The sequence below is a fragment of the Hemicordylus capensis genome, chromosome 5 (assembly GCF_027244095.1).
Source record: "Hemicordylus capensis ecotype Gifberg chromosome 5, rHemCap1.1.pri, whole genome shotgun sequence".
Classification (NCBI taxonomy): Eukaryota; Metazoa; Chordata; class Lepidosauria; order Squamata; family Cordylidae; genus Hemicordylus; species Hemicordylus capensis.
Genome location: NC_069661.1, coordinates 173,231,035 through 173,375,213, shown reverse-complemented (window position 1 = coordinate 173,375,213; position 144,179 = coordinate 173,231,035). Strand labels below are relative to the sequence as shown.

Below are 144,179 nucleotides of genomic sequence, written 5' to 3'. Positions count from 1 at the left end.
TGTACATTATCAATGCACATATGCATGTCGATAGCATGCATATATAGCATGTTGATTGTTTTATTTATTTATTTATTTATTTATTTGATTTCTATACCGCCCTTCCAAAAATGGCTCAGGGAAGTTTACATAGAAAAATAATAAATAAATAAGATGGATCCCTGTCCCCCAAAGGCTCACAATCTAAAAAGAAACATAAAATAGACACCAGCAACAGTCACTGTGCTGGGGGTGGATAGGGCCAATTACTCTCCCCCTGCTAAATAAAGAGAATCACCATGTTAAAAGGTGCCTCTTTGCCAAGTTAGCAGGGGCCATGCAATTTAAATTTAATGTAATTAGATCACATTATCAATGTGACTGTATGCATATATGGCTGTATCTAGTTTCTTTGTTTTTGTAGTCAGGATGTCTACTGAAGTGCCTGTGTTTCAAACAGCTGCAGAGACGCAGTGATAACTTACCCACTGCTCCATTACTTTCTGAATTTTGAGCACAATTTTGCAACAGAACGAGAGCAGTAATATTTTGGGCCACTCTCCCATGCTCTGGAAGTTTCCGCTTTGTGGAAGTGGAAACACACCCCTGCTTTAAGGGAGGTGTCTCTGCTTCTATGGAGCGCTACTGGAGTGTGGGAGAGCACCCTGAAATATTCACTCTCTAGCATTTGTGCGCAATTGTGGAATAATCCAGAACACAATAGCACAGTGTGCGGGCTCTCACTGTATCCCCGCAACTGCTTGAAGCATGACCGCTTCAGTAGTCAGGATGTCAACCAATTTTATAAAATTTGCTTTTCTGCAGTATCTTATTGGTGATGACATTGGCGATTTGGTGGAGGAGAAAGAGATATGAAAAGCAAAAAAACCCAGAAGGCTTCAGCAAAGTGTGTATGCTCTAATTCCAGAATTAATGTTTGAAATTGTCCTAACTAAACCAGAATTGAGGAGAAGTGGGATACAGAGTAAACCCACAGAGCAATACATGAACAGAATGGTAAAATCTGCTTATTCCTAACTAAGGATGTTTATGAGGTACTTTGAAGAAGTTAAAACAAATGTACATGCTAAATCGCATCAATAATAATCACAGCATACCTTAATTGAGCATTAAATGTGGTGAAAAAATCTGAGTATGTACATGAGTATGTTTGTGTATAAGTGTTGTTTCCCCAATCGCATTTGATGACTGAAATCTTTCTTTATTTCATACATTTTAAATAATTATTTATGTTTTCTTTGTGCACTTGTGCAAAGAGGACTTGGATGCATTTTAAAAATCCAAATGATTAAATGGTATTAATTTAAATTAACATTTTGATGTAGCTTCTTAATGGACAGAGAAGCAAACATATTCGAGACAGCGTTCTGAAAAAGCTAAGAGATCTGTTGCTGCCTGGATGTCTCTTGTTTCCCTTCCCCCCTCCAAGCTTTTACTAGTCTTGTGACAATGAGCCGTTGATTATTTGGAGACATCTATTTAGCTTTAAAATCCTGTGCACTTTAATAATAAAAATAGTAATACATTCTAATTAAAATGAACGGGGTTAATGGCAGGTCCATAAGGAAACAAGGAGATGGAGATCAATGGACTTCTGAATTTGCAATTAGGGACTGGCATAAAGACAACAGGATAATAAACTAAGCAATTATCTTTGATATACCTTATGATATAATCGCACCACAGGGTGAATCTGCACCACAGGAAATAGGGTTCTCCGCTAAGTTTGTAACCTTGTTAATCTGATCTATGTAGCAGTCAACATTTAAATACTACTTCACTGCAGGAAAATTCGCTATACTGTTCCTAGCCTGTCACCATAAACTGGATGATAAAGATGATGGCCTATCATTATGACTACTGATGGGTTGATTCATTGGCTGCGTCAGCTCCGAGATCAGCCAAGTTAACTGCAGGTCATCTTTCAAAACATCTGTGTGTCTAAAAGAAAGCTTATTTAGCTAGTTAGCTGCAGAAGTAGAATACTACTGATTATCATAAAGGTCAGACATGCACATTTTAACGGAGTGGTAATGAGTAGTTTTAAATATGTTTGAGCCTTTTCTTAATCCTGCCATGTCACAAGGCTTCTATTGTTATGCACCAAAGAATGTGCCTTTAATTGTACCATTTGCCCTATTGTATCTTGATCATAGAGCAGGAAGCGCAATGGTACTTGTGATAACCGCCTACCACATGTCCTAATAATTACTAGCCTTCGGTAAATTGCAGAGCGAAGTAACACAGAAGACTGGTAAAACAAAAGGCTATGAAAAGTTGCAAGTATTATTTAAAGAGTTGCATGTACTGTACCAAATCGTGCCAAATGTGTGCTTCAAAATGGGGAATGTGCCTACCTATATCTTTTAAAGCTGCAACACAAGCTGTGGATAGATCTTAGAAAATTCTTGGAAAAATTTAAATACAATATACAATATAAAATAGGTTGGGTCCTAAGAAAGTTCAGATCAGTTAATTAAGTCACCATGAGGAGAAGACCATAATCTTACAATCCATCAACATGAGCATTTGTCCCTAGTTGACTTGAGGACAAGAGATATTTATCCAAAGTGTCACATAGAATATATATTTTTATACGGACAGAGATACACTAAGCAAATCCTGGTTTGTAAAGTGTGGGCTGTCTCACAGTTTCAACATTTAAAAAACTGAGCAATTATTTCCTGGAGCATTTCATGAAAAGAATCTAGTATTTAAAATGACAAGTTCAAACACTTCAGAATGGTAGCCATAAAATTATGACAGATGTGTAAAATGCTATTCTTAAGGTTATTAAAAATGGTATAGAGACATCTAATTGCTCTCAATGGATACGTTGCTATGTTGGTGCTGATCCTGTTGTCAGCTTGTTCTTTAAATGTCTGCTTAATATTAACTTTAGTGGAACACTTTCCACATTTCTGATACTGTTCATCTTGACCAGGCCTTCCTTGTGAGTTAGTATAGTGAATCAGAAGGGAGATTGCAGTCAGTTTATCTAGTGGTTCAGGGATTTAGGGATTTATGTAGTGGTTCAGGGCACAGTGGGGAAGCAACCTGCCTAGAAAGCAGGAGGCTGTTGGTTCGAATCCCTGCTGGTGTGTTTTCCAGAATATGGGGAACACCTATATCAAGCAGCAGCAATATAGGAAGGTGCTGAAAGGCATCATCATCTCATACTGCATGGGAGATGGCAATGGTAAACCCCTCCTGTATTCTACCAAAGACATCCACATGGCTCTGTGGTCACCAGGAGTCAACAGTGATTCGATGGCACAATCTTTTCAGAGATGATATTGACTGCTAAATAAAACTTTTAAAGACTGCAATCCTAAACACACTAGTTTACATGTCATGCTGAGGAACACATGTGGTTTAGAACTGCCCCCATGATTGCAGGTGTCTAACAAACACACCAGTGGTGCTGCACTACAAGGTTTTTCCTCAATACTTGCCCTTGTGCAATCTCACATTATGATGCTACTTACATGATTCCCAATGCAAGTAGCATCACAATGTGTGTTTGCACAAGGTTAAGTATAGCAAAAGAGCCTTGTTGTGCAGCACCACAGGGGTGTTTGTTAGACACCAACAGTGGTCTGTGAGGTTCTGAACCAGCTGCATTATGCTGTGCAGCATAAGTTAGGAAGTAGTAAGCTACTTACCAAGTAACAAATCCCATTGGAGACAATAAACGCACCTAGGATTGCCTTGCACTGTTCTAAAATGTCTTGTCAAATGGACCTGAAATGAAGAAACCACCATTCTCAGCATTGTCCCACCATTTTTCGCTGAACGTGTCCCAAATGAGAATAACATTCCAGAACTTTGCCACAGTCCAGCCATTTCCTATGAGTGTGTATGAAGCTTCCCTGTCCATCAAACCTGCAATATTGATTTAAATAGCGGTACAAGGTCTGTATGCAGATTTTTATTTATTTGATTTATTTATTCGATTTCTATACCGCCCTTCCAAAAATGGCTCAGGGCGGTTTACACAGAGAAATAACAAACAAATAAGATGGAACTCTGTCCCCAAATGGCTCACAATCTAAAAAGAAACTTCAGATAGACACCAGCAACAGTCACTGAGAGTACTGTGCTGGAGGTGGATAGGGCCAGTTACTCTCCTCCTGCTAAATAAAGAGAATCACCATGTTAAGAGGTGCCTCTTTGCCAAGTTAGCTGGCGTTCTAAGTTAGCAGGGGTTGCCATGCCATGGCACATGTGGATCTACTCCATTTATTGTCATTACTGAGCAAGCCTTCATGGGGAATAGCACCTTGTCCATATTGAAGCACAGGCTGTGAATGGAAAAGAAAAGAAACAGGCCCTTTTCCTGGTCACCACCTCCCTAATCTCTGATGGTGGGAGCACTTAGCAGGAAGTTCTTTAGATGCCTGATTTAAAACAGTGGCTGACATCCTAACTAATGGAGTGGGTGAGCGTCGAGGGATTGTGGCAATATGCTGGGAGGCCTTGTGCAGTTCCCCAAATCCCCCTGAGTGCCCACTGTTGTACCAGAGCCCATAGAGTTCAGAGTGCTCCCTGTGCTCCGGAAGCACACTGCAAAATTGGAAACAGATTGCAGAAATCTGACGACATGTTTCTGATCCTGCAGAGCCCTCTAAGGACTCTGGAGTGACATCATGCATGGTGGGAGAGTTGCATGAGGACTTGAGGCACATCCCTGCAGTCCCTCAAAGCATGCCTGCTTCATTAGTTGCGATGCCAGCCACTGTTCTTTAAAGAAAAAACAAACTTTTGTGTTGGATCCTGTTGGCTGGATCCTTAAAAGCCCCCACTTTGCCCCTAGAAGGATTTGTAGACCTGATGAAAGAAAGTTTGGATGCCATAAAAGAAAGTTTAGCTCAAGAACCAAAGTCAGCGTTCTGAGGACTGCTGGGAAACAGAAGAGGGCCTGGCTCTGCATGCATACCACCTTTGTGGAAGATGCAGCAAAAGCTGTTAAACAAAAATCACTGGGGATAAGAAAGAGTTTTCTTCAGAAAATGTACCCAAGAAATTCATAACCATGTCTGGGAACTGTTCCAAGATGCTGGACTTGCACTTTTGATCTAAAGATATGGCTCTGCACAGATGACACATGTCTTGAGCAGAGAGGCTTCTAAAGAGATTTTAGAAATTTTAGTGTGATGTAACCACTCGGAACAAGAGAAGCGGAACACTGGAAATAACAGGGCAAGAAAAAGCAAAATGTATGGTCAAGAAAAGTTATATATAAATAAGTTTAACTTTAGATGAAGAGATTATGGGTAGCAGGTGAGATTCTTGAATATTGGTGAATACAGGTCTCTCCTCCCCCCCCCCACTTTCTCTCCCTTTATCCCTCTCCTAATTCTTTTTTGCCATCACCACCTTCGGCTCTTTCCCACTCTTCTAATACTCTGTGGTGCTTATGAACCTTTTGCTCCTTACTTTGCTTATTATATCTCCCCCCCCCTCCAATTCAAATGGTTTCCCTTTTCCTACCTATATTGCTAGATTTTCAGTATCTATGATTTTGCCTTCATTCTATTCTATTCTCTTTCTGATGTGTAGTGTTTAGTGCCTCAGTAAACTGCTGCTAGTTTCAGTAAAACTAGTGTATCAGTGTTTGTTGAATTTGTGTGCTCCCTTCTGATCAAGTGTTCTACAGGTGATAGAAGGGTCCCATATAAAGACACTAACATAGGCTCCATGAAGAGTAGTTCCTTCTATTCAAGGAGGAAGAGTTGCATTAACTGAAGTGGTTCTTCCATGAATGAAAGGCGCTTCTATTCACATAGCTGTAAGTTAGGAACCAAGCCAAAGCTAACATTCTAATGAACCCCTGGTACAACACTGTTGCATTCCAGATGATGGATTCAAACAAAGGGAAGATACATTTTTTCCTTAATTTGGAATGCAATACTGTTGTTGTGGCACTTCATTAGTCATGTTATCAACCACTGAGGTCTGTAGACATATCACAAAAACAAAGAGAAAATAGATTAAATCAACATAAACATGAGAACCAAATAATGTCTTTCACCATTACTAATATGATGAAAGGCATTTATCCTGGACACATAGTTTTCTCTTGGGAAGTCTCTAGAAAGAAGAAAACTGGGAACCTATCATTCAGGAATTTGTCTGATCCATTATAGAGTCTGTATTCTTGAATTTGGTATGTGATTTTCAACCTAATCATCATCTTCCATGTTTATATCAAATCCCATTCTCTATATGAAGAAAGGACAGGAAGTTTCAATCTGTTTGCCCAAATCATTTAAAGCACAAGGAGGACATTTAATAGCATATCTTTATAGGACACTATTCTGTTGTTGGCCTAAGTAATGCAAACATTTGTATATGTCCTTTGTTTAATTATAAAAGATTATTTCATTGTATGAGTAATGGAAGTAATGACAGTTACTAGTAATCAGTCTTCCAGAGCAGGGTATAAGAATTGCCTTGATAGATCTGACCAAGATAGATCTGACCTCTTGTCTATGTCTAGCAATGTGTTTCAGCAGCAGCTGGCCAGATGTCTTGGGGAGCTTACTAGCAAGGCATGATATAATTAGTCATGGACTAATATTTGCTTCCAGTATCCGACCCTCCGGGATATATTACCTCTAACCATAGAGGCTACGTTCGGCTTGACAGTCCTATCTTCCTGGAATTTCTGTAATCTTCAGTTAGTCTAATATTTGGCTCTATTAAGAGAGATGTAATATGAAGTGCACATTTTATGTTCCTGGAACCAGATGTTCTTAAGATTTGTCTGTTGGTGCCAATGGCATTCTAGTTCATTTTTTCCACTTAATATGGCCTCTCTTAAGTACTGTCTTTCTGCTTAAAACTATGATTTATACTATAATTTGCATTTTAAACAACAGGAAATCCTCCAAACTAGGGGTGTGCATGGAACTGGTTTGGCCAGTTCAGTTTGAATCCAAGCCAGATTCAAACTGACCTGGCCTGGTCCAGTTCCATGTCCTCCTGAACTGGATTTGACCATCTAACTGGGCTGAACCAGTTTGGGGGATATACTTGTAAAGGGGAATCACAGCAGAGAGCGGCCGGGGTAAGCCCCCGGCTGCCTCTGCCACCTCGGGAATGCCCGTTTGTCTTGAGCCAGTTCGGCTGAACCGGGCTCAATTCAGTTCAGTCATGGACTGAATTGTCCCTGGTTTGGTCTGTGATTGAACCTCCAAACTGGCCCTGGTTCAAGGCAAGCTAGTTTGGGGCGAACCATTCATACACATCCCCACTCCAAACTGTAGTTATGCATCTTTTTGTATGTATTATACACTCTAGTCTTATGTAACTTTTTTGTTGTACAGTCTGATCTACGATCATAATAAAGTTTATCTATCTATCTCTTTTTGTATGTGTGTATTTGACTCCACCTGCCAGAACGACTGTTAAGAAGGCTTATGTAAAACAATTAAGTTAAACTGAGGTTGCTTCTAGCAACAGCATTGCTCTAGGGTGGCATTCCTTCCCATATAAGGGAACTAAGGAGCAAAGCATTCTGTGGAATAAATTCCATTATCGTTTTGTCTCATTTGGAGAAACAATTGGCTGGCAGTTTTCCAGGTATTAAAGAGAGATTCCTAGGATTTATTAATAACATTGGTACACCACCCTTCTTCCAAGTAATGAAGGGCAGCGTCCATGGTTCTCATCTCCCCATCTTTTAAAAATTAGCCTAGGCTGAGAGAATGACTGAGTCATGGTCACCTTTTGAGTTTCATGTCTAAGTGGGGATTTGAACCAGAATCCTCTTGGTCCTTGTCTTAACCAATAGTCTGGCATTCTAACTATGCCAAATTTTTAAAAAGTTGACATTGACTGAAGTGCAGTGTACAGTTAAGTTCCTTCAATCCCACTGGCTTAATGGGCCTTAAACAACAATGAAGGAGGATTGCAGTCATGTAGCCTGACCCTATGCAAGTCAGCATGCATAGGATTCCAGCTTAAATAAGTAATTCCAAGATCATTCTTGTAAAATTGTTAAATACAAAGGCAGCAATCCTTTGCAGACTTACCTTGGAGCTTGGAAACATTCTCTCACCAGCATTTTATTGAGGGTGGATGAAAAGCTGCCATCCTCAACTCCTGGTCCCACAAAATCACTCTCCCCTCCTCCTTCCTTGATCTTTACAAACACACAACTGCCGTTTGGGAGCAAGCACAGCTCGCTTACCATGGCTGAGTGGTGATACCGTTTCAGTTCTCTGGAATGAGCCTTATTTTGGAGTGCCCTTGACATGGAGTAAGGAGTAGGCACGTGTGACATCGAATCCGCTCAGTTTGGCGGGCCAAGTTTGAACCAGCCTGGCCCCCAGTTCTAAGGACTGGCTTGCAGACTGGTTCGGTTATACTTGTAAAGGGCAATCTGGTGAGGAATCTCTTTTTCAAGTAAAGGGAGATTCCCTAACATAAGGCAGGGGGGAACAAAAGTAGCTTTAATTTAAAGCCCACAGTGGTTGTAGAGAGTCTCCAGAAGTGGTGGGGGGCAGGGGCTCCTCCAAGCCCCCTGCCAGCCTCGCAAGTTGGTTTGGGCCTCTGCACACATGCTGAGGCCATTTTTGTGACTTCTGTGCATGTGCAGAGGCCATTTACATTACCATGCAAATGGATTCTGTGCATGTGCGGTCACGAAAATGGCCTTCGTGCATGAGCAGAGGCCCAAACCGGGCCACAGCCAGCCCAGGCTATCATTCAGGAGGCCGGCAAGGGGCTTGGAGGAGCCCCCACTGCTGCCTCTGGAGACGCTCCCCCACTGCCGTGGGCTTTAAATTAAAGATACATTTGCCCACCTGCCTTATGTTAGGGAATCGCCTTTTACTTGTAAAGGGGAATCCTCGCCGGATTTTAAAGGGGAATCCTTGCCGGATTTCCCTTTACAAGTATATCTCCAAAGCGGCCCATGAAGCAGTTTGGCCTGGTTTGATGTTTGGGCTGAACTGGACTGGACCCGTTTTGTCTGAGCTCCAAGCTGGACCAGGTCATGTCAGTTTGAAACTGTCAGATTTGAACCAAACCGGACAAACTGGTTCTGTGCACTTCTCTAGTAAGGAGTCCTTGTGCGGGAGTAAGACTATTTGTTCCAGAATAAGGAAAACTGCTTATGTCTTCCTATGTTTCTTACTCCATTTTCATATCCATTCAATGATAGATTACTCACTGCTTGGAAACGCTGAAGGGCTTGTATATGTGCAGAATTTGGACAGACTCTTGTGTTCATTCTTTAGAAACCTTATCTTCCCAACCACAAAGGGCAAAGCTGATTGAATGGCCTTTCAGGAATAGTTTCTGGGTATTGTAACAGCAGAGATGATAATGATAGGTTTGGGGCATCTACGATGCAGCATCTTTGCCTGTAAAATGAAGATGATGGTTGCTTCACAGGAATGCTGTCAGGTTAAATTAATAACTGATTTGAAAGCTCAGGGATACCCTTGGATGGCAGAAACTATATTACAGTCGTGTCATTGACAACTCTGTTGTTAAGGGTGCTTTCAGCTTTTCATAGAAGCAGAACGAAAGCTCCCCTATTTCACACTTCATTGGTAGAATCTAGTCTTCCAATTTGATACAATAGCTCTTCACAGGCTAATTTAATAAAACTATGTAATGTTTTTAGTGAAATAGTCACACTGCAAAGGAACCACTTTCTAATGTCCGTTTTAAATATTTCCTCATATTTATTGACATTTTAAGTCACAAAATACCTCAAATGTCTAGACCTTATCATGAGCTTTCAACTCCAGCTGTGGTTGTGGGATGCCTCCACTTTTGAGCCAGAGTATCAAATATTCTGGACTCTCTCTCTCTGGGTTCTAGACTAAGAAAATAATATTCTACATTTTTTTTTAATACTCTGCATCTGCAGCAGGAAAGAACTGCTAAAAGAATTAAAATGCACCAGTAAATTCTCAACCACAGATATTCTCAAAGAGAGCCAACATTCAAATTCATGAAATCCTATTGCTTCAGGGCACAATGATGCTCCTGTGAAAAGTTAAATCTGTCTTCTTTTATGGGGAGACAATCTGGCTTTTCTCAGCAAAGGAGTAGTGTCATGCCTTCTCTAAAAAAGGCAGTAAGATTTTATTAAATTAATCAATTTGATTTGTGATTCATCTTAGCATGGGATGGGCACAAGGTTGCCTGGTTAGCTTAGTGGTTCAGAAGGAGAATTGGACATGGGTTATTTCCCCACTGCTTCATGCCTTCTCTGAAAAAGACAGTTTTAAGTTATGGAAGTAAGAATGTATATTTTTAAATAATTAACTTGATTTTTTTTTTATTAATCAGAGTATGGAATTGGCACAAGGCCATCTGGTTAGCTTAGTGGTTGAGAAGGAGAATTGGACATGGGTTCTTTTCCCACTGCTGTGAAGACTGTGGTGTGGCCATGCTCAGATTTATACAAAGAGACTGGTACCTTACAACTCTAAAATTCTATTTTTTCCCTGTGAGTCCTCAGCTGTGGCTGGACGCCCATCACTCTATTGACAATCTCAGCAGGGCGTGATGGGAATCAGAGTACAACACCTGCAGATGGACCAAAGTTGGGCAGCCATGGTCAAAGTCAGGGATGGATCCTGAGGCTTGCTGACTGACTAAGCTAACTAGGCGACTTTGTGCTAATCCTATGCTTGGATTAATAAAAATTCAAATGGATTATTAATATATATATATTCTTATTTCCATACCTTTAAACAAACTGCCTTTTAAAGGGAAAACATGGCTCTACCTTCTCTGGTGAGAGACACTAATTCTTGGTGCTAAACTGGCAATTGCCTGGTAACTGATTTGCAAAAAGCTGCAGATTAACTTTTCATTTGCAAATGAATCCACAGCATGAGAATTATTAAGAGAACATTCTGAGAATAATTGGAAGTCCAGCAAGATATTCTCGGAATTTTCCATCTCATATACAGGCAAACCTCTTTACTTGTGGATTCGTTATCTGAAGTTTCCTGTATCCACAGTCGGCAAAAAGTGTGTGTAGGGGGGGACATGCTGACCCCATGTATTCATGGGTCGAGGTGGCCGGGAATAACTGCAGAGGTCATTTATGTCTGCCATTTTAGGGATTGGAGCTGCTAAATGGCTCCTGTAAAATAAAAATGAGACAACCACAATTTTTGGCTGATTTCCGGCTGTTTGGAGGGCATCATGTTTCGAGGGGAGCAGCAAAGCAAGGTGAAAAAGCTCCCCCCATGAAAATTGACTGATTTCTAGCCATTTGGGGGCCATTTTCAGCCACTTTGGAACCTAACCCTGCAATTCCATAGAGATCAATGATCCGATATTCACGGTTTCCAGATCCACAGTACAGCCATGGGACAGAACTCCCATGGATATCGAGGTCCACCTGTATTTGCCATGAGAATCTTTCAAGAATACTTTGTGGCATATTTGTCTCAAGTCAAGCTGTTGAATCTCTAGAGCAGGCCTGCACAACATAAGGCCTGGGGGCTGGATTTGGCCCGCAGGGACTGTTTGACTGGCCCTCAGGTATCCTGCAGCAACACAGAAGCTGGGAACTGCCTTATAGCACCATCCTATTCATGTTTTCTCAGAAATATGCTCCATGGTGTGCCCAGTGAGGCTTACCCCTATATAAGCATGACTAGGATTGCAGCCTGAAAGCAACGGCAATGTAGGGAGAGGAGAGGACTTGGCATTTGTTTGGAGCTGGCATGCACTCCAGGGGCCCCACTGATTGAGCAGGGAGAGGACCCATTTTCTGGCCACTATCCTTGTTTAAAACTATGGGTCGATTGTCAGGGGGACTAAATCCACCTGTAACTAATAATATTTTTAATTTGAATGTAATGTGCTAAAAATTGACCTCGGCTCCTGCACGCCAAGTTGTTGATGGTTCCGGCCCACTAGGGCATTTGAGTTGTGCAGCCCTGCTCTAGAGGAGAAAGCAGAAGTTGCATTAATCACTTCAGGAGGCCTGAGAACCTCTAATTGACCCAAATGCATCTCAGTAATCTAGCGGGCCACTGGTTGCCTTAAAAGGGATTGTTATTTATATATTTATAGATGTACCTATATCCCACCCTTTCTGAAAATCCAGCCCAAGGCAGCACTCTATAAGTAAGAAATATACAATACAAGAAATGGATTAAAATCCAATACTAAAGTACTTAGTAAAAAACGCAGATAAAATTAATGGCTGACACACTGCACAAGTGTATATCAGCCTAATAATGTTTGCACATTTTGCATCAGTTGTGCAAACTCAAATTTTATACAAATTGTGTCACAGAAGAGTAAGTCCATTATTTCAAATGGGATCACCCTTGTGTAACACAGTTTGCACAAATTAATAAAATTGGGCAAATACCATTACTAGGCTGCTATACTCTTGCACAGTATGTCAGTCTGTAATGGTTTTGCTGGTAAAACCTTGAAATTAAAGGGCCTTGTGGAATATAAATGTTTTCAGTCTCCTTTGAAAAATAAAAAGGGAGCCAGATGAATTATCTGGATTCACCATATATCTGGGTATAGAATTACAGAGCTGTGGTGCCACCACCAAAAAGGCACTGTCTCTAATACCCACTAATTGTCCCAAGAGTAGGGGGCCTTGGAAGTTCATCTCAAGACCCTGGCAGGTTCACTGGAAAGTAGGTGGTGCTTAAGGTAACCTGATCCTAGACAGGACTTTAAAGGCCAAACCAGCAATTTAAACTGAACCTGGAAATGAAATGGTAACCAGTGCACTTTATACAACATTGGTGTACTAGTTTAGTAAAGGAAATGTAAAGAGGAAGAGGAGGGCAACCTGTATTTTAGTGCTTGCTTGTTTCCACATCAGGGTATTATTTTATCATATTATTTCACATACTGCCTTGCCATTTTGCTGCTTTAGTCTCTTGAGCTTTTAGCCTACATTCCAGTAGGCTTATGAGATCACACAGCATTTTCTGTGTGTGTCCCCCTCTATCAACTTTGGAATGCCTGGACCAATATGAACCAAATTGGGTACAGTTGTAGGGACACATAGGGACACCTCAATGGTGCAGTCTGTGATGGTGTCACCCACCCCGATCCAAGATGGTGGATGCATAAACCTCTGAGATGCAAGTGCACTAACTTGAGGACTGTCTAACTGATTTGAACCAAATTTGGAACAGCTGTAATGAGTGACACACAGGGAAACCTCAATGGTGTAGTTTGTACCAATCCAAGATGGCGGACATATGAACATTTGAGGCTCAAGAGATCGAACTTGTGGACTTCAATTTGCACCAAATTTAGTCCAGATGTAGAGGCAGTGAAAGGAAAGTAGGCTTATTAGTTCTTACTAGAACAACTTGTTTCATTTTAATTTCCCTTTTGTTTTAAGATCTCATTAGCTAGTTTGGCTTAGAACCCCTCCTAGATGACAAGGAATGGCAAACAAGATCCTTTGAGATTAGGGAAGGATTCAAGTGGATGAGCTGGGACTTCAAATAAAGGAACTAAACTGAAGTACTAAAGTAGCTCAAATAAATAAACAAACAAACAAACAAACAATTTATTTATTTATTTATTTAAAATAAGGGAAATTGAGGAGCCAAGAATATTTTGGAGGATGCTGCTGCTAAGGCAAAAATACCTATATAATGCTCGTGTTTGTTCTCAAAATCAGTGTTTAGACTATTTATTATCAAATGATGAATCATCATCATTGATCAAGAGGACACAAACCAGTGATTTAAAATTGATATTTTAGTAAACATGGTATAAAGACGTAGAACAGTTATATATCTGGGTTGGGGTTTGAACTGACATATGTGACCCAAAGAAACAAAGATATTTAAGAGAGGTCCCCCATTTTTTAAATTAATGGATCCATTGCCTTAGGTTTTAGGAATAATACAGGTTATTTTTCTGCTAAGTATAGTGCTTGATCAATCATTATATTGATCACAGATCAAACACCACAGGCAGAACTTTCATTTCCTCTCATAGCACCTCATATATAATGCTTTTAAACTGTATCAGCACATATTTAACTCTGTGACTACAAGTGATGAAAATTTGTGGACTGGATCAAGTGTTGCATCTCCCCCAATCTGGCCCATTGTGTGGAGAGGAACAAGTGAATTTGCTCTACTCATCTAGTGAGCCATGTACGTATGGAGACGGATCATCTAATTGTGCCACCTAATGGATCAGTGGGGAAATGCTGGACAATCAAGCAAGAGGTTGCCGGTTTGAATCCCTGATGATACACCTATATCACGTAGCAGTGATATCGGAAGATGCTGAAAGGCATCATCTCATACTGTGCAGGAGGAGACAATGGTAAACCCCTCTTATATTCTACCAATGATAACCACAGGACTCTGTGGTCACCAGAAGTTGAAACTGACTTGATGGCACACTTTACCTTTAACTGTACCATGCAATTTATTTATTTATAATATTTTTATACTGCCTGATATGTACAACCAACTAGGTGGCATTGAGATATTCCATCCCGTAATATGCAGCAATAGCCAGAAGCAGCACTGAGTAGGTGAGGAGGAGCACCAAATGGGTGAGGAGGAGCTGCAAGCACTCATTCCTCTCCATGTGATGGGATAGATTATTTATTTATTTTATTTTTACACTTATATCCCACTCTTTCTCCTAGAAGATCAGAGTGGTATACATGGATATGTTTATCCTCACAACAACCCTGTGAGGTAGGTTAGACAACCCTTTGAGGTAAGTTAGTGGAGATGTATCATCCATAAGAACAGCCCTGCTGGATCAGGCCCGAGGTCCATCTAGTCCAGCATCCTGTTTCACACAGTGGCCCACCAGATGCCTCCACAGCACACAGCAAGAGGTGAGGGCATGCCCCCTCTCCTGCTGTTACTCCCCTGCAATTGGTATTCAGAGGCATCCTGCCTCTGATGTTGGAAGTGGCCTATAGCCCTTAGATTAGTAGCCGTTGATAGACTTCTATTCCAGTGATGCCTTTTGTGATGTTCATGCACTATGATGTGCCCCACAAACTCTGCCCACCCCAATTTTCCCCCCAGAAATCTAATATCTGGGACAGCTTACCTAGCCAGAAATGCATTTTACCCTTTCTGTGTCCCCCTTGAGTTCCCTTCCCTCCCGGGGACTGACACTACTCATGCCCTATTCCACTCTTTCTTTTGTGTCACCATTTGGTCTGTGCTGGATTTTTGAGCAAGAGTAAGAGAATTAATAGTCTCATCACATTTTTTAAAAAAGGATCCTAGCCCTGACCATAATCAGAATTATAAAGTCAACATACACAGAAGTTGTGAGCATTCTTTTTACAACGTATATTGTTTCATCTTGTTGCATTAACAAATTCCATAATTTCTCACTCACTGTTGGTGATTACAGCAGGTAAAACACAGTGATGTTGTATATGGGTAGATTTACAGGTGATGGATTAGATAAGTTAATGTGTTTGATCAGGAAGTGCATGTACTGAAGTATCTTTTTTATTATTATTGTTCAGTTTCAAATACCCATGAAGCACTTACAAAGCAGTGAGCTCCCTTATCTTTGCATTTTTCCCCTCATGAAAGAGGCCCAAAACATTGATGTTACCACCACAGGGGTTATCTGCATTTTTGTTCTGATTACTCTCAGCATTTTTTTTTCTTTAAGGGAATAAGTCTTTAGTTTTGACTTGTGTTTGACAAAATGAACTTTTTCTTTAACTCCTGTAAAGCTTTTATAGCAGAGCATTGCATTCAAACAATAGGCAAAAATGCAAACCTAAGTGGAACAAATCAAACTTTTCCAAGATCTTTCACAAGCAAAAATTCTCTTAGATGTCACTGTCTGGGTTCACTTCACACACCTCCACCTGAAATATAAATGTCCTGAAACCAAGGAAGAAAATAAAGGAAAATTGGTTGACTTGTTTTGTGTTGAATTGTGACTTTTTATGCATATCAAAGTCAAATGAATAGCAAGAATTCACTATCGTTAGGAATTCAGTGATATCCATAACTACATAATTGCGTAAATCTGTCCTTATTTATGTGACTTCTGGTAAGATTTACTTCAGGGTATAACCTGTGAAGTGTTAATGATCTTACACTGCAGTCCTAACTGTCAAATCAAATTATAACAAGATTGGGTTTATTTTTCAAGTAGCTGCAACATGGATTACATTTATGTTGGATCTAGGACTAAGCACCTCATTAAGTGGGTTTAAAATCAATGGTGATCACTCAGCTAAAATGAGTAGCCTGCTATTGATCATTCATTGCTCAGCAGTATAAAGCTGTGGTTGATCTGCAATAAGATACTGCTGATTCCCCCCACCCCACCCCACCCCATTCAATACATCTTATTTATTGGATTACAGATACTTCTACTTAAATTGAGGATGGGGGTGAATGCTTTTTGTACAAAGCACTTTTCTTTTTGTGGCATTGTTGAAGAACAGTATTAAAAGGCATGCAGGTCCCCAGTGCCACAGATTAGAGTGTTTTATATTCCTTTCCAGGGTTGATTCACACATTACTTTCTGTTGTATTCTTTCTAGTAATCTTTTGTGTCTTGTTGTTTGGAGGATGTTTGTCCCAGTGGGGATGTTTGTCCCAGTGGGGATCCTGTAGCGTATGGGGAGATAGGGTCAGAAAGAAAAAAGAGGAAAAGGAGGAGGAGAAAAAAATGGAGTGGCTTCTGAATAAAGCCTTAGTTAAATAAGCATAATATTTCTTTGTGTTTACAAAGGAAAAAGTTATAAAACATTCTTAAGGGTAAAGATAGAGAAAGGTAAGGATAGTTACACTTAGTTCAACACCGGTAACAGTAAAGATAGCTACAGTTAGTTAGTCCCCTTGTAATAGTGGCTGACATACAAAGCAAATATGGACTGGTGCAGTGACAGAACAGCTGAATAGACTTCCCAACTAACTGCACTAGTACAGAGGGGAAGTGGTAATTTCTGACACCCTCCCTTTCCCCAGGAAGCCCTCTGTGCCATCCAAAAATATGTCCCTAAGGGTTGCGCGGCCCTCAAGGACATATTTTGGGGTGGCACAGAGAGCTTTTTACATTTATATCCCGCTCTTCCTCCAAGAGCCCAGAGCAGTGTACTACATACTTAAGTTTCTCTTTCACAACAACCCTGTGAAGAAGGTTAGGCTGAGAGAGAAGTGACTGGCCCAGAATCACCCAGCTAGTATCATGGCTGAATGGGGATTTGAACTCGGCTCTCCTCGGTCCTAGTCCAGCACTCTAACCACTATACCACGCTGTCCAATTCCCCACTGCAATGATGCAGTTAATTTGGAAGTTCTGTTAGGCTGCTCTCTCGCCACACCAGTGCATCCTCTCTTTTTATGTCAGCAAGTGTGAACTTTCACCACATTCATAAATTCTGGTACAAATATACATACCAGCATGTCAGGGCCAGCCTGTCAATGAGGCTCACTGAGACAGTCAGCAGTTGTGTGATGGCAACGAGGTGCCCATGCCTGTCAACTATCTCTGTTTGTCTCAACCCTCCTTTGGCTAGTGCTCTCCTTACTAGATGATATGCCAGCAGCTGCTACTCCTTTTCCTGCTCTCTGGATTTTAAAAAGAAAGAGAGAGAAAGAACAGAAAAGGAAGTATGGAGGAGGCAAACTAGAGTATCTCCTGGAAGCCAGCTGGTGGCCAATGGATTTTCCTGAAACTAGTGTCAATGGTTCAATGCCCTTTGGGAATTAAAAGCCTAACTCATTCACTCCCTTATGTTCTACAGACTGTAAATTGTACCAGTGCACCAATTCTCACTGTTCCTGAATTATCAATTTCTTTGATTATTATGTTCATGTCTGCAATCTCCTTCCACTTGGCTGCCATACCCTGTTTAGTCCTGCTGCCTATGCCCTGAAAATGCCTGCAGAAACCAAGGAACTATAGGATTTTTATTTCTTGGGAGAACATACAGGAGAATTTATTTATCCATGGATTCATCATCCATGGATTCGTGTATCCACAGTTGGGCAATAGACACCTGACTTGGGAAGAGAGCTGGTCTTGTGGTAGCAAGCATGACTTGTCCCCTTAAGCTAAGCAGGATCCGCCCTAGTTGCATACGAAAGGGAGACTAGAAGTGTGAGCGCTGTAAGATATTCCCCTTAGGGGATGGAGCTGCTCTGGGAAGAGCATCTAGGCTCCAAGTTCCTTCCCTGGCATCTCCAAGATAGGGCTGAGAGAGATTAGAATATTACATGGAACCAAGAAGACAAGGATTGTAGAATAGAACAATATCGGACCTCTGAAAAGTATACAGTGTACTGTGCTTGATTGGCCAGCAAACTCGCCTGACCTGACTCCATAGAGAATCTATGGGGCATTGCCAAGAGAAGGATGAGAGACATGAGACCAAACAATGCAGAAGAGCTGAAGGCCGCTAATGAAGCATCCTGGTCTTCCATAACACCTCAGCAGTGCCACAGGCTGATAGCATCCATGCCATGCCACATCGAGGCAGTAATTGCTGCAAAAGGGGCCCAAACCAAGTACTGAATACATATGCATGCTTATACTTTTCAGAGGTCCGATATTGTTCTATTCTACAATCCTTGTCTTCTTGGTTCCATGTGATATTCTAATTTTCTGGGCAGGCGCGTAACAACGATCGGGCAAGGGGAGACAGTTGTCGGGGGGCCCCACTGCCTGGAGGGGCCCCCCAGAGGCAACTCACGTGACTCCCCATTGCCCCCTGCCCAGCCCCAAGGCCCCTCAGCCACTTGCCCCGTTCGCCGTCTCTCCAGCTTGTTCTCCTGGCCGGCAATCGAAGCAGCAGACAAGCTGCAAAGAGCTCCTTTTCTCCCGCCTCTCAGCTGATCGGCGGGTGGGCGGGGCTTCCACGGAGACCTCGTGTAGGCCTCTGTGGAGCCTGAACTCCAGTAGGGCCCAAGCCAGCCAGGAAGGAGGAGGAGCCAGAGTGGCCACCACAGTTCTCTGCAGCAAAAGACCCCTTGCTGCCCTGCCCAGTCCAGCATTTGCCAGGTAGAGTGTGAACTCCTTTTTGTGGTTACCTTCCCCCCCCCCTGCCCCGGATATATAGGCATCTGCTTGCCATAGGGCTTTGATTGGGGGGGACAGGACTGAGAAGTCTCTGAATATTTATTTTTAAACAGCTTGGAAAATTTGCTGGCTTAAAAAAAACTATCTAAAAAGTCCTATAAGTGGCTTGTTTCATGGCAGAAAATTACAAAAACTTCTGGAAGAAACAGTATTATATTTCATTCATTCATTCATTCATTCATTTATAAATGCACTTATGTTCAAGTTGTTTTGCAACCCAGAAGGTCTGAGTGAGAACTGTGAAGCATGTCTTGTGCTTTTATTTTATTTTATTTTTCTTGTGTGTGAACTGCTCCCCAATAACTTGCAGGGACTTCAGGGTAAATCTGGCCAACATGTGAATGCAGCACCTCCATTCCAGAGGAGATGTGTGTTAAAGCGCTTTAAAAGCCTCCTGTGAAAAACCTCCTGGAATCGAACTTGACTGAATTTGTTCAGAATTCTGAGAAAACAAACATAGGCTCACCCTGCATGGTTGAAAGTCTCCTTTGCTAATCTGCAGCGAGGGGTCCATTTTAATCATTCATCTTTCTAGTGTGTTCTAGGCATTAAAAGTAAAACAAATGTATAGTACTCAATGTATATCACTATATATTGTGACGTGTGCGTGTGTGTATTCAGTGAAATGTATTTCCAGGCAGCATACTTATTTTGGAATATCAGACTTAAATCCTTGGGGGCCTGGGGTGTGCGGAGGCCCTGGACTTTGAGTGGGGGGGGCATTTTAAAATCTCGTCTCTGTGCTCATTCCAACCTTGCTACGCCCCTGTTTCTGGGATTGTGGATTTGGGGTTTTCATGAGCTGTATGCCATGATCATCACAATTATAACAAATTAAGGCTTGACTTATCTTGCTTTGCATGTAATGCGTCTGTCTCATATATCAGTTTCACCTTTTAATTTGCATTACTGAAATTAATGGACTTTTGCACGATATTCTGATTTTCCGAGTTTCACCTGTATATATTCATTTTCTATTAGAAAGAGGAATTGGGAGAGGCATTAAGTAAGGGAAAAAGAGAAAACATATTCAGAAGCTGTATGATATGATTGTCTTCACCCTCTCCAAATAGATCTCGGTTAAGCTCAGTTCTGCTCTAATATGCTGGTTATCTGCTAACAGCATTAAAGCTTTTAATGGTATATATGGTTTTCACCATTTGAGAGACTGGAAAAAATACAATTATTTAATATCTAAAATTTACATCTATACATATGCATTAACATATGCATATTGAATGAATGAATAACTTTATTACGATCATAGATCAGACATAGAAACAAACTAATAATACAGCATTAAAAAAAGAGTTCTATCATACAGTACACCAACAGAGTGACCGTTTTATGGCGGCATCTAAGAAATAGGAATTAATTGTTGGTGGATCTTAACAGCAGTCTCACAGAATTTAGCAACCTTGTGAGTGATGGAAGATTTCTTATCTGCAGGAAGTGTGACATAAAATTCATCAGTTTGGCCGGGGTCATGTAATAAAAAGGGAGCAATAAGACTACATTGACTATTGTTATAAAAAGAACAATATAGCAACACATGGTGGACAGATTCAACCTCACCTAAACCACAAGGGCAGATCCGACTGGCCAGGGGGATTTTTAGAAATTTCCCTTATAAAACTGCTGATGGTAAGGCATCATGTCTTGCTCCGAGGAACGCTCTGTGATGATTGGGTAGAGAAAGTGGCAATAAATAACTGGTGGATTCCTGGCTAAAATCACCAAGGCGCCCTCCAATGGTCTGTGAGATAACACCTAGGTCATTTTGATACTCAATATCCTGTTTGAAGGTCTCCTTGGCTTGACTATATTTTAATAGTGACAGATATTCTATGGAGAAGCCAAGTGATGAAAGTTTAACCAACAGTGCTTGTGTCCAGCAAGATTTAAACCTACTGACCATCACAAGAGGGTATGCATATTTTATTTATATTTATGCCTTCTTTTTGTCCTCCTTTTTGGTGATGATTATCCTCTTTGTATTTTTAGCCTACTTTCCTTAAGGAAAGTAAGCTTATGAGATCATCTGGATTTCTCTCTCTCTCTCTCTCTCTCTCTCTCTCTCTCTGTACGTTCCCCACAACAACTTTGCAATGCCTTGACCAATATGAACCAAATTGGGTAAAGCTGTAGGGACACATAGGTACACCTCAATGGCATAGTTTGTGATGATGTCATCAAGCCCAATTCAAGATGGCGGATGTGTGAATGTTTAAGGCTGAAGTAGGTTAACTTGTGAGGATGGTAATTATCAATTAAGATTATAGTGAAAGGAAAGCAGGCAGATTAGTTCTTACCAGAACAACTTGGTATTTTTAAAAATGATGTATGTCCACCCTTGTACAAGCACCTACACATACACATGCTCAGTCTCTTTGCTCTTGAGGTGGACCTGAGCTGACAAGCCCATTGTACAGAATATTGCTTGTTCTGTTCAGATATGGCTTTGGACTAACTCACACAATAGGGTTACCCAATATCAGGGCTGCTCAGGTTCAACCCTCCTGTAGATGTTGGCCTACAACTGCAGTAATCCCTGGCTATTGGCCACTGTAGCTGGGGATTATGGGAGTTGTAGTCCACAAACAGCCTAAGTTGAGCAGGCCTGCCGTATCTAGATACAGTGAAATAAGTTTGTGTAAACCTCCTCAAATGTGATCAACAATTTAGCCTCATTTTTACTATTAATGGTAATAGGTTTGCATCCTCACCTGGGTTCCCTAGTAAAGTATACTGCCTCTCCCCGCATGGCTGGGAAGAGCAAACGCTGTACTAGCAAATTGCTCTCCACGCCAAAGAAATGTTCTAGCCCTCAGCTTTTTCCCATTTCCTTGTGCATCAGGTAAGGCTTTTTGCCTGTTTCTGTTTTAAAGCAGCATGTATGTTTTATATATGTCCATTCTTCATCTTATCAGCTCGGTTCTGTTTGACCAATACAGGGGGTACTTTATAGAGGAGAAGATTGTCATTAGAAGGTATCTGTCATGTCTGTGTACCGTTCATTCAAGAATGGCTCTGAGCAGAGGTGCAACTAGGTAATTTTGGAGCCTGGACCTAAAGGCCTTATGAGCCTCTCCCCGCAAGATAAGCATTATCTCCCAACACACACACACAAAACACACACACACGCACTGTGACACAGACAGTATTTTTAACATGTGGGTTCTTGAGAACCCAAATAGCAAATGAACTCACAAGAATGTAAGGATATAAAACAAGTATATTTATGCACATGTGAACTATCAAAAATATTTCAACACATAACTTTTTGTTGTTGAAAAGCAGCATATAAATATATTAAAAGCTCACAGACCAGCTTAAAGCCAACAAACAATCTAGCACTCACACAGTCACCACATGGCTACCCAGAAACAAAAAGAAAACAGTAACATCAGCAGCAAAAGCAACAAACGAACAAACAAACTTGTAATACAAAGCCAACCCTCACCTCAGAGTAGCTTCCAAGGGGAGGAAGGGAAAGAAAAAAAAAAAATCTCCCTCCCTCCCTGAGAAACACACAGAGAGAATAGTTCAAGCGTGACAGAGGGGGTGAGCGGAAGGAAATCTCTCATTCACACAAACACACCTCTAATCATGCTGCAAACTTAGTTGGTGGAAGCTGCTCATGTACAGGCTGCTTGCAATTAGAGAGCAGTTTTGAAGCAGGAGAACAAAGCAGTGATTGGTTGAGGTGCTCTCTAGCTCTCCTATACATTTTCCAATCCCTACATTACTTGCCTGTGCCGTCCTCTGTGTTTTCAGACCATGGTTGTGTTGAATCCGCTTATTTTCTCAGCAGAGTCACTGCTACCGCTGCGCTCAGGAAGAGATTGGGCAGGCTGCAGGCCGCAGTTTTGCTTCAGGGGGCTGGCCGCACTCAGCCCTAACTGCTAGCTGCCCCCTGAGCACAGTTGTGCTTGGCAACTCAGCGTGGGCTAGCAGCAGCGCGGTGCAGCCCAGCTGTCCACCTGGGACAAAGAAGAGGTGGTTTGGGGGGGCCCAGGCACCTGGAGGGGACCAGACTTCAATCCCGAATTCTGGGGGTAGTGGTGCCCCTGGGAGAAGCCCAGGTTCCCCCCAATATTTTTTTTAAGATATTAGAAAAAATGCAGGTCCATTCCAAATACTTCCCTGTTTAAAGGTTTTCTCTGCAACCAGTTTCCATTCATGTGCATTCACACCTGTGCTCCTTTCTCCAAACCTACCTTCCAGCAGTGAGTGGAGTATGCCAGATACCCAGGGGGTTCCTGTCCCCAAGTATAAGAAGCCATAAGCCATGGGAAACAACAATTCCCAAGGAGCTTTGCACTGGGAACTTCTTGTTGGTAAGGCTTTTCTGCATAATGAGGGCCTGACGAACGGCCTTCCTTGTTGCACTCCATCTTGCTGTTAGATAAATTTGAGGGAAAGGGCAGTCACAGCTTGGAATGGCCTGAATTTATTTATATCAACCTAGTCAAATTTAAAGGGGTTTTGGCTCAGATTATTAAAAAAAATATCATTCTCTCTGATCTGGAGTGTTTTCGGTTTTTCCAATGCTCCTCCCAGTTCCAACATTAGGAATAGGAAGCTGCCTTAGTCTGACCATTGGTCCATCTAGCTCAGCAGCATCTCTCTGGGGTTTCAGACAGCGATCTTTCCCAATCCTGCCAGAGACGGAACTCAGGATATTCTACATGCAACTTATATGCTCTTCCACTGAGCTAAAGTCCAATCTCCAGACATTCAGCAACATCACTGTGTTATTATGGTAGCCAGAAGTCTTTATTTGGGAGCAAGTCAGCAGAACAATCTTTTTCCTCTCTCTCTTTCTCTCTCTCTTTTGTTTTGAACAAAAAAGTGATCAAATGTGATTCATATGCAGGGGGGGGGGGGGCGGGGGGGAGATAGTTCCCTGTCCCAAAATGTCTCACAACCTAAAGAGAAACATAAGGTCAACACCAGCGACAAACACTGGAGAGATGCTGTGCTGGGGTTGGATAGGGACAGTTGCTCTCCCCCTGCTAAATATAAGAGAATAATCATTTCTAAAAGTGCCTCTTTGTTCAGTTAGCAGGAGGTTGATTCGGTCAGGCTCTTTGCCCTATTGCCTTCCTCCTGCCACAATACTGCCTATGCTGGTCCTGCAGGATGGATCTAATAGGAATAGTGGCCCACAGGTTGCACAGCCACCAGTTAGATGGGTATAATGTGTACCAGTATCCATATACTACAGTATTTTGGCCTATCTTCCTATTTGAAGCTCTTAAATTTATTCCAGTTTACAGTATCCCACCGGTACGTAGTAGCAGCCATTCTATAGGGACATAATTTTGATAGCTCATATGATCGGGTGCCAAGTGCTGGCAGTGACCATTCCTGTCCCTCTCCTGTATGTTGCACTTGTGTTACAGCTGTCATATGTCACACTCATGCAGCCATACCAATGGATGCTGCAACCCCCATGCAGGGGGTCAAGGTTGGCTCCCAGTACAGGAGCAGGATAGTGAGCCACTCAGTGTGTTTCTGTGTAGAAGAGTGCAGGGTCAGGGTATTGAGTGAGGTAAGCATCACAAAGAATTTTGTTCTGATGTATTCAGGCTTATGTGTGGATAACAGTAGTACCCACACTCAAATTATATAGTATTATTTTGCATCTTGGCTGGATAAAGGATGCTCTACTAGTGTATTAGTAGTATTGATTCTCTCCCAGAAAATCATGTTTATTTCAATACTATGGATTTTTGTTATGGTGATAGATTTTCTCATCTGCAGCTGCTGTTGTTTGCATAGTAATTGCTATCACTGATTCCTCTTTTTCTGAGGAATACCTTTGAGGTTTTCTGTTGATGATGTGAACTTCTGGAGTGCCTCCTTTCATAGAAAGTCATGATAGTATTTTATATATGGGTGTTTTTTAAGTAATTAGTTGAAGGTTCTCATCAATGGAATTAGCTATTTTCTGTCATTTTCTGTCCCAAGTCATAGCAAGATATCAGATGATCAGTTGTTTTGCTTTGCATACATACACTTTACCTTAGCAATGCTTGGGTGTTGAAGGACATGTTATTCACATAGGAATTTTAAACCTTATTGGTAGTTGTGTCAAACAAATCTGAATATTACTCATTTTTTCACCTCTGTAGGAAGGCTTGTACAAAGTGTCCAACAAGCAGTGTGTTTGATGACTATGTAGATACCAAGGCAGAGACACAGAGGCTGTTCTCACACGCAGGCAAAACCGGGCTAGAGAAGCCCCGCCCAGTTTATCCTTCACATGAGAACTGCCGGTAGCTGCTCGGCTCCCAGTGGCAGTGCGGCGGCAAACCCGTAAGGCAGCTCCAGCTGTTAGCCCAGACAGGGTTAAGGGTGCAAACATGCCTTCAGCCCAGGCTAACTGATCATGTGACAGGACCATGCAATTCCTCTTGTGTGGTGCATTATGGGAGTTCCCTGGGGCCCAGCTCCCCAACCTCCCTGCTGCGAGCAGAAGCCAGCAATTGTCTGGGCGGACACCCAGCAACAAGGAGAGGATCGTCTGTGGGGGAGGTAAGCTTTTCGAGGCTAACTCCCCATGTCCCTTCAAGCCCTTATCACAGATTGTGAAAAAGGGCTCACAGTGGAGATAGAAAAGGCTGTCTCATCAGCTTTTGGGCCCCATGACTCATTCATAATTGTAATTGTGACCTTTTAAAATGCTATAGGTTCAAAGGTGCAATTCCTCATGTAGAAGGCATCTTCTGCTCACAGAAGGGTTGTTTTTTCACATCTCATGCTATAACATCGCAACTCTATCCAAAGCTTTTCTTCCATTTGTGTGAACTTTAGCACAAGCAAAAGCCTGAGGACTACTATAGGTTCTACTGACTCTAGCACTGTGTGAACTCCTGTGCAAGTGTTTGCAGAACAGTACTAATGGCTGTTTGCTTTCCAGTCACGATTTCTTTGAATCTAAATCTATGTGTTGATTTATGACCCTCATTTGGAGTTTTGTGCAAGCAGTCCATTTCAATTTTTCAACCACTTTAGCCCATCATCATAATACTTACATATATATTTTCCAGATTCTAGATTGGTTTCTGTGTTGGTACCTTCAGTTGTTATATATGTACTATGTATATATAGTACATATATAACAATTTGTAAGGTACTTTTAATGTGAAAAAATGTAATGTAAAGTGTGCTGTCGAGTCGGTGTCGACTCCTGGTGACCACAGAGCCCTGTGGTTGTCGTTGGTGGAATACAGGAGCGGTTTATCATTGCCATCTCCCGCACAGGATGAGATTATGCCTTTCAGCATCTTCCTATATTGCAGCCGCCCAATATAGGTGTTTCCCATAGTCTGGGAAACATATCAGCGGGGATTCGAACTGGCAAACTCTTGCTCCCTAGGCAAGTCATTTCCCACTAAGTCATTATAATGAAAGGCTTCATTATATTTATTCTCATAATAACCCTGTGGGGTAGGGTACCAGTGCTTTTCATTTTGCAGATAGTGAACTTAGGTGAGTCTTAGAACACGCAATGAGTCCATGGTTGCTGTTATATATTCAGCTCACTAGGTCAAAGTCCAGCATCTAGTCTGCTGGAGTTTCCCAGTATTTTGGTAAGACTAATCCAAGGCACATGTCTTGTCAATCAGTTGGCAAAAGTTGCTAGCCCGAAAGGAGTTTTTGATAGCCTGCCTGCCATACACACGTACATTATTAAATATTCCCCTAAATGGGAAATAAATAAATCCCACTTTTGTAAAGCTTTTGTGCTGGGAAACAATCTTACTACAGACAACCAGGCATGTGACTATTGACACCCCTGATTTAGTGGCAGGCACCATCATTTTAGAGATGTTATGAGCCTCCCCACTCCCACTACAAGCTTTGCGTGTTCATTTTTTGATGTAAGCAAAAATTGCATCCTCCCAAGTATACCTGTAACTGCAATATAAATCATGGGTTTAATATGTTTTCTAAAGTGTAGTAAGATTTAAATCTAGACTGTCATTTTTATTTTACCGCTCTTGGTGCTTGAGGCATTTCTAGCAAACGAAGAGTTCTACACATGCATAGACAAGATGTACTGTGTCTGTGGAGATATGATTTAGAATAAAGAGAACATCATTTTTAACCCACAACAATAAACAGAGGTTTGGCTGTGAATTAATAGAACCTATATTTAATAAAATCTCATCTTTTATTTTGTTCACAAAGCTTTCTATCTTTTCTGTCAATTGCTCAACTCTGCTGCCAGAGTGTATAAATGTGATGCTTTCTTAGAAACCATCTGATCAAAGTGCATCCTTTTTACTCACCCTTCAAAATCCATAAATATTGTTTTTGAGGCTTTAAAAAAAAATCAAAGCGTACATTCTAAGTCGGTTGTCATTTTAACTTTTTTAAAAAACTATTATACAAAATGATACAGATGTGTAAACCAGGAATAAAGTCTCATTTTAAGTGAGAAGTGTGTCGCTTATTCCTAGAATCTAGTATGTCTTGGGTATAACAAAAGGCATCTTTTGTTCTTTCATTAATTAGCTCATTATGTGGTAGGTACATAATTCTTTCAAAAGAAGCAAACATATTTCAAATATTACAAAAGTAGTTATTCAATTGGTGCCAAAAACACCCTCTCCCCCAAACTAACCCATGTTTTAAGGTTTGGACTTTCAGTGAAAAATATATTTGGTGGCAGAAATAATTTTAAGCTTGAGGAACCAATGCCTGTACAATGTTTTCATTCTGTATAGAAGAAGAGGCCACCTATTGTTTGTAAACAAAAAGGAAATACTTCACTGTGGCACTTCAATCTGTTACCTTAACAATCAGTGAAGTCATGCAGTTAATCATAGCGTCCCCACCCCCCACCCCGCGCTTAAAAAAAGAGGATTTCAGCTTGAAGGTCAGCTCCCGTATTTCCATGCCGTTCTAAAACACTTACTCGCCAAGAACAACTAATCCTGACTGCTAGTGTTGTGTTTTAATTCCAGTATGGGCTCGTTCTGAGCTCAAAGACACAAGTTTCCCACTGAGATCTGCTGCCAAGGATGGCTGCTTTCCAAGGAAATGCACAACCATTTAAAACTAAATGTTCTGGGGTGGAAGAATGTGTGCACTCTAGACGTGGTTTGCTTGCGATGTATTTAGCAATACATAATCTTCCATATATTTAATTTAAGCATGCTATGAAGTCTTAAAATAATGGGGAAAGGAAAAATACCTTCAAGCTAGCTTGACAAGCTTAGAAGTTTAATCCTTTTTAGCACTAGTGACTCGCTCTTTGGAGAACTGTGATTCAGATCAGTGCTCCTCTCAAAGCTAGGACTCTAGGAATCAAGACTTTACAAGGCAGAATGCTGCCAGGCAGATTCCAAGTTAGGTTGCTTAGTCGAAAGGTTTTTCATGATTAAATTAGATTTCCCCAGGGAGAGACCATAGTTGTACACTCCAAGGAGTCTTTAGGTCACTGTATTTATCTATGTGTCCAACAGGCTGGTGAGCTGGCTATTTTGGAAGCTCAATGAATAGGAGTTTTGCTGTTGGGTTTATTTCGCCATGTCGCCGAAACATCTCTGATGGTGATGCAAAGTCAGTAATATGTTCCATTCATTATGAAGAGCACCTGAGGAAAGAGAGTTCAAAGACAAACAGCCATTTAAAAGCGTGTCAGTGGCACTTTATTCTACTTTGTCAAACGGGGGTTGTGGCAGTAAAGGAACTGCCTCTGTGAAACCTACTTGGATTTAGTAAGGGAGGTGGGGCGGATTATCATTCTTACAAATAAAATGTTAGTGTGAAAACTTTGGATCACAAACCTGTAATATGGACATTGTTAAAAGATTACACTTTATGCATGAATAAAATTCAACATAGCGGAATTGGGATTTCGAGATTGATTTTCCCAGATAGCTGCTCTTCAGTGGTAAAAGGGGCACTATTTGACACACAAAAAGACACCTGGTATTTTCTTTTAAACATTTGTTACTGTTTTTCTTAAGATTAATTTCCATACAACCCTAAAAAGGAAGCACCCTCTGCTGGCTCCTGAGAGATATTACTTACTCCTTGCCAAATAAAATAAAATAAAATAAAATAAAAATTGAACCTGCAAACTATAATTTAGCTAAATTGCTCCTAGGCCACAATCCAACAGAGTTAGGATTTCAATGGACTGAAGTATGTGGATCTCTGTGCTGGATTGTGATCCTGAGATTTAGTTTAACACAAGTGAGATGAGTTTTTCTAATCTTCCTGACTTCTCCTTCTGGCTAACTGAGCAAACGTTACTCTGTGTGTACATACTTTTAATATACATATCTTTAAATTAAAGATTATGATGAGATCCAGTGAGTGACACCAGAAAAGTGGCTGTGTTCATTTGTAATAGCAAGAAAACCAAAATTGCTGTAGTTCTTTAAAAACAACTACTGATTTATTGTGGCCATTAAAGTTCAGTGATTTATTATAGCCCTGGCTTTCAAAATTCTGTCAGATAAAATCAAGCAACCCACTGTTGGATACTTTGTTTGTCTTCTGATTTGGAGATTAATTCTAATGTGGGAAATGTACCATAATGTACAAGCCAACATATAAGTGTCTGTTTTGCTGTGGGAAGTTGCATCAGTGTTTGAATACTTTTTCAGTAAAACAGGCACATGGCAATTCACATATGACATTTTGTTATTATTTAAAATATTTATATTGTTTTTCAACAAAAAAAGTTCTCAAAGCAGATTACATAGCAAAATGTACAAGGAAATGGTTTCCAGATATTGATGTCTCTCTTTGAATAAGTAAGTGGTAGTGTCCCATTTATATACCTACTCATGTATATAGCCAATGGCTACAAACAAAATTGTCCAGGATTTTTAAATTTTATGGCAGCCACACTTCCAAGTTCATAAGTAGAATTCACACTTTTAATAGGATGCACTGGTTATCCATTCACTCCATGACAAAAAGGGGAAAAAATCAAAACACAGTTTTAATTGATTATGTGATGTGTTTTCTATTAAATCTGTTCTTGCAGTAGGAAGCATGAATTGTCCCCTTTGCTAGGCAGGGTCTGCCCTGGTTTGCATTTGAATGAGAGACTATATGTGTGAGCACTATTAAATATTCCCCTTATGGGAATGGGGCCACTCTGGGAAGTACATCTGAGGTCCCAAATTCCCACCCTGGCATCTTCAAGATAGGGCATTCCTGCCTGCAGCCTTGGGGAAACCACTGCTAGTCCGTGTAGACAATACTGTGCTAGACTGATCAATAGTCTAACTCAGTAGAAGGCAGCTTCCTATGCTCCTAACATAGATTAATAAAACTTCTGGAAATGTCCAAGTGCATTCACATTTTTAGCAAGACCATTTTGGAAATGTATTTTCTCTATACATCTAGTTGATGAAGATATTTCGTACAACAGTAATCTTGATTTTGCAATGTTCTTTTAACTTGGCACATAAAAATAATACTTTATTTAAGTGAGGGCTAGTGTTTTTTCATATCACTTTTGCCCTGAGCTGTTTCCTTCCAAACTTTCACAGAACAAATAATATTCATGTCAGAGTTCATTTGAAAGAAAATAAAAAAACAACAAAATCAGATCATTTTTAGAAGCAGGAAATTCTTACCCACTCTAGCCAATCTTGAATAGGGATGTGCACAAACAAAAACATGTGGTTCGGTTTGAATTTGAACCAACATGAACTGAACTGCATCACGCCAAACTGGTCCGATCAAATTAACTGGCCAGTCCAGTCTGTCCAATCAGGTTCAGCGGTTTGGGTGGCAATACTTGTCAAGGGGAATCTGGTGAGGATTCCCCCTTTACAAGTATAGGAGTGGGGGACCCCTGGCTTTGTGAAGGGGTGGCAGTGGGGGGCAGTGAGAGAGACAGTTAAAAGGCCCTCTTGCTACCAAGCTTTCTGCCCATGCTGCTGCTCACCCCCGGCACAGCCCACAACAAAAGCATCCACACTCCTGCCTCTTGTATCAAGCTACCCACTTGGTGGCAGCTTGGTTCTGGCATCCACACGTGCGCGGACCCTATTTGAATCAACATGCAAATAGTGTTCGCGCATGCACAGAGGCTAGAACTAAGCTGTCACCAAGTGGACGGCTTGGTAGAAGAGGCAGGATTTCATGCGCTTAAATTATGGGCTGTCCTGGGGGGCGGCGGTGTGAGCGGCACCATGAGCGGTGGTGTAGGCAGCAAACTTGGTGGTAAGAGAACCTTTCAACGACCTTTGTTGCCACACACACACACACACACACCCCGCCGCTGCTGCATGTTTGGCACGGAACTGGCCTGCCAGAACCAGATCTGGTTTCGTTCTGGTACTGGGAGACCGATACTCCCCCAGTTTGGTCTGTGACTGAACCTTCAAACCAGCCTGGTTTTTGACTAATCGATTCTGTGCCAGATTTTTCATGCACACCCCTAATCTTGAGAGTGAGCTAGATATTTGAAAAACAGAGTTTAGAGAAAATTCTGTCTCAGGAAAAGATGTTTCAAAACTATAGTTGGTTGTTGATATGTGCTCTTCAGAGATGGATTTGTATGGTAGGTAGCATTTAGCTAGCTCTCACTATGCTGTTAAACCTGGCTCTGAGCAGTACCACTTCAGATTTGGGCCTCAAATGGTTGAATACCCTCTGCCCCCACCCCACACTCACATACAGAGCTACCCTCCATATAGAGAATCAGCATGTCAGGGAGTCATGCTAGAGTAGGCTAGAGCCTTAAAAAAAATAAAAAATAGAGCAACCACTTTTAAAAGCAGCCACTCTCATCTGCCCTCTGAATGGTACAGTTCAGACACTGACCACATTCACACATAGTGTAAAACTGCAGTTAAATGAGGCAGAGTTTGGGATTTGTGAACAAATGCATGCAACCGCTGTTTCGCAGCAAAGGCTACCTTTGGTTTCCCTGGCCAAACCCCAATTTGAACCTTCAGTTTGAAGTGAGTTTTGCTGCTCCAACCTGAGGTTTTGTGGCGGGAACATAACATCTGAACGTGGACACAGTTTGCCTGAGATTTTCACCTCAGTGAAAATTAGACCAGATTGAATGAGAATGTTATCAAGACCAGACACTTGTGTTGCTGAATCAGGATTGTTATCCTTGATCAAGTACCCTTGCTTATTCATGAAGGGATTCTGAAGGTGTAGTACTGACATTTTGTTGTTCATAGTCTCAGACTGTGGTTTGCATGGATTCCCCCCCCCCACCTGCCCCAATGGTGTTCCTCTACATACAAAATAATGTACCTGCTGCTGCTGAAGTGATTTTTTCGTCCCGGGGTTTCTTTTCTTCACTTTTAACTTGCTTCATCCTCTGATTAAACTCTGTGAGCATGTAAATAAATGAGAGAGTTAATGAATTGGCTCAGGAAAGCTGATCATATAAGTAACTCCTATGTGTGCTCTTTGAGGTTGAATATTTGTAATAGAAACCATCCTGGAGCTTCTCTCTGGACTCAGAGACCAAGTGTGAATTCAGAAGACTGAGAAATGTACAATTGTAACATATCTGTTTACATGATCCAGGCCTTGGGGAACTGATTCAAATGGTTTCATTTTTCTAGTGCCTTATTAACTAGGAATTAATTGTAAGCACGTTAGATGCCAGTTAAAAATCAAATCCAAAAATAAGCAAACGAGAGTGAGGTTTGGTGATGCATCTTCTGGCCCTTATGACCTTTGCATTTAGGAATAATTTAGAATTATATAGCTAGCCTTATTGGATTTCATAGAAATTACTGATTGGAAAGTTGTATTTAGGTCATGTTGGCCACTTTCATACCACCAGCTTTTTCTGAGTCATTTTGAGCTTATGCATATGCATTACATTTAGAGAATATTAAAAAGGCAGATCTAGGCTGACTTTTTGAATGCATATGACTCACTGTGCTGGTTCCAAAGATGGCTGTTGTTACCTGTTGAACAGATTAGGTTTTCTGGCAATCCTTTTGAGTTTGTTATAGTCATAATGTTTGTGACTCTTGGTTTTTCTCCTCTGAAAGAGAGTCAGTTGTTTTTTAAAAAGCCAACTGAGATTCATTGTTGCTTTCTTTTTGTTTACTTTAAAAACCAATAGACCATAAGCTCCTTCCTATTTAACAGTGCACAAGGGATTCCATGAAGTTAAAAGTCACAGTAGGGCCACATTGAAGTGGCTAACTATGTTGCTTCTCTGTTTAGTCATTTTTCTCCCCTGTGCAACAGTATATGTGGGCAGGCTGGGGGTCAGGGAAAGAGTCACTCTAAGCAGTACATTTCCCTCAGCAAGTGCAGCTGAGCTGTGAGAAAAGTCTGTGGAGGGTTACCATTGCCTGAGGCAGTATTAATTCAAGATTCATATTCTGTGGCTCCCTTATGCAGAGTCACAGTACAACAAGGGGATTGCAGAGAAGAACCGTATGTTCTTAAGCAACTATGATATCCAGGAGTTCATGTTATTTCTCCAGCAAAGTTGGGGAAAATGAAAGGTGGTTTCATGCTTAAAGCTACAGTGTGGGTCAGAGTGGCACATTCTGCAACTTGGCAACAAAGTGCCAGTGAAGTGTGCTCAACTTGGCACCAAAGTACGTAGCTGCCTCTCCCCCACTCTGAGCATACATTGTTGTATTCATTTCCTTCAATAACTAAGGACATATATTATCATGTGGCACTTAGAGTCAATGCTACTGATTTGAAGTGACTGAGATAACACGCTCAGGAGAACCGTGTGTGAAGAGTTCCTCCAGCACTTCAGTGTCAGGTTGCATCGCAGACTATCTTGACCTGATTTGGAGGTTTGTATTTAAAAAACAGTGGGCAGCATCCAGATTAACGCTGCCCTTGTGCTAGAACGTTTCATGTGTACAACAATTTTTGCCAGGCCCCCTTCCCTCTGTTGCCTCCCCCCCCCAGTGTATGGCCCTGAGGCAGTGGCGGCTGGTGGTTCCTGGGATGGGGTGGGGCACTAGGCAGGGCAGGTGATGGGTAGAGCCACAGCTAGTGAGAGGTGGAGCCAACTGTGGGTGGTGCAGGAGGCAAAGCCAATTGTGGGCAGCTGCGGAGGCGGAGCTAGGACTATGCAGGCGCCTTAGCGATAACTGGCAAAGTGTAGATTGTAGCTAACACAAGTGGGATCAAAATACAAGCGCACACACACACACACACACACACACACACACACAATGATTCAAATCTCAATTGCTTATCAGCAGAGATACAGAGAAATATGGAACACACCTGTTGCTTTCTATTGCTTAACAGGACTAAGGTCATGTGATACATATCTAACATGGCAGCATCAACTCAGAAGCACACCCCCAGGAAAGGAACTGTAGAAGTCACAAGTAAAGGACAGATCAATTACAAAAGGCTGCTTCCATGGAGAGTAAATGCATTCTGAAGTCACCAGGGCAACTCTGCCTGCCTGATTGTTTAAAAAATGAATATTACAAATAACAAATAACAACAACAACAACAACAACAAGAAATAACTCTAAGCCATAGTGGTACAGTGGTTAGTGTGCTGGACTAGATGGGAAAATCCAAGTTGAAATCCCCATTCAGCCATGAAACTCACTGAGCCGGGTCTCACGATCAGTGAGACCCGTTTTGTGAAGCTAAGTGGGGAGGGCGGGCTAAGCCCACTCTCCTGCAGACGATCAGGGTGGGAGCCCTGGGTGGCCGAATCGGCTGCCCACACGATTGTCGGCTCGGTGACGGAGCCGGCGGGGGCTGGGGAGTTCGTGGGTAAAAGTAAATAAATCTACATAAGCCACAGATAAAGCAAAGACCAGCTACAAAAGTGGGGAACAAATGCATTCTGAATTTACAAGGGAAGCTCTGCCTGCCTATTTAAAAAAATGCGTACACAAATAATAGAAACACCACAGGTTTTTTTGATAATGCTTGCTGAAGCTATGAAACATCTCCTGTAACTTAGAGAACACGATGGGAAGCAAAGATGCTCTCTCTACTCCATGCTTGCTGAACAGCTGAGTGGCACTCTCTGCCCACCTTGGGCGCCCATCTAGCTGTCCATCCTAGCAAATTACAATTTTTTTTGAAAAAATAGAGATCACTTCCTTAGCCCTTACCCAATGAATAATAACGCCCAGTGGACATATTTACAGATACTGGTCATAATCCGTAGAAAAACCTGGTTAGCTCTCTGCATGCAAATGGATTTTTGAAATTATTTTCCCTTCAACAGAATCCATTTCTGGATTCCATTTCACACCCACATGGGAAGCTACTCCTGCAATTATTTGAAAAGCAGTTTAGATTCAGAAGTCCATGCATATGTCCTAAAATACATTTCTGGCTTCTTATGCCAGTTTCTAATCTAATTAGTCCAGTCTTACAGTTTGCTGTTTCTTCCAATGTTTGTTGCTTCCAATGTCATTTTGGGAATGGGCCAGAATGCTTTGCATACAGAGCAGATCACAGAGCAAGGGAGGGAACGCAAAAGTTGCAGTTCTCCTATCCAAACAAAGAAGTCAGCTAAAGCTCAAACTTACCCAACAACCAGCCAGCTAGAAATGTACAAATCGATTCGAGTAAAATAGATTTGAACTCAAACTGGGTTAATTTGAGTGATTCAAACTCGAATCAAATCACTCTTAAAATAAAGGGCCTAATTCAAGTTTGAATCAAAGCAGCCACAATTCGAGCTCAAATTGATTCAAGTTATTTGAGTGGTGTGTAGCAATCAGCAAAAATGGCACTCACCACATGAATAACTCAAATTGATTTGAGTGATTCAAGTGGCTAGGCTATTTTGGAGGGCCGTTTTGCCTTTGCTTGTTGGTTTACTGGAACTGGCTTCCAAATGGCTTGAGATTTCCTTGGTTGGCTTGTTATCATTCACATCAAGTGTCCTTAGGTGCAACTGTGCCCCCATTGACTGGAGGGAGGGAGCATGGAGAACAAGTCTAAAGGAGGGATTTTCAAAATGTAAGGGGCTGATAATGTAGGCAGAGAGCCATTTGTGCTGCAGGAGAGAAGGATCATCAGAGAGAGACTGCAGCAGAAACAGCAGCAGCACTGAGAGCAGAGACTGCTGGTGGTGGTCTGGGCCTGCCTGCCTGGCCCAGTGAGTGAAGAGAGAGACACAGAGAGTGCCTGCTTATCTGCCCCTCTTATTTTTTTTAAATTTTACTTTAATTTGCAGTGCCAACAGCTGCTTTTATTTCCTTTTTCTGTTTTTTAAATGTACCAGCAGCCCCCAGTGGCTTTAACTGGTTGCTGCTTGGATTTTTAAAATTTTGAATTTCTTATTACTGCTTGTAGCCAGCCCTCAGTGGCTTTAATAACTGGGTGCTGTACTGATTTTCCCCACCTGCCGAATTTTTTCAAAATTGTGCCAGCAGCCCCCAGTGGCTTTAACTAGGTGCTGCTTGAATTATTATTATTATTATTTTTAAAAAAATCTTACTATTGCTTGTAGCCAGCCCCCAGGACTTTAATAACTGGGTTGCTGTGCTCCCCCCGCCCCCCGCCTTCTGCAGCCCCAAGCTGTAGCTTTGTTGCTGCTGCCTGTGTGCCTGGTGGATTCATTTTTTGGTTTTTGTAGGCTGGTGTGTTCTGTCTGTGCCCAGCCTGTCAGGCTCTCTCTGTCCTGCCCCCCCTCTTGTTTTCTTTTCTTTTTATTGTTTGGGCGAGTGGATGCTTGACTGGTGCCCACCTGCCCTCTCCCCAGCTGTCAAGTCCGGTGTGTGCTCAGCCCAAGAGTGCTTCCAAGAACAACACCTGGCAGACTCCAGCTAGAGATGCCAGAAGCCTCTAGCAGAAGATGCCAGAAGGTAAGACACCCCCTGCTTTGGTCAAGTTATACAAGAGTTCTTTAAATAGGGTCTAGTTTGGAGAAGGGAGGGATTAGGTACTAGGAAGTCGAAAGGACAGGAGGGGTGGATTTGAGTTAGAGAGGCCACAGTAATTCCCTGCCCTTTGCCTTCCTTTTCCTTAGACTTGCCCCATTGTTGCTCACTCCCCGGCAAGAAGGCCCCACTCCCCATCCCCAATAAAGCCTGTTTCTTTAATTGGGGGAGATTTGATTTTTCTAGCTTCTGTGTATGCACCACAGTGCTATAGATGGTGCTGTGTGTGTGTGTCACACAGAGCATACATAGATCACTCCAGGGCAAGCACCCACTTAAAGCTACTTCTCCTCTCCTCCCACTTTCAGGGTTTAATTTTTTTTTAAACCCACGCTGAGGTTAAACCCACACTGAAGGTGCAAAGCAGAGACAGTAGCAGAGTGGCAGGCAGAGGGAGCGGTGATGCTTTGGTCATGGTGGGTGATGGTGAGAGGGCCTATTCCCCGAGACTACCCCACTGATATTGTGCACAGGCTCTCCTTTCTGGAGGATCTGCAGCAAAGCTGCATGGCCTGTGGGAGCTGAGATAGAATGGCAGGTGGGGGGAGTCCTCTGTCAGGGAAGAAACTCTTCCCATGACAGTGGAGGAGAAGATGTCGTTGGCTGCTAGCTCAGCCAACTCACTCTCTCCATCCTCCTCACTCCCCATTGGCAGTGCGACTCCCCTAGCTGAGACTGAGGAGGAGCAGGAAGTACTTCCACTTCCTCAACTTTCTCACCCCAGATGGAAGGTGGTGGCTCCAGAACAAACCAGCAGCCCCAGTACCACCCCCACCAAAATGGTTGAATGCCTGTCAAGGACAGTCATGTTTTGTTATGGTATATCCCCTGCACATGGAATCTAGCATTACATCAAGAATTGTGGATTCTTCGTGCTTGGAATGGTTGCCAAAAGGATTGTAGTACAGCACTGGAAGGGTAGATTTACTTCTGTACTGCAACTTTGGATAACTAACTGACATGTGTCCCTTGTCAGCATTTTTTTTAATTGTTAAGTTTATATACTGCCTTTCATTAAAAACAGCCCCAAAGCGGTTTAAAAACCATTAAAAACAATCCCAGCATTTGAACTGGTTTACCCTCAAATGAAAGTTAATAAAGAATAATATTCAACTACTTGGTCGTATTTTAATGAACTGTTTATGCTTTGAGGGAAAAAAGATATATATCATTAGAAGAAGGTGTTTGTTTGTTTGTCCCCCCACCTCGCATTCCCTTTCTTTTTTCCTAGGTAGGTTGTACCATATTGTGTTAAAGTTATATTTAAAGGATCTTCTTTCTTTCTTTTTCTTCTCTTCAGTTTTTAAAAAATAGTTATTCTTGCATATATAATTGTCATCCTTGATTATGTGATACAATAAAAAGAAACAGAAAGAAAAAGAAAAAAATAAATCAAACCCCCCCCCCAAACAGTCCCAGACAGAAAGCAGCCTGGTTTGGGACCACTTTGAGCTCTGCCATGGTGACCCCCCACCACACTGCCTGTTTCTACTCCAGGACACAGGTCAGCAGGGTTTTAAAATGTTGAGGAATGCTGCACACCTGCAATGTGGTCACACCTACAATGGCTGCATCCAGGGGTCCATGCCACTGCTGGCAACAATAGTCCTAGTTTGTCCTTGGTTAGCGGCAAGGCAGCTGCTCCTTCTCTTTAGCAGGGGATGTGTCCTGTGCAGTGTGTGCAGTCAGTGGGCAAACAATCTGGTTGCCCAGAGCCTCATTTCATCACCTGGACCATTGGGGAGATTATCGCTTTGGACGATCAGCCATTCCAGGTGATGGAGATTGCTGACTTTCACCACCTGCTCCAACTGCTTGCCCCTGACTACAACATCCTCTTACACACTGCCTTCAGCAGTCTAGTGGTGCCCTCCTTGTACCTAAATTAAATTAAATTTTAATTTAATTTAACTTAACTTAAATATGGCATTTAGGGAGGTTTGTAAGGCACTCCTCGGTCAGCCCACTTTACAAGAACAAAACTGAGCATGCTTATTGGCTGCTACCTTATTAATATTGATATGTTAAAAGATCTGGGGCTTTTCATTTGTTCTGTGAAGTCAATGCTACCATCATCCACTTCACAACTCTTAAAGCAGCAGCAGCAGGCTGCAGGCAAGAGCAGCAGGGAACCACAGAGAGAGGCAGTAGGCATACAAAATGTAAGCAGAGACAACATGGTGACTGAGAAATTTAAGGTGAGCACCGCCCACTTTGCCCATAGATAAGATCCACCCCTGCCCTGAGGGTCCTACAGCCCTTACAGGCATAATTTCAGCAGACACTGGGGACTGCAAAGGGCTGTGAGGATTGTCAAAAATTGTTTCATGTGCAAAATATTTTAATGCAAGGGCAGCATTAGGGCAGCATTAGTCTGGATGCTTCCCAGTGACTTGAGCAACATCATTTAGTGAGCCAAAATTGGTTCACAGGAAGTCCTGAATTATCTTAACCTGTTTCAAAAAAACCTTTTTTCCAATGATACAATTTTATTGTGAAAGGGGGATTTGTATCATACAGAAGGCAGAAAGAATACAGAAAAATTCATTGCACTAAGAACAAATCAAATCAAACTTTTCTGTTATATTCTTACAGTGCTATTACTTGTGAAAGGCATCTATATAAATATTGATATTCATAGACTGAATAGGTCGCTATGGATTTTCAAACAAAATCCCTGAATACTTCTAGTTTAAGAGCCAAGTAATACATGCATATATTTCCTTGATTACTGAAACATCAAATAACTAGCCACATGATATGTTCAGTGCATATACAATCTGTGTACAGTGCACATACATACAAATCTGTACACATGTGAATCACATTATATCCAATGCATGTACAGTAGTCCACTTCCTGTCTGTATCCTGCATTTGAGGGGGCCTGTACCCAGGTTCACTTTTTAAATGAATGTATATACAAGGTCCATCCATGTGTATATTCAACATTCGTACAATGAGTGTACAGTGTACACAGGAACAGATCTGTATACAGGTACAGTCATTCACGTGTTGTACTGAACACAGGTATAACACAAGTACACTTCCTATTGGAACCATGCATTTGAAGGGCCTATATCCAGGCTCACTTGTAAAATGAATACAGGTACAGTCATTCGCACAAACACATGTATGAGTGTACAGACATCTGTACACATGAGCAGAGGCCAAACTGTACGGATGGAGTTTTCAGATCACCTAAGACAGAATTGCCTCATTCAGACAGTCTTAGGCTGGTGATGCTATTATGACTTTGTTCGATGCAGGAACAGCACAAGCATTTCTAAGCTGGATTCTCCTAAACTGGATTTCTAAACTGGGAATGCTGAATCACACAGAGATCTAATTTGCATATTTCTTTCCCCTTTGAAATATATTTCATGAAACAAATTAGTCCAAAATGAATAAATACCACTGAAAAGAAAGCAATGCTACCAAAAAGAGTGTCCAGAGTCAAGAGGTTGTAGGCTATGTGTACATGAGCAGGAGAGTAAGGAAATAGTTGAAACACAGGTTTCTCTTTCAAGAGGAGTACATGGTTGTGAACTAATATTCATGTGAACATTAGGTCTATGCATTGGGTGCTCCAATTCAGATACATGTGTACTGCACCCCTGTTGCTATGCGGAGGGTGCTCCTGCTGGTGGGATTTTCCACAGAACTGCAGCTCATGGGGATGGGGAGGCAGGAAGGGGCTGCCTGAAGGCATGCACAGTTTCTAGATTTATCTTCCCATCTTCCTAGAGTCCCCTTCATGCCTTCCCTGTGTCGCTGAAGGTCCCAGGCCTAACAGTGCCCCCTTGGCACTGGAAATGGCAGGTCCTGTGTGGAGGTCGCTGTATCAGGATTCCCTGCCTCTGTCTGGTAATGGAGAGAATGGTACACATTCAGAATAAGACATTCTGACACACAGGCCGAGTGACTATTACTAGGGGACAGCCTACTCCAGACATTCTCATGGTTCCTCTGCCCACCACAGAGAGGACTGCAGTGGGAACAATGGAGAGCTCAGGAATTCAACAGATGACTTCCCATAATTCATTAAATGTATTCCCCCATGTGAGGGAAAACTGTGGGATGTCTGATATGTATAGTGTGGGGACAGAGGAGAAGTAAGGTATACTCTCTTGAATAAGCTCTCCAGGGATACTTAGCACTGCTTGATAGTATGCCAACAATTGTGCTAAATTCTGAGATTCAAGATTTGCTGTTTCTACACGGAGGTTTAGTACTGCTGCTGACTGGACAGGTTCATGTGCCGTTGTTGTTCCCTGAAAGCTTAATGTGAGCAAATCCCAGGAAGGATGAGTCAAAGAGCACCAAGGGCCCCCTACATTCTACTGAATAAGACCTTGTTAACATTACTCCTACAATATAAGATTGGATATCATACCCTCCAATGCAGTAAAATAAATCCTATGAACCATTTGTGCAGATAATAAGTGAGGAGCATCTGTTTTTGTTTTTTTTAAAGGAAGTGTTTTGAAAAGTCCCTCGAGAGGTCATGCTTTTTCAGATGTCAGTAGAAGTTGATGTTGCATGTGTGCATGTGTATGCATGTTGTGGGAAAGAAGTGTGCAGAACGTGGAATTTTAACATTTCAAATGCCTCTTAGCAGTTACTAACATCCTGTAACATATGGTCTGTGCTATTAAAGCTGGTCTGCATAGGAATCGGTCTGCTATGAGAACAATTGATTCGGCAACAGCAGTTTTAAGAAGCTGATCGCTCCAAGTATTCTGTTATGTCCCTTGGCTCTTGATCTAATGTAAAAGGAAAGATGTTTATCTGTTATGTACATATATCAGATGATACAATAGAATAAAGTCCTCTCTGTCATTTGTCTTCTATATTAACCTTCCTATCAGGGCCATGTTGCAGAGAGTGTGTGCAGCACTTAAACGGCGTGCCATAATCTTTATTGCTTATTCTGCCATCAGGCAGAAGTTAAAGCTGTCTAGTGTAGTACTGATTCAAAGGCTATTCAGGTCAATGGAAACACTTCACTTGCACTGATTGCCTTTTTGGGTCTGGCCACAGCTGCACACAAAATCCCTGAAATATCACCCCGTTGTTTTAGCATTTTCCCTGATATGTTAGCAATACCGAGGTGTTCTGTACTAACATAATAAGCCATTTAGGTTTAGCATTAACACTTTCCATGTTCAAACTATTATAACACTCACAATGGCTATGATTGCATTCTTCAACTTATTTTTGAATAGTCCCACGGAAATCAGTGTGACTGCTCTGGGTTAAGTGGTTTATGGGTTGCAGTATGTCTGATTCAAGTACAGTTAAGTGCTTACATATTAGCTATCTTGCCTAAGGCTAGGAAGGAAGAGTCTGTTTCAGAGATGGGCTTACAACCCTGGAGTAATTGGCTCATGGCCATATGCTCTAATTTGCTAGTAGTGCAATAGTTAAGTGGTTAGAGCTCTTGAATACATTTCTGAAAAGCATGGGTATCAGACCTGCTAGGTCTTACACCAATTAGCTACACCTTTTCTGCTCATCTGTCATTGGAAACCTAATCCATGGGGTTGGCGAGACCAAAAATGATAAGAGGTGGTGCAGGTTTGACTCTCAAGTGCCTTGGGCTGTAGAAACAGGTATATTTTACTATCCTAGCCAGGTGAGATGGCAATGAATAGCCTTCAGAATGGGACTGGCTTGGATATTTTGAACAAAATACAACTGTATTTGCCATGTAATCTATGAATGCAACAAACCTTTAAAAATGGACATTCTGAACTGTAGAGGGAATACCTTTGGCCTGATTGTTCTCTAAAGTTTCCAGAGCCATTTAATCTAACCAAGAGATCTGCCACTATTCTGCTTGTAATTCCAGTTTATTCTAGTTTTTTGGCCAGAAGTGAAACGTTTGCACATAGGAGTCAGGATGCTGACTCAAAGAGATGTTGTTAATCAGAGGACCGTTGGTGTCACCATGACCGTATACAGGGGCTGTTCACATGGCCGTCCTCAATTGTGCCGTCAGGGGTGGAGAAGGTAGTGTTCAACCTACCTTCCCCCCAGACGACCCTTTGCAGCCTGGGTGGCCCACAAGCCACAAACCCACATGGGCAGTGCTGCCGGGAGCAGCGTGGATGACTCTCCGCAGTGCTCCTGGCTGCGCTGGTAAACAGAGGTTGGGACTCATCATCCTGGCTTCCATGAATCCCACAGTGCACCGTGTCCCAGGCACAATACACTGGGGGATTCCTCCAGGGGATGGGCTGTCTAGATGCCCATCCCTGCATCAGCATGAGCTGCAAAAAGCTCGCGCTGACACACGATCTCAGAGCTGGGTTTAAGGATATGGTTGCACTCTTAATCTTGGCTAAGAGCCCGGCTATGGTGCTGGGTTTGGTGCCGCAGCACCGTCAGGATCTGTGTGGATCCCAGCGGTTCTTATGGGCAGCAAAGCCCAGGCATGGCTACTTAAATCTGGGTTTGGCTGCTCGTGAGAACAGCCTCATTGAGTGCAAATTTTGCAGCTAAAAGTGAGACTTTTGAGCCCCTTTTGGCAGTGGCCATAAACCTTACCCTTCCACGGTTAACATAAGCCTATAATTTACCAAAGTATTTAGATGCCGTGACGTGTCTATACATACAAAGATTAGAATCGTACGGACAATGGTTTTTCCCATGACACTCTATGGATGTGAAAGCTGGACTCTGAAGAAGCAAGATAGAAAAAGTATTGATGCTTTTTAACTTTGATGCTGGAGAAGACTTCTGAAGATACCATGGACAGCCCGGAAAACAAACAAATGGATCATAGAACAGATCAATCCAGAATTTTCACTCAAGGCACAAATGACCAGGCTCAAACTATCATACTTCAGACACATTATGCAAAAACCCAGCTCACTTGAGAAGTCTATCATGCTGGGAAAAGTTGAAGGAAAGAGAAGAAGAGGACCACCAGCAGCAAGGTGGATGGACTCGATTATGAGAGCAATGAATGCACCACTGAGAGATCTTAAAGGCCAAGTTGAAGACAGATCACCCTGGAGAGATTCTATCTATGTGGTCTCCAAGAGTCGACACCGACTTGACAGCACTTAATCAATCAATCATTTACCAATGATAGATTGGCATTAACCCCTCAGGCTATAAACCTAAGCCCACTTACTAGAAAGGAACTACTGGGTTCAGTGGGTTTCCTTCTGAGTGATCATGCCTAAGACCAAGCTTTTATGGGACTGCCCAATCTCTGAAATCTTCATCAAAGGCCTTGCTCTAAGTGCCCCAGCCATCTGAAGTGAGCTAGGTGGCAGCCAGTGACCAGGCCTGTTTGGTGTTGGTATTCTAGCTGCCTTCCTCATGGACATTTGACGGTCACCTACTCATAGGCACATAGGAAGCTGCCTTCTACTGAGTCAAACCATTGGTCTAGACTTCCAGCAGCTTTCCATGGTTTCAGGCAGGAGTCTTTCCCAACCCTACCTGGAGATGCCAGAGATTGAACCTGAGACCTTCTACATGCAAAGCAGATGCTCTACAGCTGAACTATGGCCCCATCCCCTAAGAGGAATATCTTACAGCGCACCACATTCATATGTAGTCACCCACCCAGATGCCAACCATTGCAAACCCTGCTTAGCAAAGGGAAGTATGTATGTATGTATGTATGTATGTATTTATTTATTTATTTCATTTTATATCCCGCTCTTCCTCCAAGGAGCCCAGAGCTGTGTACTACATACTTAGGTTTCTCCCCACAACAACCCTGTGAAGTAGGTTAGGCTGAGAGAGAAGTGACTGGCCCAGAGCCATCCAGCTAGTTTTATGGCTGAATGGGGATTTGAACTCGGGTCTCCCCAGTCCTAGTCCAGCACTCTAGCCACGACACCATGCTAGCTCTCTATTCATGCTCACTACCAAAAGACCAGCTGTACTCCCAACCTGTGATTATTTTCTGCTCCTCTTGGCATCCACTGGTTGGCAGCCACAATTTTTCTCTCACAATGCCCCAAATATAAATATCATTCAGGGATATTGTGGGGGAAATTATGGCTGCTAGCAAAATAGTGTCCAGCCTGGTGGTCCCTGAGGGGAGCCTGAAGGCAGGCATCAGTGGGGAGGTGTACCCTACTAGATGTTAGGACGAGGCTTGCCACCTGAAGAGCTCCAAAGTAAAGAACATATTGAGGTCGCTCACACAACTGGTCAGGTGGGGCAGAGGGTGGGTGGGAGAGCAGGGTGGCGGTTGGGCATTCGGGGGAAAGACTGCTTAAATTCACCCCCCCTTCCCCGATGAGTGATTTTGTGTTCCCAGGAGCGTGGACTGTACTTCCAGCCGAGCAGCGCTGCGTGGTGCATCACACAGCTCTGGAGGCCGGGATGATGCTTCCCGACCTCTGGGAATCCCACAGTGCACCATTATGCACTGGGAGATTCCCCCAAGAGATGGACAGTCTAGGCACTCTTCTCTGTGTGGCTGGGCTGGAAGCAGCCTGTGCTTTCACACGAGTGGGTAGCTGGAGTGAAGGGAGTGCTTGCTCCCTTAACCTCGGCTAACAGCCAGGCTTAAAAGCCAGCCTAGGCGGTGCTGCCCTGTGGGATCAGGCCTGATCTCTGCAGTTCTCACACACATTCTAGCTCAAGCTGGTCATCCCTCGCCTAAGTTAGGCTACACATGAGAACAGCCTCACTGTAAGACTTTAATAAAATGACATTATGTGTGTCTATCAGAACATGGACAATAATTTATCAGTAGTGTAATGTATTCATGTATTACATTTAGTGCTTCTTATGAGCAACTTTGTCCGAATGCTACCCCAGAATAAACAGCAATTTTGAATTATAAGGGGGGGGGGGAAACCCTAGCTGATAACAATGCAATCTCAACCCATTTAAAACAGATAGCAGGTTAAATTAGAGTTGCTTTTTGCCCTTAGAATGCATCTCTTCTTTTCCATTAGTATTTTTGGTTACTCCTTGCTGTATTTTTGGTTATTCCATATTTGTATAATTTTGGTATTATAAGCTGCTTTGAATAGCTTGCTAGAAAGGCGGCGTACAAAAGTTTTAATGAATCAATAAAACAAGGAAGCTTGTTGCAACCACCCAGGCTCAGCAATATACACATGTTAGCACATAAATGAAATACTCATGTTCGAGTATTTTTCATATAAAGTGAGAGCAGCTTGTCACCAGCGAGAGACCCTCAAATCTCTTTCACTCTTTCATTTAACTGGCACAACAATAAGAGATAATAAAAATAGATACTCTTTTGGCTTCTGATGAACTTTTATTAATTAGGAACTTGGGTATGGCTTGATTTTGACCACTCATTCAAATGTTGCAAACATGACCGTCTCCAGCTGTATGCTGTTTCACCTCAAACACCATGCAAAACTAAAAAGTCTCTGTTGCATATACTGCAATGAGTTTTCAAAACATTATCATGCACTTTAGACAACCGACACAACTCCTTTTCACATTTTTCACAATATGTTTGCATTCACTTGCCTTTTTTGCTGGAGATTGGGTGGAAGAAGATGCCGTGATGACAGAAAGGCTGCTCAACTCTAGGGAGAGACTTTTGCAGAATGGGCCACACCTCCACAGGCCTGGATGCTCTCTGCTCCAGAAGGCTCAGCCTGCTCCTATCACCTGCAGAGGCAAAGGTGAACTTTTGGCTCCAAAAACAAGCTTCATCATGGGAATTGTAGTACCGGAGTGCAATCTGCTATCCAGCCTGCAGGGCTGAAGAAGACTGCTTTCTAGAAGCCTGCAACATGAAGCCAGCGTCTTCATTGTGTGCGCACTGCAATCAGTGATTGGCCTACCTCAGAGGGCTGAAAATAGAGAACAAACTGTGTTCTTTATTAACTTGAAAGAGAACAGGTACATGTCAATGTTAAATAAAGAACTGTTCTTTGAAACAAAGAATGGGTGGCAAGCCTAGTTAGGACCGACCCCCCCCCCCAAGGGTGCCACATGCTAATGTCAAGCACAAGAGATCAAGGCTAAATTCCAGGATATTTTTTAAAAATGTGTAAGTACAGCCAAAGGAACAACATTAGGAAAAATGCACAACAAGAATTTTCAGTTTTCCTTTTATTTTGGGAACTAGTCCTCCAGGGGAAAAAACAAAAAGAGGCAGCCACATTACATAGTAGTTTTTGCAAATATCACTCATATGCGGCTCCCAGCAGATGTCTGATGCAAGTCACAATTCAGCATCTGGTACAAAGCCACAGGGCACATTAGAAGATGCTGAGCACAGTGAAGGAAGTAGCATAGTGTTGAACAAAAAGAACAAGGCGGAATGCCTTTGGAAAATCATTAAAAACAATTTTGTCTTTCATAGTATTATTTTTTTCTTCACTGTGTTTTTACAGGGTGGTAGTGGTAGACACTTTCCAATAGCAAATAATCTTTGATTTCAATATTTTCTTCTTCTTCCTTCTGTATGCCAAATATTGCCTAGAAGCATATATCTTAATATGCACTTACCGATTCATGGGATCTTTTTGATAATTATTACAATTATCACATGACTAACAAAATGTTCACCAAATGGTGGAAATGTGTATAGAAGTGTAGCAATAAAGATGGACTGTAGGTAAATGGACAGGCATATGCCACACAGAAAAGACAACTGCAAGGATCGGGTGTTTCCAATGTGTTTTTCAAGGGGAATTGTATATTTGACTTCTACATAAACCTGCTCAGCAAAATTGTAAACTGCAGCAAACTCAAGTATACTATGCACATTTGTGAAGAAAGCAAATATATAACTTCCCTTGATAAATATTCCTTCACAATATGTTGGGAACATCAATCCTTGCAGTTGTCTTTTCTATGTGTTTAAAGCTTTTAAAAAATCATTATTTTTGCTTCCTGTAGTCATATGCCACTCCAGATTTGTTCCCACCAACCTCCTCCTCCTTTGGTCTTTCCTTAGCCATTGATCCTCCTGCATCCTCCTCTTTTTGGACTCTTAATTTCACTCTCCATCTTTAATTTGGCTTCCTTGACCTCTACCTGCTATCTCAACTGACTCAGGCTCCTGCTACCTTTGCTCCATTTCTCTTTCCTCTGCTTTCTTCCCCTTTCCTTGGCCTTTCAGTTGGGCTAGGCCCAGCTTTCTTTGTTGTGGGTCCTGCTTCTTTCATACCTAACTTTTCTAGGCCGCTTGACTTGCTTAGTAGCTTTGCTGTTGTCTTTCTATACATAAAATATTTGAATTTCAGGATATTTTGTAATGATATTTTCAAATTCTTATTCTGATGTCAAGGAAGAAGGCCATGGATGTCACCAATCATGACTGTGTTTATGGTTATTAGGTACAATGGTCTCTTTTGATGCCCATTAAGGATGGATGAAGCTGGATGAGATAAGGAAATGACATATTAAATATTATGATCATTTTAATTAAAAGTGAATGGCTTTGCAGGCTCTTAATAACCATAGTATGGGTTCAGACTCATCATAGGGCCAGATTTCTTGGAAACATTGTTCTCTGTTTTTATAATTTGGAAAAAAATGTGGATGTTTACGTGTGTGTGTGTGTGTGTGTGTGTGTGTGTATTCTGTCTCTTCCCAATGGTGAGTTGAAGGTCTATCTTACTTTTCTTACGTTTCCATCTTCATTGCATGCACACAGAGTTGTCCAGCAGGGGTGTTTCCTGTGGTTCAGGGCTTTTGCAAACTTGCCCCCAAGGTGGTGAGGAGGAACCCTTCTACTGTGACCACTTTACTAGACACTGTGGATAAATTGCTTGTATCAATGCCAACATTTTCTATGTCTGTCTGGCTATCCTCCATATTACTTGTAGAATCAACAACGGTGACTGTAGCATCTTGTTGCCCTTTTTCTTTGGAAACAAGTCATAAGGTCATAAGTTTGTGTTGCTGAATAAACTATTCCAGTCCCCTACCATATTGGGTAATTTCCAACCAGTCTCAAATTTGCCATCCTTGAGCAAAGTGTTTGAACATGTGGTGGCGACCCAATTTCAAGGTTTCCTGGATGCATCTGATTATCTGGTTACTTTTCAATCTGACTTCAGGCCAGGCTTTGACACTGAAACAGCACTGATCACCCTGACTGATCCAGGAATTAGTCAGGAGAAGTGTGTCCTTGTCAATTCTTCTGGACTCGGTGGCATTCAGTACCATCGACCATGGTATCATTCTGGGCTGCCTTGCTCAGGGATGTGAACAAAAGTGCCATTTTTTGGTGGTTCACATCCTACCTAAAGGGGAGGTCTTAGAAGGTGCTGCTGGGAGACTCCTGCTCAGCAGTGTGGCCTTGGGTTTACAGTATTCTGCCAGGTTCCATATTGTCCCCCATGCCGTTTAACATCTACATAAACCTACTAGGGTATATCATCCAGGATTTTGGAGCTCATTGCCACCACTACTGTGTGCTGATAACACTCAGCTCTATTTCACCTTTCCATCTAATTTCAGGGATGCTGTAGAAGTCCCGGACTGGTGCTTGTTGAAGGTATTGGGTATATTGTTGGCTGGGTGGGAGCCAATAAACTCAAACAACCCTGACAAGACAGAGGTGTTCCTGGTCAAGAGAGATGCTAATCAGGGTATAATAACAATAACAACAAATATTTATATACCGCTTTTCAACAAAAGGTTCCAAAGCGGTTTACACAGAGGAATAATAAATAAATAAATATAGGATTTCAACTGATGTTGTTGGATGGGTAGTAGGTCTTCTGAGAGCCTGGGGGTACTCCTTGATACAGGTCTGACCCTGGATGCCCAGGTGGCAGAGGTGGCAAGGGGTGCCTTTGGCCAGCTTTGGCTAGTACACCACCTGCATCGGTACCTTGAAAGAGCACATTTGGCCATGGCAACATGTGATTCGTTCAGCTCAAAGCTGGACTACTGTAGCACATTCTACGTGATGCTGCCCTTGGAGAGTGTTTTGAAGTTAGTGCAGAATATGGCATCAAGGCTGCAGAATGGGGCTGGTCCTTTGGATCATATTACACCAGTCCTAAATGACTTGGGCCCAAAGTACTCAAAGGACTGTCTATCCCCATATTAATCATGTCCACACACTTTGGTCATCAGGGCAGGCCCTCCTATGTGTGCTGTGTTTGCCAGAGGGAAGTTTACCAGTCGTGGGCACACATGAGAGGACTGTCTCCTTAGTGGCATCCAGATTAGAGAACTCCCTGCCTCAGGAGGCTTGTCTTGGACCTACTGTTCTTTCTTTACACCGAATGGTAAAAACCCATCTTTTAAAGGTTAATAACATTTTTATTAACTTCTGTACCATTTTAGTGGATACTGCCCTCTGTCTTCTCTTGTTTGCTTTTAGAATTGTCTTTAAACCTTTGATTTTTTTGGTTTTTTAAAATTACATTATTTTTGTTTTATATTGGTGTAAACTGTCTTGTACGTATTTGAAAAGGCAGGATATACATACTTTAAATAAATAAATATTAATGGAAATACAACCAAGTAGTTACTGTAGAATTTCATATGTAAGCACTTATGCCAGGGCACAACTTGGGCTCCCAGATGTTATTGGACTACAAAGGCCATTGTGGGTGGGGATGATAGGCCTTTAGTCCATCAATATCTGGGGATCTATATTGGAGAACCCCTGACTTTGGCAACATATCTCCAAGGCATTATCATCATACCCAAGTTGCAAATTCAGCCAACTTCACATACCAAGCCTAACCTTCTTCTGTCTTTCATCATACTTTGTCAACCATTTAACCACACAGAGCCGAAAAAAATATGTTTTCCACCTAGATAAGGGTATCAACATTAATCTGTATTCTTTGGGGAGATTTTAAAGGCTTCTTGATGCAGCTGGCTGGCCTAATTAATTTTGGCTTCATCACCCAGGCTGATTGGCAGGCTCTGGCAGGTTGAACATGTGAAACTGCCTCATACTGAGTCAGACCATTGGTCCATCTTGGTCAGCATTGTGAACACTGCTTGGCAAAGGCTCATCCGGGTTTCAGACAAGGGTCTTTCCCAGCCTTACCTGGAAATGCTGGGGATTGAACCTAAGGCCTTCTACATGCATTCTACCATGTAATAGCAGGTATCAGGTTGTACCATGGCAAGAGAGTAGGTGATTCCTCCACATGAAAGAGAACCAGGGTCATTACAGTATTATTTACACACAAAAAAGTTATAAGGTTATGAAATGAATTCATAACAGTGGGAAGCTCGAGGCACTGAGCCCTTTCTCACAATCAGTGATTAGGGCTTGAGGGCGGAAGGCGGTGAAGGCTGCTTCCCCACAGACAACCACTCTGGAAATCTCATAATGCACCACTTGAGTGTGTGGTACATTGTGGGGCTCCCAACAGCAATGGGTGGGCACCTGTCACTGCTACAGCACTAGCTAAAAGCAGCCAGTGCTGCACATGATGCAGAAAATGGGACCAAGGGAGCACTCGCTCCCTTAACTCCACTGAAGAGGCTGGCTCTGCAGGCAGGTTTGTCACTGTGCCACTGGCAGCTGTTCAGCAACCATGGTTTCACACGTGCAGCCAAGAGCAGGCTTGGCTGCCTTAGGCCAGTCTTGGCTGCACATGTGAACAGCCTCACTTAAAAGATGTTAACAGGGTTCCATATTTCTGTTTTGATTGCTAATCATGAAACAATGTCGTTTTGGATACCTTGAGGCGCTTCACATGATTGGTGTGAAGCAACTTGAAGTGGTTTGCAGGGACAGTGGGCTTAGGAGCCCTGTGGCTCCTGGTGGGGGCTGTGGGGATCGGGGGCCGCTCAGCCCCCAGAAGTCCCAGGATGCCCCACGTGAGTGTGCGGGGCATTCTGGGGGGACGCCCAAGCCTGGGAGGCTGATTGTAGCCTCCTGGTTGGGGGTCTATTCATGTGTCGCATGAGCAGAAAAACAAGCTTAATGGAGCACTTGCTCTGTTAACCTCGCTTAAGGGGAGAGGAAATTAGGTGGCCTAGCTGCCTTGGAACCACCGGGCTCGCCCACGAACCCAGTGGTTCTGACAAGCACCAGGAAGCGGGCTAGGCTACTTTAGCCTGCTTTCTGGTGATCGTCAGAATAGCTTCCTTGAATTATGATTTTGCCCCCCCAAATGATGTGTTCCCTAGCAAATATTTATTTTTCTAAAAAATAAAATGCTGACTTTGAATCCATAATACTGAGGTCATCCACTCAATCAAAAACTGTGTTCTCCTGTTTTTTGGTTGTGTAGAAGCAAGCTAGTAGGAAAATCTAGGTAGAAGTGATTGTGTGGAAGCAAGGTAGGAAGAAAATCTGGGTAGCTTTTCCTCCTACCTGTTTCCACACAATCTCTTCTACCCAGGTTTTTGTCATACCTTGCTTCCTCACAACCAAAAATTGGAAGCACACACACACAGCTCCCAAACCTGGGTAAAATGCAGTTTTTGATTATGTGAATGACCTCTCTATCTTATATAATTTAATACGCTTTATTTGATAGTCATACGAACATATAAAAATAGCCAGTAGGTCAAAATGTACAAAAATAACCACATTCATTTTAATCCATTGTCCGGCACATCCGGCCATCCTTACCTCCAGGTGTGAGGCTGCAGGGTGTGCCGAAGAGGAGAGGACGGACAGCAATGAGGGATAGGAGGAGAATGGCCCACCAATGGGTGGGAACTTGGTCCTGGCAACCCGCTACAACTTTTGGCAGGCAAAAGCCTCAACTGCAGAGCCAAGGAGGGGTGGGTGGAACCCTTAGAGGGACGATAGGGAGGCACATGAGAATGACATCGGCAGTGTGCCTCCTAAGGGGAAGGGGCACGAGCAGGAGGAAGGAGGTGAGGGAAAGACCTGGGCAGCAGCTGGAGGGGATGGGGAATTACAGCAAATAGGGCATTGGTCTATTGGGGGTGGCCTTTGACTAGCCTGCAGGGAAGCATATAAGGGGTTGGTCAGTGAGGAGAAGGAGGCTGGAAGTGAGTATTGGGAGCCTACAGAGCGAGGCCGACACAGAGAGCACACAGCTTGAGAGGAGGAATAGAGTGCCGCTCAACTCCCTACCTGTCCTCACTCTGAGGCTGGACCCAGGGAGCTTGCCAGCCTGGGTTAGGAAGGTAAAGAGTGGTGTAGCCGGACATCCATATAAAAATCTTAAGATTTTAAACCTTGCCTTAATATGTTCACAATTTACATACAAATATACATTGAAACGACTGCAGCAAAGGAACAGTGAAGTCCAGTATAAGGAATTTTATAATCTTTATAAGTATCTCTGCAAACTAGGCCTCATCTTAATACTGCTATACGTCATGGAGAAATCTGAACTTAAACCATGTAAACAACCTTTCATCGGTGTATTCTATGATGAGAATCCAATTATTTCTCTCTCAATATAGACAAAAACGTTTTAACAATACATCCATATTTTTAACTGTTACAAAATAAGCATGCTACAACTCTTGACAGTTCATAGCAACCTAAGAAAAACTGTAAATAAGAACTGGGCATAACATTAATATTCCAGCACCTGGGACCATTCAATGTACTGTACAACCAAACAAAATTCAACCCTGGCAAACAGCCAACAACTAGGAATAAATCTGGAAGAGCTTAATATACACTGAAGAACTGATCCACTTGGAAGCAAACTATGTGGGGGTACTTATCTTCTTGTCACATGCTGAACTCATTTACTGCTTTGAATATGAAGTAGGTCTTGTCATCATGTACGAAAGTACACCCTAGCACTGCTGAAGCACCATAAAAACTTGAAGTCTGGGCAGACTGGATATCCAGAAACCTGTTTTTTAAGAGAAATACTCCTCCCATTAGTTTTTAATTGTTTTAGAATGTGGAGATACTGTACTATGTAGGCTCAAAGAGGTAATTGGGGAAGCATTGGTAAGAATGAGTCACATAAGGGGAGAACAAAAGGAGTCCATGAGTCATTCAACCAAGTTTCCATAGCTGTTCAACAAAACATGAGGTTTCTGTTTATACATGGACAAATTAGCCATTTCCTGTTCCCAGTGACTATAGCATTTTTTCACAGGTTACCCTGAAAATAATATTCAGCCTTTAAGTCTTGTATAAATCGCCAAGGATGAGCTAAAGATGTATGAAATTGAAACCAATGTCTTAAGACAGACAGTGGAACACATGTATATTTTAGAATATAAAATAAGGAGAAGGTCTAGAGATTTTCAAGAGGATATCTGTGCAATAAAACTTTGAGATACAAAAGCTCTCTCCGTCAAAGGGATCTGTAAAAAGTAATTATTAAGTGCAACATGAAATGTTAGGTTTTTCTATTAGGTTTCTTCAATATCCTACTTTCTTTTTCTTCCCTCAGTATATATATTTCTCTATTGTTGCAGGTTTCACCAGGGAAATACCAGCTTCAAATTTATCCCTGAGCTAAAACCTATAAGATGATTGACAAAATATTAAGAAAACTGAAAACTGGGTTAAATATAAACTCTCTTGCTATTAGGGATATATTCTCTCCTCAGCATGCACAGACAACTCCCATTCACATGCAGTCAGGAGAGAATAATTCTCCAATGGTTTTTTTTCCTTTTTCTTTTTAAGGCTACAAACCTTCTTAGCTACAAGGAGCATGCACCAAAATGCCTTTGTTTCTATGTGTAGGTAGATATTTGCAACTTCTTCCCTGGGTCTTGGGAGTCTTCTTGTGCTTACTCGTGGCCTTCCTCAATTTTCCATAAGCTCCCTGGTGTGTTTTTAATTGATGCTCTATGCTTGGACTGAATTAAAAATGCAGCGTGAGAGGGTGAGAAACTTTTCTTTGCTAATTTTAATCATAACATATTTTAATAAATTAAAATTTGCTAATTTTAATAACAGAAAGCGACCTTTCTGTGGAAACATATTTGTCTCAAGTTTTGATTGCCATTGACTGCACACACCTGTTCTTCTGCCTCCATTTCTGGGTGATAGGAAAGGTAGACTCTAGTGTTTTCTGCCAACACAGTCATTTCACAGTGTAGAGACTCAATAAAATCTCCCCAGTTTCTAGGCAGCCCCATCATATAATTCTGCATATATGCTTCAGTGTAAAAAAAAAAAACCTGACATGAAAATCAGCCAAAACAGTGTCACAAAAAATATAGACAGTATAATAGTTCCCTACCCAACCCCGTGTTCTTATAGTCGATACTGGCCAGGCATTCATAAGCTTAATTGTCTGTAAAATATTATATTTTGTGTATACTGGATAGCACTGTGCTTGTTCGAAACCAAGTTAATCCTAAAAGTCTGCTGGTGAATTAAATTTGGATTTGCTGTGAAGAAAGTGAAAATGATTACAGAAATGCAAAGGCAGAGTTGTAGAATGAATGGACTTGAGAACTGAACGCTTAAGAGGCTGATCTCATGCACAGCACTCCATTACTTCTGGCTACCTGCTCATGTGTGAGCAGGGCTGTCCTTAGGGCATAGCAAGCAGGGCAACCGCCTCGGGCCCTGCTCTCTTAACCCCCATTAGAATTAACTGGAAGGGGGCCCCGCCCTGGGCCCCACACCCTGCCAGGACTCTCTAAGGCAGGCCTGCTCAACCTAGGCCCCCCAGATGTTTTTGGACTACAACTCCCATAATCCCCAGCCACAGTAGCCAATAATTATGGGAGTTGTAGGCCAACTTCTGCAGGAGGGCCGAAGTTGAGCAGGCCTGCTCTAAGGACAGCCCTGTGTGCAAGCACGGCCTGCTTCCAGCCCGTCCGCACACAGAGATGGGCATCCAGAGCACCTGTCTCTTTGTGGGAATTCCCCAGTGCATAGTGTCGCACAGTGCATTGTGGGCTTCATGGACGAGTCCTGGCCTCAGTGCCCTGCTTATGCTGCAGGGAGCAGGGCTGATGGTGTGGGAGTGTGCTCCCACCAAGCTTACAAGGATTGTCTGGGGTGGGGGAGGCAAAGTTTGGGAAGCCTTTCTCTCGCCCACCCACCTACCCACCCAGTAGGTCATGTTAATGGCCTGTAAGTCTGAGGTTTGAATTTGATTTGTCAGTTCTTGCCCTAATCCACAACTGCCCCCCCCCCCAATTTGGGCATGGGGAATACCTCTGTGGCCAGGCATGGGGGCAGGAGTCTGCTGAGACTTCACTGCTGGGCGAGTCTGGCCCATCGGATGGAAGCTGACTTTGTTATAACATGAACATACTGAACTGAAAGTTGTGCCATACAACATTGTGGGGCTGTTAAAACCCACTGCAATTACTTTTCCCCCTCAGTGACAATGTTCCTAAACAGGACAGGTGGAAGAAGTCTGCCTTGGAAATGGCCATTATAGTGGGGCTAGTGAATGCTATTGTGCACTTTGGCTTACAAACATGAGATTTGGCAGAAATGTTGTCAGATATGTGTAGTTTTAGAAAGTATATCAGGGCATCATAATATTAAATGTTTAAGATCACTCCAATCAAACTGCAATGTACTATACAGCTGCACATGATTAGAGTAGAAAGCTATCATATGTCTTTGTTTTATATCATTAATCAATTAAGTTACCTTTGCTTTTTAAGTACTTTGTTTAATCATTCTAATAGATCTGGTCATAACCAGTCAATTGAACTGTATAGTAACGTAAGCATTGTTAAAGATGGCTAAATTATATTAGCCATCTAATATTATTTTTTTTTTTTAAAAAAATGTGCTTTTATTGAAAATATTTATGCTCCATTCCATCAAATAAAATCTATTCCATGCAATCTGATTGATATTTTTCCCAATTTGAATGATTCTGAAGATTTCCAACATTTAACATTGTGATGCCATATTATTATTGTTGTTGTTGTTATTTCTTGTTTACACAGTCAGACAGGTGTTATTGACTGGTTTGTTTTATCCAGACATCGAATCCTTCCCAAGGACCTGGGATGGCTGAATTTTATTATCAATATTGTTGTTGTTATTATTATAGATATCATCATCGAATATAGGCTGCTCCCAGTAAAGTTGCTTTTTGTAAATGGCTGGTGGTGTTTTCTGTGGCCCCTATGGTGTTGAGGTGCTCTTCAAGGTGTTTTGGAATTGCACCTAGGGCACCAATTACTACTGGGATTATTTTGGTCTTCTGCCACAGCCTTTCAATTTCAATCTGTAGATCTTTGTATTTCCCCCCCTATTTCTTTTTCTTCTATTCTGCTATCCCCTGGTATTGCTATGTCAATTATTTTGACTTGTTTTTCTTTCTTCTCGACTACAGTTTTATCTGGTGTATTGTGTGGCAGATGTTGGTCTGTTTGTAGTCAGAAGTCCCATAATATTTTTGCATCTTCGTTTTCTACCACTTTTTCAATTTTATGGTCCCACCAATCTTTGGCTACCAGTAGCTTGTAGTTTTTACAGATATTCCAGTGCATCATCACTGCTACCTTGTCATGCCTTTGTTTGTAGTCAGTCTATGCGATCTTTTTACAACAGCTGATTAGGTGGTCCACGGTTTCATCTGCTTCTTTACAAAGGCGGCACTTGCTGTTTGTTGTGGATTTTTCTACTTTTGCTCTTATTGCATTTGTTCTTAGTGCCGCTTCTCCTTCTCCTTCTCCTTCTCCTTCTCCTTCTCCTTCTCCTTCTTCTTGTTATTATATTATTGTATTATTGCTTACAAAGTCAGAGAGGTGTTAGTGACTGGTTTGTTTTATCCAGACATCGAGTCCTTCCCAAGGACCTGGGATGGCTGAATTTTATTGTCAGTGTTGTTGCTACTGTTATAGATATCGTTGCAGAATATAGGCTGTTCCCAGTAAAGTTGCTTTTTGTAATTGGCTGATGGTGATTTATGTTGCCCTATGGTGTTAAGGTGCTCTTTAGGTTGTTTTGGAATTGCAACTAGGGCGCCAGTTACAACGGGGATTATTTTGGTCTTCTTCTGCCACAGCCTTTCAATTTCAATTTGTAGATCTTTGTATTTTGTGATTTTTAAAGTTTTTTCTATTTCTTTTTCTTCTATTCTGCTATCCCCTGGTATTGCTATGTCGATTATTTTAACTTGTTTTTCTTTCTTCTCAACTACAGTTATATCTGGTGTATTGTGTGGCAGATATTTTTCTGTTTGTAGTCGGAAGTCCCATAATATTTTTACATCTTCGTTTTCCACCACTTTTTCAATTTTATGGTCCCATCAATTTTTGGCTACAGGTAGCTTGTAGTTTTTGCAGATATTCCAGTGCATCATCACTGCTACCTTGTCATGCCTTTGTTTGTAGTCAGTCTGTGTAATCTTTTTACAACAGCTGATTAGGTGGTCCACGGTTTCATCTGCTTCGTTACAAAGGCAGCACTTGCTGTTTGTTGTTGACTTTTCTACTTTTGCTCTTATTGCATTTGTTCTTAGTGCCTGTTCTTGTGCAGCCAGTATTAAACCCTCTGTTTCTTTCTTCAAGTTGCCATTCTTAAGCCATTGCCAGGTCTTGGTGATGTCTGATTTTCCACTTATATTGTGCAAATATTGACCACGCAGGGGCTTCTTTCTCCATTTTTCTGCTCGGTTCTTGACTTGTTCTTTCTTGTAGGCCTGCTTTGTTTCATTGGTGTTGAATAGTTTCTCATTATTGACCATTTGAAGTGCATCTTCTTCACTGTTCTTGATATATTCTTCAAGGCCTCTTTTCTCCTACTCTGCTGTTTGATGGACTTGCAGCATTCCTCTTCTACCTGAGCTCCAAGGGAGGTATAGCCTATCTACATCGCAGAGCATGGTTGATGGTCATTATTTTTCTGGTTTTACGATCCAGCGTCTCTAGCTCTGCCTGGGTCCAGTCTATTATTCCTACAGTGCATCTGATAACCGGTATAGCCCAGGTGTTTATGGCTTGTATGGTGTTCCCGCCATTGAGTTTGGACTTGAGGATTTTTCTAACTCTCCTGATGTATTCACTTCCTATTTCTCTTTTAACTTCAGTGTGTGCGATGTTATCAGCCTGGAGAATGCCCAAGTATCTGTAATGTTCTTTCTCTTCCAGGTTCTTGATCTTGCTTCCATTGGGCAGTTCTATTCTTTCTGTTTTTCTTATGTCCCCACTGTTCATTATTAATGCAGCACACTTGTCTAGTCCAAACTCCATTGCTTTATCGCTACTGAATATATGGACAGTGTTTTGCATTGATTCAATTTCTGACTGCGACTTTCCATACAACTTCAGATCGTCCATGTACAGCAGTTGGTTGATTTTACTTGATGCTTAAGATGTTTGGTATCCGAGGCCTGTTTTGTTTAGTATTTGGGGAAGTGGAGTCATGGCGATTACAAACAACAGAGGGGATAGTGAGTCCCCTTGGAAAATACCTCTTCTAATGCTAACCTGTCCAAGTGTCTCGCCATTGATTGTTAGCTATGTACTCCACATGCTTATTGCTTTTTAAAATAAATATCTGAATGTTTTTGCTGACACCAGTTGTTTCTAAACATTTTAGTATTATTATTACTACTACTATTATATTTACCCAGAGTCTACCAGATGTTATTGACTGTATTTGGTACTTTAATTATCTGGCCCTTTCCTAGTGTCTAGGATAACTCAAGAAAAATTAAAGCTATGGTCGTAGTATTCATGCTGTCCTGAGTAGTTTAGCCTTCTGTAGTTGATGTATTGTAATTTTATTGATACCCAAGTGTCAAGATGGTGTTCAAGTTCTTTTGGTACTGCACCAAGGGCAATACTATTACCATCATCATCATTATTAATTATATTTATTAACCACCCCATCCGAAGGCTCTGTTGCTTTTTAGCAACAATATTGAAATTTTAGCCACCATATTGAATTTGTTGGGCTGACAGCACGTCTGCCAAATCTCAGGCCTTTAGTACTATTTGAATGATTCTGGTGATCTTAAACATTTGATATTGCAGTGCCATATTGGATTTTTAGCCACCATATTGAATTTGTTGTGGTGATGACCATTACCTTCTAAAACCATAAACATCTGGCAGCATGTCTGCCAAATCACAGGACTTTATCACTTTTTGAATGATTGTGGTGATCTTAATATTGCAATACCTTTTTGGATTTCTTGTCACCGTTTTGAATTTTTGGGTTGCCCTGATCTACTTTCTAAAACCTCACATATCTGACAACATTACTGTCAAATCTCATGCTTGTAAGCCAAAGTGCACAATTCAGCTTATATTCACCATTTATCTGCTACACTATTATGGGCCACTGTTGTTCCTTCCTGGGGTGTGTCTAAATTTCCTGGCACCTCAATGTCCCTCTCTTTCTCCTTTCACCTGTACACCAAGAATAATGTTTGTCAGTGGGGGATATATGTTAGGCATCTACTCAAGGCAGTTGTATGGAATGTCCATTTCTTGGCTCTCTTCTCAATAGAAGTATTGTTGGAAATTGGAGGCAATATCTCACTCAGGGCTTGAAGCAGAAGAGGCTCTACTTCTTATTCATCAAGCACCTCATGTGAAACAAGATATGGTCCAGAGGTGTCTGCATTTTTGGAGACACCTCTGGGTTGTCCTGTCTTTCCATTCATAAATGGTGCCTCCCTTGGTACTTCCAGTAGTTAAGCTCCAGCAGATACACCCCCCCACTTACAGTGACAGGAAATCCCAGAGACCTCTGCAGTATTGCAGAGGCCAATTGGTGTCTTGTCTCAACTGCATGGAAATTCCCTGGCTTGAACAACATGTGCACAGATCAAATGCCTATGTGCTTTTGGTTGTGCATCTGTATCACAAAACATGATGCACATTCAAATACAAGGCATCCAGTATGGCCACCACCTGCAGTACACAGTTTGGATAGGGATGTATCTTCCTACCTGTCTTGCCATGTGGACTGCAATCCATGCCATTGCCCACTCATTACCCACAACACCTTGCTGCTCATGATAACATCTGACTTAGAGTATGTAACCTTTAGGTACCTGTGCTTTGTGTAGCAGCACAATTGTAAACACAGCAAAAAAGAGCATGAAGATAATTTTTACTGTGAAATACGTCATATAGTTTTTTCATGCCCATTTCAACATCTTTTTCTCCACACTCACCATTACTGGAAAGAGAAGCTTTGGTTTTGTTTTTGCTTTTTGTAATATAGAGGAGATGTGAATGGTGTGGAAGGGGTAACCACTTAAGGGCTAACCACTTAAGAGTCCCTATTGTCCCCAGATCCTTGGGTGGACCATCACTCATTTCCACCAGCTAAGCTGCATACTTCTCCCATTGTTTCAGAACAGAAAATTTTTCTCATCCCTGATGATGGTGCTGCAGTTTATCTCAGTCTGTATGGGTAAGCCAAACATTTCATCCCCCTGCCCCCACTGCCGCCCACCTTAATGCAAACCTTGAGTTGTTTCCCATATGCCACTGGACACAACATAAAGGATGGTGACAGAACTAGATTCTGAATAACATTATTGTGCATAATATGTAGCCCCTAAACTGTGTTACTGAAATGTCATGTCATATGCCATTGATTTTAAAGCAGAACTCCCATTGAAATCAATTCAAGGCTTTGCTTAAGAAGAGGTGGTATATGAAAAAAGGATAATTGTGCATCTTGCACTTTCTAATATTTTCCAGTTTCTGCAGAAAGCTGTACAGCCAAAGCCTCTCTTTCTTTAAATGTTGAAGGTCAGGGAGTGAAGTCCTAATTTTCTACTCTCTGTTTTAGCTTGTTCATTGTATTAAAGATAAATACCTTTGTGGCAGTATCTGAAAGGAGAATGCTTTTAATATTTTCTTTCCTTTTCCTTACCTCTACACTTATTGCACATTCACAGTTGCATGACAGTTTCCTCTGTCCTAATGAGACCCACAGTTGGACTTGAGACATTATTGGAGATCTCTCTCTCTCTCTCTCTCTCTGAACTGGTCAGACAGCATATTATTATAAAGTAAGAAAAATATTCTGTTTTTTCTCCCACATGGTCAGTAAACAAAAGACATAGCTCTCCCCACTGCCTTTTGAAGTGGAAGACTTGAAACCTTTCAGTCCATTGTGGTTTATAATCAGCAAATATACATGAATAATATAAAAGCTGTGAGCTCCCTAAACACTTCAAGTGCTTTCAAACATGTAGATTTTTACCTGCTGACCTTTTGTTGAAAGGTGAATTGGAAAGGATTTGTAAAGTGTAGAGTTTTCTTATTCTGCTTTTTTTAACTTCTAAAATGGGTGTGTTTATGGCTGCATATATAAAATTGTGCCATACGTGACTTTATTAAAGGAATGTTGGGTGATGGATCAGATATATGTTGCAAATTTTCAGAGCCTTAATTAAGAGTGGCCGAAAGAAAGCCTTGTCTTTTCCCCCACCCAACATGTTAATTGGTTGTCAACGTTATATGTTATAAAACAGTTAAATATGTGTTTCACGGAAAATGCTTTAATCCAAAGGGCTTAGAGAACATCAACATAGAATGACCCAAAATTTCTATAAAGGAGAACCCTGCCTCTGTATGGTTACTTTGACCATATTTATATTCAGTAAATTATAGCTATCTAGCTAGATTTACACTAGGTAAATCAATTTGATTTTTAACTAGTTTTAAAATAAGTTTTAAGCTGTTTTGTATTGTGTGTTTTCTTTTTTTTTTTTTTGTCTATTATGATTTAATGTGTTGTATTTTCATTGTTTGTTTTAATCCTCTGTTGTGAGCCACCCAGAGAACAATATGTTATGGGGTGCCTAACAAATGAAATTGTTGTTGTTGTTGTTGTTGTTGTTGTTGTTATTTAGACATTTGGGTGTGTGTGTGTGTGTGTGTATATATATATATATATATAGAGAGAGAGAGAGAGAGAGAGGGAGAGAGAATACTATATAACTATATATAATATATATATAATCGGGGATTTGGTGCTGGGTGCTATCAGTACGCTGATGACACCCAGATCTCTTTCTCCATGTCAGCTTCATTAGGAGAAGGCATATCCTTCCTGAATGCCTGCCTGGGGGCAGTAATGAGCTGGATGGGGGATAACAATCCAGACAACACGGAAGTACTTGTTGTGCGGGGTCATTACTTGGGAAACGATATTGACCTGCCTGTTCTAGATGGGGTCACACTTCCTCAGAAGGAACAGGTACGCAGTTTGGGGTGCTTCTGGATTCATGCCTCTCCCTGGTTTTTCAGGTTGAGGCAGTGGCCAGAAGTGCTTTTTATCAGCTTCGGTTGATATGCCAGCTCCGTCGGTTTCTTGAGATTCATGACCTCAGAACAGTAGTACATTTGCTGGTAACCTCCAGACTTGATTACTGCAATGCGCTCTATGTTGGGCTCCCTTTGTACGTAGTCCGGAAACTACAATTAGTACAGAACACGGCAGCCAAGTTGGTCTCCGGGTCATCTCGAAGAGACCATATTACTCCTATATTACAGGAGTTACACTGGCTGCCAATAGGTTTCTGGGCAAAATACAAAGTGCTGATTATAACCAATAAAGCTCTGAACAGCTTGGGCCAACGGCGACTTCTTCTGCACGATCCCCATCGTCCACTGCATTTGTCAGGGGAGGCCCGTCTGTGGCTACCTTCAAGTCGTTCGGTGGCCACTCAGGGATGGGCCTTCTCAGTTGTCGCTCCGAGACTTTGGAATGCGCTTCCCGCTGACATAAGACTCTCCCCATCTCTAGCAGTTTTTAAAAGATCTTTGAAGATTCATCTTTTTAACCAGGCCTTTTAACTTTCGCAATTTTAAATATTGTAAATTGTTTTCATTTTAGGCATCTTTGTGGAGTTTTAATTGATTTTATTTGTATTGTTTTATGATTGTGAACCGCCCCGAGACTTTGGTTTGGGGCAGTATGGAAATGTATTAAATAAATAATAAATAATAAATATAGTTGCATATAGTTATATAGTTGTGTGTGTGTATATATATATATATATATAGAGAGAGAGAGAGAGAGAGAGAGAGAGAGAGATCTAAATTTCAGATTGATTTACTTAGTGTCCATGGAGTTCAGAACCTGGGGCAGCTTTTCTGCCTCATTAAGCACTTTGTTCTACTATGCTGCCATGTTGGCAATAAAAAAAGTAATGGAGGTCCTGATCCCTATTCACCAGTTACTCCTACTGTAATATTACTGCTGCTGTTAAAGTATAGCTTCTGGGATGCTGCAGTTCTGTTCAATGTATACCTGAATCCCATGATCTCTTGTAGTAGGAGTGCTCTAATATGTGGACACAGCTTTGACTTCTGCTCGAGCTCCCTCCTCCCTTAAACTGGAAGTAGGTGCTCCATATGTCCAAATGGATTGGGAAGATGGCTTGCATAGTAGTTCTCATTGTGGGTCTCTAGATGACAGTGATGCAGTATACTAGCAAGTTTGTGTGTTTACCTATTTATCATTATATTTTAAAGGGAAGGCTCACTTTATAGGAATCACCATTCCACCTTGTAACAGGTAGAATGGTGATTCTGTAAGAAAACTCAGAGAAATGTGAATTTCAAAAACAATGTTATGTTCAGTGCAATAACATTGCTTTTAAAAACTCTCAAGTAAATACATTTTAATCATTTCCCCCCATTTGTCTTCTGGACTAAATGAGTGCTTCAAATCTGATAGATCATAATCTTTTCCCAACTACTCCCCCCGCCCAGCATATGCATGCACGCACATGCATGCACGCACAGAGAGAGACAATAATAATTTCTCTGTTTCTTTGCTTGGCATTTTATCTTGTCATATTTTAGGCATAAAAGTCAGGGCTGTTAAATTCTGATATGGTGCCATGGGATTCCTGATCAGAATTTTCTCTACAGTGTAGCTTCTCATCTAGAACTGACATTGCATTCTACTCAGTATTAGCAGTGGTGCCTTTATATGTATGAGAAGCAGTAGCATCTTGTGGACAAAACAGTTCTCCAGACTTATGTTATGAATATCTGTTTCATTATATTTGCACGATTGTCTATTATGTGGCATTGGCTAGACTAAAAATGTGAAAACATAGCAAGAAAGGAGAATGTTTCACAGTACTGAGTGCAGAAATCAGGTCCATGGGATAAAATCTATGATTTTGCCACAATAATCTTGTTAAACCAATTACTTCTTCTGTGTACATTTCAGACTTAACCTGTAAAATATGTCCTTTATCTCACTGATGTTATCACTTGCTTCTCTGGACATGATGATGTAAGGGACTACATTCAGCTCAAACTCTTTCATTGAATCCTGTAAGTTCTATCTCACACCTGGTCTGTTGTGAAAAATAAGCTCATAATAGTGGCTAAGTGTTTTGTTTCTATTTCACTATATTATTAACTTTCTCTTTAATTAACAATTACATTCAGCATAAGGCCTCTTAATTACCTCTCAAGGAGAGGGGCTTCTTTCTCCCATGTAATAGTGAAAGATGTAGCAGATCTCTTATCAGTTTTAGACTTATCTATGTTTTTATATACCTCCATGGTGCTCTTTTGTAAGAACATCGGTGCATGAAAGTAACCCAGCAATGTTTCCTTTCATAAAGGGAGGAAGAAGTAATAACAATTCCGGATGTCTGGGGAGTGGGGAGGGGTACGCATGGTGCCCTGCTATCTCATGAGATATTGTTTTCAGTGGGTGGAGATGTGCATGGTTCTCCAGTGTATATACCTACTCACTCTCTTTCTCTCTCCTCCATAGTGTTCTTCTGCAATAATACCAGTACTTCAGAGGGACCCAGCTGTGTTTCCCTTCATAAAGAGAGAAAGACGTAAGAACAATTTGGTGGTGTCTGGCAGGGGGCATGAGTATGGAAAATTATATTTGACAGTAAGGATGCAAACTAATTCAATTCCAGTGGGAACTTTTCCACCTGCTGGTCCCTGTCCTCAGTGAGACTGCTATTTATTTATTGATTTGATTTGATTTGATTGAAAGACAAAAAAAATCACATTTGAGGGTGGATCTGCAAGCACCAGATGTGTGCACACAGACGTACTTTCTTCACTGCTTGGGCACAGGTGAATGTGCCAATCGGAAGCAGGAGATGGGGGCCTCACCTCCTCTATAACCCTGTTAGCCAGAAATGGGTGGGATGGATAAGGGGAAGTCTGCTGTGTGAACGAACTGAAGGAAGAGAAACTGTAATGAACCATAATAAAAGGCAGCAATATGATTTGCTTGTACACACTGTATACTCTACAACAGGGTTTCTTAACCTTGGGCCCCCAGAGGTTGTTGGATTACAACTCCCATAATCCCCAAGCAAAAGCCATTGCAGCTGAGGATTCTGGAAGTTGTAGTCCAACAACATCTGAGGGCCCAAGGTTAAGAAAGCCTGCTCTACAATATATTCATGTACACATGTTATATATTCTCATTCTAGCTTACAACACTTTCTACTACAGTAAGGCCCCAGTCTGGAAAATACCATAGAGCTCTGGCTGTAGAAAACTGAACAGTAAATAAAATAAAATAAAATAAAAATCCCTTCCAGTTGAAAGTTTCTTTTCAGGTAGTAAAAGAGCAGTCCATATTTTCTGTAAAGTTGCTTTGGGCGGGCGGGGGGGTGGGCAAGTTCCTGCAGATTTCCTAAGATGTCCATAGGATTTACATTCAGTGGCCAATAAGTTGCATGGGCATGAAATAGGATGTGCACAAATCCTCTGTCTTTGAGTGCATGTGTACTGTTAGCACCATTCTGCAAAATGTGGTTACTGGGGGAAAGATCCTTAGGCGCTGCTTATTGCTTCTTCATTGAAGCAATGAAGGCTTTAGCTGAATGTCTTCCTCCCCCACCCTGCACATCCCATTCTTCCCGGTCGGTGGCCTTAAGCAAAACCTATCTTTAAAGGAAAAACAAACTGCTCAGAGATAAAGAGGAAAGTAAATATAATTCCATTTTATTTATTCATTAATATTGGTGTACTGCCTTAATCCTTTTGATTAATTCACACCACATCTCTTTAGGTTTGGTGATTGCTCAACACAGTTATGTGGTGATGTGTGCTGACTTTTGAATATTAAAGTACAACATGGATTTAGGGATGCCTGTGAAAGAACTGCTTCTACATTTCAAATTTAGTTGTAGTGCTGTGAATGTTTATAATTACCACACAGAAATTATAATGTTACCTTTGGAAGCTGCATCTTATAATAACGAATGAATATAATCACCGCAGCAATGCAACACTTGCTATTCTGGTCACAAGCCATTTCCACTCTGTGCTTTCTCTACAAACTCGGCCAAGTTAAATGCAATCTCTTTTCCTTATGTGAAAGCAAGTAATACTTATTTTTGGATCATTTTCTTTTCTTTTCTTTTCTTAACCAACAGCATACAGTAACAGTTAACCCATCCCCCAACAAATTTTATTTATTACAATTTTGTCCAACGTGTCTTTGCAGGACACTCGGTGCCGGCATTCATGGAGTTATCCCAGTTTATTCTCACAATATCTCTGTAAGGTAGATTAGGCTCAGAAATAATGACTCACCCCAGAGCAACCAAGAAAGCTGCATGGCTAAGTTCAGATTTGCACTCATTTTTTCTGGTCTAAGCATTAGACCCAAACATTACTCATTAAACAGCACTGATTTTTTGATGTTTATTTATTTTATTTATTAGAAACATTTAATATACCACTCATTCCGAAGACTCTGGGCAGTGTACAAAAACATGCAAAGCAAGACAACAGTAAAATTACATTCTAAATTAAAAACTAAAATAACTAACAAAAAAAGAAAAAAACCAAATAGGTAAACTACAGGGCAAAAGCCTGATGTTAACCTTGATGAAGTGACAATTGACTATATTTGGTATTTATTTTGTGATGTATAGGTAAAGGTAAAGTGTGCCGTCAAGTCGATTTCGACTCCTGGCACCCACAGAGCCCTGTGGTTTTCTTTTGGTAGAATACAGGAGGGGTTTACCATTGCCTCTTCCCACACAGTATGAAATAATGCCTTTCAGCACCTTCCTATATCGCTGCTGCCCGATATAGTACCATCAGGGATTCAAACCAGCGACCTTCTGCTTGTGAGTCAAGCATTTCCTCGCTGTGCCATTAGGTGGCTGCTGTGATGTATAGTGAAGGTCAAGTTGGGCACAGGCCAGAGGACTCAAAATTATGGGATGTCCCATCCCCCTGACTCTGGGGAATGAGTTACTGCCATTGCTGTCTGTTGTTTCTTGGTAAGCCTCCCCACTGGACCCTGACTTAGTAGGTGATGTATACTACACTTCTCTCAGGAGCAGTGCATTTTAACATTTTCTATGTTCTGTCCCCTGATGTGCATGCCATAGAGTGTGGGGACCTAGTGTGCCATTGTTGGGGATAGTTTGTCAAGTAATTTTATTTATTTATTTTTACATTGATATCCTACTCTTCCTCCAAGGAGCCCAGAAGAGTGTACATGATTATGTTTATCCTCACATGATTATGTTTATCCTGTGAGGTTGGTTAGGCTAAGAGATACACGACTAACCCAAAGTCACCCAGTGAGCTTCATGGCTGAATGGGGATTTGAACTCGCGTCTTCCCGGTTCAACACTCTAACCACTACGCCATGTTGACTATAAACATGACATAAACATTAGTTTGTTCTTTAATATCCTTTTCCAAGCATGCACTGCATGGCCCTGTATGAATAACATATTAGTGGAAAATTAAAAATTAAAAACTGTAACCATAATTTATTTGATACCACATCTAGCCACCTCTTAGTCTTGTATATATTGTATATATTGTAACTACTGTGTACCTGCATTCCTTCTGCTCAAGAACAAAGGTCATATATTTGTGGCAGTTTTTAATAGCTCTTTCAGGCACTGTTTGATACCTAACAAATGAGGTATTTGTGCCTTCTCCTGCCATTCAGTTTGTTCCAAAATGATTATTGTTTACAGTGTATACCATGCTCCTCGCTCAGGTGCCATCATGAATGGATATATACAGCATTTGAAAGTGACAATAGTCTATTTTTAAAGGATGGGAGAAAACAAGCACTGTTTCATGTAGACTGTAACTTGCCTCTGTTGTCCCAAATATGAAGAAACCAGCATTGCACAATGCAAAACCGATAGCAGGAGAGATCTTTGAATCTTTTTGCTTTTATACTAGAATGTCTCATTTGGCTTCCTCTGACAGGGAAGGCAACTATAAAGGTAACTTCTGTGGTGAACTTCACAGATTTAAACTCTAATACTGAGTGCTACAATCTAGTTATCTTACTGTGGCATTCACTGTCCCGGTTGATCTTTCCTTAGCTTCCGCTGTGGGCTTTTCAGTGGATTTGGAACAGTGTTGATCTATTTTTGAAGGTTACTCTTGTAGCTAGTTTTGTTTTCTGCCACAGTTTGCCATTTTTCTTCTGTATTTTCACAATATTTCCTTACTAATACTGGCCAATACATGATCACACACTGTTCTACATGCTGTAGGCAAGCTACAAAACAATCATTTTGTATACATTTCCCTCATTTTCGTCTGGTTAAATCCAAACTCTCCTTTAGATTTCATGCTGCACAACATAAACAGCTATTATTTGCCATATCAGAAAGTAGTTATTGAAAAATTTCCTAAGCATCTTATTGGCGATCTGCTTTATCAGCAACTTATTGACCATTTGTTCTCCACCTGCATTTCTTTCATATTTTCCCTCTCACTTGCCGTGTCTCTGCCTCTCCGCACAGGAGTTCCATGGGATTTGTATTCATTCCCATATCATCTGCCAGGGGCATGGGGACAATGGAACAATGGGAGGGGGACAACCATCCTTTGGCCGCCAGAGTCTGGAGGGCCTGCCAAATCATCTCCTCATCCTTGGCCAGGGCATCCCCTTGCCCCCTCCCACACCCAGACAGCAAACAGATCGCTCACTGGCTGGAAGTGTGGGGTGTACCCCCACTCTTCTCCAGCCAGTGTTTCATTGAAATGCTGGCTGGGCTGGGGAGGAGGAGGGGAGACCAGCTATTCAGCGTTTCAATGAAACACTAACCTGGGGAGGATGGGAGAGGGTCTGAATGGATCCTCTCCCAGGCAGTAGCCACACCCCTGCACCTGACATTAGACACAGGGGGTATGGCGAATACCTGGGACAGGGCCAGTCCGCCTCTGCAGAGTTTCACCAATTATTGGTTTGTTGAATCGCTGATTGGGAGCTCTTTTCCCTGCCTGACATCAGGTGCAGGGGGCGGGGGCTTTGGGTGTGTGTGGGAGCCACCAGCAGGACCTTGTCGTTCAGCCACAGGTTTTTGAAGAGGGAAGTGCAGTGACTGTGATGGCCGCCACTTCCATGACCTGCCACCATGGCCAATCACAGGCTGCAGCTCACAGAAGCAGCAATCATCACAGTTACTGTGCTCCTCTCTTCAGACAGTCAGCCCTGTACCCGAGCACCTGGCAGGAGGTGGTGAGTGACAGCTCCCGGGTGGGGATTCCTACTTGCTTTTGTAAGTGTGAGCTCTGAAAGAAGAAATAACGTCTGAAGAGAGCTTGTGTTTATACCCCTGCTGTTCTATTGGAGAAGTGCCAGTAATCGAGAATATGCTGTGTCTGCAGAATGTTCCAGGTTTATTTCCTAGCATCCACAATTAAAATGATCTCAGACAGCATCACTCTGATTGAAACTGTAAAAAGCTATTCCCAGTCAGAATAGATAGTACTGGGTGTGATGGATCAATGGTCTAATCCAAGAGTGTTTGTTTGTTTGTTTGTTTGCTGCATTTATAAACTGCCTAATACTTAGATCTCAGGGCAATGTAGGTATACACAACTTAAGTTAATAAATAAAACCTAATAAAAACAATTAAAACAATTTTGAAAGCATATTTTTTTAAAAAAAAACAGTTTTAACTAAAACATTTTAAAATAGTTTTAGCAAAAGGCCTGAGAAAAAAGGTGAAGCTTAAGTGATTTTTTTAAAGGCAGCCAGAGATGGAGAAGCTCTTCCACAGATAGGAGTACATTCCAAAGCCCTGGGGCAGCCACAGAGAAGGCCTGGTCCCATGTTGCTACCAAATGAGCCAGTAGCAGCCATAACCAAACCTCCCCATATGATCTCAGTAAGCAGCAGGGTTCATGACAAAGTAGGTGCTCTCTTAAGTACCCTGGACCTAAGCCATTTAGCACTTTGTCTTTTGCTCGGAAACATATTGGCAGCCAGTGCAGTTCTTTTAAAGTGGGTGTTATGTGGTCTCTTCAGAAGACCCCATAGTCCAATCTGGCTGCTGCATTCTGCACCAATTGCACTTTCAAAACTATCCACAAAGGCAGTCCCACGTACAGTGCATTATGGAAGTCTAGCCTGGAAGTCACCAGCATATGTACCACTGTTTTGATGTTGTTTACTTCCAGAAATGGGCGTAGTTGATGTATCTGGCGAAGCTGAGAAAGCACTCCTGGCCACTGCCTCAATCTGAGGAAACAGAGAGAGTTTTGGGCTTAGGAGAACTCCCAAACGACATACCTGTTCTTTCTGGGGAAGTTTTATTTATTATTATTATTATTATTATTATTATTATTATTATTATTTTATTATTAACATTTATATCCTGCTCTTCCTCCAAGGAACCCAGAGCGGTGTACTACATACTTAGGTTTCTCCTCACAACAACCCTGTGAAGTAGGTTAGGCTGAGAGAGAAGTGACTGGCCCAAAGTCACCCAGCTAGTATCATGGCTGAATGGGGATTTGAACACGGGTCTCCCCAGTCCTAGTCCAGCACTCTAACCACTACACCACACTACTCCATAAAGAACAGGCAGATCTAAACCAAATCCTAGTCCTGACTGCCCGCCACCCACAGTTGGTACCTCTATATTATCTTAGGAGAAGACAGCTTCATATTTTTATATCTTCAGTTTTATCTGTTGTGCTGATGTTTCCACCAGGATGAGTTGTGAACAACTCAAGATAAAAAGGGGGCAAAGATGGGGCTCCTAATATTGTAACCCAAACATTCCACTAAATGTATCTCTTAATCTTTTGTCTCAGCCTAAAAGCACACAGTCTTGGACTTATTGTTACCTTGTTCCTTTCTTAGTCTTCCTTTTCCTTTTGTCTTCTCCATTCTAATGGCGTCCTTTTAGTTACCTTCCCACATGCCATATCTTCCTTTGATAGCTCATTCAGAATACCAGTGCTAAACCAGTCACTCTGTAGGAACATAGGAAGCTTCCTTATACCGACCAATGTATATAGCTCATTATTGTCTACATTATCCGGCAGCGACTCCTCCAAGGTTTCAGGCAGAAATCTTTTTCAGCCTTACCTGGAGATGCCAGGGATTGAATCTGGAACCTTCTGCATGCAAAACAGATGCCCTACCACCAAGCGAAGGGCTCATATTCTCGTTCATTGCAATTGATACCCTCTCTTTAGATTATTACACTGGTGTACTATCACTCCTACTCTCAATATCAAGTTGAAAATCTTTTTTTGAAGTTCACCAGCTCTCTGTTCCAAACAATAAGCAGGTTTGCATATCTGTGTTCTTCTCTCAGTGACAGGAAGATAAGGTGATTAATATCAATTGTGAAATATCTCAGATGAAGAAACTCATAGTTAATCACCGTCACATTGTGATGGTGCCTTCCACGTGTGCCTTCCAATGACTGCCATGAATGTGGACCGGAGTGGGGAAACTGTGCCAGGAAGTGCCAAGGGCTCACTTCTTGCCTGCCACTGTCTGTATCGGCCTTATTGGCCTGTTTAACAGTTTAAAAATCAGGAGTTGCACACACACTTAAAAATAAAGGTAAGAATATGTTCAAAACCCAAACGTAGTCCTGGATTGACATAACACATGGCCACTTAAGAACTGGTTTCACCCTGTATATTTTAGTAATCACAAACCCATCTGTCATCCAGTTGCCATTTTGCTATTTTGGGACCTGTCAAAGCATCCTAAAATTCATTATCCTTTTCATGATCTAACTCAATATGCAGGATGGCTTCCTCAAATGGCTAGAGGTAGATCGAAATAAGTGGATCTTTAGACATTTGAATAAAGGGGAATGTTATTTCCCTGGGGTTCCACTGAATATGCATAGGTACATGGAAGATCTGTACTGAGTTTAGCAACTCAGGTTTGGGGGTATCTGACTTTAGAATGCTTGAATTTGATTTACATACAGAAATAAAGTATAATGGTAAGGTATAGCAGATCTGGCCTAGTGGAGATGGAAAATACAGAATAATTGCATTTACCATATGACTCGGAGACAGAAGTTAATGACAAATATAAATACATTAGAGTCTTTTTATGTAGGGTTATACATTATGTGGTAGTGGAATAAATGGGTCCGGCTAGAGCAGGGATGTCCAGCTGGAATGGATATGGCCCTGAAGCAACTTTATCTTGTCTTTGGTGGCCCTACCAATTTAATTAAGGTATATTGCTCAGTTTCATTTCAAATAAACAATAAACTGTATGTGTATTTCACTGTCTTTTACCACTTGAGGGGATCTCTCAGGAAACCTTTATTGCTAAATGTAATATTGTAATATAGGTGAACCCTGGTATCCATGGGGTTCTGTTCTCTGCTACAACTGCAGATAATGGAACCACACATGTTGAGTCAATGAGACTTGGAGGATTAGGGTGCTGTGGCCTCTGAAAGTGGGGGGGGGGATGGCAACAAAGGGCCCTGGAAACTGTTTTTAAAAGTATCCTACTGTGCTATGTGGGTCTTCAGGTGTCCATCAATGCCCTCCAAAAGTCTCAAATCTGGTAATTTAATGTGAAAAATTGTAGGTTTTTTTTAAAAAACACCAAATGAGCCACAAAATGGCTCCTCTCTTCAAAATGGTGGCTGGAAATGATCTTGGAGGTTATTTCTAGCCACCCTGAACCCACAGATATGCAGAATTAAACATTTGTAAACCATTTTTTCCATGTATGCTGAGGTTGGGTGTCAATTACCTGACTGGATATGCAAAACTGCAGATATTAGATCTGCAAATGGCGAAGTTCACTTGTATTACAATTAATAATACTAATTATAATATTAACTTTATTATAGATTCTGCTTATAATTATTATAGAGTTCATTAGATGCTGAACTGTTTCTAGCCACAGAATTTGGAAACAGAGAGTACAGAAGTTGGCCATCCTGACCTAGAGAAGTTGGCCATCCTGACCTAGAGATAAACAAAAAATTGAGATAATGGATATTATGTTTCTATAAAAATATTTGTGATGGTAAATATATTGGATCCTCTCTCTCTCTCTCTCTCTCTCTCTCTCTCTCTCTCTCTCTCTCTCTCTCTCACACACACACACACACACACACACACCTTTTTTTAAAAAAAGTTAAAAATAGAACAAGATTTAATCATAATTAACAATTCAAAAAAGAAAAAAATATGTGTATATACAACACACACAATAAGCTTAATATACTTATGCTACATATGCAATATAATTGTGCTACAGATTATATATTTCTTAGAAATTTTAAACTGATTCTGAATAATATAAATCCCAGACCTCAATCATTATTCTAATTTCACACTAAAAACAACCACCACCCCATAAAACTCTTAAACAATATAGAAAGAAAATGTGGGGGGGGGGGGACGCCTTGATTCATAAACCAAAAATGATGACATCAGTCTCAGAATAACAGTAATTCTGGTGAAAAAGGCATGCCTCTCACTAACTATCCAATGAGTGATCACCTGTCATTAATAGTTTGGAGAGAAACAGCTAGAGGCAGTTTCCAGTTTGAACCTGGGCACAAAGAGGGGCAGAGAGAACCATGTATTACTACTTAGCCTAAGTGGAAACAGCATGAGGTGCCACACTGTTGCTCTGGAAATCGTTTCTAACATCAGCTGTCTGCTGTAGGACACTTTTTGTTTCCACTGTGCTCAGCTTGTTTATATATACATAAAACACACATCACAAAGGCAACATAAATCTTCAGTGTCCTCTCATGTAGAGGAAACTAAATCCTGTAGCACTGCTTCTGGATTTCGCACCAGGCTCAAGGAGGTGTGGAGTATTTAACACTGTGTCCGAACGATTTTCTTTTTTGGCTGGGTTTACTTTCATTATATCTATGCATCAAGTGGAACCAAATATGGGCCATGTGTTGGTGCTTTTTGACAAAATTTAGTTCCATCTTAGTTTGCTGTATACAGTGCTTTTGAATACTACTCCTTTCTAGTATTTAAATTGATGTCAAGGTCTGCTATTAAAAGGTTGAAAAGTAGAGTATTGGGAGGTTTCTTTTAAACTGGATGTTTTCAAATTATTGGTATCTCTGAGCAAAATCACTTCACATTGAATTAAAACCTATCTTTATGCATAGATAGATAGATAGATAGATAGATAGATATAGCGAGTGTTTCCAAGAAAAAGGAAGAGCAAGAGAGAAAAGCCAGAACTGAATTATTTTTAGTTCTAACAAAGTTATATACACCACAAAGCAGAGATGCATACTTTAACAAGGGCTACATTTGTCTTTAAGTCCACATGATAGTGAAGGCTTAATATGAAGAACTTTTGTCTAGCACAAGTGATTTGAAGATGTTTTGCTCCATGCATGTGAACTCAGCAGGTGATTCTTGCCTATCTTTGATGTCAAACAGCACAAAACTTCAGTGAGTAGTAGCTTCAGAAATGCAATAGACATAGCTGAGTCTTCATATGAAGCTCATGCTTGAACTACATCAGAAGAACTGACATCTATTATGGTGAGCAAAGACAAGTGTTTGAAAAGAGATTCAAACAGAAGTGTCAGAATTTACAGTGCATAGTTTTATATAAGTTGATTTTAACCAAGCATATCTCTATGAACTCTGCAGGATAGAAAAGAAATTTCAAAAGGCAGAGAAATTGTTGTCATCTAAGGGCATTGAATGTTTTAATAGCTTAAGGAAGAACATTTCTGAAAGGTTATATGGTGATCCATTTACTTTGACTGAGTAATAAGGCTCGTCATTGTGATCGTGAAGTTTTTTAACCCTTAGAACAATGGAGATGTGGGGAGGCTGTCTTGTGATAGGTTTCACGAGCTAAGAATAAACGACTCTGTTGTGGAAAGCCTTTTTGGACATTTTAAGTTTCCCTTAATGCACAATTGACAATGAAAAGAGATGAACAAATTACATATGTAATATCAGAAAAATTATATTTGACGTAGAGTTTCCGGTTTCGCTTGAGATGTCTTGGCAGAAAATGATCCTCTTTTAAGGGGGTCAGCATGCTCATAATAGTTGCATTAAGCCCCATAAAGATTGTTTATCAATTTGCATCCATTTATTCGCTTTCATTCTCTGTCCTAAATACATGCATCCCCATGTGCATTACATGGCACTGGGAAAAGAAAAATCCTTTGTAAGACATAGTTTGTTTGAAACTGTGTCCTAAAGGCTTACTCACAGCAGTGCTCTGAAACTGTCCCTAAGGAGGACTGTGTCACAAACCAACCTAATTGATTTTCTCGAAATGCTGCTGATTTTGTTAAAAAATAAAATATTATTATTATTGTTATTATTATTATTATTATTATTATTGATTTATAATAAATAATTTATAATAAATAATGTCAAAAGCAAACCTGCTTAGCTGGGACACAGTAACTCACTGCCATTACTGCTTGCTGAATAACAAGCAGTTAGCCAGTAACAGTAAGCAACGAGAAGCCATTTGATCTTTGTATGTATTCTTAAATTATACTGTGATTACTGGCTGACATCCTGACTACATTTACTAGAGGAAGTCCTGTTGAAGTTTAGTAGTCCTTAGACTACTTGCTAAGTAGTACTATTGAGAAATGTAACCAGGATGTCAATCAATGTAATTATTAGGAAGATAAGCTGAATCTTTTTTTAAAAAACAATCTTTTCTAGGTTTCTGTTTACCTGGAATTGGTTTGATTTGCTTAAAAATGTTCTATACTGCCTTTCCAACTGCATTATCCAAGGTGGTTCACAGCTTATTCCAATTCTTTTATTTCAAAGGCATCCTTATGGTCTAATACTGTATGCTACTGGGCTGGTTAAAAAGTGCACAATATTGGGCACAAAGGACTGTAAGATAATTTTAACTTGTGGTATTATACCAGCACCATGAGCCTAGAATGTACCAGAACAGGAGCAAAAATGGGAGATCTCCGGTTAGCGATGTGATTACTCCCATGAACAGAAATTGAATAGATGTGGCATGCACACTTTTAAATGGCAGAACAACAAAGAGAATTGGTGGAAGGAATCTGATGGGACAGAACCAGATGCAGCCAGGGGAATATCTAGGGTGGGGCAGGCAGGGCACGTGCCCCGGGTGCCACTTGAAGGGGGGCTGCCATTAATTTTTTTTTTTTTAAAAAGGCCGTCAAAAACAAAATGGCCACCACACATGCTCAAATGGCCTCTTCAAGGCCCTAGGTCATGCCAGGCCTCTCAGAGGCCATTTGAGCATGTGCTGTGGCCATTTTGTTTTCAGATACCATTTTTAAAAATATATATTTTTAAAAATGACCACTGCACATGCTCAAATGGTCCCTGCAAGGCCCTAGGCCTTGCCAGGCCTCACAGAGGCCATTTGAGCATGCGTGGCAGCCTCCAAAATGGCCACCACACCGATCTTTGCAGGCCCAAACAGGCCCGAAAATCAGCATGGGACAGGCTGTGGTGGTGAATTAAGAGACTGGCAGGGGAGGGGGAACCTTTGCAGACCCCCCTGCCACGGCCTTTAGGAAGCCCCCTAAAGGGGCTACAGGTAAAAAAATTTTTTTAATTTAATATAAGTCACTGTACTCATATCCAGTTTGGCATTATGTTCAGAGAATCAGGGCTTGTGAATACTGAGCTGAAGCTTATGAGCTAGGATTGTATTCATTTGCTCTTACTTTGCTTCTTATGATAAGTGAGTTAAATGTGGTGTCTTAATAATATGGCGATTAATGGTGAGTTTGTCTTTGAATCAGTGTGAAATCCTTAGTATTAAGGCCCACTGGGAATTTCTTGCTCTCTTTCTCTCATTTTAACTGTCTTTCTGAAAGACTAGAATATATTCCAAGCAGTGACACAGTTTACTCTGCATATCCTTTAATTATTTCCAGAGTATCTGGGAAAAATCAAATTCTCCATTTATTTTTAAAACTTATGTAATAGTGATGCTACAATGCATAGTAGAGAATTGACAGGCACTTCTGTTTAGTTTTCCAAGACACCTCCACATAGTATTTGGGTATTTCATGAGCTCCAGCATACTGAAATTTGTAGTTTTCCAGCATTTTTTGGTCTGGCTATGTCCACTGCTATATAGTTTTTGAAATATTAAAAGATTAACGAGCTTGACTAGTATTTTTGAGCTGATATTATGGTAAAGTTATCTGAAAGATGGGTGTCAGATGTTTGGACCGGGGGCACAATTTCAGTGCTTGTCCTATGCGCTGTTTTCCCTTGATACACCTCTGGATGCAGCACGCCAGATGCAGCACACATGCAAAACCAGATGCAGGGCAGCATGCATGCAGGCTATAGCAGCACAACCCTACACTTCCCAAACAGTGTTATTCTTGACGTGGTTGCTTCTGTGCACAGTGACTGCCATTCAGAACATACAGAGGTGACAATGTGAGAGTGCTCTAACACATGCAGAAATTGGATATCAGCCCATATTATGATCAGTGGTGTGCCAGGCTTCATTCAGAGTGTGATGTGTCAATTTGGTCTTCTGGAGATTCAGCACAGACTCCTTGAATATGGAGAATATAGGCTAGAATCTAAAAGTCAAAAATGAGACAATTTTGACTTGCTGCTCTTGCTAAAAATTCCCCCCTATTTGATGCATGTTGGGACAGTGCAGGAGAGTCGAGTCATGCATTTTATTTATTTAAAATATTTATACCCCAACTATCTATCAGTATTTTCAAGGTAACATTGAGTGTTGGTTTTCAAGGCAACACTGACTGTTCTACAAATGCACCTTGATTACTGAAATGGGAAGGGGATTTACTGTGGACAGAATGTGCAGAAGGCAAGTCATGAGACTGTTCAGATGTGTCTATGAAGCATAATCCACAGTACAAAATGAAGCCCACTTTTCCAAGCAACCACATGCTGAAATGGTTGTCTGGATTGTCACTGGTAGGCAGCAGAACAAAATGGGCTTGTCCCCCTTGCAACAGCTAGGATGCCACTGTAGCTCTCACTGTAACTCATCATTCTTTACAACATTATACATAGGGTAACCATTTCATTTAGTGAGGCACTTCACATGATCAAAGTGAAGCACCTAGAGGTGGTTTGCGGGGAAAGCGGGCTTAGCACGAGTGCGCAGGGCATTCTGAGGAGACTCCCAAGACTGAGAGGCTTGTTGGAGCCTCCTAGTCGGGGGTTCCTCGTTAGTTGCCATGGCATGGAGCCGCACCGTGGCAACTCACGATCGCCAAAATGGGGTTAGTGGAGTGCTCGCTCCACTAATCTAGTTTAGCGGGAGGGGATCAAGCAGGCTAACAGCCGTGTGGCTTCTGGCAGTTCTCACGGGCACTCAAAAGTGGGCTGGGCTCCTTTAGCCTGCTTTTGAGCGGTTGTGTGAATAGCCTCAGTGTGTTCCATCCTGCAGGGTGCTCTCTCGTACTGCTCTTCTCCATGCTGCTCATGACTATGCAACTAACCTAGGCAGTGATGCTCATTGTTGATATACCATATTCCGCATCACATTATTTATTTTATTTTATATATTTGTATACCGCCCAAAATGCAAGTGTCTGGGCAGTTAGCTTCACACACACATGATTGCAATACCTGTCATCCCCTCCCCCACCATTTGCATCTGTTCGACTAACTCCAGCTAACTTGGTAAAGAGGCACCTTTTAACATGGTGATTCTCTTTTATTTTGCAGGGGGAGAGTAACTGGCCCTATCCACCCCCAGCACAGTACCTCCAGTGACTGTTGCTGGTGTCTGTCTTATGTTTCTTTTCAGATTGTGAGCCCTTTGAGGACAGGGATCCATCTTATTTATTTATTATTTCTCTGTGTAATCCACCCTGAGCCATTTTTGGAAGGGCGGTATAGAAATTGAATGAATAATAATAATAACAACTCAGGTCCAGCAACATTAAGGTCATTCTCATGACCAGCGCCTCTAGGATAGGAGGCAGGAAACACATGTTTACTCAATTGTGTGCATGATCGGGCTGTTTGCAGCAGCTCCCAGCAGCCCAGCATGATCTCCACCAGCGAGTGCTGCATATCAAGTGGTCAGGAAGCCAGGAGCTGCTGCATTGATGTGGTCAGCCTTTGCGCTGCCCATGTGATGCATTGTGGCATATTTGAGGACTTCCTCCTACAAATCCCTGCTCAGGACTTCACTACCACACCGCTCATGTGGGTATATGTGTGGCAGTGGCAAGAGCGGGCTCAAATCATCTGAGTGCAAGAAAGTAGGATCCTGCCTTCCCCACACTGGTATAAATATCTCCTTGAGGGAAGCTCCTCTCTCAACTCCAGTTCCAGGGGCAGCAGCTTGCGGTTCTGAATTTGGACATCCTGCAAGCTGCTTGGAACCTCAGGTTGTGGCAACAAAACTCACTACAACCTGAGTTCCAAATTGGAACCCTCAGTTTCATCACTATTCATAACCGGGGTTGCCCACATTTAGGATGTAACGTCTGCAGAACCGCAGGCCCATTCAACTGCAGTTCTGTGTTACGTGTGAATGCAGCCAATCTGTCAAAAGCATTATAAAATTATTTTGAAAGGACAACATTAAAAGGTAAACTCGGGGACAATTTGCAGGATCACACTGTGTATCAAGATGTGGTCCAATTCAGTTCTTACTGCATAGGATATGTGGTGAAGCCAGTATCTCATTTCTTTAGAACACATCCAGATTTCCAGCCACCCCATGCTAAGCAAATAAATTTTGCTTATCAGGGGTGCTCTTAGAAGGTGAAGCAACCGAGCGAATATTTTTATTTGTTATTTTGTAGGGATGTGCACAAAACCAGTTTTGCCGGTTTGATTTTGGTTCCAGTTGAACTGGACCTCCGACAGAAATTAAATATATTATTACGGTCTATAACCAAGAAAACAAGGAATAAAAACAATAAAATTCAGTAAAAATATACAAAATCAAAAGAATAAATTAGATAAAACTGAGTTATAAAGATGGCAAGGTCATACACACCTAAGTTTATCTCATCTCATTTTACATGCCTCAGCACAAAATCTTGCAATTCTCTCTGTAACCTCCACGTGGCAATCCATTAAAAAATAAGAAACATAAGAATCATCAGAATGGCCCAGTTTATCTTTTAAATAAGATTCTATCCATATGGGGCGAAGAGTCCTATAAAAGGTACAATGTAAAAGGACGTGTGCTGCCGTAATGGGAAGAGAGCTTGTGGTAGCAAGCATGACTTGTCCCTTTAAGCTAAGCAGGATCCACCCTGGTTGCATATGGAAGGGAGACTAGAAGTGTGAGCGCTGTAAGATATTCCCCTTAGGGGATGGAGCCGCTCTGAGAAGAACATCTAGGCTCGAAGTTCCTTCCCTGGCATCTCCAAGATAGGGCTGAGAGAGATTCCTGCCTGCAACCTTGGAGAAGCCACTGCCAGTCTGTGTAGACAATACTGAACGAGATGGGCCAATGGTCTGACTCAGTATATGGCAGCTTCCTATGTTCCTATGTACGACTCTACAATTCCCACGCCACAAGGGCATAACCGATTCCTTAAGGGAATTCCCTTAAACCTCCCTTCTAACACCACAGAAGGTAACACATTAAAGCGTGCCTGTGAGAAAGCTCTTCTGTGACTTAAAGTGGTCAGGAGTATCAAGTATCCTGCTGGCTGGGGATAGTTCGAAAAACCGCCTAAGGCGTTCTTTGCAGTGATCAAACTTGGTCGAACTGGACCTCGTACAGTTTGACTCTCGAACTGGTTTGGAACTCCACAGGTTAAGGGGAATACAATGAGGATTCCCTAAGGGCTTTCCTAAGGGTAGAAAGGGCAGGAGGGGAACCAGTTATTACTTACAAGTCCCATTGGCAGCAGATGCAGGGGAGGGGGAGGCGGCGAGGATGGTGGTGAATCCGCTCCACCCAACCCCACCAGCCTCCCCTGGGGTGCATGTGGCAAGGGCCACTGGTGGCCTGGTTTGGACCTCTGAGCATGTGTGGTCATGCAAATTTCCATGGTTATACAAATGGCCTCTGTGCATGTACAAAGGTATGGCCTCCACACGTACGCAGAGGCCCGAACCAGGCTGGAGAAGGCCAGAACTGGCCTGCTGCTAACACTGGCTATTCTGGGAGAGGCTGGCAGGGGTGTGTGTGTGTGTGTGTAGCTGCTGCTGCCCCTGCCATCCCACCACAGCCACTCCTGCCAATGGGACTTGTAAGTAGTAGCTGACTCCCCTCCCATCTGCTCTACCCTTAGGGAAGTCCTCCTGCCCCTTTATTGGTAAAGGGGAGTCCTCACCAGATTTCCACTTACCAATAGAGCTCTGAACCAGTTTGGTTCAAACCGGGCCTGGTTCATTTCAAACTCGGACTGGCAGAGGCTGTTCCAGTTCAACCCCGAACCTGTTGAGCCAAGCCAGTTTGATGTCGAGCCTGGCTCAAACCTAGGCAGCTCACACAGCACACCCCTATCTTTTTGCAACAAATCAAGCTACATCCTGCCATGCATGTAGCTGATCCTGAGGGTCACCTTTTGCAGTTCAATCCAAAGGGTGTGTGTGTGTGTGTGTGTGTGTTGTGTGTGTGTGTGAGAGAGAGAGAGAGAGAGAGAGAGAGAGAGAGAGAGAGAGAGAGATGGGAAATAAGTCCTAAAGGAACTTCATTAAATCTGCTCTAAATTTGCAGTAAAAGAAAGAAGCGATACCTGGGAGTTTTATTATGAAGGCCAGGTACATGTTGCCTACTGAAGTTCCTTCTTGGTGAAGGGCTTGTAGTGTCGCAATACTTTTTTACTATTTGCTTTCCTCTCTTTCTGCTTCTACATTTTTAACCCATAGATACAGTGTATAGGATAAGCTACATGTCATTGAAACAGGCTACCTGTTTGTCATTTACAGGCTGTGTTTAAGATGTCTTTCTTCACTTCAGGCAACAAAAGGAACCTTAATTTTAAAACTTAAGATATAAAAATGACATATCTCAGAAATTATACCACATTGTTTTATTGGGTCATTTCATTGCTAGCAGACCACAGATTCAAGCTTTATTGAAGAGGGTAACATGTTTTAAGTGTCCATTAATGTATGCTTAATTAAAATGGAATGCCTATAAAAGTCCTTGTGACTGCCACATGAATAACAAAACAATTATATCAGTGTAATTGCAATGAATACTAAATGAATTAATAATGAAGGCATTCTTAGTGTGTGTGTCTCTCTCTCACTCACACACAGGAATTTAGCAAACAAAGCTAAGCTATGCTGCTTAATCTAGTCATTGCCACATTTGTAAGGCTTCATTATAACATTAATTTTAAATGTATTTCTTGAGGGAAAACTATAGTCATTCTGGCTTAAAAGTACATGTATAGTACTCTGATACTAGTTTAAAAATAAAAACACGACAAATTTCCTCTAAAATCGTTGAGCTGTTTTTCTCAGTGTTTAGGCACTAGAGGGAGTCACATGCAGAGATATTATATTTACATAATAAAGTGCTAAGGTTAAAGAAAGAAAAAAGGAAGGTCACAATCAGCAAGTCTTCCATGTTTGATGTTAGGCGGTTCTTTCTACAGAAAGCCAAACAGGCCTTCTAACAGCCCAATCATTTGTGTTAGCAAATCAAGTTGGGGAACAAATGACTCCTCCTTGAAGTAGTTCTGGCAGTACTTCTTGCTGGTGTCTCCCTGATGTTTCTTTTTGGATTGTGAGCCCTTTTGGGGGACATGAGACTAATTTTTCTCTCCATTCCTTTTGCTCTGTAAATCACTCTGAGAACTTTTTCTTTGTTGAAAAGGGGGATATAAATATTACAAAACAACAATAATAATTAATAACTAGTTTTTATCAGCTTCAGCTGATACATCAGCTATGCCCTTTTCTGAAGGAAGATGACCTTAAAACAGTGGGTCTCTTAAGGGTCTTTTTAAAAACAGCCAGAGAAGGAGAAACCCTTATTTTAACAGGGAGTGCATTCCCCCTCGGGGTAGCCACAGAGAAGGCCCAGTCCCGAGTAGTCAACAAATGAGCCGGTGGTAGACATAACTAGACCTACCCAGATGATCTTAATAGGTGGGATGGTTCATGACAAAAGAGGTGCTATCTTTAAAACCCTGGACCCAAACCATTCAGGGCTTTATAAGTAATAACCAGCACTTTGTATTTTGCTCGGAAACATAGCAGCAGCCAGTACAGTTCTTTTAAGATCGGTGTTATATGGTCTCTTTGGGTTATCCCAGAGACCAGTATGGCTGCCGCATGCTGTATCAGTCGCTGTTTCTGGACAGCTCCATGTAGAATGTGCTACAGTAATCAAGCCTGGAGGTTACCAGCATATGCACAACTGTTTTAAGGTCATTTACCTCCAGAAATGGGTGTAGCTGATGATCAGCTAAAGCTGATAAAAAGCGATCCTGACCACTGCCATATATTTAGGATATAGCAGGAGGAATGGATGAAACCAGTTGGTGACAACCTGAATAACTCTGCATGCATGCTTCAAATCACAACAGTGCAGTTATTTTGGAGCTCTCCCACAGCTTCTGAAGTGCTCAGTTAGAGTGGAATGATGTCTCTGAAAGTCAAGGATGTATTTCCACCTTAACAAGGGCACTTCCAGAACATGGGGAGAGCTTCAAAATAATTGTACTCTTGAGCAAGTGTTCCTGCACTTCAAAAATGCAGGAGCTAGCACTGCATGTATGCCGTTTGAAAACACACACACACACACAGAGACATTGTGCACACGACCATTTTTGGTGGGCAGGGAGGGCACAGGGGGAAGACAAGATCAAGCTTACCTTTCCCCCAGATGATAATGATTGATATGTGGGATGTGCTGCTCACGTGCCCACATGATCCATGCTGCTCCTGGCAGCACAGATCTCTGGAGGGCTGGGAAAATGAGTCTCGGCCTCCAGGAAACTCTAAATGCATCATGCAAGTAGCATGGTACATTTAGGGATTTCCCCATGAGTTGAGGGCTCTAGGCTCCTGGCTCTGTGTCTGCTCAGGCCGCATGCACACACAACTACAAACCTTGGGTAAAGGGCGTACCCACATCCTTTAACCCAGGTTAAAGACTTGTGTAAATTCCCAAGCTTACGGGGGAAGGAGTGCCAGGATCAGCCTCAATCCAGGCACTTCACATGTACAGCCAACCCCGGCAGGACTGCCCAAGCCTGGGTTTGGTTGCTCGTGTGAACAGCCTGACAGTGTTCATCAGGATCCTAGCCACTGTTTCTAATAAGGAGCAAGAATAATTTTGGATGTCCTTTAAATACTCGAGGAAACAGTCCCATATGGGAAATAGACTTATTGATTAGGACATGGCTAAATAGACTGGCCTTCTGTACTGCTATGACAACGATGAATATTTATATACTGCTCTTCAACCAAAGTTCACAAAATGGTTGTGAGAGGGAGAAGAAGAGGAAGCGTGATATGTGATTTTGTGAACTTCATGATAACCAAATATATGCATTTTGGTGTTATCTGATTATACTTTTAAATGTGTCTAGCACATTTGGTATATTTTCACAGATGTAGACTATAACATCATACAATGGCATTCTTATTGTTTCTGTAATTTCATTTAGAGATTTCACTTTCTACTTTTATTTCTTATAAACCAATGAACATTTTTTTGGAACAGCATTCTTCATCTTATTGAAATAATATGCCATCCTGTACTTCACTGTGCACACTACCCTGAGTGGTACAGAAGAGTGGTATGCAAGTTTAATAAATACATTAAACCCACAATCTTTGAATGTATATTTGGCTTCCTAATGGTGTGTTTATTGCACAGGTCAACAGGAAGATCCACAGGGCCATAAGTGGCCTTTCTTTAAAAACTTTCCCCCCATAGCTCTGTGCTCACATTTAAAAGCTATGCCTCAGTATCAGAAAACTCTCAAGAGAGGCATCTGACACAACAAACACAATATCCAGAAGGGAGACCCATCACAGTCCCCTTGTATCGACTGAAGTGCTTTTGGCACATGCATGGCATCTTTGGATCTTGGCCCAACTTAGCAGACTTTAAGTCTTCCAATGAAAACAGATATGCAAAATTCTGGGTAGCAACAGATAAAACTATATCCCTATGTGCAGAAGTGGATTGGTGTAGCTGTGTCTAAGTTGGACATAGCTTAATAAAACCAGACTTTTGAATACAAAAACCAAAATGAGTTTGTTCTTCTTGTAGAAAATAAAAGATGTTTCAGATTTGACACTGTCTGTGCCACATACTAAAACAGAGAACACAAAAAACCCTAATAAATTTCAACCTCCTGCAAAAGAAGGACTATATAATGGAGTGATGCTACCATCTTAATGATTGTGACATGAATAACTCATCATTTAACATGTAAAATGAACCTCTACATATCTGTGGCAAATTCAGACTTTGCTGCCTCAAGGATTAGGCATTTTTTTAAAGATAAAAAAGAATCAATGTCATTATACAGTTTCTCTCTAGAGCATTGTAATTATTCTGCATGCATACAATATTTATTTAAAACTTAAAATTAAACTTCAAGAGGTGGTCATTTGAAAGCCAGCAGTCAGTGAACGGATCCTGGCTTCATGAAAAAGAGAATATTTCTTCCAAAAGTTAAGGAATAGATCAAAACAGTCTTTCCAGTAACTGACACTTTAGTCATACAGATGCTTTTTATGTGTCAGATTTATTAATAAAGAAGGTCCATGGGAATGAACAGAGAAAAATCTTGAGGATGGGACTGTCAGTTTTTTAATATGTCAGGTATAATTTTGTAACTGTGATTTTTCTGGATAGCCATACACACAAAGCATTGTACTGATGTTTGTGTACTTCTTTGTACTCCACATTTGATATGACGGGAAGAGAAGATAAGGCGGAGATGTTTTGATACAGGATTGAAACTTGAAACTGCAGTCCTTCAATTTAAACAGTGATCCTTTTTCATCTTTCTTTTCATGTTATCGTTTTAACTTTTGCCACTGATGTAAAAATGTGGTGGGGGAGGCGGGTTTGAAAGATGCCAAGTACTAGTTCTTATCTAGGTGAAAGATCACAGAAATAGTGAATAACAGATAGTTTGAGTTTGTCGCCATGACAGAATGATGAGATAGATCTAAAGCTTGTCAACAACAAATGTTTGTCCTGCTAAATCCAACATGGAATAATTTAGACTGTCACATCTCCTCATCTATTGCACAGGATATGTTAATAATATTCTAATTAGTCTACTGGAGGTTTCTTCCCTATTTCATTGCCAGGTGATGAGTTCATAGCCAACAGTAGAAATATTTAGTCAGACTGCAGCCCTGTCTTATGCATATTTACTCAGAAGTAAGTCCCACTGAGTTATCTGGAGCTTATTCAAGTAAGTATGCATGGTATTGTAGCCTTGGATCCCACATGTTTGAGTTTATACTTTGTACTGTTGATTTTAATTCAGTGTCTATTGTCCCAGTCCATAAGATCATCCAAGTAACCCTGGGTAACATTCTGAGAATTTCCTGTATTCTGGATTAGGTTGGCAATGCATTATCATCTGAGTGGGCTGAATCTGGCTAAGGAGGCCCTTTCTGTAACCAACAAACACATTTTTAATAACGTCATAAACAGCAGCACATCTTCATCACTCTAGATAATGCTGGCTCTCATCAGTTTATCGATTTGGCATATCTGAACATTAAATTTCAAAAACAACAACAACCCAGGATTGCTCAACTGGAGCTGTTTCTTGTAGCAATGCACTGTGAATCATAAAATACATTCCATCAACATCAGGTGGTAGAAATAATAAGATAGGCATTGGGATACTTTAAAAACAAATGTTCATTGCTTGTTTTCATTTATGCCACTGAAATGTTAATGCAACAGAATGCATCTTCACTTGCTTGAGATATTGTCCTGTTAGGGTGGAAAGATTTTTTTTTTTGCTATTATAGAAGTAACTTGACTTTCAGATCTTTAGCAATTCTTAGGTCAGTAGTAGTAATCCCCCCCTCCGCCCGCTCCAATAGGTAACATATCAAATGAAACAATTGCTAATTGTAAATTGTATCAGATGAGGATATTGTTATAAGAGAATTTCATTTTTCATGTGATAATTTATACTTGTGATTTATTTATACTTGTTTCTTGGCTTTTTCCAAAGCTGCTAGAATATACTGGCTGACATCCTAACGCTGTATGAGTGCTCCTAGCAACAGCTCACATGTAGCACCAGCTCCCACACTGCCAAAGTGCGAGTGCTCTTGTGCAAGAGGATGCCTATTTTAAGTGCTCTCCTGATGCTCTGGAAGTGCTCTATTACAAGAGAAAGACATCCCTGAGGGATATCTTTCTGCTATAATGGAGTGCTTCTGGAGAGCACTGAAAATAGTCACACTCTTGTGTAAAAGCACCCGCACTTCAGAAGTGCAGGGACTAGCACTGCTTGTATGCTGCTGTTAGAAGGCAGAATGTCAGCCACTGAAAATATTATTTTCAACACAAGTTCTCAAAGTGGTCTACATAGCAAAATATATAAGAAAATAGCTCCCTTTCACAATCTCACACAAGGACTCACCCCCCACCCCCCACCCCACACACTCCAACAACAGCCAAGGGAGAAATGGGATTAGCTGAATAGAGACAATTGCTCTCCCCTGTTAAATCTCCCCTGTTAAATCTAAGAGACACACCATTTTTTTAAAAAAAGTACCTCTTTGCCCAATTATGAGGGGAATTTTCACAGTTGTGAGTCCATACAAAGCCCTACCTTATACATAGATACAAAGGATTTCATTTGTACCAAAAGTGCAGAATCTCAAATTAATGTTGATAGAAGATAGTATCTTCTATACTATTGGCCTATACTAGGCCACCCCCCCCAAAAAAAATCCAATTACTTCTGTTTGCCCAGTGTGTCTTTGAACTTGTGTTTCTTGAACAGCAGTCCCACAGAGTGCATATCCATCGATTTAGAAATGTGAGGAGTTTGAGAACACTTTGGGCTATACCATGGATGTCTACTATAGTATGTACAGTACTATTCAAACAGATAGTCAAAGCTCTTCAGACAAGCCCTTGGACCTCCAGAATAACTCTCTGGATTGTGGCTTTTGACGATGACTGTTCTGCATCACAAAGGTTAGCTGTTAGTCCTGAGTCCAATCTCTCTCTGGCATGTTGCTGAAGCACTCATTTCTAAGGGAAAGTAGACATGGATTCCCATCACCATTTCTACCCATCAGTATACACAAAAACCTGGTATTTGGTGATGATGGTGTGTGTGCACATTTGTGTGTACATGCGTGCTTCTGACTTTGCCACATCTTTGACTGGCCTTCCACAAGACAGATTAAGCAGTCCATCCTGTCTACCTGTAACTTCAGTTCTCAGGTTTCAATAAGGCGAAGGGGAGGGACGGGACCCGTTGAAGCTGTAAAAATAGCAAGAGTTATTTCTCACTGTCATCTGTTTCAGTGCAATATCTCTCACTTACCTAAATGGGAAAATTAAATTGTTACTGGAGGAAAAAGACCTGCTTGCCCTAATTGAAAGAGTTTAGAGTATATAGATGTGAATGTGCATGTCAAACAGCAGCCTTCATTGCAGTAAGTCTTTCCGACAACCCCGCACATCCCAGGCAGTCCTCTCTCCTGCCAATCTGGAGGTGAGTGGTGCAGAAACATTTTAATTAATGTTGAACTTCTTAAAGTTGAAGTGAAAACAATTACAGCTCAATTTTACTTTGCCTCCTCTTTTTCATCACTTATATTCTCTTTTCCTCCTCCCTCTCCATTAGAGTGCTTCATTTCACAGTCTCTGAATTATAATCTAATTACTATATTTTTTTAAAAAGGCCGACCAGGCATTGTTTCTCTCTCCATCCGTTTAAAAGCTTTAGAAGGACAAAGTGGAGTGGGGGAAACCTTCCACTCTTATTGGATGCCATAACCACAGTGAACTCCCAGCACTGACAGCTAATTCTTCCCCATCTGTGACTTTAGTATAATTTTTTTTTTCTACAAAGGGATTGTAGCTTTCCCTTAACAACTGTTTGCATGCCAGACTCAAAGAAAGTTCATAGCACATCACATGTACGTCGGATATGTAAGTGAAGTGATCTGCAGCACTGCTAATTAGACCTAAATTCTTGATTTACTATTTATAAAACAAAATTGATTATTACTTCATCAACAACATTTAAAGCATCATTAAGAGAGGTCTGCTCCAGCAGCCTCAGGTTAAATTTTTTAACAAGCACTTTAGTTGCTAATCTGTGTTATTGCCAACATATGTAAACTTCCTAATGCTAATTGCATTCAGCTGTGAATCAAACAATGTCTAATTCTCTTCAGGATTAATTATGCACATGTGCTGCCTGCATTCCTAAACATGGTTCTCATAAATAATAAGAGATATATCTGGGCAGATGGGATTTTCTCAACTAAATGATCTGTTTATCATGAATAAAACAATTGACACATACTAGACTTTGAATACAAAAGTCTGCAAAACATTCATGTTTTCCCCCCATAAATAATTACTGAGACAGTTGTTTGTGTGAATAGACTTTTGAATGCTCAAGCACTAAAAAGCATGTTCTTCTGTGTGTTCTGTAATCTCTGTGCTCACCTTTTTTTTCCAGTGTGAAACTGAGGGCACATAATAAAATGGCTTATATTGTATCTTTGATGAATGAAGATAAGTGGCTGTCGTAAAGGCACGACTTTGGTACGCCCTGGGGATACCTGTGTAAGTGGACGCAGTAAGAGAGTGTGCTAAAATGTTGTGCTTTTCCTGGTTCAAAGTGTCTAAAGAAGAAAGTTGGCAGTCATTGGGAATGTAAAATTATCATTAATATTTTATATAGTTACTTGAATGGACAAAGTGCTTTACAATTTGTATCTGGTGTTTTCCTCATAACATCTGAGAGATAAGCCATTATTCCTATTTTGCAAATGAAGACCTGAGGGCGATCAATATTGGTGCCTTGCTTCAGGCTATGCAGGGAATTCATTTGAGTCTAGTTTGCTCACGTCCAACAACTTGTATGTTTTTGACACACAGGACAAAACTGTGAATATATGTATTTGAATATATGTATGGAATATGTACTGTATGTCTTTAGTTTTTAAATATATGTATGGAAAATGAAATACATCCATTTGTAATGGTTACTGGATAAATAGAAGTAAGAGAATGCCTCCTCCGTTTTCAGTGCTGCGGCCTATTGAGACCATTTGTGGAAGTCCATCTGCAGCTGACACCAGCTCATCTGGTGCCTACTCAGGGACGAGCCTTCTCCTTTGCCACTCCGAAGCTCTGGAATGCACTCCCTATGAAAATAAGAGCCTCCCCATCTCTTACAGCTTCTAAAAGGGCTATTAAGACACATTTATTCTCTCAGGCTATTAATTAGACTTACAGGATCTATCATTGTTTTAAATGGTTTTCATGTTTTTTTATACTTTGCTTTTAATCTGTTTTATTGTAAATTGCCCAGAAACATGAGTTTTAGGTAGTATACACATTGTTTTTTAGCTGCTTTCCTCGTGCACACAAAGAAATCTTATGTGGATTTAACGAAAGGAATATTCTCTCCTTACCCTCCCTTTTCCTTTCTGATTCGCCCCCCACACTTTCTACAGGATCCCCAATGGGGCAAATGTACAAACAAACCTCAAAACATAACTGGATATGATCCAACACATCCCTCCCCTTTATAACAACAAAAAATTGAATTGGTTTAAGATCTAGTGACAAAAAAGTCTTGACGTCTTTTAGGTGGTCTCCTGTCACATACACCTCATGCACACAAAGGGTTATCTGGTACTAGAACTGTTTGTTCTTCTGGTACTGATGATTGTCCATTACTTACATCAGCCTAATCTGCAAAGTCAAAAACTGGAGGCAAGATCAAATTCTTCTGTAGTTTCTCTTTAGAGATCAGACTGTCTTCCCTCTTGTCTCATAGTATGCATGCTGGAAAGTCTTGAACTGTTCCATTTCTTTCCATCAGAATCTCCTCAGATTTTGCTTATTTGTTTTGGTCCAGGATATCAGGAACATCCCTTTCTCACTTTATAAGGCATCAGTACTCGAACAAAGTTCCCCAACTGAAATGTTAGCTGTTTTGCACCCTGTTTCTGAGCTACATACAATGTATGACGTTGTTGCTTCTCCTGTACCCGATCACAAACCTCTGTATCCTCAGGGTGAGATGGCATAGAAAGCCCTATCAATTGTTGCCATTGGGTAAGTTTGGTGGTAGCTTTTCATCCTCTCAGTAGTTCAAAAGGTGATTATCCTATAGTGGAATGAGAGTAGTTCGATAAGCAAATAGAATTCCACAGAGTGCATTTTTCCAGTGTTGTCGTGTAGTAGCCACTTGTAAACTTTCTTTCACTGATCTATTCATTCTTTCCACTAAGCCATTCCCTTGACGATAGTACAAGAAATGAGTATTGTGTTTTATCCCATGATTATGCAAGTATTGCTACATTTCAAATGAGGTAAGCTGTGTCCCATTGTTAGTCACTAGTTCTTTAGGAAGACCTTCCCTCACAGAAACTTCAGCCATGAACTGGATCACTCTGTTTGTAGTAATGTTGTCAGCAAACTTCTGTCCACCTGGAATAGTAATTCACCATCACTATAACATATCGTTGTTTTATGTGTTGGTTATCAAAAAGCCCCATTATGTCCAGAGCAAGTTTCCCCCAGGGACTATTGGGATACTCTACTGGAGACTAGGGGGTGGTAAATGTCTCCTGCAATTTGTCAGATACAACACAAGCCATACAGTGCCTGATTACATTTTCCATGCCTGGCCACCAAAAACTTTCTCTGATTCACCTGTTTGTCAACTTCATGCCCAGGTGACCTTCATGGGCAATTTTGAGCACATTTGCTTGTAAAGAAGTTGGCACCACCAAACAATCAGTCCTCAGCACCAACTCATTGAGAAGGTACAATTCACTTTCTACAAGCATGTGTGGTTGAAGATGTTTGATGAGAGCTGGTCTTGTGGTAGCAAGCATGATCTGCCCCCTAGCTAAGCAGAGTCCACCCTGGTTGCATATGAATGGGAGACTTGATGTGTGAGCACTTCAGGGGATTGTGTGATTCCCTTCAGGGGAAGGAGCCGCTCTGGGAAGAGCATCTAGGTTCCAAGTTCCCTCTCTGGTATCTCCAAGATAGGGCTGAAAGAGATTCCTGCCTGAAACCTGGGAGAAGCCCCTGCCAGTCTATGTAGACAATACTGAGCTAGATAGACCAATGGTCTGACTCGGTATATGGGAGCTTCCTATGTTCAGGTACCCTATTTTTGCATAGCCATCTATTAGTTATGTAAGGTTTAACTTCAGGAACCAACTTCCAGGCCAAGAGAAGATCCCAGAAGAAGAGGATGAAGGAGGAGTAATTGTACAAATAGCTTCATCATGGAGTGATCACATCTTCTGAGTGGAAAGCGGCCCTCAGTTTTGAGTAGAAAGTGGCCCTTTGGCTGCTTTCCTCTCAGAAGATATGATCACTCCAGGTTGAAGCTATTTGCACTATTACTACTCCTTCATCCTCTTTTGCTGGGATCGCCTCTTGGCCTGGAAGTTGAAGTCGAGATAAACAATCTGCAGTTGTATTCCAAAGACCTGGAAGATATTCTACCTATAAATCAAAATCCATAAGTTTGGTGATCCATTTGGCTCTTCTTGGGGTTGTTCGACATGATTACCGACTCATAAATCAAGTAGATAGGGGTTTATGGTCTGACCGTAAAGTGAGTTTTCTGCCCCATAAGTAAGTCCTGAAGTGCCCCACTGCCCATAAACATGTTAGAGCTTCTTTCCAATGACAGAATATATCTTTTCTGAAGCAGCAAGCACTCTGGAAACAAAGGCAACTGTAACTTCCCTGTCCCCTTTTTGCTGGGTCAAAGACAGCACCCAAACCATATTCAGAAGCATCAGTGGTCACAATAGTGTGCTGTTGGTGTCAAAAGAATTGAGAACAGGGCTCTCAGCAAGGGCTGACTTGATAATCTGTATACTAGCCTTGCTGATACATCCCAGTTGGATGCTATATTCTTTTTAAAAAGAAGACACAATGGAGCAACTTTGGAGGCAAATTGTCTAACAAATTTAGAGTAATACTCACAAAGTCCGAAAATGATCAAAGTGCATCCTTGATGTGTGGCTATGATGTTTCCCCAGTAGCTCTCACCAAGCTTTTTCACCAAGCTATTGGGATGAATGCCACTCTGAGATATTGCGCATCCCAAGTACATCACTGAGTGCAAAACTGACATTTATCTGTAGGGATAGTAAGTCTGGGTTGTCGGTGTTTTCTTAAGACTTCTGTCAGTTTAGCATCATGCTTCTCAATGGTTTTGCCATACACTAAAGTGTCATCCTGAAAGTAAATGATTCCATCTGTAGTCCCCAAAATTGCATGCATCATTATTTAGAATACCGAAGCTGCAGAGGCTAATCCAAAGGGTAGCCTTTTGTATTGAAAAAAGACCCTCTGGGGTAATGAAAGCTGTGTATTTGCAAGAACCTTTGAGCAGAGGAATTTGATTATAGGGCAAAGAAAAGTCCAAAGTTGTGAACTTTGAGGCATCTTTTAGAGTAAGCAGCATTTTATTGATATTGGGCAGGTAGGACCTGCTCACCTGTCCTTAAGGGAACCTCTCGACCCACACCAAAATGTTTCAGTGCCAGGGAGCCGGAGTGTTTCAGTGCTTCTCCAAAGAGGCGTCAAAATGCTTCGGGCTCATCCCTACTTTCTGACTCCTCCCCCGCACTCTCTAGAGAATCCCCCTTGGGACAAACATCCAAACAAACTGCAAAAGAGAACTGGATAGGATACAACACACATATAATCAATTAATCCAGTAAATAAAATGAAATAAAATACACTGCAGTGCAGTTGTCATATTGTTGGGTTTAAATGCAATTTCAGGTAAAAATTTATGCTCAGGCTTGAACCTGAGGTAGAATGTCCAGAACTAACTACTCCATGGGCTTCTTTACACATTGTTTTACTCCAGGACAACAATCTAGAACTTAACTGATATGTTTGCACAGTTAAGGAATAAATCAAACATTCAAGAGACTGAGGAGTCTGAAGAAGGCTCTTTCTGTACTTATGCCATTTCTCAGAGTAGTCAGTTGTGTAAAAATTACCATGGTTGACACCTTTTTAGCTCAGATGAGTAGAGTACAAAGATAGTACAAGCAAGTACGAAGCGTGCAAAGATTTAACCAAGCCAGTAGGTTGTTAATTTGATTCAAGGAAACACCTCCCCGCCTTAAGTATTCTGAAATTATTCTGTTAGCCTCATTGTTTAAACCAGACCTCCTCAATTTAGGCCCTCCCCAGCTGTTTTTGGACTACAATTCCCATAATCCTCAGACACAGCTGCCAATAACCAGGGATTATGGGAGTTGTCAGCCAACATCTGCAGGAGGGCCAAAGTTAAGCAGCCCTGAAAACAGCCCATCAGTGAAGCTGAGGAATTTAAGATAAGTGTGGATTGTTTATAGAAAAAATAAAGTTGATAATATGGAAAATTTAAACCATTAACATGGTTAACATGGTTGGAAAGATGAAAATAGCTTGGCAATAGCATAGATAGAGAATATGTTTTTAGCAAAGCAAGGTGCCACATCACAGTTTCAAATACTAGAACAGATGGTAGGATATTTTACCCTGAAGCGAAGTTATATCACCCAAGGAATCAGCACGTGCTGAATTATGATTTTTTTTCCCCTGAATCCTTTCCAAATTAAACTTTATTTGGGGAATGTGACACAATTAAATGAGCCAAATTCCCAGGTGATATTAATTGTCATAACACCATTTGTTTTGAAAGGCCCTGTAGATTTTCTCCCATTGAGAATACAGCCCATTTTTTCCAAGAAAGTGATTGCCTATTGCAAATTTTTGTAGAACAAATAAATCAGATCACATTGGAATAGCCTTGTCACTATCTTGAAATGGCAAGCAACCAAAGAAGAACTAGACTGTAATGTTCCATTCATCCAGATTCCTGAGGAGAAGGCAAAATGGAGATAAAGGACAAATCTGTACAGTTCTTTTAGAACCGTGTTGCCACCTTATTTTTTGTGATAGATACTCTGTGCTTTTAAAGAATGCATGAGAAGCAGAAAGGGCGGGGTGGGACGTAGCCTGGCTGGTTTGTTATCTGGTGGCAGCTGTTTTTCTGTTTAGTCTGTCACAAACAATTCTGGCAGTTAAGTCAGAATTTGGGGGAAATTGCCCAAAATGCTTTGAGTAACGTTTGAACAAAAATCAGTCTCATCTCATTCACTTAGTGAGCGTCCCTGCACTGAGTAACTCATTCATGAGCAGTAAAGGCACTAGATCACTGAACTCATTCCAATCAACTTGGGCAAAATCTGTCCATCTCAGTTACTAATGGGTTTGGTCTTTCTGACCTTTCTCTGAAAAGCTTACACCCATTCTGGAGCTCCCTGTCAGTCCTCCAAGCAACATAGATTTCCCTGCCTTCAGTTTCCCTGTTTCCCCCTTCCTACCGTTCCCAAATGTGTCTTGCAACAGGGAAGATGAGAGAAGCCATCATCAGACAAGGTGTCCAGCTGCTTTAAGTTTTTCATTGAGCAATACATGCTTCTGAGCATGCCACCATGTCTGCTACAAATATTGAGATATGTGGTTTTAATTCCCCCTGGCAGAAAGACTGAGCCAGGAGGAGTTAAAACTACATATGCCAGAATTCCTAGGAGTTATTCGCTCATGGCTTCATGCTGCGGGGTAAATGTTGAGCGAAGCCAGTTCAAATTACACTCTCAGCACTGAGGGAAGTAGCCCCTCCCCTCTGCAAGTTCAAATGGCATGCCTCCGTGTTTTCCTTCTAGCCAATGTGGGGGAGGAGAGCTTTCTAAAGAGCTATATTTGCATTTCTAAAGAGACTATCCCTCTTATCCTGCCAATGATTCTATGTCAGTGTCTCTCCCTATTTGCTCCTGTGTTTTCAGAAAAAGTAGCTTAAAACCAGCACTTTAGATTAAAACCCGGAAAAAAAATCGAGATAAGCTAGAATTCGCAAGACAAAGCCCGATTTGTGTGTGGAGTGGGTCCAAGGATCTCAAAGGGACTTTGGGGTAAGTTTGGCTGGTGTGTGAACGCTCACACTCCCTTTTGAAGAGGATTTGGGGTAACAGCCCTGGCTGTAAAGCCTCCTGGTGGTGATGGAGGCTTCCAAGCAAACTTTAAAACCCCTATTATGTTGCCTGGCATGCAGGTATGTGATATGTTAATCTTCATGCATCTGTATTCTGCTTCTTCCTGCAATGCTATTTTATTTTATTTTATTTGTTATGATAAAAAGTATTAGTACTGTATAAAGTATTCCAAATGCAGCCAAGGCATAGGTTTATATGAAGGCATTACTACTGGCCATTTAATTTTCAATCGGTTCCCTAATAATCACTAGCATGGCATTTGCCTTTTTCAACACCGATTTAGATTCCATCAGGGTATAGGTGAAGCCGGCATCTGCCCACACCCCCGCCCGCTGCTGTGCATCACTTTACAAATACTTTGAGCTTCATTTGCCATTTTGTTGCCCAATTGTCCATTTTAGAGAGATCCTTTTGGAGTTCTTAATAATCCACTTGGGTTTCCAGCATCATGAATAATTTGGTGTCATCTACAAACTTGGCCACTTCACTGATTCCATATTAGTTAAGGTTGGTAGACTTGAAGAGTAGTAAACACTCATCTAAAAGCAGAACAATGTAGAACAGAAGATCTTTTAACTTGTCTCCCCCACACACTCCCATATGTATGGCTATATATTCCCCTGACAATCAGCAATACAGGCTTTATTTTGGTCACTAATTTATAGAAACTCCAGAAAAGCATAGGATTGATTCATCAGTGTAAGAAAGTTTGCTGACATATTCAGCAGCAAAACTAAGAAACAAACCTAGCCTTTTTCAGATCAAAAAAGGCTCAAAAAGCAATGGAAGCTGAAGCTAGTATAACTGACTGCTGTAATTCAAAATAATATGCATGAAAGGCAGGCCTTTCCTGAGTAATGGAGCAGACCCACAAAATCACTTCTAATAAAGCTTCCCAGCCAATGTGGAACAGTTGTGAAGGATCATGCCTGCCACTAGGTCTGGCCCAGAGTCCCTAGGAACAAGCAACAATCTCCAAGGGACTATTAAAAGAAACTAGCTGGGCTGGGTGCAGAGCATCTGCACCTCTAGTTTTCAGCCCCTCGTTCTCAGCCCTCCCCCTCCAATGTTTTTTCCGGCCGGTTTTTCTGGCTGCCTGATGCTCTTGCTGCCGCTTTCTTCCCCTGCCAGCCACTGCCACCTTTCCCTCCCCTCTGCCGCTTTCCCCGCTGCCGCTTTCTTCACCCCAACACTGCTTTCTTCATCCCCCGCTTTCCCTGATGTCGTTTTCCCCGCTGCCGCCGCCTTCAACCACCCTCTGCTGCCTTCTCCCTTTCCCCACTGCCTTTCTCTTGCCCGTCCATCCATTTCTGCCTGTTCACTTTACCCTCGGCAGCTCACTCGTGAACTCTCGTGAGAGCTGCCACACATGGGATTAGTGACAGGTACGTTCAAGAGAATTAGATAGATAGATAGATAGATAGATCGATTCTGGTGGTATTAATGGTCTGATATTGTTAAAATAAATATTAGGGTGGGGTGGGGGGGAAACCTTCAGGAATAGCTTCAGTCAGAGTTGAGCACCCTGCCTGCTATCATAGTCTTTCAGACAGACTTTTCTCACAATCCCATGAGCGGGCTTGAGGGCAGGCAATGGGGAAGTCTGCAGCAGCTTACGTGCCCCGCAGATGATCTAGAAGAGTTGCTGGGCATGTGGATTGCGCACCCAGACAAGCTGCTGCTGCCCCAGGCAGCACAGAACTTTGGGGGCCGTGTTGTCAAGGCCCCCAGAAATTCCACCATCTTTGTGAGATACGCAGTGCATTGTGCATGGTGCATTGTGGGGAAACACACACACACACACCCCACTGGTGACAACCAGGAGCCCACTTCTGTATCAATGCTGGCTAGGAGCAGCTGGTGCGGACACACGAGAAGTTAGCTTGGGTTAAGGGCGCCCCCGTGCCCTTAACCTTGGCTAACCGGTGGGCTCCCTAGGCAGGTTTGCTACCATTAAGGTACTGCCGGGAGCCACATAGCTCCTGGCAGTTCTCACACAGGCAGACAAGCCAAGGCTTAGCTGCCTAGCCCAGTCTTGGCTGCTTATGAGAACAGCTTCAGACTCTTCCAGTAAAGGAAGGTCTACCCTCAAGTACCATCTTAAGGAGAGTCAGGCAACTATCTCCATCATGAAAGTTTGTGGTTTTAACATTCAAACCAGGATATCTCCTCACAAATCCCGTGACATCTTGAATGTACCTATCTCATTCCTTGTAATGAGATAGCACATAGAATCAAGAAAACAATAAAAGCAACCAAGGCTTAGAGATACTATCATGCATTGTGTTCATGTGCCAAATAAAGGAGTTATGCCCCACAATAGCTTTCTTTTGGGCTGCAGTTATATGTACAATGGTACACCTTGGGAGAATGAGTAGGGGAGATTATACCTGCAACTATCCTCACTTTGTCCTTCCTAATAAACAGACTGAAGACTTGCAAGTTCTCAATTATACCTGCACAATTAATTCAGAAACATGTTTGAAAGAATATACCTCCACTGACTGCACATCCATTGTAAATATTACAATACCGGAGTGTCTGATAAGGGTGGCAATAGAGCCCTCTTGGAGAGGTACACTTAAAAATATTGTGTGGCTCGTGAAACAGTTTTTTCTAAAGCTAAGATCATTTCCTCCTCTAACAGTTGATTTTCCATCCAACTATACTGCCTATTACTGTTTTAGAGTGAGATGTACATAATAATTTACCAATCAATCAAATGCCTGTGGGCAACAAAACCCTTTGTTGGTTCCTAAAAAAACAATGTACTTGTATTCAATTCAGTGGTTTTGTTCATAGTAAACAATGCAGCTCTTTCTGGGTGTAAGATGCTATTTTATTCCATTGTCATATAATGTGTCTGTAAAATTATCAGAACAGTACATGTTACTTGAATAGGATCTATCGTTGGACACTAGGGTTCTTTCTGTTATGAAACAGAATTTGCAAAGTTCTTATTAGAGTTGTTGGGCAAATTTACAGAACTTTAGGCTGAATTGCATGTTGGCAGGAACATTTAAAGATAGGAACATTTTCAATGAAGCCGCAGAAAGCATTGGGAAGGGCTGAACTCTTCTTCCGCTGCAACCCTTTCCCTACAATCTTTCTTCTATAGGTTTTCCTCACATGTTCAGTGTAGCATCCAGAGGAAAGAGGTGTGGTATGCAAGGACAAGGCAGTGGTCTTGGGATCACAATCAGGGATATTAATGATTTAATGAAATTGATATTGAGCCTCTTCTCACGATTATGGAGAAGGGCTAGAGGGCAGTCTGCAGGGAAGGTGGATTAAATTTACCCTTCCCGCAGATGATCGAGCCAGCGTTGCTGGTCTCACTCTCGCCGCATCCAGTTGATTACCCAGGTGCTGGGACAGCAGGGAGGGTCAGGTGCTGGGATGTGTTGCCTTGGCCCCCAAAACTACCAGGATGCACTACGCAAGTGCACAGTGCATCATGTGGATACTCCCTCCCCTCCCCAGGCTCCCCACACAATCCAAAAAATGAAGTTAGGAACATAGGAAGCTGCCATATACTGAGTCAGACCATAGGTCTATCTAGCTCAGTATTGTCTACACAGACTGACAGCGGCTTCTCCAAGGCTGCAGGCAGGAATCTCTCTCAGCCCTAGCTTGAAGATGCCAGAGAGGGAACTTGGAACCTAGATGCTCTTCCCAGAGTAACTCCATCCCCTGAGGGGATTATCTTACAGTGTTCACACATCAAGTTTCCCACTCATATGCAACCAGGGTGGACCCTGCTTAGCTAAGGGGACAAATCATGCTTGCTACCTTAAGACTTGCTCTCTTCTCCTGTTAAGCGAGTTCTTGCTCTCTTAACCTCATTTTATAGGGTGGCTATTCAGACAGGTTTGCTGCCATAGGGCTGCCAGGATTGGCCCAATCCTGGTGGTTCACACACACATACAGAACCGGGCTGGGCTGCCTTAGCCTGGTTTTGCATGCGCATATGAATATCCTCATTATTTGCAGAGAGGCAAGTGCAGACAGACTGCTTTCAGTGCCCTTGGGGCTGGTTGTTTGTTAGCCCCGCCTTTATTCCAGGATTGGAATACTAAAGCTGGCTTGGATCAAGGAATGGATTAACCAAATACACTACAATCAGCAGCTACATCCCAGAGGCTCTGCTGGAGTGAACCAAATGCATGGGGGATGAGGGGTTGTGCAAGGAAAGAGACTAGTGGTTAAGCATCCCTTCTGTTTCTACACTTTCTACCCTACAAATGTGCTGCTGTCACTGTCTGTAGCAAATACAGGATGGAGAATCCCATGTTTGTCAAAAGAGTCCTAGTTCTGCCCAATATACTCTGAGGTGGCACAGTTATAGCCAGGCCATGGGCTAAGTAGATTATGGGAACAATCCATGAAGAAGGTATCTTGCGAAAGCAGTACTGAAGTGAACAGCTCCACAAGAACATAGTGGTGGGGGGTTTGTTCTGTAGATTAATGTAGTTGGCTGAAAGCTATTTTCATTTGGTAGCCATATCGTAACTGCTTCATAAGCTCTGTACAGCCACTTGATATTTCTTTGCAGTGCTTGCTCATGACCTGTTGTGCTTTACTTAACAGCTATTAAGTGACAATTGTTTCCTGCATTTATTCTTTAGCCTAGTTTTAGGATGGATTCACATGAGTGTAAGTGCTTCACAGCTTTATAGTCTTTTATCTAGATCTGCAAAGTAGAAATCAGATCTACGTATTTGGAAATGAGTTGATGATCAGATGCACTTGACATAAACTGAACAAGTTGGGATAATAGTCTGGTTTAGAGACATGCAGCAGAATGGAGTGGTAGAATCCAGAGGCAGTAGAATGAACTCAACTCCAAACAGCAGGGAGCTAGTTTAAATGTTCTCCCATATTCAAATATACTTTCTTTCAAGTAAAAGAAGAAAAACAAACAAACAGCACATCAGCAGAAACATGTTCCCTTCTAACTACTATATTCAGTTCTTCTTCCAGATCCATTTTTTTAAAAAATAGGGATGCACTCAAAACTATGAACCCTTCCAAAGGCTGAAGTGGAACACCTCAGCTCTACCACATCATTCCCTCCTATTTCATTCTGCTGCTTGTGTAAATCAGGCCATTGCTTATCAAGGTCAGAAAAGAGATGAAAGCCCATTTCAGCATGGCCCAGGTTGTGGACAGAACTATACTAGGATAAAGATTAGAATTAGACTAATATAGCTAAGGCCAGGAAGTCCGAATCTGAACCCCAAACCAAGGGAAGAGCCTAGAAAATAGTTGAATTTCTTCCTTCTTCTGCAGTCTAGCAACAGCAGAGGGGTGGTTGTTGTTGTGGGCTTCTCCCTCATAAAAGATTATTCACTTGTAGAAATGTGTCCCTGAAGGTTGCACAGCCCTCAGAGACACATTCCTGCAAGTGAATAGTCCCTCTAGGAGGGAGAGGAAAGCAGCAAAAATCACTCCATCCCCTCCACAACTGCTGGGCTGCAAAAGGAGGAAGAAACACAGCTAGTTTTCAAGCTTTTTGTGTCCCTGCAGGGTCCTTTATAGATTTGAAATTACTTATGGATTTGATATTATTCTGCATGAAATACATGTAAATGGGTTCAAAGTATCTGAACCAATGACTGAACACCTTTTTAAAGTTACTGCCTGAACCAGAGAGGTAAAAATTAAATAATTACTGACGACCCTGAACTGATCCCAAATAAATAATGGTTCATTTCCCTGGTAAAGACATCTGAAGTGGTGGCAGAGGGAATGATCAAAATCTGGGAATGTCGTGAAAACTAGCCCATATAACAGCAGGTCCTCTAGCAATGATTTTTAAGAAACTGATTAATTCCTGACTTTGGGTCCCCAGATGTTTTTGGACTACAACTCCCAACATCTGCAGCCACAGTGACCAACTGCTGTGGCTGGGTGTGATAAGAGTTGTGATCCAACAACATCTGCAGACCCAGGGCTGGGAACCCATGACTAAGGAAGTAGCGTGCCTGAGGTTTGAAGAATAGCTAATTTGTGCTTATATTGAAGAGAAGGAATACAAGCAAGTCAAATAACCTCAGACCTGTTTGGTTAACTTTAATGGCAAGTAAAATCCCAGAATACAGAAAAGACTAATTAAAATGAGTAAGAAATAACAGATTGGATGTAAAACAGGTAGATCACTGAACTGTATATTTTTGAGAAGATATCTGCATTGTTGCAAAGGGTAAATGCAACTGATTAATCTCTTTAGATTTTGGCTAAGCATTTTATACAGGTTTACACAGGTAATTATAGCATTGCTTGGAAAATATGTGCATTGACACTCTTTGTTAGAGGGAATTGGATAAAGGGAGAAAGAGAAAAAAGGGTTTTGATAAAATATGAACTTTGAATTGGAAAGAAGTAATGCACTGAATGAATGGTGGTATGGAGTGATAAACATGAAATGAAATAGTACAAAGTGTGATGCATTGCATTTAGAAACAAACAATACATGATATCTGCTCAGGAATTAGCTGGAAATGAGAGTGAAGGAAATAGATCTCAGGATGGTGAATCACAATTGTGAGCTGCCAAAGTAATGTGATTACAAAGAGGGTGATCTAATTCTGATATGTAATTGTCAATTTATGCTAAGTGTTCATAGTGTGAGTGGAAAGAGTTCTGTTCACACAAAGGGAAGAAGCAATTTTTGATCATCATCCCTCTCCTCTGCAGTCCCCTGTACCCCCTGAAAATATGATCCTGAGGATGGGGTGGGGGCTCTGAAGCAGGATGGCACAGAGGGTTACAGCATGAAAGATGGGGGGGGGGGCTGGCCAAAGGGGAAATGGTCACAAATGCTATTGTGTTTAGTAATCCAGACTCCCCCTGCATGGGTGAGGGAGGTAATATTTGCTGATCTCTCCTCATGCAAGTGCTCTTTTAACACCCCAAAAATATGTCCATGAAGGTCATGTGACCTTCAAGGGCATATTTATGGATGTTAAAGAGCACTTCTGGGGGAAGGAGAGTTCAGCAAAAATGCCCCCTCCCTGCCAACACAGTGGGACTCTGGATTACTAAACATTGTGAAGCTGCTTTGCACACAGTGCCTCTAGGTGGTTAGTGAGGATGTTGGTCGTTGAGAAAAATAATACAGGAGGAAGAGAAGCAATTAATTGAAGGTGTCTGTTGAGGCAATACTTAGAGACTAGATTTATCAATGATACCTGTGTGTGTAAGCACAAATATCCTAGTCAAGCCTGATCAAAATCAAAGGTGCTAGGGACTGATTAGTAGAATCTTCTCTCAGCCAACCAATCCCATGTAAGTAGCCCTGCCATGAAGCTTTCTCTGGACCTCACTGGGAAAGCCACCATATAGCTAGTAAAACCACAATCCTTTCACCTAACGGATCACCAGCCAACTTTCTCCATCTGCAATAATGTACCTCTTGCAATTTAATCTCTGTTTGAACCATAAGCTCATCAACCTTTTGCAGTCTTCTGCATCCAGACATGTAAGTCAATTTGGAAGCAATAAATTCATTAAAAATAGTTGGAAGTTTATTGTTCAAGTTGAAACTTAATGGGATTCCCTCAGGATGCCATTCCCCGTGCCGTGCACCCGCATTGTGTAGCGGGGCGCAGGGTTGTGCCCCACACAGAGAGGCATGCATGCCAGCTGCCATGTTGGCTCCCTCCATGTGGCCAGGGACTGGCCTATCAGGAGAGGGGGCAGGGAGGAAATAGCCCAGCAGCCCTCCATCTTCTTCAGTGGTTCGGCTGCCAGGCAAGGGAGAGGGTGCTCTTCGGTCGCTCCGCAAAGACCACATGCGGATAGAGCACCCGGTTCTTTTTCTTGCTGGAGCAGCAGGGGAGAGGGAGCTTTCCTCCCTTCCTGGAGCAGGAGCAGCAAGGGAGCCGACTGGCCACGTGGGCAGGCCGCCTCCCGCCTCATTACACATACACCCCACTGGAGTAGGATCCAGACCTATAATGTCTATGATTCTCCTACCCATGAAGCCCCACTGACATTTTCCTCTTTCAATTATAGTTCCCTTTACAATTAAAGGGACTACTTCAGTGTTGACCCTTGAATCCTCTGAATCCCACTAAAATATCAAATTTTGGTGGCTTTCCTGGAATGTATAGTATTTGTAAATCCCCACCTTCTTTCCGTAATTCTTACTTCATGCTTACTTTTTAGTTATTCCATGTTTGTTTGCCTTACCATTCCCCATGTAAAGATCAATAACCCACTCTGCTGCCAAAAAAATCTTTACTTAACTTCAGTGCTTTCTTACAGAAGTAAGACACTTGTTTCCTTTTTCTTTTGAATTCTGTATTTTCATTCTCTGCAGTAACAAAATTTGGAAATTTCATTATGAATTCAAGTAGATCTGTTCTCTATTTAGTAATAGGTATAGTATGTCTGATTTGTTATTTCAAAGAGAAATTCAAAATAGACCTTGTGCAGAGTACATTCTTTATTTCGAATGTTGTCATTTAGAGAAGATTGCCCAAACTGGAGAAAGCAGGGATACATATCTGCAAGTCTTCATTTTTCATCATAGCTCCAATGCTGCTAAATCCATATTGCATCCAATCTCTACTTGTGATCTTTAAAATAAACAGGCATCCCAAACAGAAGCAAATCATTTCCATATTTTGTGTAGTCATGACAGATGTTTCCAGGTTAAACATGTATTGATTCTCAAGTTTGTCCTTTATGCTCCTTTTGTTTTAATTGAAGATTAATTTCCTTTAAAGCTGTAATAGTTGAAATATAATCCTGAACTGCTGAATTTGTGCTTAAGTGACTAGCATATGAAATTAATTAGATTTAGTGAACATATTTGTTCCCATTGTGCTTTCATGTACATCTAGAAGATATACATTGCCTCTGAAATTTCATAACAGCTCATGATGATTTGTTTGGTTTTGTTGTAGTTACTGAATAACTGACGTAATTTTAAATATAGGCTAGGTTTTGGACAAGTGATTTCTGTTGAGTGATATTAATCAGCATTCATGTTAGTGTAGATTATTGATTAATGTGAGCTAGTCTTCAACTGAGTAAGTAGAATTTCTAGATGATGTGACGTGAGTATACAAGCCGTGTTGATGACTAATAAATAGCTTGTAGTGCTGGTCAGTCCTCAGGGTCTCAAAGAGATTATGAGTTCCTGAAAACTCTTATGATAAATTCATCTAATTCACATGCATATTGGTAAAATAGCCCTAGACTTCAGCTTCTGCCTACAAGGCATACAGAAATGTTCCTTTTTTCATATTATATATTTTTCCAGTTTCTGCTGGTTGGTTCACTAGTTGTCTCCACATATGAAAGATATCTTCTTCTCCTGGAAGGTGGTTTTTTTTTTTACACCATGTTCTATGGTAATTGCATGAGAAAAGTAAAACTCACTCCAGATATATTCTGCTTGAACAAGCGTCTGTACAACCTCTACACTAGTGGAAGTGGAAGAACTACTAACTGCTATAGAAGTCACCTATTATAGTATTGCTTCCATTTTTGTGCAAGTATTGATGCTTTTGAACTTTGGTGCTGGAGAAGACTTTTGAGGATACTATGGACAGACAGGAAAACAAACAAAAGGATCATAGAACAAATCAATCCAGAATTTTCACTCAAGGCACAAATGACCAGGTTTAAACTATCATATTTCAGACACATTATGCAAAAACACAACTCCCTGGAGAAATCCATAATGCTGGGAAAAGTTGAAGGAACAAGAAGAAGAGGACGACCAGCAGCAAGGTAGATGGACTCGATTACAACAACAATGAATGCACCACTGAGAGACCTTAAAGGCCATGTTGAAGACAGATCATCCTGGAGAGAATCTATCTATGTGTTCGCTAAGAGTCAACACCAACTTGACAGCACTTAATCAATCAATCAATCAATTTGTTGAATAGCACTACTGGCTATTTTCCTTCCACCTAGAGTTATTGTATCCAACCCTTTAAGAGTCATAATATGACATGTGAGCTCCATCAATGGCAAAGATGCAGCAAATCTTTTTAGCTGTTTGACAGGAGATTGAGAAAAAAATTTGCTGTTCTATTTTTGGATTTCATGAATACTAGCCTTGAGCACATCATAAATTCTATGTGGATGATGCAGTTTCTTATAGCAAAGTGTCTAGCAGTTGAATGGAAGCTAATTGGGTTGGCCATTTTCCTGGGCAACATTACTGTATGCTTCTGAGTAGTGTTTCCTCTACCAAGTTGGCATTATCCATGTGTAAAGTGGAATATAGCAATTCAGAACTCATTTTCCACCTGATTCGTTCATACCTCCTAAAAGCTTCTCCTGCTGGCTGTTGTCAAAACATAGGCCAGTTCGTTTCCTACCAGGTAGTAATTGACTTCACAGATCCTTTTTGGTGGTGACACTATACTGATGGAACTTTCTCCCTAGAGAGATATGTCAGGCTTGCTCTTTTCCTGGTTTTATGACCTTTTGAAGACCACTCTCTTTTCCAAGGCCCTTTAATGAAATTTTACTGTCAGTGAAACTACTTTTTAAAGACTGTAGCTTTTGTGCTGATTTTATTGTATCGTCTATTATGTGAGTTTTTCAGTATGTTTAACTGCCTGTTTTAAGGTGCCTGTTAACAGGGAACAGTGGGATAAAAATCAACCAACCAATCAATAAATCAATGGGAATTCCTATAATTTAGTAATCTGTGTTTATTTCTAAATCAGCCATAAATACTATTTCTTGACTGTTTGTTTATAGAATGACTGCATTATTTGATTTTTATACCAATCTTCTAAGAACTAAGTGTTCTAAAAGTATCTCCCACAGAGAGGCCAAATTTCTCCTTAGTTTTGGACAGTCCAAATGGAAGGAGGTACATATCAGATTCATCCTGTTAGGTTAGCCAGCAGTGAGTTTAGTGCTTGATATATGCACCACCATGGAATAATAAAATGTCGGCCTGCAATGATTAAGTACTTCGCCAGTCCATGACCTGTCTGTTAAGCCTATTCAAGTTAGAAGATTTTCACACTGCATTTGCCTTTCTCTGTGCTTCTTTCCAGTCGCTGAAACATGCTTTCTCTCAAAGTCATTATTGTTATCTGATTCTGCATAAATAAGAAGCATGTAAGCATATCCGGAGCTACTAAAGTTCATTGGTAACAAAGCATGACCTGCTTTAGAAACTCTATGGATGAGGAAATGATGTATTTTGCTACGTGCCATCACATGCTTGTGGGAACAACACTGGTGTCTTCAGAAAAGGACTTATGTTGAATATGGGTACATAATTACTTATCAGCCAAATACCTAGAAAGAGCATTGTCAGTTTATGAATGGAGTATAAACTGTACTCAAGGCAGCCTATATTAATGACAGTTCATTTAGAAATACATGCTTTTTTCATCTTGAAAATAACACTTTGTAATGAAGTCAGAAATATCATGACAAATTGGAAAGACACATTAAATTATCATTTAATGAGTAGTTTAATAAAATCAGCTTAGTTCATAAGAACAGGAAAGTAATAGCAAGAAGAAGAGAACCATAATCCCATTTACTCCAAGTTGGAAACCTCTCTTCGATTTCATTACATATTAAGGGGAGAAATCATATAAAAATTGGTGTGTTTTTAGTGCTACTTATTCTTAAAAGAGATAAAAGAAAGATGAAACAATTTGCAAAGTTATTGTTCTCGGAAATAACTTCTTGACTAGTTCTTTTTTTTCCCTTTTTAGCAGGACAACAAACTATAACTGAAGTGCACAGCAGCACACAGGGATGGACCCTGCATGAACTGCTGCATGCTCATAACAGTGTGTTCACGCAGTTGCACAAACACAAGTGTGCAATGGATAATCATTATCTCTAATGGTTGTCCATTGCGCAAGCGTGTTTGCAGGATGTCATATATTTGCACAGGAGCAGTCTTGCGCAACTGCATGAACACAGTTGTACAAGCATGCAGCAGTTCATGCAGCACCTATAACGCCTTCAGAATGCTGCACAGTACAGGTAGAAATATCTTGCGGATTGTTGTTTTGCGTATTTAAGAGACCCAGTTGCTTTATTCGTGGTTTTAAAAATAGGCAAAATCTGGTTATCCACAGTTCCTGGGTTTTTTGGAAATGATTTCCAGCGTCATTTCAGGCTGCCATTTTGCAGCATGGAGCCATTTTGTGTCTCTTAAAAAAATTCTGAGTTTTGGTGGGGGGTTTTTTGGCAAAATTTCTCAAGAATTTGGAGGATTTGTGGGTTTGGAGGGGGGCTTGCTGGGAGCTGGAGGCCTGGAGAGTAAGGTTCTGTGCTTTATTCCTTTTATTTCTGCCTTTTTGGCTCTTTAGCTTAAGGAACCTAACCCCTGGCTTCCCATAGGGGTAAAGTTTAGTTATTCAAAGGTTCCATATTCACACATAGGGAATAATGGATATATCTAAATCTATATTTCCTTTTATGCATAAGAGAGCTTGTTTTTCTGGAGAGCAGTCCTTTGATCACTGATGTTGGTAGGCCTTTGATCAGGAAGCACTTCTCATTCTCATTTTGGAGGCCACCGCACATGCACAATGGCCACATAGGTCATGCAGAGGCCCATTGCGCAGGCACAGCGGCCTCCAAAATAGCTGTCGCGCCGGAGGGGGAAGGCCTGAATGTGCCAAAGAGCCAGCCAAATGGCTGCTTAGGGTGGCAAGGAGGCTGATGGGGGGGGAACCCCACAGACCCCCCCCAACACCTAGAAGAAGTCCCCTGGAGGTGGTAAGTGATAAAAAATTATTTTGAATAAATAATCTGGAATCCGGACCGAAAAAGGGGTGGTTCTGTTCAACCCCAAATGGTAAAACCAAACCAGTACTATGTTGAACACGTTCGAAATCGAACCTGTTTGCACACCACGAGCCCTCTCTCCTGCCTACTCTCCTGCAACTGGTATTTAGAGGCATCTTGCCTCTGAGGTTGAAGGTCATATCTCTTGTACTCCTTTAACAGTTCTAAAGATATTTAAGTGCAAAATACTGAAGTCAATGAAGAGGAAGAAATCCAGTCAGGAGATGAACTCATATGGCTTGATGGAGTCCTTTGTACAGTGCTTCAAGGAGGTCACAGAATAGGTTCAACAGTCAACTAGCAGCTTTTACTGCGGAAGCCAGAGGCAGTCTTAGGTTCAATCCTAAAGGTAAGGACTGCCTGCTTCTGAGGGAGCCTCTCCATCATACAAGATCTACTGGAGGGGCTCTGCTCCATGTGCTGCCTCCTGCAGAGGCAGAGCATTGGTCCATCTAGCCGAGTGCTGTTTACTCTGGGGCCCTGAAAGCTTTCCAAGGTTCCAGGTAGGAGTCTTTCCCAGCCCTACCTGGAGATGTCAGGACTGAACCTGAGGCTTTCTTGTGGTTTTTTAAAAAGTAAATTTTACTACCTTTTAAAATTATGTTTTATTCTGTTGTGAACCACTTTGGGGTCGGGGGGGGGGCAGTATAGAAATATAAACATAAATAAATGAAAACCCCATGTTGCTAGTCCACTGCTTGTATGTTTGGCTGCAGGGCCAGAAGTCCATGCAGCAGGATGAAGTGAGTCAATTTAGATGTCAGATTTGGTGGAGTGGCAGATTTGGAGCCATCTTCCCCTGCTCATCTCTGCTGTGGCCACATCATCACAGAGCCACTGGCATTATTCTACTCAGGCCGGCTCTGGAACCACTGTAGTCCAAATTGGTGGGCAGAAACCCCTCCTCCACTCCCTGTCTCCTCTTCTGCTCCCTCTTCTATGGCTGTCACTACTGCTCGTGCAAACACATTCTCATTCTTCACCAACCAAGCAGCAGCAAAGAGCAGAGGAGGCACACCAGGAAAAGCCAGGTAAGCAAGGGAGTGGGGGCAAGGTAAAGGGAGAAATGGGAAGGCAGCATTTGGTGTACTGCTTCAAGTACCAAATCTTGTGCTGGCCTTGTATGGCTGGCAGGATCTATTGTAAGCAATAGTATTGTAAGGGCTAACACCCAATGCCCTGTTGGATAAAAAGTATATATATTCTCCAAGGGCACATCCTATCCTCTCAAGGTATGCGCCATGATGATATGCTGGAGGTGTGGTATTCTGCTGCATGGAAGTGCTTGCAGATGTTACATATGGTCACAAGGGATAAGTCATTTGAGGAGGTCTGGTTATGGTTTCTGCTGGCTTGTCTGATGGTGACTTAGGGCTGGGCCTTCTTTGTGGCTGCCCCAGGGCTTTGGAATTCACTCTCTGTCAAAATAAGAGCTTCTCCATTTCTGACTGCTTTTAAAAAGACCCTTAAGACACACCTGTTTTCTCAGGTTTTTAATTGAAACTAATTTTAAACTGTTTAATTGTTTTTTATCCTGTGAAAGTGTTTTGTTTTATACTGTGACTTGTTTTTAATTATTTTTATTAAATGAAAATGTTTTAATTTGTTGGTTTTGATTTTATATTGTAACTTTAATTACGTACACTGCCTAGGGAGAGGGAGAGAGATCAAGCAGTAAATAAATAAATAAATAAATAAATAAATAACTAGGATAAACATATACATAAAATGTGCTTAATTCTATTTGGACACTCTATCAGTTCAATAGTTTTTTGTATAACTTTGTTTTTGTTCTGACACTGCTTCATCTCACTAAATTCACCTGCCAATATTTTCATATGTCTTTGTCATATTTCTTTCATCTTACTCTTCCCCTTGATTGGCTGTTATTTAAGAAATCAGATATGAGCTCATGGCAATTGTTAAGTCCACCACAAATGTAGTCACTTTCTTCAATTTATGACATAATCCTATCCAATGCATTGCTTTCCATGTGCCCCATTTTCCTCTTCTTGTAAGCTTCTTGCCTATTTAAATCTATGGATTATCTGTTTCTATGTAAGTCCTTATGGACTTAGTCCTTTATGCTGTTTCATTTATCCAGGCATCTGTTTATCTGGGAATTCTGGGTGTCTCACTAGGCCATTTGGATAAAAGAGATTGTACTATATATGAAACATGATATTAGCACTGATTATTTTTGGCATATGGCTTAGAAAGGATGAGGGCATTAGACAGTTGGAATCCAGAAATTTGCATAACGATCTCACAATTAATTAGCAATTACTGCAAGCCATTATGCAAATCCCTGAGCTCAGTCTGGACCATCCAGTCATGTTAGTCTAATAATGAAAGCCATCAGCCAATCAGAACACAGGAATCCTACAATCCTGAAAGCACTTATAAAATAACCAACCCATTCACACTGTATAACTTATTGGAAAGTGATGTAAGTGATCAGGAAAGTGACTGCTTGAAAAGTGATTGAGTGTGAATCTTAGCAACAGCATCTGTATTGGTTTTGAGTTATCCGACAGTGTGCCACCACAACCACATTTTAAGCCTCCGGTGGCAAGCACTCAATTGTTCAGTGTTTCAGTATAGCTGAAACTTACTAGCTAAGAAAGGAGGTATAGCTCAGTATTGGAGCACATGCTTTGCATGTAGAAGGTCCCAGGTTCAATCCCCAGCATTTCCAGTTAAATCAATAGGCACAGGGGTGGATTAACGCATAGGCAATATAGGCACTTGCCTACGGCTGCAAATTTTGAGGGGCAGCAAGTCTTGGGGGGGCAGGGGAAAATCAAATCTATTTTTAATACCTTTTAAAACCAGAGTTGCATGGCAGCAGCACAACAGGAATGGTGACAAGAGCTCCTAGTGGGCCCGCCTGCCTCCCAAATCATGACAGGTCGGATCATCTTTGTGTGCGGAGATGGCGGCAAGAGCTCCCGGTCCCATGTGCTGACCTGCCTCCCAAATGACAGGCTGGACTGTTTTCAGCCCCTTTCGGGCTTCTGCTCACACACGTGTGTGCTCACAGGCCCCCAAGGGGCTGAAAACAGCCTGACCTGTCATTTGGCCTGTCAATCGCCACCATTCCACCATGCTCATGAAGATGGCCTGATCTGTCATAATTTGGGAGGCAGGCACTAGGAGCTCTTGCCGCCCTGCCTTCTGTGCTAACACTGCACAGCGGCAGTTTTAAAAGGTATTAAAAGATATTTGCCTATGGGCAGCAAAAAGCTCAATCCGCCCCTGAGTGGGCCTGACCTATGCCTGACCTGGAGGAAAACCTAGTCAGTGTAGGCAATGCTGTACTAGATGGACCAGTCCTGTGATTTTGTATAGGGCAGGTTCATATGTGGCAGGAGGCATATCCTGGGAGTCAGTATAGTATAGTGTGGACACACTCCCCATGAAGCTCACTGGCTGACTTCTACTCTCTCTCAGCCTAACCTAACCTATTAAGGATTACACTTTGCACATTTAATGAAATGGACTAGGGATTTTAATGAAATCCACTAGGGATGTGCACAAAACCAGCTTGGCCTGTTTGGTTCAAATTCAAACCAGCTTTGAACCAGGGTGGGCAGGTTTGGTTTTACTCAAAGCACACACACACACCCCAGTTTGGTTCAAATCTGAGCCCAGTTCAAACCGGTTCTAAAAGGTACTACACAATGGCATAATGGGGACTTGTACTTGCCCATTATTCCCTATGTAGAGCACCTAGGGGCAGAATACTGGGGTGGGTGGTAGGCACCCAGAGCTGCCAAGCACCCACCGAACCCCAAAGCAATTGGACACTTCTGTGATTATTGATGAATTTCTGAAGATTTTTTCAATTTTTGTATTCCTCCTATAGGGAATAATGGGGATTTGAGGCAGCCCCATTCCCCCCTTTGGCGGCATGGCAAGTATGGCCTCAACTCTGCCCCCACCACACAGGCAGCCCCAAGTTTGCTGTATTTTTTTTTTTAATATAAAATTTAAAGAATTTTTTTCCTTCATTGCTATGCATTAGGAGTCTCTCCCCATTCACAGAACTGTGTGTACTCTGTGTATACTCTTAATTGCTGTGTACTCTGAGTTCAGAGTTCACAGTAATTAGGGCACACACAGTCCTACTTATGAATGGAGATACTCCTCCTAATGCATTGCAATGAAGGGGAAAATATTTTTTAAAATAATTTTTAAAACACACAATGAATCCTACAAACTTGGGGCTGCCTGGGGGGAGTTGATGCCAGACCATGCTCTGCCCCCAAACCCACTTTGGGGTGCCCTAGGCACCCCTCAAAGGGGAGAATGGGCTGGCTGGGCCGCCTCAAATCCCCATTGAGAGGAATACAAAAATTGGAAAAATCTCCAGAAATTCATCAATAATCACAGAAGTGTCCAATTGCTTTGGGGTTCAGTGGGTGCTTGGCACCCCTGGGTGCCCACCACCCTCCCCAGTTTTGTGCCCCTAGCAGGCCACCATACCAACACACAGTGATACAACTAAGAAGACAACCAACTGGAAACTAAAAAACCACCACAGAAACAGACCAGCTGCTGTGCCCGCACAACTGCAAAGCCAAGGGGACCAAACTAAAAAACAGCACACAGACTAGCTACACAGCAGCCACAAACCAACAAGACCTAACTAGACGGCGCAAGGTAGTAAAGCCAACCTGGCATGCAAACTGCAAAGAAAGAGGGGCAAGGCTAAAACCCACCAACACACTGAAAGAGAACATAAAGTAACACACACCTAGGTCTTCTGCTCTTCTCTTTGTGTGTGCAATGCATGAGTTTTGCCTGTGGGGAAGGAAACGCTTCAGACTGTGTCTGGTCTACCACATCTTTGCTGGAAGCCACACAGGGCCCCAGGCACGTGGTGGCACCAGTGCAGTGGCGTGCATGCATGTTTGCGTTTGGTGTCTGTGTGTGCTGCTAGATAGAAGAATGTGGGGGCGGGGCTCTGAAAAAAATTAAAGGGATAGGAAAGTCTGGCTCAGAGGCAGGTCAGTGGAGGCCACACACGACGTGGTGTGGTGGGAGACCACCTATTCATCATGGCTGGTGCATGAGTGTCTGATGTGTGTGTGTGTGTAGAACAAAATGAAAGGAAGGGGGGATAAAAACAATTCACAAATACATATATACAATATTATTATTGTTATTATTATTAATAATAATAATTCGATTTCCATACCGCCCTTCCAAAAATGGCTCAGGGCCGTTTACAAAGAGAAATAATAAATAAAATAAGATGGATCCCTGTCCCCAAAGAGCTCACATTCTAAAAAGAAACATAAGACAGACACCAGCAACAGTCACTGGAGGTACTGTGCTGGGGGTGGATAGGGCCAGTTACTCTCCTCCTGCTAAATAAAGAGAATCACCATGGTAAAAGGTGCCTCTTTGCCCAGTTAGCAGTGGGTTAGCAGTACACATTACACAAGTATAGTTAGCAGTACACATTGCACAAGTATATATACAAATCCAGCTATACAGTAATATTTACATCAACAACTATCTATACACAAACCGGACCAAAAACACTATCTACAGAAAGGAAAGGAAAAACCTCTACTACTACTACTGACAACACACACACACACACACAACCGAAGAAACCTCTACACACGCACACACTCACATACACATATGCATACACAAAATCTATCTACACAAGCACATACTTACACACACCAAAATATTTACAAATACATGTTCTGGCAGTCCCACTGCCCTCTCATCAAGCAACACAAACAAAACACATTTAAAAATACTAAAAAAATATACATTTTTACAAATCTACATATTAACACATAAACATTTTACATATCTACACAGTGCCACACTGGCACAAACCGCCTAGTGTCTGTGTGTGTGCCCATGGCCGCCCAAATGCTGTGGTCAGGTGGAACCAGGGGCTAGATCAGCCTCAGGTTACACCAATGGGTGTGTGTACGTGTATCCAGTTGCCAAGTCGTAGCACTAGCAAGCACGCCGCAACTTGGCACGGCTGAAGGAGGGAGGGGGAGGGGAGGGATGAGCAGAAACTGCTGCTGGGCAGGTGACTGGCACAATGGGTCAACCATGGCCCAATCACTTACCCAGATCAACCTCCAGCTTGGGGGGGACGGATGAATTTTTTTTAAAAGCCTATTGGGGGAAATCTTTTTTTTAAAAAACCCTATTGGGGAGGAACCTTTTTTTAAAAAAAAACCTATTTAAAGAAAACCCATTTTAAAACAAGCCTACCCACCCACTCCACCCACAACAATACAATACAATAAAAAACAATGCAATGAATCAATACAGTACAAAATGGGGGAAGGAAACTTCTGAAAACAAGAGACAACCTGCAAAAACAAGAAACAACCTGCAATGAAAAAACACAGAAAATATACATCCCCACACCCATACATGAAAAAAGGCCCTATTAAAAAAAAAAAACACTAAAGGGGGCAAGGGGACAACAAAAATTAATCACTTACCCCCTCTGTTGTCCTGGAGATCTTCTGCCCACACACTCATCAGCAGAAAAAAGAAGGAATCCCAGCTCAGTGGCAGGCTGGCACAGCGCGGGTGGGCAAGCACAGCTGGGGCAGGGGTAGAGCAGAATGAAAAAGCTTTCCAGCAATTTCACCCACCCCAAAAACAAATTAAAAGTAAAAACACTAAGAAAATAAATAAAAACGCTGGTGGGAAAAAAGGCTGAGGGAGTCCGGAGCAGGCAGTGTGCTAAGCACAGCAAGAAGAGGATTAACAAAGAAAAGCACCTGCTCCAGAGAAAACAAGGGGGAAAACCCCACAAAGAACCCAGAATAAAATAAAAACAACTGGTCTGGCAGTGGCTGCTGGGCTGAGGAGGCTCTCAACTCAGCCAACAGATAACAGATTTTAAAGCAGCAGCCAGCCACCAAAAGCAAAAAAAGAAAAAAGTGGGGGATAGTGGAGGTGGGGGCCTGGGAAATGGATGAGCCAGAGAGAAGCCTCAGGCTAAAGGGCCTGGGCCCCCTGGTCCAGATTGGGGGACACACACACACACAGATACTCACTCACTCAGGAGGTGGGGAAGCAGCAGGACAAACACAGCAGAACTGACAAACAGTGGTGGGGGGAGGTTTAAAGCAGGGGCAGAGAGAAACAGGCAGAAGGGAACAAAGGAAACAGGCAGATTGGGGACAAAAACACAGCACCAGTCTGCCAAGCAGACTCTCACCACACCAGCAGAACCAGCAGTAGCAGGGCCAGAGGAAGCCAAACAGCAACTGCAGCCAGACTGATTTGGCTAGGCCAGAGTCTTGGCTTTAAATATGATTTGAAACTCCCTCCTTTGGGAGTCCCCACCTTTGCCCTCCCCCTTGAGCAATAGGGTGTCAGTTCTCAAGGACTGGCACAGTGCACAGCCTACCAGAGCGCCAGATTCATCTGGCCAATCAGGGAAGCAATAGCTCAGCCAATGAAATCAAGGAACACAAGTCACACAAAATGGAGGACAAGATCTAAAATGGCCAAAAGAACTTTCGAACTGACTCAAACAGGCTCGAACTGAACCGGGGCTCGATCAGTTCGAACTCGGACCGGTATTGCCAATGCAATGCCATGTTTCGTCCAAGTTTGAACCTTCGAACCAGTTCAAATTTGAGCCGGTTTGCACATCCCTATAGTCCACAAATGCTTATGCTACAACAAATATAATCATATTTAGGATGCCACAAGAGTGTTTATTGTTTTTACTGATGGTTTGGGAAGGCCCAAAATGTGATTAAAGATCACAAATGGCTGTTGGTTGTTAATCTCCAACTCAAGTACAAAGAAGTACATATTTGAAAAATAATACTTCATACTTCTTTTACTGTATACAAAGCCAAGTCTGATTCCTTTGCTATTTAAAGTGAATGAGGGCCTGTTGTTCCAGTAATAAGCCTTTTCTTTCATCATTCCAAACAGCATCTGAGAAAGTGCTAATCTGACATACAAAAAATCAATAATATGTGTTATAGTTTATGGCCTAGGAAGAAATGTTATTGCTGCACTTTATGATACAGCTGTTTTGCACAGCGTGATTTTAGTAGCACAATATAACCGCCCCAAATACATTAAAATAACTGTATACAATCAGAAGCCAATTACAGTACGATGAAGGACTAGTTATTGGCTGTGAAAACTCACTACCTGGGCTGGCATAAACATAATGTTTATATGTCTTGAGTCAAAAAGAATGAATCCCATTTTATTACTTACATATGGTTATTGACAAAACACTTAGGGCTACGTTTCAAAGGACTGTATGAGTTTTTAACCGCATGACTCCTATTTAAGTCAATAAGCACAAGGTAGTTAAAATCCCCATGCAACGTTTTGAAAAATTACCACCGAATGGCATGTTATTGCTTACTTACACAAATCATTTTCTTCTCCAATAGATTTTCTGTATGGTAGCCTACTTGTATTGGTTGTCAGGAATCTCTTTTTTTTAAAAAGTCTCACTGGCCTCCAAACATGGTTGACTGAGAGGATACTTCATGTAGGTCTCAAACGATAATGAAATAATTTGCACTTCTATAGCTTCTTTCATCAGGGATCTCACAGTGCATTAGCATTAGTTAATTATGCCTCATAGCATTCCTTTCCATAGGTAAGTGTTTAATGGATGCAGTAAAGAAAAGGCAGGTTAGATGACTTGCCCAAAGACACATAGTAAGTAAGAGGAAGAACCAGAATTAGTATCCAAAGGTCTAGTGTCAGAGTTGCTTACCCTAAGTATGAGATGGGATTCCTTGCCCCAAAAGAAATAATTGTCAAATAATAATGGATAATTACCAAATGAAAGGCATGAGGCATTCCATAATTATTTGGAAATATAGCTTTAGCAAGCTCATCCAGAGATTACTAATTTCTGACTGCAGTGTTTGTAAGGGCTGATACTGACAGAAGCGTATCTAGGATAGGGCAGGCAGGGTACGTGCCCCGGGCGCCACTTGAAGGGGTTGCCATTTTTTAAAATTAATTTTTTTTAATGGCCACCGAAAACAAAATGGCCACTGCACATGCTCAAATGGCCTCTGTGAGGCCCTCGGCCATGCCATAAAATGAAATTTAATATAATATAAGTCACTGTACACATATTCAGTTTGGCACTATGTACAGAGAATCAGGGCTTGTGAATACTGAGCTGAAGCTTATTAGCTAGGATTGTATTCATTTGCTCTTACTTTGCTTCTTGTGATAAGTGAGTTAAATGTGATGTCTTAATCATATGGCTGTTGATGGTGAGTTTGTCTTTGAATCAGTGTGAAATCCTTAGTATTAAGGCCCACTGGGAGTTTCTTGCTCTCCTTCTCTCATTTAACTGTCTTTCTGAATATATTCCAAGCAGTGACACAGTTTACTCTGTATATCCTTTAATTATTTTCAGAGTATCTGGGAAAAGTCAAAATCTTCATTTATTTTTAAAACTTATGTAATAGTGATGCTACAGTGCATAGTAGAGAATTGACAGGCACTTCTGTTTAGTTTTGCAAGTACACCTCCACATAGTATTTGGGTATTTCATGAGCCCCAGCATACTGAAATTTGTAGCTTTTTGGCTTTTTTTGGTCTGGCTACGTCCACTGCTAAATAGTTTTTGAAGTATTAGAAGATTAATGAGTTTGACTTGTATTTTTCAGCTGATATTATGGTAAAGTTATCTGAAAAATGGGTGTCAGATGTTTGGACAGGGGGCACAATTTCAGTGCTTGCCCTAGGTGCTATTTTCCCTAGATACGCCTCTGGATACTGATGATGAACCATGAGCATGTCCTGCCAGTATATAGTTTCTCATATTCTGTTTGGGATCTAAAGAATTGCACAAGTTGTTCTGCAGACTCAACGGAAGGGGTTTTGGACTTCTGTTTCTTGAACAACATCACTATTACCACCCTACCACATAGCAAGACACTTTTGCATTTGAAGAAACGTTCAAAAGCACACAAAAAATGTGGGTAGCTGTGTTGATCCAGTCTGGTAGTATTTTTTTTTTAGGCCCAACCTAAATAGCTCTAAAAATGACTGTTCTCTGGAATGCTTCATCAAACTGAATTATTTTGCTGAGCAAAGTAAATAGGACAGGAGAAGCTGGGTTGATGGAATCACCCCAAAGTCAGAGTTTAGAGTTTATAAGAGTCTTAAGATGGAGTTCAGTAGAGATGTGCACAAAATGAATTTTTTATTTGTTTCAAATTTGAATCGTATTCTGAAAATTTGTTTCTGATTTGAATCAAATTTGAATCTGATCCTAAAATTTGAATCTAATTTGAATTTAATTTGAATTGATTTTACCCTGGTTTGGTGCCTTTTTTAACCAAACAGGAGGCTTGAATGCTTTAATAAAGGCTCTCAAATCAAATTTTGAAAATTCAATTTGAATGCGAATCACCCAGATTCAAGTCAAATTGATTCAAATCAAGTCAAATTTGAATCAATTTGCACATCCCTAGAGTTCAGATGGTGTTATGCGAACTTAGTTAAAATAGCCTCCCTAGGTGCTTAACACTGGGCTGGTTCTCCTGAGCGAAAAGTGGGTGAGAGAAATGTCCTACTCAGCTAAGAGAACTGTGTGACGTGCTCCCAATTTTTGATCATGTGCTTGTAAAAACCTAAGTAGGAGGAGGGGGAGGAAGTGATTATATGGGGGATGGGAGCAGGGTCAGACAACTTTTCCTCCACCTTTGGTAATACGTTGGATACAAGTGCTGGGTAGAATGGTGCCACCTCCCACATGATCACTCCCCCAAGCATACACATGACCCTGGTGCTGGGGTTAAGGGCACACTCGTGCCCTTAACCCTGGCTAGAGGTTGGGTTTAAAAGTCAGGTTAGGTGAGTGATCTGGCTCCACACAAGCAGCCTAGCCATACTAAGACTATGAGAATAGTCTTAGTATCAGTATCACTCCTCCTGTCTCCTACCTAGTTGCTTGCTCCCACACAACCAAAAATTGGGAGTGTGCACAGCTCCCAAACCTGGGTAGGACACTTATCCTACACAGTTTTTGGTTGTGTGAACAGACTCACTTTGTTTTTAGAGCATTCAGATATGACTTGTCCAGAGGAGGGAATGCTTCTTCTAAGATGACACTTGCCATTGGCAGTTTTTATAAGTACTTTCATTGAAGATAATTAATATATTTTTAAATAATATGCTGCATGATTAATTGGGGGCATGCTTTCGTTGAGTAACATGTTTTAATGGGTTACTACTAGAACTGACTAGTTGAATAAACATTGCAGTCCTACAAGGAAGAACTAGCCTTCTTTCTTAGTCTTTATGCCTAACTTTTTTTAAAAAGCTAACTTTTGTACATAGACTCCTTTTACACTTGACAGGGAATATGCCAATTGGGGAAAGAGGAACTTTCTAAAGTGATGGCTTTTATTTAGTGAGGGCCAGTGGGGAGCAACTGTGTCCCTGTTTAGCCCAGCATCCTTCCCAGTGGCTGTTGCTGATGTCTCATGATTCTTTTTAGATCACTTTGGGGACAAGGAACCATCTGCCTATTCTTTTTCCCCCCGCTAGGCAAGCCACTTTGAGAACTTGTTGTTGAAAAGTGGAACGGTAAAAATATGAATAAGAATACTTAGGTCAGAGGGGCATCAATGGCAGTTGGTTTTCCAAAACTGGGAATGGAGGAATACCAGTTATGTAGCTTGATGTTGGCAAGCTACACCTTCCACCCCACTCAACCCTATGAGATGCTGTCTCAGCAAAGCAGCTCATAGGATTTGCCTGTAAAAGCTGAGATTTTACTAATAGATGACACCCTAGTACTTCCATCACTTATGCTTCTGTCTTTGTGCTCTGTCTTCATTGCCCGTTGTTAAATGATTGATAAAAATTGTTAAATAGTGCAAACTCTCTATATGCCTTGGTGTAATGAGGCCTGTCAAACATGAGACACAGTTCTCATCATGATATTAAAATTAAATGCAGCATTTTTAAAATTCCTGACATAAATAAAGAAGTTATTTATCTGGACCAATGCTTTTTCTATAAGCTCAGTGTTCTGTGTAAGTCACTGTCATTGTGCATATTTTATTTTGTGACACTGCGGTCATTTTTCTTCTTTTTGTGTGCCAAACTTGCTACCATTAATCCAAACATTGTCAATAAAGTTTAAGGGATTCTCCCCCCATCCTCTTTTCTTTTTAGAGTTGCTTCAGCTGTCTTGAATTTTACTCTAAAGGCAGCTCCACTGATCTTGTTCTTTATAGATTCTTCTTCTTGCAGAAGTAACAGCTGAGGCCTGGGGAGTGGATGCTTTCCTATGAAAGCCCCCCAAGCTTTCATAAGCTACCCCTGCCCTAGGAAGAACTGTGAGCTGCAGACTGCCCAGCTGTCTGAATGAGAAGAAACCTCTTTCCCCAGGAAAAACATCTGGTACTACCTGACCCTGGTTGCTAGGCAGCACACTTTCCAGCCAGGGGAGTCTATTTCTCCCCTATGGTCAACATCTGACCATCTGAAGAGTAGCAGCTGAACAGCCACAACAGCAGCAGAAGATACTGCTGGAGCCAGGGGAGTGCATGACATTTTCTATCATTGTCCTCCTAGAGCTTTGTTATCAGCCACAGTTGCTTTTTAAAGCTGTGTTAGCGTTGATTATATATAAAATGTTTCTTCTTGTCAGATGCCTTGGGTGCCTGTTGTCAGGCAGAAAGGAAGGATATAAATATATCAAATAAACCATATATTTCTAATAGCCATTTGGCATACTGAATTGGGCAATCCCGTTTGCTAAGTGTGAAGCATCCTCGACGGAATCAAATCAGCCTGACGGTTGTCTCTTTCTGATCAAATTGGGTTGATTGACTCAGCCCCAGTTTGGGCATTGAAGCTTTTCTTCAGTCTGTCCTGCGCCCTCCAGCCCTGCTTTGCCACTTCCCTGACCCCTGTAGTTACTTACTAGGCAGAAGGCAGGATATCTTGGCCTTATTCTTTGCTTCTGATGATGTAAGAGCAGCAACTACAGCAGAAGCCTGACTTTTAAAAATATTTCTGGAATTGTTTTTTCTTCTTCCCCTGCAGTCTTCAGAAAGGTGTCAGATATCTTGGGGATTGTAGTCTTTTCAGGGGCTGCTGCAATGTAGTAAGTAATTACAAAAGTGGTGGAGTGGGGAGGTAGAAGGAGAAGGGATGGGCTGAAGTTTTAGTCCAATTCAAAGAAACCCTTTCAAAGCAGCCCAGAGTGATTCAGATTGCATCCCACAAAGCATCAAAATGAATTGGGGCTTCTCTGGACCATCAAGGCACTCTCTAAAGTGAATCAGTGCTGATTTGCCAGGACTAGCATTTACTGAGACTGCTAGCAACTCTTCTTCTTCTTCTTCTTCTTCTTCTTCTTCTTCTTCTTCTTCTTCTTCTTCTTCTTCTTCTTCTTCTTCTTCTTCTTCTTCTTCATAACAATAATAATTAGATTTCTATATCGCCCTTCCAAAAATGGCTCAGGGTGGTTTACACAGAGAAATAATAAATAAATAAGATGGATCCCTGTCCCCAAAGGGCTCACAATCTAAAAAGAAACACAAGATAGACACCAGCAATAGTCACTGGAGGTTCTGTTCTGGTGGTGGATAGGGCCAGTTACTCTCCCCCTGCTAAATAAAGAGAATCACCATGTTAAAAGATGCCTCTTTGCTTCATTAGCAGGGGTTAATGAAGCTGGCCCTATTTCTTCCTGACCTGGCAAAGCAAATAAGTAACCATCCATATGCTGGTTTGCATGTGGATCTTCTCCTCTGCTCAAAGGGTGCTCAGTTCTGCCAGTTATTAACACTCCTGGTCACCTCCTGGGGTGAAAAAAAAGAAACAGAGTGCTTTAAACCAGCCCACTACCCACAAATAGGCAGTTGGGGTTCTCAAGGCTGATCTTCCATTTGGTGGTGTGCTCCAGAGCCTCGTCTGTTTTCATAGCCACTGTAAATGTTGATGGCACTTATCACTAGCTTGAAAGATAGAAAAGTGTAGTGCAGTCCATTCTGACCCCTCAAACAGGAAATTGGCACTGCCAGTGCTAACAGCAGTTGGTGGCTGTGTGACAACATATACACATGTGCAGCAGTGTGTGGATAATCACAATACAATACAATTGAACTAATATTTATATACCGCTTTTCAAAAAAGGTTCCCAAAGGGGTTTACATAAATATAAATAAATAAAAATGGCTCCCTGTCCCCAAAGGGCTCACAATCGAAAAAAGAAACATAAGATAGACACCAGCAGGAGCCACTGGAGGGATGATGTGCTGGGGATGGATCGGGCCAGTTGCTCTCCTCCCACTATGTAAAGATAATCACCACTTTTTAAAAGTGTCTCTTTGCTCAGTTAGTAGGGGACACTGCTATGTGTGTGTCTGTTGCTGGGTCAGAATCAATGATCCACATACACTGCAGGGAAATTCAGACATCTCAACATTTCCCATGCTGCTGCATACGCGTTCAACCCAGCCAACACTGCTGCAGAATAGGGCAGGTCTGCTCAGGGCCGGACTGGGAGCACTGAGAGGGCGGTGGAATGTACGTGGGGAGGGCGCAGGGTTTTGAGCAGAATGGGTACTTAAGGGTGGGAGTATTCACTGCTACTGAGTGCGGTGGGGCGCAGGGGGCAGATGGGGCACACCAGGAATATGCCCAGTTGCACTGTGGGCCAGTCTGAGCCTGGGTCTGCTCTGCCTTAAAGTTGCACCAACACAGTTGCATGATGTAACACCCATTATTTCAAATGGATGTTGTATCGTGCAACTGTGTCTGCGCAACTTAAAGACCCTGTTCCACAGCATTGCTGGAGGGATTTCCACACACACAGCAGTGTGGTGGGAGGCAGGGTAGGTGGGTGCTCCAGCAGCCCATTTTGTGCTGCGTGGTATGTCAGCGACTGTTTTTTGCGGAAGGTTCTATTAGCAATCTCCGTGACTTTGAAACAAAATCCAGCAGCCTTTCCAGTTGATTTAAGTTAACGGAAACCCTTTGTAGGAGGCCTCATGTTAGGCTGGCTCTAACTATTTATCTTTATATTGGGTAGTTTATATATTTTAAGAAAATGACAAATGATTGCTTTGAAAAAACTCATTATGGTAACTGATTATTATAGGAAAACCCTGGAAACTCTATGAAGGAGAGCGGTATTCACAGAGCACTCTTAGCTTTAAACCCGAGTTGTAATTAGAAGAATCTATAAACATTTATCACATTAAGCAAGGCTTGTTCAGTAACTTTAGACAAAAACTGCAAAGTCACTTAAATGTCCTTTGTTGCCATGGTCTTACTGTGTCGTATTCGAGGGAGAGATTAATTTACTTGACTGAGCACTGAACACCCAGATGGTTACATCTGACATCAAGTGCTAAAACAATGTCCTCTGTCCCTCTAAAAACAAATCGTTTTCTTTCTTTTTTTTTAAGAGCTGTGGATCTTTCGCCTTTATAGTCACAAAGTTAAAATTGGGCTATTTTAAACAATCTAAGTGCTGCTTGACTGGACTCTAACTCTTCAATATTTCAATTATGGCAACAATATGTATGAGGAATTAAGTCACGGTGGCCTTGCCTATATCTATATCTATATCTATATCTATATCTATATCTATATCTATATCTATATCTATATCTATATCTATATCTATATTTCATTCATTCATTCGCTCCTGAGTATCCAGGCCAGAAATAGATGTGGCCTCTATTCAGAGGCCACATTTCCCTATTTAGGGGAAACTCTGATGGGATAGTAATCCTCAGCTTCTCACTCAACAGCTCTCTGCTTATGAATGGGATGGTAGAGTCTGCTGGTAGATTGGAGAAGCTGCTGCCAGTCTGTGTAGACAATACTGAGCTAGATGGACCTATGGTCTGACTCAGTAAATGGCAGCTTCCTATGTTCCTATGCTGTATGAACAGCAGCCAAGAGAAAAACCAACTTAGCCAGGAGAAACACCAGTCCCTTCTTCCAAGGTCTCATGGGCTGCCTTCAGATGCAATGCAGAACCGTGGGTCAATGAACCTGCGGTTCCGCACCCCCTCCCCCCACTCTCCCGCTTTTGGATGTTCAGGAGAGCTGCCTCTCTGCAGTCAGCGAGACGGCACAGAGGTGGGGAAGCTGGCTGTACGTGCTTCCTTCTTGAAAGAAGGGCAGCCTTCACAGCCAATCGGGCCAGAGTGAGGGAGGAGCTTTCTCCCTCAACTCCGGTTCCATGGAGCCAAAACTGTGGTGCCAGCATTCAGATGTAATGCTGGCACCGCAGAACTAGAGGTAAGGGTGGTAAAACTCCATGCTGACCAGTTTGGGAAGGAAAACCTTGGGTCCCTTCTCGCCCTTAACTCTAGTTTTGCCCATTTTGGAAGTGCAGTTTGGGAAACAGGAGGTGAAAGGACCTCTGGTTTCCTAGAATGTCCGGATTCAGTGATGCCTCAGAGCAGTGACCCCTGAGCAGTGGGACATTAGTCTTAAGGATCTACCAGGGCTGCTGCACAACTTGACAGGTGATTCAGTAACTATATATTGGAACACAGGAAAGTGCCTTATACCAAGTCAGAGCACTGGTCCATCAGGCTCAGTACTGCCTGCAGTGACTGGCAACAGCTCTCCAAGGTTTCAGGCAGGAGTCTTTCTCAGCCCCACCTGGAGATGACAGGGAGTGAATCTGGGACCTTCTACTTGCAAAGCAGATGATCTTCTACTGAGCTATGGCCCTATCCTCCAGCAATTAAAAACCTATTCCAGGCAGTCGTGCAGCACGATTTTCCCTGGAAAAAACTGAAGTAATGCTCTGCAGCTGCCCAGAAGTGGTGTTAACCCATTCCCCAACTGCCCCATCATGCTATGCTGTTGGACTGCCTTTGTGTTTCGTTCTAAATTCCTGTGTGTATCCCATTTTTCTCCCATTTCCCTAACTTCCTTATTGTGTGCAACTCTTTTGAAAAAAAAATATTATTAAATCTCATATGTCCAGAAGTGGCTTCGGACTGGCTTTAAAAGGTTCCGGTAGTGTACAGTAATTGTGTTTCTCTGTGCAACTGCTTGTAGAGATCAACCTTTAAGCTATCCTTAAAATTTGAGCTCTATAAGTCAAATGTTATTCCGCACAGTGGAACATTGTCAGTGCAATGTGAAAGGCAGCCCCAATGGTGTCGCCCAACACGCCCCACCATTGTTTCCAATGGAAGCAATGCTGCACTGGAACTGTCCAAAGCTGTTTTAAGTTAGGCCCGGGGTATTTGAGGGGCCGCCTGCTTCCAAGGGTTGCTGTCCACTTGATGAGGACATCTGAGGGGGCCCTGCTCCAGGTGCCGACAATGAGGGAGGCCCGGCTGTCGTGCACTCAGGACAGGGCCTCCTCTGTTGCTGCCCCTAGACTCTGGAATGCTCTCCCAGTGGCCATTCGTTCCTCAGACTCCATCACGGCTTTTAGAAAGCTTTTAAAGACTTGGCTTTTTACCCAGGCTTTTACATAATCGTTTTTACTGCTGCTGCTTCTGGGTGTTTTTATCTGTTGTCTTGTTTTTTATGCTTGTTTGATATGTTGTCAGCTTGGTGTTTTTATTGCTTTTATTGTATGTTTTAATTTTTGTAAACTGCCTTGGGGTTTTCTTTTAACAAAAGGCGGTATAGAAATGTAAAAATAAATAAATAAATAAATAAATAAATAAATAAATAAAAATAAACAAGTTGTTTTTGCACCTGCCTTCAGCTACCACCATCAGGCTGCCTTTCACACTGCACAGCAGCCCCCCCCCCTACACCCATTCTGCTTGAATTAGGCTTTGCAGACTGTTAATGGTACCATTTCAGCAGTTCTCAAGCCGTTCTCAAGAATTTATTGAAGCCATGTCTGAGTCTAGTTAGTGTCTCTGGACCAATCTTCAACAGCTAGCAGCCTACACTGCAGAAGCAGCGTACTCCTAAAGTGAAATAAGAGCCTCCTTTTCCTGAGGGGGGGTAGGTCCCCAGGAAAATGCTAGAGCCCCCCAGTCCATTGCACCTCTCTATAGCGACAGCAGTATAGAGGCTTCTCTGCCCTCACAGGCCTCACTTTCAACTACAGGTTATGGAAGTTGGAAAATACGCATCCTCCTCTGGATATGCTCTACACAGTTGGGTGAGTCTCAGTATTGGAGGTGACTGACTGCCAGTGTTCCTTCCGAAGTCTTGTGCCAGTGAAGAACAGACTACCAGCATCTGATTGGAGAGTTTGTGTAACTGGGGCCTTCAAGTTAGTGCTGAGTCCTCTGGGACAAAACTGATGATGTCATTTTGACACCATAACAACACTGGTGGTGCATCTGATGAATGTCTGTGTTTTTCAAAGCTATTTAAGGGGCAGAAGATGGGCCCTTTAAAAAGACTATTGTAACTTGAGCTTGTCTTTGGCCTTGGGTATAGAGCCAGCATGCACCAAATTTGGGTCACCCAATTTTACACAAGCCACCTAATGGCACAGCGAGGAAATGACTTGACTAGCAAGTCAGAGGTTGCCAGTTTGAATCCCCGCTGGTATGTTTACCAGACTATGGGAAACACCTATATCAGGCAGTAGAGATATGAGAAGATACTGAAAGGCATCCTCTCATATTGTGCAGGAGATGGCAACGATAAACCCCTCCTGTAGTCTACCAAAGACAACCACAGGGCTCTGTGGTTACCAGGAGTTGACACCAACTCGACAGCACACTTCACCTTTAATTTTACACAAACTATCTGGAAAAGGTGACAAAGGAAAGCAACATAAAATGTATTGGGGAAAGCTGAAAGCATCAGGCATATTTTAGTCCAGAGAATTATTAGTTTTCCATACACAATAATATACCCTCAGAATGAATTATTACCTCTATTATTGATCAAGGGAAAACACAAACAGCAAGTGAACAATCTCCATGACAGAATATGCTTCATGCCTCCTTGGAGCAAGTTACATTTAAATATTAACCTGATGGAGTCATAGATATGTAGACCAGAGCCAACTACCTGTTTCTATTATAAATGTTCTCTTTCATTCCCTCTCCCAAGTTTGAATCAGTCTGTAAACCTTCACTTTACAAATAAAATAAAAATCATTGTTCCCTTTGGCAACTATATTGTTTCTTTGTGCAAGGTCTCTTGATTCAGCTACTCTTCTTAAAAAAAGATTTGTTGTTCAACTCCTTTGTGTAGGCAGTAAAATTGAATGATATCTGTTAATAGCAGGGGAGAGAATCTACGCTTTTAGTGCTTTTCCCATAACCAGTGTTTCAGATTTATAAACCAGGTAAACAGTGTAATATAAAGCAGGCCACTCTCCTGAGCCAACTGTATGTACCATCAAAGGGAGAATAAAAGCTGCTCATAACTTGACACCACTGAATTTTAGAGCATGCAACAAATACAAAACTGTGCCAGAATAGAATCTGACAACTGATCTCTCTTCTCTTTTTGTGGAGTCTGACCCACATGTTGTGTTCTTGTCAAGTTATCTGAACCTTTCAGAAGATCTTGTTCCATCTGGTCCCATCGTGGTTGAAAGCAGTTGCATGTCTCCATCCTTGACAGTAAGTTGACTTTTGGATAACGTGCGAAAAGTTGGCATCTGTGGGACTGGAACCAGAATCTTATGTGTGGGCAGAAGATTGTGCTTTTATTCTGTGCTGCTGTTGACTTCTAGGATGGTCTACTGATCACAGTCCTATACCAAGTGCACATAGGTTGATCTTTGTTCTGAATGCTCGTAATCTGATTGCCTTTCCCAGAAGGTACCTGTTGCTTCTTTGTGACACGGGTTTGTCTCATCTGATTTCCTAGTCTCCAGATTCTGTTCAGCACCTCCTGTTTTCCTATAGTGTGCTACCATCTTTGTTTATATTCACTTAAGAGTAAATTATGTGCTCACTTAAGCAGTAGAACTCTTTGGATGTATTCAGACACTGGGAGTTTGTTCCCAATGTGTGTTGACTTTTGCTGTAGGTATGTGATAGGAATCAAGTAGATCTTGATCAGGGTGGAGAGACATGGTCCTCCAGCTGTTGTTGACTTACAAATCCCATCATCCCCAGCCACAATAAATTGTGAGAGTTGTAGTTCAACAACGGAGGGCTAGGTTTGCCATCTAGATGGTCTGTAGAGGACTACAGGGAGAAATTGTACAAATCTGGTTTCTTCAAAGCACATTGGCTGTAAAATCTAATGTGTCAGTTCCCTTCAGAATTCCTAATTCATCTTGAATTTTTCATAACCACAACAGTAAACTCATGTTGAGAAAAGTTGGCTGTCTGAATCCAAACTCTTGTATGTAATTAGCAAGGAGGTTTTTTGTATTTAGCAAGGAAGGCATGACTAGTCTCAATATCCAGCCCACATGTTGGGGTTCTAGTGCTGAAAGGTAAATTCATGTCCTGCTTTTTAATGCCCCCAAGAAGTTCTTGTGCTGGAGATGGAGTTCCAGTGCGTCAGCCTTTTGCACCAACTATCCTAATGACCACTAGGGGCATTGGGAGTAGACAAAGTAGTTAGTGAGGGTCTCCTTACCTGTCCTTGCTTGCCTCTGCTCTATGACCCCTGCCTTGACTCCTCAGGTACTTCCTGTAGTGAGTCAGTCCTCTTCCTTTCTTCCTAGAGAGAAAGTGGAAACATCTCTCTCCCCCCCTACCTATTCATTATGTAGCTGATAGATAGAATAGGTCTTTCCTATCTCAAATGTACTTCATCAATAAATCAACTAACTATTTAGATTCTACAGCAATCTCCATGCATGCTCCTTAAATAGGTGTAACAACTAAACTCTGCATTCTACCCTATAACTGGGGTGGGTAGCTTATTTTGTTGGTGCTTTGCTAAATAATCACAAAATCCAACATCTTGGCCAAGTTAATGACCAAGAAGAGTTGTGTAGCAACTTCACTGTCAGGATGAAATGCATTAACTACTGATGACCAAAGTTGATACGATGGTGCTGGTGCTACAGGGCAAATGTACACCAGGGCAAATGGTTAGAATCAACCTATTATTTATGTCTTCTATCCTAAAAAATGGCATTTCAACAGGCACAGGAGGGCTATTGGATCAAATTAATCAGATTATTGTGCTGTTTTACGCTATGTGACATGTCCTGGAGCAATATCATCTTGGGTTACCTTTTTAAAAAGAAACTGCTTTTTCATTAAACAATTAAAATGAAGCATTTTTAGGCTAGCTTCAAACAGAAATAGTGGGTGATAAGAACTGCCTGCAATATCTAGTTTATTTTTATTTATTATTCTTTAAAAAAATGCATAATATGTACTGCATAAGTTTTACAGTAAAACCTCTCCAGTTATTGGGGGACCTTGGGTGACTTTTTAAACACAGAGAAGTACCCAAAGAGATTCCTGCTGTTCAGACCCAAGTCTGAGTTTAGAAAGGTGTGAGGTACAGTTGGGAAGAATATAAGAAAAGAACCACATAAGAAAGTACTGAGTCACAGAAGTTCAAGACAGAAATGTATTTACTATCTGGTCTAGCTATATAGTTTTAATATCTGTTTTATTGAATGTATCTTTGAACATTTATTATATGTATCTTTGAACACACACACACACACACACACACACACACACACACACACACACACTTAGCATAAGGTCCCAGAATATTCCAGAAAGGAAAGGTATAGTATATGGAGAGCAAAGAGACAATGGCACTTATTTGGTTTATGGAAATTAGATATGTAGCAGAAGGGATCTTTAATAATCTTCTTAGGTGGAAATGCTTAGTGGTAGAAGCTGAACTATTTATGCATTTGCAAGCATAGAATGGTCATTATCACTCCTCTATGGTTTTCATAAGCTTCTTGCTTAAATAGTACATTATGGAAATGAGCTACCACCATCGGAAGGTGGGATAAAATTATGCCTCTCTTCTGACCCTTAGGGTGATTCTATCGGGACAGTGACACTTGATAAGGAACAGTCTTGAATTATTGTATTATGTGATATTATAAAAGGAATCTTTTGTATCCAGCCATTCTGCCTAATGATGTTTAATATTATTTCCGATTGATATGTTCGGAATGGAAATTCACTTTTTAAAAGACTTGCACAAAGAAAAAAGTGAACAATATTGCATAGGTAGAGCTATCTGCTAGTTTTAGAGTAAAATTACTGGTGCATGGTATAGAATGTAACCTTTTGGTAATATTGTGCAGTAAAAGGACTGGGTTAGAGAGGTTTTTATGCAAATGAGTAATGCTCTGTGTTGGAAGCCTAATTGTACTTTTTATTGTTAGACAAGTCAATACTGCTTTAATACACATTTTTTAAGCTCCTTGCTAAAATTGTATATGAAAGGGATTAGTTCCCATAGATGAAAGGCATAATCTTAACAATGAGGCCACGTAAGCAGAATGGTTGAAGTACTGATAAAGGATTTGTTAGCTCCAACACAGAGTAAGTCTTATTAGTCTTATTAGTCACCACTATTTGACCCACTGCTTCTCATTGTATGAGACAGGTAGATAGATAGATAGATAGATAGATAGATAGATAGATAGATAGATAGATAGATGTACACACACTAATGGAATATAGAAAAGCTAAATGAATTGTAAATGTATTGTGTCTAGTTACAATAAACAGGTGAAAGCTTTTTAAAAAATGGATGCAAGGCAAACATATAGAAAGCTTCCTTCTTATAGGTTCCCAAATGGTCAAAGAAAGGTGTAATCTTATATGAGTTTAGCAAAGGAAAACATCATGGGGGAAGCTGGAAGGAGGTCAGAGTTCAAGCTTAGCTTTCTATCTTGCTTGATCTAAATCTTCCCACCTGCTTTGCAATGCTCATTATCACAAATGAGGAAATTCAGAGGAGGGCTCAGATCATACTGATTCTACAAAAGGAAATGCTAAAAAAAAAAGGTCTTTTGATTTTCTTTTTTGCGTGTGATTATACACAAATAAAACATTTGCATTGTTTTGCATTCTTTCCCCACCACCACCCACCTCCCTTTAAAAAAATTGTAACAGATATAATTTATTTTCTTTTGAAGAGACAATGGAGAATAAACTTTTGACAGAAGAATTATAAGAGGGAGCCTAATCCTATGGAACAGGAAAATACAGTGGAATGAAAAGAAATTAACTCATAACAACTCCTGGGTGTTTTCTAGACTGAAAAACTCAGACCAAGACAAAGGCAAGACAAGGATTGAATAGTAATGGATGTAATAATGGTCACAGTGTAAGAATCCACTTCTATCCAGGGCGTACTACAGTCACTACAGAGTGTGCAATCGTTATTCTACTGCCACAACATGGCTAAAACACTTAGCCAAATTCCAAAAATATATAGGGATTCAGAGCCACTTAGTCCCATGCCTGGAGCTTTTTCAGACAGTGCTTTCAGCTCTTGGCATATCTGATGTGCGAAGCCACTTCGAATAGGAATCGCGTCATTACAGAAGCAGCTCCCCTGCTCTCCTCTCCTCTCCTCTCTGAGTTTTCTTTTGTGTATGTTCATACTGCTTGCTTCTGGGTTTTCCTTCTGGCCAATGGCTTCCTAGAGCCAGCCAGCAAAACATAGCTTGCTGCCTTAAAACTGGCTTCCCCACTATTTGCATCTGTAGAAGGCAGCTTCCTCTTTGCATCTCAAAAGTTTGCCTCTCAAAAGCTTGACCGGCAGCTGCTCTTGCTGTATCCAGAAAAAGTCGCTGAAATACAGGATTTTTTTTAGCCATGGACATAAATTGGGCTAAGCTTAAATTTGGAAGGAAAAATCCAAGTTGTGTGTGAAGTGCTCCCAAAGATTTTGCACAGACTTAACGAGAATCTGGCAGATGTACAAATGCACACACTCCCTTCCAGCGGAGATAAAAGCACCATGTGAAAAAGCTCCTGGTGAATGCTTTGGATCAACATTGCTACAAATGTCTAGTTAATTGACACTGGAGAAAACAAACACAGTAAGATGTGCTACTTGCCACGTCCCCATAAACTGGAGGGAAGTGGGTTCATTAAAAAAAAAAAAAAAACTTGCGACAAATTGCTCCACAGATCCACAGATTGATGCACAAATTGCTCCACATATCACTATCATAGTTAGGTGTGGGCAAGAGGGCTAGTAAACAAGTGTGGGCTAGTAAACGTGTGGGCTAGTAAACAAGTGATGTGGACTAATAACTTATTAACAAGGCTGGCAAACACGTTGAATCAAAACTAATTATAGACATTCTAAAGGTTTTTTTGTCTTCATTTGCAAAACAAAGTTCAACTGGCTGAAACCACCATAGTTCCATCAGTACAGAACTTTGCCAAATGTCCCCAGGAGAAGACGAGCCAGTCTTGTCACCTATGTGTATGATATCTAGCTGTTGCCAATAGGCCTGCTGTATTTCTTTAGAATCATCTTGTGCGTATCACTAGCGAGAGAGGAATTCTGCATGCACATGATTGCTGCACACACATATGCCTTTTGGTTGGATCCAATAACTAGGTTTGTATATGGAAGTTTCTGGCCTTATCTGGCAGCCAGGCATATGCATTTACAGCCTTGGTCAGATCATAGGCAATTGTCAGTGCTGAACCTCTGTTCAAGAATGAAAGCATAAGGGGCTGGATTCAGTCATCCCATTCTCCTCTCCCCCGCCACCAAAAAAGAATGGCTATATCATCAATGTCCTATGCATTGGCTATTTATGCATACAGCTGAATAATGATTTATATCTCTTTTGTTGTAAAATAGTCTTATTGTTAATATTACTGAATGAATTGAAATATAGAATGGGAGATATATTATTTGTATTTGGTTTACATACAGCACAGCATTTTCTTACCGCCCATGCTATTGCACACAACATGGCCATAGTGTTATACAACGGCATCTGCACAGTTTTAGGCATTTGCACAACAGTGATCTAGCACAACTATGGCTTTCTTTTAATGTACACAGCAGCGCCCACAGGATACTGCCCTATATGTGTTCAGTTGTTCCTAGGATATGCTTTTGACATTTGCTCTAATTTTACTAGGATAGTGATCTACATGCAAATTTTTGCATGTGCTATGCTTTAAAAATCTAGTTTATAAATTCACTTATTTCTTCACCCCATTCTTGAACAATGTTTTTGGGTTGCTATTTATTACCTTTCCTTTACTGTATGCTTTAAAGGAGGCCTCTTATGGAAGAGCCTGACACAGAACATTTGGCAGAGTTTTTGTTCATATTTGTAACTTATTCTACAATGATTTTAGAATACCCGTATACAAAAGCATACTGAATACTATTGTATTGTTAAATTTCTGTGTCACTTTTCATTTAAAAACAAAACAAAACACCAAGGCATTTTGCAATGTATTGAAAACAATAAAATCTATAAAAATTAAAAAAATTAAATACAAAAACAATTAAAAAGAAATGGCACACAGAAGCAAAACCCATAACAAATTCCACATAAAAAGCCAGGTTTTAACTTGCCTCTTAAAAGCAGTGAAGAACGTTGAGGAACAGATGCTCATTGGGAGAGCATCTAGAGTCTGGGGACAGTGACCAAGAAGGCCATGTCATGAACATGTCAATCAAGCCTCCTTCAGTGTTGGCACACAGAACAAAGCCCCCCTCTAATGATCTTCTCAGGTGGGCAGACGTCTTTGGGAGCAGATGGTCCTTCAGGTATCCAGGGCCCAAACCATTACAGTCTGTAAATTGCACTGAAAAAAACTGAAAATTGCACTTTCAGTTGGGCCCAGAAACAAATTGGCAGCCAGTGCAGCTCTTTTTCAAAATCACCATAATATATTCCCAGTGGGCAGCTTCAGGGAAAACCTTAGTTGCCAGATTTTGCACTCACTACAGTTTTTGACTTTTTATGAAGGGCAGCCCCACGTAGAACACACTGCAGTATCTCATTTGTGAGGTGCAAAACATGTATTCCTTAGGACAATATTATGGAAGGTTTTTAAAATGTAAACAATATAAAAAGGAGCCACAGATTAAGTCTAGAACACTACTGAAATAAAAATGGGATATCTTCCTACAAATCTTGAGTGACTTGCTTACTCTAGCATAGACATATTGGCTCACATGTTCTGCCATCTAATGTGGGTGGGGCGATCCACCTGCCCAGCTGTGGGCTCCCAGTGAATCCACCCATGTTGTTGTAGGCAGGCTCCTGGTGAGGTGCCAATGCTGTTGGGAATTTTCACTTGAGGGCAGATACTTCAAGTAGCCTGCCTGTGCACTGGAAGTGCTAGCTGGATCAGAAACACATCAGCTGAGAGCCTAGATTTTGAACTAGGTAGTGTTCTGCCAGCAGAAAATTAGATAGAATCAAGGCATAAATGTCTAAAGAAAACTACATGGTGTGTTGGGTCCCTGTAACCAACATTATCTTCTGATTTGTAAATAGATTTCTTTCTGTGTATAATATAGTTTTCATCTTCATTTTTTGTTTCCTCTATCTCTGAATACTATAGATCAATTGTTATTTCTTTAAATGTTTTTAAGATGAAAAGCTTCTAAAGTGTTGCATGCAGAATATATATGTCTTCTTTCTTTTCAGGACATCTTTAAATACTCTTGTTAAGAGTTAATTCACAGTTATGAATATGTGATTATGTACTGAAGGCAGCATGCCATTTTAATTTTAATAGTGTGTTAAAGATATGCAGTATTCATAAAAATTGTATTCAATATACAGTAATTCCCCCCCCCTTTCTTCTTCTTCTTCTTTTTTTAAAAAAAGAGCATATTTGCTATCATGCCTTAAACTGACTTCTTTCATTTCTCCTTCCTTCCTGCCATTTCCTCCATCTTTGGCTTTTATTGTATAAGAAACTGCTGTCAACTCTATTGACTTTTTCTCCTTTCAATTGGATACTCATAGAATAATGGACAATGTTTCTTCAGCTGACAACATATGTTGATCTGAAACACTAGGGCAGGATGTGTGACAATGAAGGTGTGTGTGTGTGTGTGTGTGTGTGTGTGTGTGTGTTTTAAATACTCTTTTTCCCCAGTTAGAAAAAAAATGGGGAATAGAGCTGAACAACCCATAAATGTGAAAGTCTTTATATGATGTTGTTCACCAGAGACTTGTCAATAGACTGAGCCATATTGGTTCTGGCAGTCTTTCTATTGGGACAATATTTGCCTTGAAGTACTATCTTTTCTCTTTTTTCAATGTCAGCCTGAAGGCTCTTAGACAACATATGTTCATTTCATGTCATAGAGATATTGCTTCTGGTATTGCAAATGCATTACCACATTGAGCTTTTTTGTATAACAGATGGTACATATTAAGGTCTCGGTTTCTTAGACGATTTCTGCAACAATTGCACTGCATTCTTCACGTTGACAAAAACATCATCAGCATCACACAGTGCAGCACTAGATTATGTCAGAATGGTAAATGAAGGCCCACAGGAGAAAGATCTATAGAGGTGAATGAGCCTCTTTAGAAAGCTGAAAGACAGCGTTAATCAGTTATAGTAGATGGTTGCTTGCAAATTAAGGTGCTAGGCCTGAGAAGTGATCCGTTCAGTTCGAACATGGCAAACAGTGAAGTTATATTGATTTTGTAGAATTAGAAAGGTGCTTAAGGTCATCTAATCCAACTCTTGAGGGTCACAGTTAACCCCTATTCAAATGACATATACAATGTGCTGACTATAATTTGTGCATATGCAGAGTATAATCTGGAATCTACTGCAGGCAGACAGCTACTGGGTTCATATTGGGAGTTCAGTGGCTCTGGCATGAGTTTCTTGCACCACTGTGGCTGCCACTTGGAGGACAGAACTACAGGTAGTTTGAGGTGGTTAGGGATGTGCAAACCAGTTTGCATCGAGCCAGGCTCAACGTTGAGTCAGCCCGGTTTAGGTGGTCTGAGTACGAACCGGACCATCCCCCAGTTCAAAGAACCAGCTAATGTGCCAGCTTGGGGAGTATACGTTTAAAGGGAGATTCCCTAGACAAAGAAGAGTGTGTGTGTGGTGAAAAAGGAATATTTGGTCTATGACCGAAATAAAGTTTTGCAGTGTTAAAAAAGGAATATTTACCTTTAGTTTCTCAATGGCGGAGGCGGTGACATTGGAGGTGGGGTGGGGGATCTTCCAGCCCCCCCTGCTGGCCTCCCAAATGACAGACCAGGCAATTGGAGGAACCCCCCTCCCACTTCCGATGAGTCTAGGGAATCCTCCTTTACAAGTATATCCTCTGAGCTGGCCCGCGAGCCAGCTTGGCCAGCGAGCCAGCTTGGCCAGCATGTTGGCTGAACTGTACTGGACCCAGTTCGGTCAAGCCCGGGTTGGTTCAAATCCAGTCCAGATTCAAACTGAGCTGGCTGAACAGCCAGCTCACACACTCTTAGAGCTGGTCACAGTGCAGAATCTTCCAGATCTTGTGAATAAGTTACCCCTGAAAGTTAGTCCTGTTTCATTGCCTGCTTTAGATCTCACATATCTGTTGCACTTCTCCATTCCGGGCAACCAGGAAAAATTCGCTGGCTAGTCTGAACTGGAGAATGATTGCTGTCCAACTGTGTACTAGATAGAGATTTCTGTGGCCTGGGTGGGGAATCCTGAGGCAAAACAAAAACCCAATGAATGCTGTTCATTGCCACCCCTGGTGCACCATGTGGTGCTACTCTTCCAATACTCGTATATTGCTGGAAGTAAACATTGTGCAGGTGGATTGAGTGAGGATATGCTGCCAACAAAACTTGGCTGCTCTGCTGATATAGCAGGGGGCCTTCCAAAGGTGTGTAGCCTGGCTAGAAGGAGGGCAGACAAGGATGAGGAGAGGAGAAAGGATTCTGCAGGTAGAACAATCCCTGTCATTGCCCACAGAAGATACAGTGGAATAGCCTCCAGGATAGCAGGTGGATCTCCTTTACCTTCAGGCCTATTCCTAGGTATTAGAGCCCTAACACTTTCCATACTGACTGGTGTGAGTCAGCAATCCCCCAAAGACGGGTGGAAGCAAGCTACTATTTGTTCTTATTTTTCTTAAAGAGACTCCATATGCCTATGATGAGGAAGCCTTGCTTTGTGTATGATCCTCCAAGTCCCAGGAACAGAACAACTAGCCAACACACAAAAACTTCTCAGGCTTACTTTACAGCAGCTATCAGCCATGTTTAATTGTTCAACAAATACTGATATTCTCAATACAAAATTGTTCAATCAATATTGAGAAAGGATATTTTCTCAATGAAAGCACTATGACTTTGGCCCATTTGTGCAGTGTGATGTGTTCCCTCAAATTAAGCAGTTGACCCTAATAATCATTGGCAGAAAATAATCCCTGGGTAAGTTCACACGAACAGCAGTCCAGTATGTGAAAAGGGTGGTGATGCACTGAAAGTGCACCTGCTCTGATGTCACTGGAAGATGTTCCAAAGTGCTATCAGGGCATTCTTCAGTTGCCTTTCAGTGATGTTGGGACAGGCTCTCTCTCAGCACATCACTGCCCTCTCCGTGTGTTGGGCCTGTGTTCACATCAACTGGTTCCTTGTGTTCCAGATCAGGGAGAGCCAACATTGTTATGCTCATACTGCCTTCGTTGCCAAATCCATCACCACTCATACTTTGGCTTGGCCACTGGGTGAAGGCAGGGCAAACACAGAACTCCTCATCAGTTTAAAACATTGAACCCTAAGCAGTCCAGATACATCAGCTAGCACATGAGATTCTATAGTATGGACTCTGGAGATAGGGTTTGTTAATGATGAAAGCAAACTTTGTTGCATCAGAAAGAGTCATATGCCACTGCTAACTTAACTACAGGTACCTAACTATGAACACTTACTGTTGTAGCACTTCACAGAAGTCCAATTACATCACAGTTGGCAGTTATGAGGATCCAAAGAAAAAGAAAATTCATCAAAATCAAGGGTCTTGGTGAGAGCAATGCAAATAAGGACAAGCACAATGTCTGTAGAAAATGAATTTGTTGAAATACAACCAATGTGGATTTCTCCCCTTGGATTTCTCCCTAGGATTGGTTTCTCAGGACTGATTCAACTACTATTTTTCTAAAGACTGATTTCTAAATATCGTTTCAAACTAAATTTTTATATAGTGAAATCAGCACAAGTTGAATTTTAGTGGATTTTGTGCCTCTTGACTTGGTCTTGGGAGCCCTAAAGTCCAGAAAGTGACTACTCTCATGATTCAATCCATTTGGAAGTGTTTTTAAGGATGTGATTAAAGAGTTCAGACATATTGCAAGACATTCAAAATAACTTTAAAAGGTCAATTCATGTTGGTTCAACCTGTAAATGATGGTTGTGTGAGACAAACAGAAAAATGTATGTCTATGTACACATGTGCTCTCCATGGACCAAGAGTTATCTGCTGTTGCCTCTGCCTGCAACTGCTGCTCCTGATGAAAATGGGCATAGGCAGACATTCAACAGAGCGGCCAGAAGAATGATTTGGGAGCACATCTACCTCTTAATTCACTTTCCAAATCTTTGAAACTGAGTCTTCCAGTATAATAGCAGTGAGGAATAATGAACTTCCAATGGGACAAATAGAACTTCCCTCCGAAATGTGTCTCATGAACTCACAAAACTATGTACAATATTAGCCTTTGGAAAAATCTGATGGAATTCTGTAGTATTAGTGAAACACTGTAGCATTGCTTTGCTTCCCAATGTTCTGGGAGATTTGGAAATATGAAAGTGAAGCCATAGGCTTAACAGGCCAAAACAGGCAAACAGCTATAACTGTACAGCTGACAGTACAAACAGAACCCAGCTTACTGCATCATCACAATATTTAAACTGCATACAGACAGTGTTTTTTGCTGTCCTTGACATCCTATAAGTCATTGGCCAAACCTGCCCAGAATTGTCTCTGTTTTGCCAAACAAGCTTATTTTTAGCAAGTTCCAAGCCAATCCACATATCTAACACTTAGTTATGTGCAAAACCTGTGTAGCAGAGTGTAACAGAGAGGAACCTGAGGCTTTTAAAGTTTATTGAACAAAGTTATTAAGGTTTATTACTTAACTATTACCAAATCATAAACAACAGTCCTACTCTGAGTGAAAGATCATCCTAACAGAAAAATAACAGCCTCAAGTGTCCAGTAAGAAATACAAACTGACCAATCAGTCTACAGAACTGATTATTGACATGAACATTCTAAACTCAACCACAAGCCTATACACAGATATACATACAGTGGCAAGAACAAAGACAATGTATATACACATAAATCCCAACATTCCTCTTTTCATTGTCTTGTTCCTTAATTTATAAGCCCAATTGCCATCTGTAGATTTTGAAACTGTTGTCTATTTGATGGTTTTGTCAGTATGTCTGCAACCATTTATTCTGAAGCACAATATTTTATATCAATAATATTTTTTGCTTGTAATTCTCTTACAAAATATTTCACATCAATATATTTGGTTCTCTGTGTAACCTTCTCACTTTGTGGCAGAATAATTCAACTTTTATTGTCTTCATACATTATAGTAGGCTTCAATGCAACTACTCCAAAATCTTCTAGAGGTTTATTTATTTTATTTTGTTTATTTATTTAATACATGTGTATACATTTCATCCAAGATTGCCTGGAGTTGAGAGGCCATCACCCTCTCAATCACCTTGGCCAACCACGGGAGATTGGAGACAGGCCTATAATTGCCTAACTCTGAGGGATCCAATGTAGGCTTCTTTAAAAGAGGTCTAAGAATTGCCTCCTTTAAACAAGGAGACATCCTACCTTCCCTCAGAGAAGCATTTATGATCTCATCCAGACCCTCTCCCACAATCTCCCTGCTTGATAATATAAGCCATGTTGGACAAGGATAAAGAGAACAGTTCCAAGCAGCTTGTTCACGTCCTCAGGAGTCACAACCTGAAACAGATCCAATATAACCACACAAGAGGAGTTACTGGATACCCCTGCTAAAGACTCTGCATCATCAATGGAATCCAGGTCAGCTTGAATACAAAATATTTTGTCCACACACACACAATCATTAAAAGCCTCACAGTGGCTAACTGATGGTTCCAAACCTGGAGCGGAAGGGGCCTGTATAAGTTTCCTCACCACTCCTGACAATTCTGCTGGATATGAACATGCAGATGCAATTTGCACAGCAAAGAATCATTTCTTTGCCATACACATTGCCATAGCATAGGCAATAACCACGCGGCGCGGTCCGGCACTGAGGGGGGGTCTCCCTTTAAGGGCAGGGGGGTAGAACTTACCCCTCCCACCGCTCTTCCCCCTCCGTTGCTGCAGTTTAAACCAAAGTTTTTGGGGCAGCAGCGTTCCTCGCTGCCGCCTCTGCCCCCGTCACTGCCACGCGCACATGCATGCTCCTATTATGGAGACTTCCAGGCAACGACGGGGATTTTGAGCAAACCATGGATTCATGGTTTGTCATTGAAAATCTTATATGCTGCCAAAGAATCTACACTCAGAACACTTCAGAAACAACAAAACCCAGTACCCCATGGGATAGCAATCCATGGGGGTGGTTGGCACCCTCTTTGCACTAGACCACCACTCACTCTGGGCAACCCCAGCACCCCACAAGTGGCTTTAAGGTTTTTCTCCATAGGGAAGAATGGAGGTTTCAGCAGCCCCATAACTGCACTTCGGGGGTGCTGGGGTGGCCCAGAGCGAGGGTGACAACCACCTCCATGGGTTGCTAACCCATGGGGTACTGGGTTTTGTTGTTTCTGAAGTGTTCTGAATGTAGATTCTTTGGCAGCATATAAGATTTTCAATGACAAACCATGAATCCACTTTCATCTGCTAACCTTAAAGACACATAAACTTCAAAAATCACTTAAAAATCAGCCCTTTGCCCAATTCCTTTTAAATAATTCTGATAGCTACCTGCCCCCCCTTGGGCACTACTACCCACCACACTCTGCTCTTGGACACCCCTTTCCCCACGACGTGAAGCTAAACATTTCCTGATACCTCCATGCTTCTTTATGGAGAAAATCCATACAGTAACATAAACTTTAAAAATCATTTAAAAATCAGCCTTTTGCCCCATTCCTTTCAAATAATTCTGATAGCTTCCTTGCCCACCTTGGGAACTACCACCCACCACACTCCACTCTAGGACACCCCTTTCTCCCCGACATGAAGCTATACATTTGCTGCAATCCTCATTATTCTCTATGAGGAATTCCAAAATACTTTTAAAATTCACCAATAATCAGAGGAGTGTCCGATTGCCTTGGAACTTTGTGGATAGTAGGCACCCCTGGTTGTCTACCACCCACCCCACTTTTGTGCCCCTAGGTGCTCCATAATAGGGGATATGGGCTGGTTCTGGTCCCATTATACACTATGAGAAAAATAATTACAATATTTCAAATATTCTTAAAAAATTATAGGGGTGTCCAATTGCTTCAGGGTTTACATGGTTGTTGGCACCCATGGGTGCTCCACAATAAGGAATAATGGGCTGGTTCGAGTCTCATTATATCCTATGAGAAAAAAATAAAAATAATTTTCAAAATTTCATAAAAAATCGTACGAGTGTCCGATTGCTTTGGGGTTTGGGTGGCAGGTACCTCTGGGTGCCAGCTACCATCCTAACAATTTTTGGATGTCCAAACCAGTTCAAATTCAAACTGAGCCAGGGGGAGGTTTGAGCAAAACCAAAACCGAACCACCCACTCCTGGTTCAAACCTGGTTCGAATTCAAATCGAACCAGGCAAACCGGTTTTGTGCACATCCCTATTGCAAACCCTTGGGCTGCATGGTCCGGGGTGTGCAAAGGCCTAGAAGGATCCAGACCCCCTCTGGGGGGTTGGCAGTGAAGGGGAGGGATCGGGCTGGTGCCTGATGCCTTCCTGAGCCAGGGTGTGTCGCCCAAGCAAGGCACAGGGGAGGACATGGGTGTCCAAACCTGGCCGTTGCTAGGCCCCGCACTGTCTTGGGGATTTGGGATTCCCAACCTAGTTCGCTTGCTCAGAGTTATACAATTTAATAAAGCTATGGCCAGTTTACCCAATAATGATTGTCTGTGTCTTCCTGGGCTGGGGACAAATCACCCTATGTCCTGATACTTCTTCAGATGTGTAATGCAAAAAAATAAAATAAAAGTTGATGCTATGCAGAATCTGTATTCTTAAGAGCATATAATTCTCTTTGAGGAAAATGTGATAATATTGTATATAGATTCACCAGAAAGTGTAGCTGATTTCAGTATGTCCCCTAGAAATTTAAGAACAAAATTTGAATTTAATGCAGCTGCAAT

At 41.6% G+C, this 144,179-nt stretch overlaps 2 long non-coding RNA genes across 8 annotated transcripts; one reads left to right on the top strand and one right to left on the bottom strand.

The window, feature by feature from the left end:
- The first annotated feature begins 25,511 nt into the window (after nucleotides 1-25,511).
- LOC128328576 (uncharacterized) lies at nucleotides 25,512-136,588 on the top strand. 7 transcript variants are annotated; one of them, XR_008309302.1, is made up of 6 exons: nucleotides 25,512-25,617; nucleotides 61,097-61,154; nucleotides 61,648-61,761; nucleotides 64,944-65,050; nucleotides 65,502-65,571; nucleotides 132,987-136,588. It is a non-coding gene; the product is annotated as an uncharacterized LOC128328576 (long non-coding RNA). The 7 variants fall into 7 exon arrangements; XR_008309304.1 differs by lacking the exon at nucleotides 132,987-136,588 and adding an exon at nucleotides 82,844-83,459; XR_008309303.1 differs by lacking the exon at nucleotides 132,987-136,588 and adding an exon at nucleotides 72,307-72,460.
- Nucleotides 53,024-56,107, bottom strand: LOC128328577 (uncharacterized). The gene is made up of 3 exons (XR_008309305.1): nucleotides 55,971-56,107; nucleotides 54,818-54,957; nucleotides 53,024-53,688 (listed from the first exon to the last, which is right to left on the bottom strand). It is a non-coding gene; the product is annotated as an uncharacterized LOC128328577 (long non-coding RNA).
- Nucleotides 136,589-144,179: the final 7,591 nt, after the last annotated feature.